A 144,179-nucleotide genomic window follows, 5' to 3' on the forward strand; every position below is an offset into this window, starting at 1 on the left:
GCAACGATTTTAAAAATCCCAAGTGAAGTTTAGTGAGATCTGGAGTGGTTTAGATGCTGTTCAACAAAATGTTGAGACAATGGAGGATGTTAGACACAGAAACTGCCTGGCTAAGTCCTTCCTTAAGTCTCATTTATCTTTGACCTCCATGAGCAATAAAGTGAGACTCTGATGCATGGCAGGAATATGGTTTACAACAACCGGAGCATGACGTTGTCCGTGATGTTGCACAACACTATAAACTAGCCCCTAAGTATACCAGAAATTATTGGGTGGACTCATGCTACCAGTATCGGCCATTCGGTTTTTGGGAAAAGAGTGTAATGACGGGAACAGAGATGACATTTGAAACGTTCTGCACTAGCCCAGTAATATACAATTGGTGAGCTGTCAAACAAATATTAACCACGTGTGAACCGGTCGAATGGAGCGAACGGAGCAAAAATGGCCGCAACCGTTCCACGAGCGATCCGGAACAGTCTTTCCATGCAATACAGGAATTTCACCAATTGGTTCCCTCCCCAAACAATTTCTTTCAAGGCTGACAAGATCTTAGAGCGTTCTAGATTGACGTGATAACTCAACTATTGCCACTTACCCGCCGTCCTAGACGATGTCTTGCTTGCAAATCTTCTAGAACACCGATATCTAAATCATGCGGAATTGGGTGACTTAGATCATATCATATGGGCACTTAAGAAACTAGAAATTCTAGCGTCTTTGTCAGTTGTGCGGATATATAGGGAGATCATGACACCCTCTCTTTTAGCCATCCGTTAGTTCCGATCTGAGGCTATTGATTTGAACAATGGGAAAGCTAGAAGCGAATAGTATGGCGTTATCCGCTCTTGTAAGATTAGAGGAGCTATATGTTTGGACGGTACATGTGAGTTTGGGGATAGTTTGAAAGGAGATGAGGGAGATCGGGAGAAGACAGATGCCAAGCTGCAGAATGGGTTACCACACTTGTGCTAGGCAAAGCTACACTGTGTAGTAGCACAATTTTTGATCCCAAACCAGTATGAATCCTCGTGTCCAGCTCGAAAATCAATGACATGTTGTTCAAACACGTATCAATGCTTTAACACATAAGGGACTACGGTGGTTAGATTTTGTTTCTTAGTGTGGGAATTTTGGGATATTACCATAAAAATTCAAGAACAAATTATGGATTCTTCAGTCGACGTCCCGAGTCGAGGTAAGCTAATTTCAACATGGTGATGTCTCAAGAATGTTGCATATATTGGAAAAAAAACAGAGTTTTCTATATATCTAGGTTGTTACAAAGACAGTTTTCATGATCTATGTAGAAGATACAGGGTTCTCAATGGTTTGAAAAAGTTGTAAGAATGTAGGGTATCGCAAGTGACATATCTCCTAATACATTGGACAGGGAGACAAGAAACACTACATTCATCCCAAGAGACTTAAAGGAATTAGTAATCGGAAAACCACATCCCAATTTGGGTGCAATATGTGATGGGCAACCCCCAATGACAGTCATTTAATAAGACTGAAATTTTAGCTATGCCGCCTAATTGTAGCAGCACTTCCAACATATGTTTCAAGTCATTTGTTATAATCGATTGTGAAGCGCTAAGTTGCAAATGGAGAAAATGATGCTTCGTCATTAAGCTATATAGATTTGCAAGATCTACAAAGATGAAGCATTTATGGAAGGGTGACACTCCGATGCATAAACCTTGCAACTTGAGAGACAATAGTTTGTCAAGGATGTCCGCAAACTTCAATTTTAATACTTTTTGTCACCGAGCGCTTATTGCACAAGCTTGTTGTCGATTGGAAAGAAACTAATGGAGATACAAGTCTAGTGCGACAATTAGAGGAGCCTTCTTCATCTTCGGGGATGGAAAGAGAAGAGGATAGGAGGAAAATCAGTATAGGTACCAGAGGGAATAGATCACACACACAACCCCTCAAGTTTGGAGGGGAACTTGGACTGCATAGTAGCAAATAACTAGCGGTATTGCGTATACAATTGAAAATAATCTACAACCACACAACCCATGATCATAGTCTTAAAGCCTGGGATGAAGTAAAAGGCTTAAAACTAGTAGATGCCTAAACCCTACATGAAATAATCACAAATGAGGGAAAAAGCATCAGCATCGCAAGACAAGGATTGTGTTTCCTACTTTGTCCTCCTTGTACCTTAAATTTAGATAAACATTTCTTGGTTTAGCTAGGTTACATATTCTAGTGAATTCCAGAAATGTTGGTAGTATCTTCGATTATAAGTGTCGAAATATGAAGAATCTGAGTTATGGAGAACAAAGACACCAAGCTCAACAAAGTGTTGTATATATATGAAGACAGAGGTATGGGTGACCTTACTACACCCTGTGTGCAATACAGAATGTTCATAAAAGGGTTATGATGAAATGATTGTCATAGTTAACCACCATTGAAAATATATTTCACTATTGAAAAAAAAGAATGACACTTTAAGTGCAACATATTATGTTGGTATTTTCCCACCCCCCACGCGACAATGGATTTGATCATCATTTTGAAAATAGAGCATTGATCAGGAAAAAATATGTTTTTACGACTATTGCTGAATCTGAATTGCCATTCAAAAACTCAAATTGTGTGTTTAATCTTTTGAAACTATATTTGGTATTAAGTGGTCGAAAGTACAGTAATATTTATCTAAAAATCTAATGTGTTTGAGGAGGAAAAGAATGGCAAACAGAAGGCAACGCTTATGTCAACAATTAAATGGTATGATAGGAATTCAAATGATTAATAAAAAAAAGAACTAAATGAGTAAAAAAAGGAAAATAAGGTAAATGTTTTAAAACTAAATTTTTTTCTAAAATTCTCTCGTTTTTGTTTAAAAAAAATATTTGTTTGTTTATTATTTGTTTGAAATCACAAGAGACAGTGAGTGATATGAGATTGATGAGATTGTGATGATTGACGACGACGACGCACGAGACGAAGTATGATGACCGACGACATGGGAAGAAGAAGAGGAGAGACGAAGAGGGAGCGGGGAGGGAGGGTAGGGTATTGATGATGGTATAAATACAAATTTGTCTCGTCATTATTGCTGTTTACCCCGGTTGTATAGTTGTCTTGTTAAGATTGTTGCGTGATTGATAGCCATTAGTTTCATCAGCATAATGCTTCCAAATTTGGACAATGTCAGGGGAAAACAGGAGCATTGTCAGAAATAAATCGAATTGGCCATTGAAAACTTGAAATTGGTTTTATGCATGAAAAGGGTTTGGTATCATAAATACAATGTATCTTCTTAAATGTTTGAATGCACAAAAATTTAAAAGTTGAATCAATCTTTAGTTGCTCAGACTATCGTTATCTAAAAATCTGATTCTTGTATTTTTTTTTCTTCTTTTTTTGGCAGAAGGAAAAGAAAGAGGCCCAACAGTAGCCAACAATGTAAATGGTGATCAGGTTTGATATTCATGTTCTAAATGAATTTTTGACGGTTTCAATATTTTCTGTAATGTTTTTAAGTAGAATATTAAGCATTATTAAAATTTCATAGTAATTTGAGTTGATGTTTCAATAACCAAGTTACAGAGTTACATTGAAACAAAAAAAAGAGAAACAAGTTTCGCTTTTCAATAACATAATTATTGTGCTTATTATTTTGTGAATCAGAAGAAGAAAACAATGATGATGAGAAGAAGAACAAGAAGAGGTAGGTAATTAATGATGGTTTTAAAGTTAAGTAATGTCTATTGGCCTCTTTAAATAGTAAAGCCATAATTTATAGGGACTATAAGGGCAGATATTATTGAGGATGGGTTGTTGAGTTGTCTTGTACAATATTTTATGCTCATCAAAACAAAAAGGTGTTGGAATAAAAACTATTCATATATATAGGAATGAATGCTGTCAATAACCAAAATGCCTTGAGAAGAGAAATGTTTTTGAAATGGCTTTACATATAAAGAAACAAATTAACCATAATTGGCATGACAGGAAAATGAAAAGAAAAGAATAAAGAAGCAAGGCGACGAAAGCCAGATGGATTCCTGAAAATACTTCAATTAGACTGATTCGCAATACTACTGGTATGACATCATATTTACAACTGCAATATTCATCACAATTTTGTAAGATTAAAAGGAAAATAACCTTAAAACAAAAAGTTAATTTTTATTTATTATAATATTGTTTTTGTTAGAGGAAGGCTAACATTTGAGAAGTATACACGAGCAAAGCGCAAAAGGAGATGATGTTTTATGTCTTCATTTCTAAGCTATGCAAGAGCTTTGGGATGTTGTATATAATAACTCAATTCAATGTGAGATAAATAAAAGTAAGTTGAGTGTTTATAAATAGTATACTATTTGAACAATATTTGGATGTAAAAATTCTGAGTATGCTATGCTTACTCACATCTACATAACAATCTTACAATCTGGAAAAATAAACGGCATAGTACAGGTACCCTACGCATAGTACCCGTACTTTGCCATTATATTTATCGACGGATAGTACAGATGGTATAAGAGATGTGAGTAAGCATTAGTTTTATGAAGTACTTTTCTTTCTTAACTGTTTGATAATGAATTTCTTATGATTGATCTGCGCCATAGTCACAAATATATAGTTTGCTTAGATTCATGTCAGAAATATGTAATGGACGGTCATGGCGAAAACAGAGTATACAAAGGTTGAACAAAGAGATCAAATCCAATGGGATTTACCAGCTTGTATCCAGCTATGTCTCATCAATATCATAAAACAGGGTGGGGGATTTCTCTGGTAAGGTGTAGCATAGGAGCTCTTACACAATATTTGTTTGTTGAACATAAAGATGATAAAATCAAACATTAGAAAACATATTTGGTTGACAAACTGTTCAAATTATATACTCTTTTGAGCACAAGTTAGTGGTAAAAATTTAATCATAAACTAACTATTTAATAGTATTTGAAGAACTGGATGTTAGGGGGACTACTAGAAAAGAAAAATGATGAATGGATTGACCCGTTGATCAATTTACATTACATTTTTTAAGGGCATTTTCCATAGTACTAATAAATACTATAGTACATTGATTAATCTCACCAAGAGTTAACTAAAACATCTTAGTCTTAACATTTGTTGGTGTTGTGTGCTTTATTTATTTGCTAGAATCGCGATGTTAAAATCAATTTTTAAATTAAGGTCTGTACTGATATATTAAATACATATTTTAGTTAGAAATCATGGGGGATAATTTGATTATTAAAGACAATTATGGCGCACTAGCATATATCATTTGAAACATAAAGGGGCCATAAGAAAATAGTAAGACTCGGGGGTCTTTAAATTTTCCCAACAAGCCCCATTACAAAAACATCCACGTTTCTCAGTAATCAAACAGTTCTTTTTTTCCCTCTCGCTTCGCCTTCTCAATATTCTTTTCCAATTTTTTTTGGGTGATCTACGATTTGTCAATTTTCGCCGTAATTCCTATAGAAGATTTCGGACGGTAGAACAGCTAGGAAAATTCATCTGCAAACGGACCAATCGAGGGCGCTTGATATTTATTTCCCGAAGAACTGAAAGAGGAATTTCTGTAGAAAAGGCCCCCCGCCAGCGGAGGCAATGGACGAAGAAACCGAAAACAAAGAAGATGCTCCTGTCGCTTTTCTCGACCTCGCCTCTCGAGGCAATAAGACGGAAAAAAGGTTTAAGTTTCATATAATTCTTTCGTGTTTATGTTTGGTAATGCGGGAAACTCGACGCTGTAAACGGTTAGTGTACCGGAATCGGGCTTGGAAAATTTATTTTTTAAAAGAGAAGTTACTGTCTGGAATAGGAAAGTTTGGGGACGGTGGCTTTCGCTACATGCTAGGATGGTAAAGTTACGGGGAGAAACATAATGCCGAGACATTATTTTTTGTTTTGTTTTTTTTTTTTTTTTAAAGAAAGAAATTGTGTTGCAATAGCATTCATTTGTTTCAGAACTAGGAGTACACGTGGAGCGTTACGAATTGAATGTTTCATTTTTGTGGTAGTTGTTGGACTGTGTGAAAGTATACTCATGTGATGAGAAATAAAATCTAAATACTGAAGAAGGTCCATTTACGCGCGTTTAAACATTTAACATTGTCAATCTTGTTCTGTGTTAATGGTGTGGATGAATACTGTGCTAGTATGCCTGCTGTGTAGTGTTAAACTTCACAATATGATGTAGTGAGGTAATAGTTGAGTGGGAATTGGAGAGAAGAAAATGACAATGATTTGCCAGGATGACTAAGTGACAGGATGAGAAATTGAAGAGGTGAGTGTTATGAAGTCAGGATGCTCTTAAGAGTAGTGATTATGCATATTCAAGCATTCATCATTCTCATGAATTGAAATCTGTTCTGTTATTTTGTCGATAAGAAGTCTACCACTTAAAGTTTTCTTATGATTAGTTTAATGGAGTCATCATTGTATTTTAGGGCATTTATTTTTCTGTTGTGCTTCGCCGAGCTTTTTCATTGGTAGATCATGACGATTGGTTCGGAAAATTAAGGAAACAAAAAGATATTGCTGTAACAAGAGGGACTGCTTATAATGAACGATGGTTGGGGAGTGGTTTGGGAGCTGCTTTCTCTAGCAGAAGCTTTCAAGTTAATTTTTTTTTTTTTTAATAAAAAGCTGCTAAAAGGAGATTTTTCGCAAAGCATTTACGTGATTTAGATAAAATCCTTTAATTGCAATTATAACAAATTAAGTGCTTCTATACCAAAGATCTGATGGCAAAGCACTTGGTCTGATTTAGCAGAAAAGCTTAATTGGCATTTCTAACAAAATAAGGCTCTCTAACCAAAGTAGATACAAAGCATTTCAAGTGCTTTTTGTAATCCAAAAAACGTTTTGCTTGTTTCAAGCAATAATATATCTCAAATAAGACATAAAAGCATTTGGACAATTTGATTTTGAAAGTGGTTTCTCAATCTGCTCGTCAAAAGCGCTTACCCTAATTTTTTTACCCTTGAATTCTATGACCTATGTATGAAGGAAAAAAAAAGAGAAGTTTACCATTACAAGAATATATAATAGATATGTGTGATTGTATTTATTTTGTTTACTATTTATTTTTGCAGGAAAGAGAATGTGATGAATTATGTAGTGGGAATGCAGAGGTTGTGGAACTCAACAGTCGATCCCCATGAAAATCAACGGTCCTGATGATGCAGAAGGTAGGAGAGGAAATGTCAGAACATCTACAAGAACTGCTCGGGATGTTAGGCAAGCTGGGAGAGATGCCAAAAACGTGCACCAATTGCAGCAACAATGAAGGTCATAGTTTGGGGGTGTTGGAGGCTTCTTCTTCTTGAGAAGGGACAAAGCACTGCTTAACACGTTTGCTGTTGCGAAATGTTTAGGGAAATTACAGTTGGCTGTGTAGGAATCAGATAGTTCGATTTATTTATTTGATTCAGTTAGGTTTGGGCTGTGAACTGGGGCATAGCTACCCTCAAGGTCCCAAATCCTGGAATATTGCCTTGGTGTATAGATGATTTCTTTGTCTTTTTGGTTGATACCAAAAAATTCTTTAAATATTCCACTTGTTCACTAAATTTCTACACCTAGGGGTTACTTCCGTAACCTAAAACCTTGATAGCATAGTAAAACTATGTATACCAAAAAGGTGGGCCCCATAAACCTTACCTTGGTTGAAACTAAGGGTTTATACCACTATGTCAATCCTTGGGGTTAGGTTTCAGTTGCTTAACATTAAGGTCTTTTGTATGTTACATTATTAGGCGCTTGATTTGTTAGTGTTTCTACGATTATGGTTCATAATGCCGTTTTCTATCTACATACAGGAAGAGAGACTATCTGTACACAAATGTTGTCACAGTTTGTAATTTGGTGATCCTATAAGTTGAGATGAATACTTATCCCGTCTGTTAGTATCTTTCTATTTATAGCTAATTAAAAAGGCAAAAGGAAAAGGAGAGGATTAGAGGATGACCCACGAAAGAAGAAGAAGAGTGCTTCTGGACAGCATCTCAAACAAGTTAGGCTATAGTAGTACTGTGTTGGAATGTGAACACTTTTGGTAATTGATGAAGAAAAGCCAATCAAGGAGGAAAAGGCAAGGTAAGAAGAAAAGACAAAGCAAGAAGGAAAAATAATTTTAAAGTTTAGGCAAATTTCTGTTTAGATTGTAATGAGAATAATTGTTTCCTTTTTATGTGAGATGATTGGAAAGAGAATGGTTTCTAGCTTTGATTTAAAGTTAAATAGGAGAATGATGTAAAGTAGAGGAGTTCTATAGGAATAAGAATATGATCCTAGGTAAATAAGAATGTCTTATTTACCTAATAAATAGGGGACGTTAGAAACAATTCAAGGTTATGTAGACTAAGACAAGTACAGAAGAGAGATAGTGAGGATTACAATGAGTTTTTAATTGTAAGGTATTCAGGGGTATAAACACCATAGGAACAGATGTTATAGCTGGAGAATTAGAGGATCCAACAATACGCTCAGAATGGAAGTGATGGTGCTGTGAGAAATACTTGTATCTATTATCATATTTGTAGAGTGAAACCCCCCCCTCTTATTCGGGGTATAGGTACGTTAGCCAATCACGGTCAAAATTATCGGTGCCTTGGTTAGTGTGTTAATATGTGTTGTTCTAATTTTAAGGATTTTTTTAACTACTCTGATTTTAACACACATGGTATATAGTATCATCATGAATCTTTGGAAAAATATTAATATATATGAAGTTATGGACGTGATTTCCTTATATGAGCTCAACTTTAATTGGCGCTGAACGTAATTTTGTAGAGATCAGGAACTTGAGGAAACTTAGAAAAGTGTCTTTCGCGAAGGGAGGAAGAAGGTAAGAAAAGAGCCATAGTGCAGAAAGATGTCTATAGTGGCCCACCAGATACGGTTTTTTCAAAGGATGGTGAAGCATTTGATTGTATTGAATGAGTTCTCTAGAAAATGATCTCGACAATATAGATTGTACAACGTTGTCGAACGAAAGCGTCTATACTTAATTCTAAAATCTCTGCACAGGTTATTCATATTTGGAAAGTCACGTAAGGCGCATTAGATATTTAACCACACCTACTCCTTGTAAGTTCACCATATTAAGGTTGTTGCAAAGCTAATAATTTTTGGTAAACAATGCTGAGTGTATGCAATATACTATTGAAGGCGAATATAAATTACGAATTCATCAAGCCATCACCATGGTGTATATCAAGCAATGTGGTACCCTATATGTGTTGACCATTTTAATCTATAACTTGATGTTGATGCATTTTTTCCACTTAAACTAAAAATGGTACACTTACACAATTTTCGTTTGGAATTAGAACTCAAAAATGTGTAGTCCATACGTAAGTTCATGCTTTTTACAGGTCCTCCAATAACTCATAACAATTTTAAATGATATTAATAACATCAATGCCTTGAAAAATTTACTCTTTCATTCTAGTATGTGGCATCGGGGATAGCATTAAAAACAAATAACACATGCATAACAAGATTTAGAATGATGATTATTGACTGTATCCTACCCTTGTGACTATTAAATTCCACTCACAAAATGTTTCTAATACTATTACGGTAACCTAACAAAATTTGTCAAACCATTTGATGAAGATTTTCTGTCTAAATCATCTCAAATCAAGGTATTATGTGGTACCTAGCTGATAATTTGTTTTTCGACTTTTTTTAAAAATTACAAATCCAGAATAAACCCATCCAACAGAAGCGAGTTTGGGTTGCGATTCAATATTAAGATCTCGGCATGTAGAACTGACCAAAACTAAAATAACTAGATAATTGTAAAGATAAATGAGATTTTTAAAAAAAAAATTATGCGAGAGTAAATTACACTTATAATTTTTAACTTTTTGTCACTGGGAAATGCGATCATTTTACATTCTAACCATATTATCAGCCTTCATGTATGGTAAGGTTCATACACATTCCAGCAGAGAACAATTTTCAAGAGACATCTCCAACCAGGCAGCAATGCGTTAAACATTAATAGCTAATAAATTAATTTTCTTTTCCCTAACAATTATTTTTTTGCCCTCCGAGACGACCTTTGTTTCCTGAGATAATCACTAAAGTGTTATGTTTGGTTATTTTTTTCTATCATCCTACAAAAAATCAAGAGTACCAATTGAACTACGAGCAATAAATGGGTTTGTTCTCTATCATACAGTTTCACAAAGATTTATGCCATTTTTTAGTGCATAGTCGTTGTTTGTAGGTAATTGACTTTGTAATTAATTGCTTCGTTTTAAGTTGAGGAAGATTGGGAAGACGGTAGTTGACCGTTACATAATTTTTTACAGTTCGTTAGTCTTCAATTTTTTATAATCTTGAAAGACATTTTTACAGATAAAAAAGTACTACCCTGTAAATTTCTTCAATTGAGCAAAAAGGTTCTCATTTCTAATTAATCAGAAAGACGACTCTTATGAGAGACATTGATTTACCCATAAATTCGAAATATGAGGCCTCCATCTGCCAAACATAATGAAAGACTAAACAGTAACTTTCCAAGGTCAATGTTTATGATAATACAGCCTGGGTTAAGTCTACAATTGGATTTTTTCATCCTCGGGGTGGGCTTGATAGACGGGTCACTAATATTACAGAAATGGGCTCACTGGCATTATGAGCGAGTATTAAGATTTTTTTTTTAAATTTCAAAATCAATTCATATCAATTAACCTGTTTTGTAAACTAGTTATTCAATTCGGTTTTAGAACCGATCAAGCACGAATTCGGTTTTGGATTTTGCTGAACCGGGTTTTCTGGTTTGATTCAAAAAAGACCAGGTCGGGTTTGGTTAACCAGTTTTGCATTACCCGCTGGACTATAAAGGTATGATTACGAAGATATTTATATAAATATTTTGGCTTTCTTAGTGGTTTGAGTGATATTTAATATAAATATTTTTCTTTCTTAGTGGTTTGAGACATGATCATTTTATGGAGGATACTTACCATAGTCCACAAACAATTAGGTTTTTTTGTTTCTAAAGAATTTTATGTAAAAAAAATTGTAATGGAAAATTGAGGGAAAACATGAGCAATGGAATTGTAGCAGAAAGGATCAAATGCATTATTTAGAAAGCAGACAAGCTAAAGAGGTTTGAGACATCATTTCCAATTTATCATTGTCTGTTGAATTGATCATTAAATTTTTGCCAAGAACTAGCATGTATGTATATACTAACTGATAATTTTTGCTCAATATGCGGATATTTAAGTTTCTAATGAAAAATAATTATATGTATTCATAATATATCCCTAGCAAGGTCATAAGTAATTTTGGATAGAGTGAAGTGTCAAAGAGGGTAGTGCAGATTGTGAAAAGTGGGGATTGTAATAAATAGGAAGAACATGCTGCATAAATTAGTGCTTGTAGAATAAATAAATGCCTGCAGTGACGCTCTCTCTCTAAATCACCTATCACTTTTATCTTCTATTTATGATTTGCCCAAGCCTCCTAGAAAGACTCTCAACTAATTTTTCGTTTTGCAACGGGTCCTATTGTACTCTCTCAGCCTAACTTTCTCTTTTTGCCCAAGCTCCTATTTACTGCTCTACAACTAACATTTTTATTTGCCCAACGGCCAACGCTTTTATTCTACTCTATCAACTAATTTTCTTCTTCGTTCTCTTTATAAATAGAAACCAAATAAAATCATTGTAAGGAAAAAAGTCTTTCTACATAGACATCAGATCAATATGTGTACCAGTGTATCCAACTAAAATTAATGACCATAAATAAGTGTTGAAAATGAAAATTATGATATTCGACCAGAGGGTTTTGCTATAGGGCTTTCAGGGATTCTGTTAGAAGCAGATTAAATTAATATGTTGCGTAATATTGAGACTTTCCCTCCATATTAATGGATGGTCGCTATGAATCTAATATGGTGATGACTCAAGTAACTGATCTAATAATGATTTTTCTCTGAAAAATCTTATCGCTTTGTTTGTACAGTACAGGACGTATGCATAAAATTGAGTTATGAAAACTTCTCAATTTGTTAGATTTGTGCCTGAACTATATATTATAACCTTATACAAATACAATAGTACAGTGTTAAAGCATTTATTTTAGAGCGATTAATATGGTAAGTCGAGTCATATAATTAATGATCACAGGTTCCTGGCTTGGAACGGCATTTTTGTTTCTAAATTAAGAGTTTGAAAACTTGAAAATATTATGGAAATTAGGAAGAAATTGTGCATGTAAAACTTGTGATGGAAATCTCAGTTTCTGAATAATAAAAGGATATTTTATCCAGGACTCACATTCACGACATGCCTTTCTTAAGGTTAAATCTAGATATTGTAGTGGGAAATTCGGAGAGAACCAGTTCATGAAATGGTTTCAAAACGAGAGTAAATGCAGAGTCATCAAATTTGGAATTTATTAGGAAAGTGTAAAGATCGAATTTATTGAAGTGTGATGAATATTTATAATTTAATTTTCATTTTGTGGAATTGATTATATGATGTGGATTGTAGATTTAACGGGGTTTGGAAAAAGTCTTTAATGGACTCCACATCTTAACAATTCCATAACCAATAACATTGGATAGACTTGCCCAGCTAAATTGCACTTTGGGTCTTTCATTTCAAGATTTCTGTAAGACTTATACGGCTTACCCCTGTCCCGGTTAGGAAGAGAATGAGATATGATGAACACACACTCACGAGGAATCATAATGTCCTCACCATTTGTCACATTTTAGAGTTCGACTTGTACGTACTTTAATTTTGTAACAAATATAAACTATTCAATTATACTTTTTTAGTGTTTGGGAAGGTAATAGTGGTGCTTACAACACTACCTTTGTTATTGTAACAGTTATTATTTGGGGTAATTTTAGGTTATTTATAAAAGTAACAGTGATACTGTCAATTTTTATTTTTTTTTTTTAAAAGAAAAAAGAAAAGAAAAGCTGTTTTTGGATGGAGTGCTCACATAGAAGAAGACTATAAGGTGAGTCGGTAGCATACTTTGTTATAACTGAAACCTTGTGTTTCTTTCTCAATCTAAGAAACCTAGAAATTCTTAGCCTTTGTGGTTCTAAGATTTCGGAGATTCCCATCTCTTTTAGCCAATTAATTCATCTACGCCTATTAGATTTGAACAACTATATGGAGCTAACGCAAATAGCAGATGGCGTTATATCTGCTCTTTGTAAGTTAGAGGAGCTATATAATTTGAGACATCCTAGGTCTGCGGCTTTTGAAGATCAGTGGCATTGGACAAGAAGTGCCACCCTTACCGAGTTACAATTCTTGTCTAGATTAACTAGCTTGAAAATTTTTATCCCAAACCCGGATCTTTTGCCCGATAATGACATGCCTTTCAAAAAGTTATCAAGCTTTACAATAATAATAGGTGCTGAAAACAATATGGAGAACCTTTTGCGGGCTAAAAGATATTATTCAAGAAAAATTATGATCTCAGCTAATGAGGTTACGATTTTACGATTGGTTAATTGCCTTAATCATTTGGTAACTAGAAAAACAGAGTATCTATTTATCTGTGGTTTACAAAACATCTTTCTTGACCTTGTAGATAGAGGTCTCAATGAGTTGAAAAGTCTAACTGTGACTCATCAGGAAGTAACATATCTCCTAAATATGTTGGAAAGGGAATCAAAGTTAACATTCCAAAACTTAGAGGAACTAGAAATTCGAGACCATCCCAACTTGGTTGAAATATGCCATGGTGAACCCCCAATCCAGTCCTTTGAGAAGCTCAAAATTTTAGTTGTGCATCAGTGCAACAAGTTCTTAAACATTGTTCCAAGTCATCTGTTACAGAGGTTTCAAAATCCAGAATCTTTTGAAGTACATAATTGTGAAGTAGTGGTATACATATTCGATTGTGAAGAGCTTAAGGTTGCAAATGGAAAAACAAAGTTGCTCTCGTCATTAAAGGATCTAGATTTGTATCATCTACCAGAGATGACACATATATGGAAGGGTGACTCTCAATACATAAACCTTGGCAACTTAAAGATAATGAGATTGTGCACTTGCCCAAACTTAATTAAGCTATTTTCACCAGCTTTATTGCACAGTCTTATTTGTTTAGAAGAGATGAAGATATTAGGTTGCAAAAAGTTAGAGGAGATCTTCATCTTCGGAACGAAAGAAGAAGAGGAATATGAAGAAAAAGGTATAGTACCATGGAGGAAAGATCACACCATAACCTCCCCAAGTTTGCGAAACTTGACTTCTATAAGAATAGAGGAGTGCTCTAAATTGAAAAACCTCTTCACCCCGTCCATAGTTAAAAGCCTGGTGAAGCTTAGCAGTCTTGCAATAGAGGGATGCTCAACACTACATGAAATAATCACAAATGAGGAAGCATCAGTAGTACAGAGGATTGTGTTTCCTAGTTTGTCCTCCTTGTTGCTTGGAAGGCTGGATAACATTGCTTGTTTTAGCTCAGGCCTATATTCCATTGAATTCCCAGTTTTGGAGACATTCAATATATATGGATGTCCAAATATGAAGATCTTTAGTTATGGAGAACAACTGACACCAAAACTCAAAAAAGTTGTGATATGTTTTGAAGAACGATGGATGGGTAACCTTAACTCCATAGTGCAACAATTGTGCATACAAGAGGTATGTGAATTGATTAATTGTTCATAGTTAACAATTGAAAAAAATGAAACTTTAAATGCAAAATATATATATATTTTTTCTTTTATTAGTAGATGATTGATGCATAATTTGGAAACAGAGCATTGATCAGAAAATTTGCACATCATAATACAAAATCCATAATGTCTTCTTAAATTATGTTTAGTTGCAAAAATACTTAATAAGTTAAAACATTTTTTTTTTTTTTGATTAATTCTGAATATAAGTTAAATTATGTTTAGTTAAATCACCATGTTTTGTTTTGCAGGAGGAATGGCAGAAACAGTTCCTCAACAATGTAAATGGTATGAATCATGTTTGACTAATTCAATAACTTTTTAAACTAAAATTATTTTTCAAGTACAATATAAATCATTTTGTTAAGATTTTATTGTTGTAATTGCATTTTCAAATTTTTCTTCGTTTTGAAATCTAAATTAACCTTAGGTTGAATTCTACTTCGTCTCATAATAAACAATAAAAAAGAGCTTATAATAATAAAAATAAAAAAAGGAAAATATTAGGTAAATGTCTCTTTTTGTTTTTAAATAGAAATTAATTGTTTGTGTTTGTTATTTTTTCTGAATCACAAGAAGACGGTGATGATGATTATCCATGACCATTATGGCAATGAAGAAGAAGAGGTAGGTAATTAATGATCGTTTAAATTAACATTAATGTCTTGTCATTATTTCATTTGATGGTTTAAATATTAATGCATAATTTATAGGGACTATAAACAGAGATTACTAGGATGAGTTGTCTTAGTAAATATTTTATGTTATCAAGAACTAAAGACGTTGGAATAAAAAACTATTCATATATAAGAATGAATGCTCACAACAACCTAAAATCCATGAGAAGAGTAAATAGCTTCAATATAAAGAAATCAAACCGTAATTGCATGCAGGAAATCGAAAAGAATAAGAAGCAAGACGCAGAGAAGTGAGAAGGACTACCTGAAAATATGGTATGAATAACATTCACCAAAATTGATCCAAATTTTTAATCGTTATTGCCAATTTGAGTTAATTAGTTAATATTGTTTTGTAGAGGAAGGCTAACATTGAGAAAGTATAAGGAGCAAAGCGCAAAAGGAGATGATGTTTAATTAATTTCTTCATTTCTAAGCTATGCAAGAGCTTAGGGATGTTTATATAACAACTCAATTCAATTGTAGATAAATAAAGGAATTTTGATTGTTGTAAATAGTTGTACTATTTGAACAATATTTTGATGCAAAATACTTTTTCTTTCTTTAATTGTTTGATTCATGATCGTTTTATTAGGATCCTTACCATAATCACAACATATATAGTTTGCTTAGATTCATGTCAGAAAATTGTAATGGAAGATTCATGGGAAAGCAAAGCATTGAATAGTAAAACAAAGAGATCAAATCCATTAGTCGGACAAGCTGAACAGGAAATAAGATTTTCTTAAAAGGTATATCTACCAACTTTGTACTTTTTGACGTAATATTGGATTATTTAAGATTCTCATTGCAAATTTTATTATTTATGTCTCATCAATATCATAAACAGGTGGGGAATATCAGTCCGGCAAGGTGGCAGGTTGACGTTCAATTAGAATAGGAGCTCGACACAGTTATAGGTGAATTTGGGTACCGAAATTTAATTCATAAACTACCTATTTAATTTATTTGTATATGGATAGTGCAGGGGCGACCATTACTAGAAAAGAAAATGATGAATGGAATCAAAAGGAATTTGAATGCTTGATTTATGCAGGCGACTTACAATCTATAAGGTTTTTTCCTAATCAGCCCTCAATACTTTTAATTGTTTCAATTATTTAAAATATTATTATTCATAATTTGCCGGTTTTATTTTCAATGAGTACTTTTGTTAAATTTTATGCAGGTACCTCAAATATTGGAAGCAGATAACGGAGCATAGAATGCTCAAAACCCTGAGAACAGGTACGTAACACGAGCACATGTTTTAGCATTGTTGGTAACATATTAATTAATATTATATATTATATGATACAAAAGAATATCGTTGTATATTATTATTAGAATCTGTAATGTATCAAACAAAATTCTCCTCTCCTTGGAGAGTCATCTTTAACATGAGAAGAGAATCATAAAAGAGCAGAAAACGTAATCTAACATTATTATTATTTAATTGTTTATTCTAATTTAAATGGCTTAAATTAGTGTTGAATTGCTGAAATTAAATCTTTAGATTTGGTTAGATTTTGACTTTAAATCATGACAGATGAAGAATTGAGAGCTTTTGGCTACTTTAATTAATTTTTTTCAATTACAAACAATTTATTTATCTTAATTCAATGACATATATATAAAATTGAGTTAATTAAAGTTTAGTGTGTATGAAATTCTGTTTTGGTTTTTTTATATTTTTAAAAATATTGAAAATATTGAAAAAAGTGAAAAATAAATACGCATTCAATATGTTTATTTGAAAACGCAGAAAAAAAAAAAAGAAATTGAATTATTTGATAAAAGTAAATTTAGTTTTAAAATAAAAATTTTCAGTTAAGTTCTATACAGTATACTGACTGATATATTAAATACATGTTTTAGTTAAGAAACCATAGGGGTAAATTTGATATTAAAGACAAATTTAAGGGGACAACGATAGCATTGAAACCTAAAGGGTCAATATGAAAATAGGAAGACTCGGGGGTCTTTAATATTTTCCAGAACAAACCCCTTACAAAAACTCCACTGTTTCTCGGTAACCAAACAGCTTCTCTTTTCCCTCTCGCTCTCCTTCTCGATCTTTCTTCTTCCTTATTTGATCTTCGTTTCGTCAGTTTCTTCCGTAATTCGTTGAAGAGTCGACTAGAAAACCTAGAAATTTTCATCTGCAAGCGACACTCGAGGCGCTCGACATTTATTTCCCGAAAGAACTGAAAAAAGAATTTCTGTTGAAGCCGCAGCGGAGGCAATGGAAGAAACCTCGAGCAAAGAAGATGCTTCTGTCGTTTTTCTCGACCGCGCCTCTCGAGCAACAAGAGGAAAAAGGTAAGTTTCATATAATTTCTTCTTCGTTGCTTATATTATGGTAATGCGAAACTATGACGCTATAACGGTAGTGTTACCGGGATCCGAGGCCTGGAAATTTTATTTTTAAAAGATAAGTTGCTGGACCGGAATGAAACAGTTTGGGACGGTGGCTTCCCCTACATTGCTAGATGGTAAAGTTACCGAGAGAACATAATGCCAGGACTATGATTTTTCATTACATTTTTTTTTTTTTTTTTTTTTTTAAAGATAAGAAATTGGTGCAGTTAGCATCCTTTATGTGCAGATTTAGGATACAGTGGTAGCGTGATCTGATGAATTGTTTCATTTTTTGGTAGTTGTTGGACTTGAAATGAAATTATTACTATGTGTTAAGAAATAAAATCTGATAATCTAAATGGAGGTACAGTTTCATTTCTTTGAACAAATAGTCTTATATCATTTTAAATTTGTAACATTTACGCGTTGGTTAAACATTTAACAATATCAATCCTGTCCCGGATTGTGTAATGTATGTGATGTTACATGTGATGAATCCTGTGCCTGTTTGCTGGCTGTGTAGTGGTAAAATTCATAAGTTATGGTTGTATTGATGTAATACTTGAGTGGGAATTGGAGAGACTAAAATGAATGATTTTTCAGGATGACTAAGCTGCTCGATGATGAAATTGAAGAGGATAAGCTGTTTTGGAATCAGGATGCTCTTAAGGAGGTAGTGGATTATGCATTATTCAAAGCATTCTTATTCGAATTTGAAATCTGTTCTTTTATTTTGTGGATAAGAAAGTCTACCACTTAATCTTTCTTATGAATAGCTTAATTGATTGTCACCATTTGTATTTTCTTTGCATTCAGTTTTCTGTTGTGCTTTTGCAACTTTTTTCGTTGGTAGATCACGATGATCTGGTTCTGAAAATTAAGCAACAAAAATGAAATTTCTGTTAACAAGAGGACTGCTTATAATGAATGTGGTCGGAGTGCTTCTCTAGAAGAAGCTTTCAAGTAAAATTGTGTGTTGTTTTGTTTTGTTTTTTTTTTTTTTTTGGATAAAAGCAGCTAAAAGGAGATGTTTGGGAAAGCACTTACTGAGTGATTTTAACTCTTTAATTGCATTTCTAACAAAATAAGTGCAACAATAGTTTTTTCTAACAAAATACGATGGATGGGCGGTTTTAACTCCAAAGTGCTACAAGTTTTACTATGACACACTAATATATATGTGTGTGTGTGTGTGTGTGTGTGTGTGTGTGTTACTTTATTTATTTATTTTTTATTATTATTATTATTTTTTTTTTTGCAGGAAGAGAATGATAATAATTATGTAGAGGAGGCAGAGGTTGCTGATGAGTTTGATAGTGACTTTGATGAAGACGTGAGTGTGTTCTGTTATATTGAGACATTCATCTGTTTTTCGGTGTTGTGCTTTTCGCAGATTTTTTATTTTTTGTCCTACACTATTAGAGTATCTTTATTATCTGATTTGACTTACACTTGTTGGTGTTAGGAACCTGAATCTTTGGCCTCTTAGTTGAAACTAAGGGCCTATACCACTCAGTTCAATTCATGGGCTTACATCAAGGTATTTGTATAGTTACATTATTGGGCCCTTGATTTCTTTAGTGTTTCTACAATTATGGTTCTGGTGCCACGTTTGTCTATCTACAATACCAGGAAGAGACTCTCTGCACACAATGTTGTCACAGTTTGTAATTTGTGATCCTATAAGTTGGCATGAATGTTTATCCAGTCTTTTATATTTTTTCGATCTTTAGGGAATAAAAAGGAAAAGGGAAGGAGAGGAGAAGAGGATGACCCAAGAAGAGATGCTTCTGGAAGCAGCTCAGACAGGTTAGGCTATAGCAGCACATGGTGTTTGATGTCATCTCATGAATTTCTGGAAAGTTATTAATATATATGAAGTTATGGACCATTTCCTTATACGAGCTCAACTTTAATGCTGTGAACTGTAATTTTGTAGAGTTAATGAAATTAAGGACCTTAGAATGTAATTTAGTGGTAGAGGAGGAAGTTAAGAAAAGAGCACTAGTACACAAAGCTGTCTATGGTGGCCCACAGATATGATATTTGTCAAATGATGGTAAGCATTCTCTGATTTGTTATTGATCTGAGTTCTTCACTTGAAAAGTGATCTCCAACTATAGATTGTACACCGTTGTTAGTATTGAAAGCGTTTTATACTTATTTATAAATTTCTCGTACAGATTATTCATATCTGGAATTCAGTAAAGGCGCATCCTCTCAGTCAGAGATTTCAACCACATCTGTTCCTTGTAAGTTCATCGTATCTAAGGTGGTTGCAAGCTAATATTTTTTGGAAAAAAATGCTGGTGGGGCATCCACTGAAAATGTGTAACTGTCAACATCTCCTGCAGAGCTTGTAACTGCCAATGACTCAATTTTCTTCTAGTTATGCTTTTTAATCTCAATTATTCAATTATGTGGCCTTCTGAAGTTGCTATAAATATACAGGCCCCTGCATGAATTAATGATTCCCCTCCACAGGGTTGCAGCCTTCCTAGGACGGGCTGTAGTGATATAATCATTGCAGATTTTTAAGTGGATAAAAACTGCAATAACATGTAAAGTGCCAAATTATTATTTAAAAAGAAACTATCTTGTAACATCTGGCTTTATAATGTTCATCTAATTTTCCAGGCTCTCTTCATGTGCACTGAATTGCTTCACCAAAAATTAAACATAAAAAATCCCATTCTCCACTAACCTTGTTTTTATTCATGGAAACCAAATGCATAGAGTTCTGAAGCTCTACCGTTAAAGTTCCATCATCCATGATCAACACATTAGTTTGCAAAAGAAGAGCTTGGATTGGCTCACCTTAGTCACCTGAATTTTTTTATTTTCCAATATGGTTTTGTGAAATGTATTTACCTGTTTTTTGTATTTCATAGGCCTGATGTTCTTTGGTGCAGTGATGATTTACTTGAACGTTTAGTTTGTGCATGCTCTTGATTTTGTTCTTTGATATGTCTTTCCAGATCCAGGGAAGGCTGTCTGTGCAGTGACCGAATTGCCTGCCAGGTAAGAGTTATTATGGCATTTGTCTTAAAACCTTGCTGGCAACTTAGAAATGCATGCAAAATTTTTCGATGTGAGGATCTTTTCCGAGAGGACAATCAAATATTCAAGGAAAATTATGATCTCCGCTAATGAGGTTATGATTTCATGATTGCTTGATTGTGTTAAGAATTTGGTAATTGGAAAAACAGAATATCTATATATCATTGGTTCGGAAAATATGTTTCATGAACTTGTAGATAGTGGTCTCAATGAGTTGAAAGGTTTAATAATACGTGATTAGAATGTGATGTATCTCCTAAATACATTGGAAGGGGCATCAAACTTAACATTCAAAAACTTAGAGGAACTACAAATCTGGAACCCTGCCAACTTGGTTGAAATACGTCATGGTGAACCCTCAACCTAGTCCTTCAATAAGCTAAAATCGTTAGTTGTGCTTAAGTGCAACAGGTTGTCAAACATTGTTCCAAAGTCATTTGTTACATAAGTGTGGAAAGATGCCCAAAGTTAATTAAACTATTTTCACCAGCTTTATTGCAGAGTCTTATTTGTTTGGAAGAAATAAGGATATGGGATTGCAAGAATTTAGAGGAGATCTTCATCTTCGGGACGAAAGAAGAAGAGGAATATGAGGAAAAGGGTATAGCACCATGGAGGAAAGATCACACCACAACCTCCCCAAGTTTGGGAAACTTGACTTCTATAGACATAATGAGTAGCTCTAAAGTGAAAAACCTCTTCAGCCCGTCCTTAGTCAATAGACTGGTGAAGCTTAGAAGCCTTTGCATAGTTGGATGCTCAACACTACATGAAATAATCACAAATGAGGAAACATCAGCAATATAGAGGATTGTATTTCCTAGTTTGTCGTCGTTGCGCCTTGGAGGTCTAGATAACATTGTTCATTTTAGCTCAGGCTCATATTCTATTGAATTCCCAGTTTTGGAGTCTCTTTGGATTTATGAATGTCCAAATATGAAGATCTTTGGTTACGGAGAACAATTGACACCAAAACTCAGCAAAGTTATTATTGATTATCATGATAAAGAAGAACGATGGAGGGGTAACCTTAACTCCACATTGCAACAATTGTTCACGTGATAGCTTTAATATAAAGAAATCAAACCGTAATTACATGCAGGAAATGGAAAAGAATAAGAAGCAAGACGCAGAGAAGTCAGAAGGACTGCCTGAAAATATGGTATGAATCACGTTCACCAAAATTTATCCAAATTTTTTATCATTATTGCCAATTTGAGTTAATTAGTTAATATTGTTTTGTAGAGGAAGGCTAACATTGAGAAAGTATACGGAGCAAAGCACAAAAGGAGATGATGTTTAATTTCTTCATTTCTAACATATGCAAGAGCTTAGGGATGTCTATATAACAACTTAATTCAATTGTAGATAAATAAATGAATTTTGGTGGTTGTAAATAGTTATATTATTTGAACAATATTTGGATGTAAAATACTTTTTCTTTCTTCAGTTGTTTGATTCATGATTGTTTTATTAGGATCCTTACCATAATCACAACATATATAGTTTGTTTAGATTCAATTTAGGAAATTGTAACAGAAAATTCAGGGAAACACAGAGCACTAAATGGTAGCACAAAGAGATTAAATCCATTGTTCGGAATAGCAGACAAGCTGAAGAGGAAATGGTTTCATATAGTTTCTTCTTCGTTGCTTATGTTGTGGTAATGCGAAACTACGACGCTGTAATGGTAGTGTTACCGGAAGCCGAGGCTTGGAAATTTTATTTTTTATAAGTTACTGTACCGGAATGAGAGAGTTTGGGATGGTGGCTTTCCCTGCATTGCTAGATGGTAAAGTTACAGGGAGAACATAATTGCCAGGACTATGATTTTTCATTAATTTTTTTTTTTTTTTTTAAAGAAGAAATTGGTGCAGTAGCATTCTTTATGTGCAAATTGAGGATACAGTGGTAGCGTTACCGAATGAATTGTTTCAATTTTTGGTAGTTGTTTGACTTGTAATTAAAGTATTACTATGTGATAAGAAATAAAATCTGATAATCTAAATGAAGGTACAGTTTCATTTCTTTGAACAAATAGTCTTATATCACTTTTAATGTGTAACATTTACGCGGAGTTTAAACATTAAACATTGTCAATCATGCCTGGATTGTGCAATGTATGTGATGTTACATTTGATGAAAGCTGTGCCAGTTTGCCTGCCACGTAGTGGTAAAATTCACAAGCTATGATTGTATTGATGTAATAATACCTGAGTGGGAATTGGAGAGACTAAAATGAATGATTTTGCAGGATGACTAAGTTGCACGNAGGATCCAACAATCGCTCAGAATGAAGGTTGATGGTGTGATGAAACACTTGTATTATATTCATATTATTATGGTGAAAACCATCTCATTCGTGGATGTAGGCAAGTTATACTGAATCACGTAAAATATCGTGTGTCTTTTTATGTGTTAGTATGTGCTGTTCTTTAATTTTAATGTTTTTTTAACTACTCCGATTTTCAACACATGGTATATAATATCATCTCATGAATTTCTGGAAAAGTATTAATATATATGAAGTTATGGACCATTTCCTTATATATGAGCTCAACTTTAATAGTGTGAACTGGTAATTTTGTAGAGATCAGGAACTTGAGGAACTTAGAACGTGTTTTGGCGAGGGAGGAAGAAGTTAAGAAAAGAGCAATAGTGCAGAAAGCTGTCTATAGTGGCCCACAGATACGGTATTTGTCAAAGGATGGTAAGCATTCTCTGATTTGTTATTGATCTGAGTTCTCTAGAAAAAATGACCTCCAACTATAGATTGTACACCGTTGTCAATACTTAAAGCGTTTTATACTTATTTATAAATCTCTCGCACAGGTTATTCGTATTTGGAAATCAGTAAAGGCGCATCCTTTCAGTTAGATATTTCAACCACACCTACTCCTTGTAAGTTCACCATATCTAAGGTGGTTGCAAGCTAATATTTTTTGGTAAAAATGCTGGTGTATATCAGTATTCATATTGAAGGCTATATAAACTACGAATTCATCAGCCATCACAATGGTGTATATCAATGCATGTTTTACCCTTATATGTGTTGACCATTTTCATCTATAACTTGATTTGATGCATTTTTTTCCACTTAAAACTAAAAATCGGTCACTTACCAAAATTTTCTTTTTGGAATCTAAAACTCAAAAAAGTGTAGTGCATACTAATGTAAAGGAAGGAGAGGAGAAGAGGATGACCCAACAAGAGATGCTTCTGGAAGCAGCTCAGACGGGTTAGGCTATTGCAGTACATGGTATATAATATCAACTCATGAATTTCTGGAAAGTTATTAATATATATGAAGTTATGGACCATTTCCTTGTATGAGCGCAACTTTAATGGTGTGAACTGTAATTTTGTAGAGATCATGAACTTGAGGAACTTAGAATGTAATTTAGCGGAGGAGGAGGAAGTTAAGAAAAGAGCAATAGTGCACAAAGCTGTCTATAGTGGCCCACAGATATGGTATTTGTCAAAGGATGGTAAGCATTCTCTGATTTGTTATTGATCTGAGTTCTTCATTAGAAAAGTGATCTCCAACTATAGATTGTACACCGTCCTTTCAGTCAGAGATTTCAACTACATCTATAAGTTCTGAAAGCGGTTTATACTTATTTATAAGTTCCTTGCAGAGGTTATTCATATCTGGAATTCAGTAAAGGCACGTCCTTTCAGTCAGAGATTTCAACTACATCTATTCATTGTAAGTTCACCATATCTAAGGTGGTTACAAGATAATACTTTTGGTAAAAATGCTGGTGTGGCATCCACTGAAAATGTGTAACTGTCAATGACCCCATTTTCTTCTAGTTATGCTTTTTTATCTCAATTATTCAATTATGTGGCCTTCTGAAGTTGCTATAAATATACAGACCCTGCATGAATTAATGTTTCCCCTCCACAGGGTTGCAGCCTTCCTAGGATGCATTTTTAAGTGGATAGAAAATGCAATGGCATGTAAAGTGCCAATTTATTATTTAAAAAGAAACTATCGTGTAAAATCTGACTTTATAAATATTCATCTAATTTTCCAGGCTCTCTTTGTGTACACTGAATTATTTTACCAAAAATAAAATGTAAAAATACCCATTCTTCGCTAACATTATTTTTATTCATGGAAACCAAATGCATAGATTTCTGAAGTTCTACCATTAACGTTCCATGATCAACACATTAGTTTGCAAAAGAAGAGCTTGGAATGGCTGACCTGAATTTTTTATTTCTTTTTATTTTCCAATTTGGTTTTGTGAAATGTATTTGCCTATAATTTGTATTTCATAGGCCTGATGTTCTTTGGTGCAGTGATGATTTGCTTGATCGCTTAGTAAGTGCATGCTCTTGATTTTGTTTGTTTGATATGTCTTTCCAGATCCAGAGAAGGCTGTCTGTGCAGTGACCAGATTGCCTGCCAAGTAAGAGTTATTATGGCATTTGTCTTAACACCTTGCTGGCAACTTAGAAATGCATGTTTTGGAATTGAACTCATGATTTTAAGCAGTTCCGGTTTGTGGTTTACAGTTTCTTGTTTGATTCTCGGCTTATGGAATTTCTTATTTGTAGTTTATCTATGTGGTGTTACATGTAATGAAAGCTGTGCCAGTATGCCTGCTGTGTAGTGGTAAAATTCACAAGTTATGATTGTATTGATGTAATACTTGAGTGGTAATTGGAGAGACTAAAATTAATGATTTTGCAGGTTGACTAAGTTGCTCGATGATGAAATTGAAGAGGATGAGCTGTTTTGGAATCAGGATGCTCTTAAGGAGGTAGTAGCTTATGCATTATTCAAACTATTCTCATTCGAATTTGAAATCTGTTCTTTTACTTTATGGATAAGAATCTTTCTTACGAGTAGTTTAATAGAGTATCACCATTTGTATTTTCTTTGCATTCAGTTTTCTGTTGTGCTTTTGCAGCTTTTTTCATTGGTAGGTCATGATGATCTGGTTCCGAAAATTAAGCAACAAAATTGACTTTGTTGTTAACAAGTGGTGAACTGGTTGGAGTGTGTTTGGGAATGCTTATCTAGAAGAAGCTTTCAGGTAATTTTATTTTATTATTATTATTATTTTTTTGATAAAAGCAGCTCAAAAGAGATTTTTGGCGAAACACTTACCCAGAGATTTTTGATAAAATTCTTTAATTGCATTTCTGACAAAATAAGTGCAACAATTGTTTCTTAAAAGAGATTTTTGGCAAAACACTTACCAAGAGATTGGTGATAAAATTCTTTAATTGCATTTCTGACAAAATAAGTGCAACAATTATTTTTTCTAACAAAATACAATGGATGGGTGATCTTAACTCCACAGTGCAACAATTGTTCATAGAATAGGTGTGTGAATTTTGATTAATTGTGCAAAACATTAGTTTTTCTTTTAGCAGTGGATGATTGATGCATAATTTGGAAAATTTCAGGGGAAAACAAAGCATTGACAGAAAATTTGTTTTTAGACTATGTAAATCTGAATTGCCATTCAAAACTTGAAATTGTGTTTAAATCTTTGAAAATGATTTTGTGTCATAATACATACTGTCTTCTTAAATTATCTTTAGTTTATATACTTTTAGGAAGTTAAATCATCTTTAGTTGCTCAGGTACATAAATTATTTAAAAATCTGATTTGTTTTGCAGGAAAGAAGGCGACTATTTCTCTGATACATAAATACTTTTTTATCTTTAGCCAACAATCTAAATGGTATGAATTATGCTTGACTAATTTAAGAACTTTTCTAACTAAAATGATTTTTCAAGTACAATATAAATTATTGATTAATACTTATAGTACATTGATTAATCTGATTAATTTTGCAGGTTGAAGCGTGAGTCATCTCTAAAAATCTGATTAGTTTTGCAGGCAAAATGGCAAGAGTTAATGAACAGGTTTAAGGGTATGAATCATGCTTTAGTAATTCAATCTCAACCAGATTTAACTAAAACATTCTTCTTAAATTTTGTGCGCTTACTATTTTTCTAGAATGGTGATGTTAATTTGTTGGCAACATATTAAATAATATTATATATTATATGGTACAAAATATCGTTGTATATATGTTATCAAAATCTGTATTGTATCAAACATTATTTTAAACACAATTCTCCTTTCCATTGTGGAATCTTTGGAGAGTCATCTTTATCGTTTTATCAGTATTTTTATATACGTACTGAATAGAGGGTAAAAGAGTCAAAAAGTGGGTAAAAAAAAGTATTTTTAGCATTTTTCTATTGCTACGAGCTCCCAAAAGTGAAGAAGGATATGCTTCCATAGGATGTGGCTCACCTTTGTGGAAAATAAAAAACGAGCAGGTTGAACATGTCCTGTTATTTGTGATATTGTTTATGTTTTGGTTGTTTTTGTTCATTGCTTTGGTCTACTTTCTTCTTCTTTTTCTAAATGTTTTTATTAGAAAATCTGTGCTCTTTTTTTTTTTTTCTCAATTTTGAAAAACTTAAAATGCTTTGGTCTGTAATATTGTATACCTGTATTTTGAAAAACTTGTTGCAGGCACATGCACTTAAAATGGCTTTAGAAGCAAAGAACTTACCTGTGAATATATATGTTGGAATGAGTTATTGGTACCCCTTCACAGAAGAGGCAGTGCAGCAGGTAGGTTACAATCTTTTCACTTTAGTAACATGGGGTACTTTTTGTCTCACGTTGAACTGCCATGGGATCTATGAGCTCTTTTCCTTTTGTTTTGTTAAATGTGATGTTATGGACAGATTAAGAGAGACAGAATTACGAGGCCCATTGTGTTACTGCTTTATCCACAGTTCTCTATCTCTACAACTGGGTCAAGCATCCTTGTTCTCGAGAGAATATTTAGGTGCTGCTTTTTTTTTCCTTTTTCAGTATATTCTCTAATTTCTTGTCTGTAGTAAATCAAATTTGTATATCATAAACCATTTTTGAGTGAGAATAATATGTCAGGGAAGATGCATATCTATCAAGGATGCCTGTTTCCATCATATGGTCCTGGTATCAACGAGAAGGTTACATTAAGTCTATGGCTGACTTGATTCAGAAAGAGTTGGAGAAATTCTCAAACCTTGAGGAGGTGCATTTAATTAGAGCCTCTTCTTCTATATGGTTCTTTTGAAGCACAAAATCAGTATATATATTAAAATTTAACTTGCCTGGGTTATGGTCATTTGACGAGATTAACTCTCTACAACTTGTCTTTGACTTATATATGTGGAACTACAGGTAATGATATTCTTCAGTGCCCACGCATACAGTCAGTTACGTTGAGAATGCTGGTGATCCATACAAAGATCCAATGGAGGATACCTAATCATGCAGAACTTGAAAGACAGAGGAGTTGGCAATGATCATACTCTGGAATACCAGGTTCGACTGTGAAACCCAATTTCACAAGTTTCAGCTTCCATCTTTCTTGTCTTCCCTTAATTATGAGGACTGTCTGGAGCTGCTGTCTACCAACTTTCTCCATCACCGATTTTTGTTTTCCCCTTATCATTAGGTTGGGCACTATAATGTTTGGTTGGTTAAATTGTTGGAATTTTCATTTCTTTCCCCTTCTTTTCTTTTGTAGAGTCGAGTTGGGCTGGTACAATGGCTGAAGCCCTACACTGATGAAGTTCTTGTTGAGCTAGGCCAGAGAGGTGTTAAGAGTCTCCTGGTGATTCCCGTCAGGTACATGACCAGTCACTAAAATAGAAAATTTGCGTGTTGATATGGGCACTAAATTTGTAATCTACTGAGTTAAATTGATTGTAGTCTTTACGCTGCAGCTTTGTGAGTGAACACATAGAAACTCTTGAAGAGATTGACATGGAGTACAGGGAGTTGGCTCTTCAATCCGGCATTCAGAACTGGGGACGTGTACCTGCCCTGAACTGAACCTCTTCCTTCATCACGGATCTGGCAGATGCAGCAGTAGAAGCCTTACCTGCAGAAACCGCCATGTCTTCCTCTCCAATGAAGACGACAATAACTTCATGAGATATGCTACCAAAACGTTCTTCGGTTCTATCTTAGCATCGTTTTGCTGTTGCCGCCAAAAAATGATTATTGCATTCAAGAGTAATCTCCTTTAAAGGCGATTTAGAGAAGAAACATGTAATGGAGCTGTTTCAAATACTGAACACATGTATGCCAGCATAATAAGGGCATGTGACACTGGTGGTTATAATGTTGGTGGATTAGTCCAAAGTGTATATTGAGAAGATTGAAGTTCAGTATTGAAGCTTGAAGATCTGAAGAGATTATTGGGTTTATTGTCTATTGAAGTTCTGCTGCTGCTGAATTGCTGGTGCTGAAACTGTAAGCACAGTTTAGCTTGAGGGGGGCTGTCGTGGATTGTTTCATTCAGCATCTTTTTAATGTTTGCAACCCAAAACGCTACCGTTTTGATTTTAAAGATGCTGCTTGAATTAGGTGAAAACGACATCATTTTGATTTCTGAGTTTGTTAAAAAAACAGTTATTGGTCATTGACTGTGATTAAAAAAACATTTTGATTAGGCACCGCGTGCTTCAGATTTTTATAATATTGATAAATTAGAAATTCACTTCTCACTTGGGAAACCCTTCAAGCCATTTGATCAACTAATGGGTGTATTGCCTGCTGCAAGGTTTCCAATGTAACTTATCCATTTCTGTTGGTTGTTTATTTATACACTAGGATCTGCACAATCAGGTTGCATACAGTTCACATGTGATGTGCATCTGGTGCCTTAAGCCCATAATTCCTAAGCTCATCTGGCCGGTTCCAAATCATTGTTTTAAGACCCGGACCGGAGGGCAAACCGTTTTACTGTCCGGGTCACGGTTCAATCGGTCCAACCGGTTGGACCGGTGACATCAGCAATATTTTATTTTTAAAAAATTCAATATTAACCCCTTAAATTTTAATATATTACAAAAATTTCCCTAAAAAAGTTCAAATTGGTCCCTAAAATTTTTATTTATTCCAAACAATACCCCAATAAAATTACCAATTAATCCCTAAACTTTTGATATATCTTCAAAATACCCCTATAAAATTACAAAGTAACCCTCATACTTTTAAAATATTTTAAAAACCCCCCTGAGACCTAAACCGGACCGGAGAAGCTACCGGTTCACGGTCCAACCGGTCCGACCGGCCGGTCCGGTCCGGTTTTTAAAACAGAGTTCCAAATTCAACCCAAACCAGTCGGATGTTCAACTGCAAGCTGAAACAACTTTGGGTTGGGTTNGTTAAACTTGTAGCTAATAATGATACTATATGCCATGTAAATAAAATGTTTATAGCTAAATACATTAATTAGCTACAATGTTTTATCATAGCTAATACATTGTGGCTCAATGACTAGTTATTGCCACAATTTTTATAAGTTAAAGCAAGAGATAACTATTAGCTTTGAGGGAGGAATTCTTATCACTAAAATTATTTCAATTAGCTATAAATATTGAGTTTGGTAGTTGTAAAGATGTATTTGCTACAATTTTCCTTTCTGTATCTAATTTTCATAGCTATATGTGTATAATGTTGTAGTGAATAATGTTATATATTATATGGTATAAAATATCGGTGTATATAGGTTATCAAAATCTGTAATGTATCAAACATTATTTCGAGCACAATTCTCTCCTTTCCATTGTAGAAACTTTGGACAGTCATCTTTAACATGAGAAAAGAATCATAAAGGAACATAAAATGTTATTGGAGGAGGCTCAAACTATATAGAAACAGAATTTCTTTTTAGTTTTTTTCTAGATATTTCGTTTTTCTCAAAACTGTTTCGAAAGAATTCCCAAAAAATCGAAAACGGAAAACTTGAAGTTAAATTTGTGCAAAATTCTTGAAGGTTATTTGCTTATTAGACATTTTTCCTAAGCAAAGTTTTCCAACCCTTAATAGAGATTTTTCCATTGGTAACAAAGTAGTACTCTTATTAAATCTCTTTTCTCAAAATTTTCAAACTTACAGATTTTGAATTAACCCCTCCAACCTTGTTTTGAATAAGATAATAATAAATGTTGAGATCTTGTCTTACACAATTTTATGAAACCTAAAGCTTTAAAATTAGCTACTGAAATGTCTACCCCATGAATATGCTATTTTCTTTATTATCAATTCTTACAACTAATATAATTGTTGTCTTTTAGATTTATTGTCTATTGTGACAGTCTTATTAGTTTAAACGTAAGAATAATCAATGAATGATACATCTAATACATGGTTTTGGAAAAAATATTTCGCTGGTTAGGGAAAGTCCGAGGATCTCGGATTTCCTAGTCTGGGTGCGTACACTCCTAGGGTTGCCTTTTCAAGGCGTGCGCTGCCCCTCTGATGGCCTTGCCGTCGGTGGGGAACAGCGTTTTTAGTGATCCTTTGAATTTTTCTTATGCCCAGGCGATTTTTAAACATACAGACAAGGTTTCTAAACATGCAGACAACACATCATTCAAGTTACCAATGCGTTTTCCGGTGGATATTGATGGAGAGTTGGGCTTTGTGTTTTCGGAATCAGAGATGGTGAAGGCTGCAGAAGATTTGAAGTTTGCCTTGGTGATGAAATTCATGAGAGTGAGGCCTTCCATAGACAAGTTACGTCTGCATGTGGTGAAAAACTGGGGTCTGATAGAGATCCCACAGATTAGTTTCATGGATGACTATCATATCTTAATTCACATGAAAAATGAACGTGACTTTATCCACGGTTGGACACGGGAAGGAAGATCTGTGGAGGGGAACCCATTTCGGCTATTCAAATGGACCAGGGACTTTGACCTTAAGAAGGAATCTCCTTTGGCTCCTCAATGGATATTCTTACCAGGTTTGCCGATGCATCTGTACAGAAGGGATTGTCTTCAAATTCTAGCAACTCGGTTTGGCCGTTTCCTTGGCACTGATAATGCTACATTGAATAAAATGAGAGCTACGGGTGCAAGGTTGTGTATTGAAATGAATCTTAAGGAGGAGCCTATCAAAGGGTTCCCTATTACTGTGTCAGCAAATAGAAATATTTGGCAAGAAGTCAGGTATGAAAAACCAGGTTTTTACTGCACCAAGTGCTGTAGACAAGGGCATACAAAAGTGGTTTGTCGGATAGGGGAGGCTGGATGGAAGGCAGGAGAGGAAAAAAATAACAGATCATTGATCCAGTACTAGCAAGTTTGGAAAGAAAAAGTCAGTGAGGAAAGGAAAACAAGTGAGAAGAAGGGGGAGACAGAGCGTGTTACAGATAGATTAAAGACAGGAACTCTGGTGCAGTCTGACAAAGTGAGACAGAACAGGGTCCCAGGGATTGACCATATATCGTCTTTGGTAGGAGATGGTATTGCAGAGAATTCTCGAAAGGACATGCCTACGTTACAGATCTCAGAGTATAGGGATTTGGCACAAAGCAACTCTGCCGCAGAGTTGAACTGGTGGATGAAGCTAGTGTGGAACCAGTGATTAGAGAAGAGTCAGTTTCTTTGCAGGGAAAAGAGGGGGAGCGTAGGGAGGAGAAGTTTAATGCAGGTAGTACAATGGTGAGTTTGCTGGTTCAGGAAGATGATCCGAACCAAGGTTCGTATGAGGGGGGCAACACTGATCTGATTTTCGAAGTTCGAGAAGTAGAATGTAGGACGAGGAGCGAAAGTAGAAAGGAGGTTGTCGGAAGGAAGGATAATCATGGGACACTTTCAGATCCGAAGGGTGAAGATGAACCAAGCGCACTGGCTAGACAAAAACAGTATAATTCGGAGTCGGAGAGTAAGCAAACGAGTCGTAAGATGGAATCAAAAAAAAAAAACATACAGTGAGACATTCCTAACGGGTTTTATCCCGCCCTTCTAAACTCAATTTATGATTAATAAAATTTTGGTTTGGAATCTGCGAGGGCTAGGTAGTTCTCATAATCAGTTAAAAAGTTTAGTTAAGAAGTTTGGTGTGTCTATTGTGGGAATTCTGGAACCTTTTGCTGCAGATGATAAGATGAGTCGTCTAGCCTATTTGTTGGGGTTACCGAACCATTGTAGTAATGCGGTTGTTGACGGTAAGATTTGGATTTTCTAGAGTGATGATTGTGATTGGGAGGTGTTATCTATGACTAACCAATCAATTTCAGGGATTTTTCGGTTTGGGGAAGAGAACCTTTTCATTTCTTTTATCTATGCTAAGTGCAGTAGTATTGAACGTAGAGATTTATGGCAAAGCTTGGAGTTGGTTGATTCTAAGGAAGATCCATGGCTGGTGGTTGGGGATTTCAATGTTATTCGGGAAGATAGTGAAAGAGTTGGGGGTCATCCAAGGCCTATTATGTCAATGGACGAATTTAATAATTGTATTGATCACTGTGGGTTATTGGATATGCAGGTTATGGGAAGACGCCTCTTGTGGTGTAATGGCCATGAGGGGCATACTCGTAGTTGGGCGCGTCTTGATAGAGCTCTGATTAATATACATTATGCCAACAGATTTCCTTCAGCTTGCTTCGAGTACCTTAATCGGAAGACTTCGGATCATGTCCTATGCTCATCGTCCCAAAGCAAAAGGTAGGCTACGGTCCCATCGTTTCGTTTCAAAATATGTGGGTTACCCATACAGAATCAGGAGATGTGTTGAAGAAGTTTGGAGGAACCTACTATTTTGTGGGTTTACATCGGTTGGCGGAGAAATTAAAGAAAACGAAAATTGCTTACGGGCGTGGAACAAGAAGTGTTGTTTGGCTTTGGGAGAATATTAAAGAATTGGAGGGAGTTGGAGGTTTTAGACGCATTTACAAGGGGGATATGATAAAGAAGTAGAATGTGATTACTTGGTTACAAAACTTGAATTGGATATTTGGGAAAAACGTGAAGAACTTCGGCTTTCTCAATTGGCAAAACAGAAATGGCTTTCAGAAGGTGACCAAAACTCTAAATTTTTTCATGCAGTTGTTAATCAACAGAGGAAAAGCAATGTCATTTCTCACATGCGGCTAGCGAATGGTACGAGTCTGAACTCTACGGAGCAGGTGCATCAAGGAGCTTTAAAATATTTCCAAGATTTTCTCTCAAATCCTTCTTTGGCGGAATAGGTGGATCTGACTCCCCTTATCCAGAAGTCTGTATCTGAGGAAAATAATTTGGCTCTTGCTTTAGCCCCGACAGAGACAGAGGTTTTGGCTGCGCTGAAATCTATACGAAAGAGAGCTCACCTGGACCGGACGGTTTTGGTTCGGGTTTCTATCTAAGCTGTTGGGATCTGATCAAGGAGGATGTACTCGATGCTGCAAAGGATTTCTTTTCGGGTACTACGTTACCTAGATTTTATAAGGCATCTTACTTGGTGTTGATTCCGAAGGTAGAGGAGCCTAAGAGTTTTGACAAGTTTCGCCCGATTAGCCTTTGTTCTGTCGCGTACAAGATTTTCTCAAAAGTGATAGTTCATAGGATGACTCTTTTTTTATCACAGTTGATTTCTCATGAACAAGGCGCTTTTATTCCCGGTCGCAGCATTTTTGAGAATATTACACTAGCACAAGAATTGGTTCATTCTCTGAATAAGAAAACAAAGGGTGGTAACATTATGGTGAAGATTGATATGGCTAAAGCCTATGATCGTGTGGACTGGAAATTCCTGTTAAATGTGCTAACATCCTTTGGGTTTTCCTCTCAGGTTTGTAATCTTGTCAGGGAATGTGTTACATCCCCCTGGTTCTCTATTATGATGAACGGGACGTCCAAAGGTTTCTTTTAGCCAGCTCGGGGTCTAAGACAAGGTGACCCACTTTCTCCATATTTATTTATTATTATGGAAGAGGTTCTGTCTAGATTACTTTGTAAGAATTTTGAAGTTGGTCGTATTAGATGTTACTCACATCCAGTGGGTGCGCCTTTGGTATCTCACCTTCTCTATGCTGATGATCTCTTAGTGTTTGTGAATGGGGGTAAACGATCTGTTCAACGACTTTTAAATATTTTGGAAGTTTATGAAAAGTGGTCAGGGCAGCTTATCAATAAGGAAAAATCGGCTGTCTTTTTCTCAAAGTCCATAACGATTGCCCGGAGACGTATTCTTATGCGAACGACAGGTTTTGTGGAAGGAAAGTTTCCGTTCACTTATTTGGGTGTCCCCATGGTTTCTGGTCGACTCACATCTAGGCATTTGGAACCTCTCGTGGAGAAAGTCAGGAGGAGAATTGCTGGTTGGAAATCAAAACTTCTTTCTGAAGGTGGTAGGCTTACACTCATGAAACATGTGTTAGCATGTATGTCAACACATCTCTTGGCAGTTTTAAATGTGCCGATGAAGGTTTTTAGTAGACTTAACTCTTTGATGGCGACATTTTTCTGGGGTGATGTGAATGGGAAACAAAAAATGAAGTGGTGTGCTTGGGATAGGATATGCAAACCATACAAGGAAGGGGGTCTTGGCATCAGAAATTTCCATGAGGTACAGCGGGCACTACACATGAAATTCGCTTGGAGATTGGTTACTGTTGATAACCTTTAGACCAAGTTCTTCCGGGCGAAATATGTTAAACACGGCCACATTTTTTTAGCTGAGACCAGAAGAAATGCTTCCTGTTTCTGGAAGTCTATTATGAAGGTGTTTCCTGATGTGGCCGAAAATGTGCTTGTTAAGGTTAGAGAGGGCAGTTCTTCATTTTGGTTTGATAGGTGGCTGGCAAGTGGGCCTTTAGGTGCTAGTCGTGATTCAGGGCACTCTCAGCTCAAGATCAAAGATGTTTGGATTGATGGCTCATGGGATGAGAATGTTCTGGTGGATCTTGTCGGTATTGACAAAACAGAGGAAATAATGAATGGAGTGGTGGCTGTAAGGTGGGAACGGATATTACCATTTGGAAACCAGAGGTTAAGGGAGTTTTCACGTTGGCTTCTGCGTGGGACCTTATATGTGTGAAAGGAACTGAACATCTAGGCATGGGCTGGATCTGGCATCACTCTCTTCCGCGGAAAATCTCTGTGTGCATGTGGAAAGCTCGGTTTAATGGGTTAGCGCTGGACGCTCGGGTGCAAATGCTTGGAATCCCGTTGGCATCTCGGTGTAATTGCTGTGCTTAGGGGCACATTGAAACATTAAATCATGTACTTTGTAATGGGAGTATTGCTGCGGAGGTATGGAAAAAGGCAGCCACATGTTGGGTATTAAATATGTTCAAGGTCTTCCTTGGTGGTTGACGGTAATGCAGTGGTTTAATTCGGCCACGAAGTCGAGTCACAATGGGGTCCTTCTCGGTCTCATTCCATCTATCATTTCCTGGCGCCTCTAGAGACGTCGTTGCAAAGCTCGCATGGAAAATTCAACTGAATCAGCGGAAAGTGTCTAGTTGGCAGTGAGAGTTTGGATACGTAAAATCTCCTCTCTGATGGTGAAACAGTGGCCGATATCTGCGAGGGATGAGGTTATTCTACGGGATCTTGAAGTGCCTTATGTGGGGAGGTCACGGAATATTCCGAAGCTGGTATATTGGAGGAAACCGACTGAAGGGTGGATTAAACTGAATGTTGATGGCAGTTGCCGGGGTAATCCGGGCAGCTGTGGGGGAGGAGGTGTCATTCGAGATGTGCTAGGAAATTTTAAAGGGGCTTTCTCTTCTTTCTTCGGGCAGGGAACTAATAATGAAGCTGAATTGAAAGCGTTAATTGCGGGTGTGTCACTGTGTAAAGAGCTGGGTTTTAATCAGTTGAATATCGAGAGTGATTCCACTTTGGTTGTTTCTTGGTTGAGTAGTCGCAAGTGCACGGCTTGGTATTTATGGGACTACTGGAATGAGCTTTTGATCCTGTTAAGAGATGTTCATTTCACCATCACTCATCAATTCCGCGAAGGGAATAGTGCAGCTGACTTCCTCGCTCGACGGGGAGAGGAGGGTAATTCTAACACATTTCTGGAGTTTATGTCGTTACCTAGGGAGTTGAAAGGCATGCTTCTGTTGGACAAGGCGGGTTTGCCTCAGCTCAGGCGGTTAACTTGATTTTGGGAGTCTGGTTCCAGATGGTTTTTTCCTTATGTTGGTTGTTAGGTTTCGTTTTGATGTTTATGTTTACCTGTTTGTTTTCCAGTTTGTTCCACGGCTTTCCTCAGCCAAAAGTGAGGCCTGGTAATAAAATTGGGAGGAAGGCACACTAAGATGACTTCGTCTTTTTCTTAAAAAAAAAAAAAAAAAAAAAAAAATTCTCATATTCTTGTTTTAGGAAACTAAAGGCCAAATACAGAGAGGAATGATTTTGACAATTAGTTAATAGATGGGGAAAGCTATATACCTAAACCACCAAGCAAGGCTTCACTTTGCCCATTTGGTGAAATATTCACTTTCCTTGTCACGCAGTATAAAAAGAGAGAAGATGGAGGGGTGGTATTTTCACAGCATAAACACGATCCATCTGATAACTATTTCTTCCTTTTCTTCATTCAATTATCAACTTTTATTATGGCTCCTGAAATCGTTCCCTATGTGTGGAAGCGATTTTCTTCATTAATCTTTGTTCAAGACACACACAGAAAGGTGTTGCGTGCATCGGGTGTCAGCAGAGAAGTAGAAAAGATTGCCAAAAACTTTAAAGAAATTCTAGCTGTTCTGCCGGATGCTCAGGCAAAAGAAATGGAGAAACCGAATGTGAGGGATTGGTTAAATAAGCTCAAAGACATATGCTATGATATAAATGACGACTTTGATGAGTACAGCACTTCATTTCTGAAACTGCAAATTGTGGGGGCTGAAAATCCTCTGTTTAAAAAGAAGGTATGTTTCTTCTTTCTTGCTCCTCATGTTTTCTTTACAGCAGTTGCTTTATGCCGTCAAAGTGCTGTCATGATAAAAAAAAATAAATAAAAATCTAGATGATATTGTCCAAGAGAAGGATAACCTTCATCTTTAGGCGAGTGAGAGTACTGAAAAACAAATACAGATTACCTCATCTGATCTGAGTAAGATACATGATCGAGATGAGGAAAAAAATATTTTAGTAAGCGAGTTATTGGGTGAGGGTGAGGGTGCTAGTGTGATCTTAATTGTGGGTATGGAAGAGAAAGGAAAAACACTTGTTCAATTTGCTTACAATAATAATGAGGTGATTAACAATTTCAGTAAAAGAATATGGGTAGACATATTGGGCTCTGAAGACAAGTGTAGCGTTAAGAATGAAGTTTCAGAAGGCAAGCCTATTTCAGTAGGATATGATGTTTTTAATGAAACAATTAAAGACCATATAAAAAATGAGAAATGTCTTCTTGTCTTAAATGATATGAGGATAGAAGATTACAATAAATTGGGATCATTGGGTACTCTAAAATATGGTGCTCCTGATGGAAGTAAAATTTTAATTACCACAAGTCATGAGAAGTTAGTTGCTTGGAGGATGATAGAGCATATTATAAGGAGTAATGAATTATCTGAGAAGGAAAATTGGTCATTGTTTGAAAAACTAGCCTTATCTGAAAGATCAACTGAGGAGCGTGGACGCTTGGAAAACATTGGTAAACAAATTGTAGGGAAGTGCCAAGGCTCGCCTTTGGCCATACAGGTCATGGGCAGTCTATTACGCTTTAAAACTAGTCAGGAGTGGGACTTTATGTTAGATAAAGAAGTTTGGAAACGAGAAGAATCAAAGGTAGGTTTTCCACCAGCTTTTTTTTTGAGTTATTATGATTTGCCCTCTATGATAAGATTGTGTTTCATATACCTTGCTATCTTTCCTAAGGGTTATAGGATGAATAAAGATGAATTGATTAAATTATGGATGGCTCAAGGTTATCTTGGGTTAGAACCAAATATAGAGATGGAAATACTAGGTCAAAGGTATTTTAACTACTTAGTAAGTCGATCCTTCTTAGATATTGAAAAAGATGATAATGATAATATTATAAGTTGTAAGATTCATGGTTTAATGCATGACTTTGCCAAATTTCTGAAACGGAAAGAGTGTATAACTATAGAAATTAATGATAGTGTCGAAGAGCCATTCAAAAACTCTTCCCATGACAAAGTTTATCATTCAATGTTAATGCTTAAGAAAAGAAGTTCATTTTCGGTCTCTATTTTGGATGTCGAAAGGTTGCGCAGTCTCTTCATTAGTTGTGAAGATAATGACTACCCTTTAGAGAATGATATTCTACCACAGTTGTTTGGTAAATTGGATCGTATAAGGGCATTGAAGTTTGATGCATTTGGTGATTTTATTAAAGAGATTCCAACAGAAATAGGAAAACTCATACAATTAAGATATCTTGATTTATCTGGGCAAAATATAAAAAAACTACCGGAAACTTTGTGTGAGTTATATAACCTACAAAGTTTAGACATTTCTTGGTGTGAAGAACTTAAAGAATTACCTCAAGCAATGGAAAGGTTAATAAACTTGAGGCATTTAACAAATGATAATACTGATTCATTAAGTTACATGCCAATAGGGATTGGGAGATTAACACATCTCCGAACATTAAGTGAATTCATTGTAAGTGGTGCCGGTAACGGTACTCATGGTAACAAAGCATGTAATCTTGAAAGTTTAAAAGATTTGAACCGTCTTCGAGGGAAACTTGTCTTAAGAGTGTTAGGAAATGTGAAAAATGTGAGTGAGGCTGAGAAAATGGAACTTAAAAATAAGAAAATCCTCTCTGGTTTGGGGATAATCTTCGATGAGGATGAAGAAGAGCAGAGGATAAATCATGATGAATCACTTCTCAAGGCCTTACAACCACCTCCAAATTTGGAAAAACTTGATATACAATCATATAGAGGCAGCACTTTTCACTCCGATTGGGTGATGTCATTAACCAGGTTGAGACATTTAAGACTCAAATTTTGCATAAATTGTAAGCATTTGTCTCCTTTTGGAGAATTACACTCTCTTGAATCACTAAGGATAAGTAAAATTTCTAGTGTGAAAAGAGTGGACAATAAATTTTGGAGAACAGAAAGTGATGACAGATCTTCATCATCATTATCAGCTATTCTCTTCCCCAAATTGAAATATCTCCAGTTTTCGGATATGAAAGAATGGGAAGAGTGGGATTATAAGATTATAAGGGAGGGAGAAGAAAAAGAATATACTACAATCATGCCATGTCTTGCTTCATTGGAAATCAATTTCTGTCGCAAATTAGAAGCACTGCCAGACGGCCTTCTCCAGAGGACAACATTGAAGAAATTGCAGTTTTATGAATGTCCTGTTTTAAGACAATATTTCAAAAAAAGAATGGAAGAGCATTGGCCCCAGATCACTCAAATTTCTACCATCAAAATTGACGGTCAATATGTGCAAGGAGGCCCTGGTCATTGAATTCTCAAACAGCTGCAATTACGTTCAACCCAAAGGCCACAGGTTATTGCTTCCTCTTTTATTAGTTGTTCTTTGTAATAGCAGAACTAGATACATTTGTTAATCAGATCATATGTTATATTATTGTCTCTAAGCCACCCTAGAACTATCAGTCTTTTAAATTTTTGGTCTTATTGTTATTATATTCTTAACATATTACTTGTTAAGTATATTAAGTTGTTGTTCCGCAGCTAAATTTTTAGCAAAAAGTCACATCTGTCTAATTTTTGGTTTGTGGCTTGCAGCAGAGGAAGAGAAGAGCAGAATATGGCCAGCTAGAGAAGAGGAGGATTTTCAATAATATTTTTCATTTCTGTTACCTGTCTGAGTTCTGGTTTGTTTTCTTCGTAACCTCTGTTCTATTTTTATTTGTTTGGAAATTCGGTCTTTGGGAAGCAGTCATAACAAAACAACATCCTTGTTTTTCTATCAGGTTGAACAATTGAAGTTGGCAAAGATTTTCAGACCAGTCAAAAGCAGTTACCTTTATTGAAAGTTAGCTATAATAAGATATTTGGTCTCTTAGCCTTTTTGAACTAAACATCGAACCCCGAAAGAATGGTGCAAGGAAGTTCCTGGAAAGGATTCCAGTGGGGTATTTACTCTGAAGATCAAATTGGTTAGCTATACTTGATCACTGCTCTTTATTATTTCTTCATTAGTACTTTATGTTCAATTGAAAAAGGTTATCAACGTTGGCAGTAACTCTAGCTGTCCTAAGTTAGCGAAATTCCATTTTGCATAAGTAGTGAACATAACAGTTTGACTGATTATGTTGTGTTTCTGAATTTCCAGAATTGATTCGCTAGTCATGCTGGGCTTGCTATGGTGAGAAGTTAAATTTTGTTATCAGTCACACAGAAAATTCTTGAAGCCAAAGCTATGAAGGATTAATTTATCTGTCAAAGGGGGAAACCTCAATCAGACTCGTGTAAATAGTAGAAAATGTGCCTGATAATAAGTGCTCAATGTATTGTCCATCTCAGAGGTACATAAATTTAGTAGTCAAAGTACTGGTTTTAATGCTTTGTGTCTTGCAAGAGAGAATAGCTAGATGTAACGGGCTGGAAAAGAGAAGAGGATTTACTATACAATTTGGTTTGTTCTCTTCTTGAGCACTCCGTTTTGAGATAGCAACTGTTCTATAGGTATAATATTGAATTTATGTTTCCCTTTGTATAGGCATAAAACAATTATCTTCAGAAATCTTCTCTGCTTTTGATATATAAAAAGAAAAAAAGAATCCCAGGTAGTATATTGGTCAACAGAGTTTTATATAGTCTATGATTTATCCCTATTTTGCATCACTCTAGAATCCAAATGTCAATGCTAATAATCATGAATCAATGTTACAGGTTAGCATTTTCCAATGGGCAAAGGAATTTAATTTTCGAAGTGGCTATAATGCTATTTGATGTACAAGACAGAGAATAGCAGAATGTGACCAACGGGAGAAGAGAGGAATTACAATAACATCTTTCATTTCTGTTACCTTTGTGAGCTCTGTTTTGCTTTTCCGCATAAGGTCACCATTTTATCTTGATTATGTCCTTTAGAAGTTTGGCAATCATCACAAAATAACAACCTTAGTTTTCTATCAGGTTGAACAATTAAGGTTGGAAAAGATTTTCGGCCTATTCAAAAGCAGTTACATCTGAGAAGTTTTCCCTTAATGAACTTGATGCTTTGAAATGTTGAATCGATTATGCAGCATGTTAGGAGCTTCTTCATTTGCTTAAATTGGCTCTTTCAGATCCTTTTATGACTCATTGAGGTTTTCTTATGCTTATATGGATATTGGAAAGGGCTTTTATTTCTTATTAAGAAAACTTAATATCCTTGCTTTAGTTTTGATGCAGTGACCAAAGTATCATAAAGTTTATCTGTCTCCCAGTCTAAAGAAATTTAAGGTCAGAAGATGATGTGTAACAGGAACATGGCAAAATGAGGTTCTTTTTGCATAAACTTTCTCCATCAAATGTCACCATATACTAAAATATTACATTCTCTTTTAGTTTATTAAAATAATCATTAATCTCCATTCACATAACTTTGTATCACAGGGGACAAAATTGACTGGGAGCAATCAATCTCAAATTATCCTACGTAACCTTTGTCAGTACTTCTCAATGTTCATAGCTCCAATTTCACAATGCTTTCTATTTATTGATTTTAATTTGAAAGCAAATCATTCAATTGTGTGACTGGTTGTGTTTTCTCTTTAAAATCCAGAATTAATTTACTAGTCATGCTGGCAAGGCTAGTATTTCAAAATTCTGTCAATGATTAGCAGAGGATAGCTTAAGGTCAAAGCAGTTGTCAAGCACCAACTTATCAATGGTAGAACTTCATTTAGGACCTTGTACTAAAGAGAAAATGTGGCTGATGAAACAAGTTCTCTATGTCAGGTTTTCACATTTGCTTGGTGAGTTTTCCATCAGGTCTAGATTTCTACATCCTTTTACACACACACACACACACACACACACACACACACACACATATATATATATTCTTTTTTAAGAAACAGAGTTCTAATTCCTAATAGGTGATTGATGTCCTAAGCAACTACAATCTTTTCGTAGACAAGGTTGCTTAAAGAACTTTTGACAAGTGAAAGGTTCCTCATGATCAGTTAAATCATTAATTCCATTTGTAATCTCGTAAATAATATATTTTCATGTCAGGGTGTTCTAGCATTCGGTGGTCAATAAAGGATGCATTGGTCGAGAATAGGAAATAACAGCCTTAGTTTCTACCAGGTTGAACAATTTAGGAGGGAAGATTTTCAGACTACTCAGAAGCAGTTACACCAGAACATTTTTCTAACTTCTGTATCGTGGAGAACGGTTTCAGGAAGCTAATACAAAGGAATCAAATTTTTTATCTATCCCAAAAACCAAATTAATTAGTTATGCGTGGTAATTCTCCCTCAATTCTTTCATTTATATATGTTCAATAAAAAAGTATATTGCAGATATTTGACTGGTGATGGTCTGTTTCCTCATATGCAGAATTGATTTGCTACTACTGCTAAATATGCTGAGAATTTTCTGTAAAGGACTCTAATGGTGTGCCTACTGTACATATCAAATTGGTTAGTCTTGCTTGTCACTGATCTGTTTTTTGTTTCTTCATTTGTTTAAGTTCTAATCAGAGAGTGTGTAAATCATAGAACTGTTTGACTGTCATGCTTCTTTTAATATCCAGAATTCCTTTACTACTCATTCTAGCTATTTCAAGAACTTAAAGCTCCTTTACCAATCAGCAAAGAAAGTACTGAAGGACCAAATTCTATTGGTCAATATCTCCTGGAACTTCATTGAGGCTCAAGTGCTTCATGTCTAGTTTCCACATTTGCTTGGTGAGCTTCCAAAATAAATTGCTATTGATAACCTTGAAATATGCTATATAATCTCTGTCAATGTATCTTAGAGGTCACAGCCCCATTTTTGAAAAAATAATTATCTGATTTTAGTGTTTAGGTGCTATTTTTTTAATTAAGGTATGATACTTTCTATTCGCAGAGGAGAGAAAAAAAGAAGCTATTTTAATGACAAGTCATTGTTACATTGATTTTAGACAACACCACCACAAAAATTGGTCTTTGGACTCAAAAGGTTAGTTATATAATACTTTCTCTCAGTGCTCTGTGTTTTTCGTCATTTATTGGTGGTTATTTGAAACCAAATCATTCCATTGTGTGACAAGTTCTGTTTTTTAATTAAAAATGCAGAATCAATTTGCTAGTCATGCTAACAAGGCTAGTATGAAGAAATTATGTGGAAAAGTTACCTGAAAGTTTGTGTGTTGTGTTGGATATGGTTCATACTTTGCATAGACTTGGCGGATTATCGGCTTACGTTGACGCATTCGGGGGGTCTCACTTGCTACTAAGTGAGTGGGGTTGAGGGGGCAGCACCCCCTTGACAATAAGCCCAATTAGTAATTGGGTTTAGAATTGATTTGTAAATATTTGGGCCTGGGTCGAGTTAGATTAGGTTAGCCCCAATGAGATTAGGGTTACTATTATATGTATATTGTAATAGTGGAAAAACCCTAGTGTGAGAAAAATAGAGAGAAAAAGTAAGTTGCCAATACTTTTTCATCATTGTATTCTACAGATTTTGAAACTCAATGAAACTGCTCTATTTGAACGCTGGACGTAGTTCTCAGTAATTGAGAACGAACCAGGGTAAATTGATTGTGTCCTCTTTACTTTTCTACTTTATTTGTTGTGTGTTTTGATTGTGGTTTCAACATGTTACACACTTTAGATATTAGTGCTTGTATGCTACGGGAATTGCCTCATGGAATTGAAAAATTAGTTAATTTGAGACATTTAATAAATACCTCTGTAACACTAAGTTATATTCCAAAAGAGATTCAGAAATTAAGTGGTCTTCAAACATTGTTGGAATTCGTTATAAGTGGTAATGATGATCATGATAATAAAGCATGTACTCTTGAAGGATTGAAAATTTTGAATAATTAGCACCAAAACAAATATTTTCTTTCTTGTCTCACTGCAGTTTCTTGCCCTACAATAGAGGAGAGAAGAAGAAGTCAACCTAAATGATTAGGAAAAGAAATCAAATTGTATGTTCCCAAAAGATCAAATTGGTTACTTATGTTCATTAAAAAACATATATTTCACAGAAAATTTTGACTGGCTATGTTGGTTATCTTGATATGCAGAATTGATGTGCTGCAGAAGCTGATTATGTGTATAATCTAAGTATATGTTACTGATCAACAGAGGAAATACACATAAGGTCAAAGCTATGAAGAACCAATTTGTACTGTTGGCCAATGGCGGATCGTCACTAGTTTTCACATTTGCTTGGTGAGCTTCCATCAGATCTATATATCTATATCCTTTTTGTTTTCTGTTTTTCTTGAAAAATTAGACAACAAGCATTGTTCAACGCATGTATTACTGTTTCTTTTTAGTCAGGGTTGCTAAAAAGAACGTCTGAACAGTGTCTGCATCATGCCAACTGAAACGAGTTCAACAAAAAAACATTCATCAGCTCCATCATTTGTTCCATATTAAGAATAAAATGTGGATATTATCTGTGTGTTCCATTACAACCCTTGGCTTTCCCTTGAAAACAAAGCTTGCAATGGAGTCTGGAGCTTAATCTTCAACTCAACAATGGCCTTCACCATTTCGAACCGGCTGAACATTGAAGCAAAGATCATCAGTAATAATGTTTTCAAGTTTTAATGAGTTGTTTGTTGGATCCATTTCCTTTGCCTTCAATTGTCTGATGGTCAACATAGTTTGTAATTCATTATCGTTTCTCTTAGCTCTAAGAATTAAGGTGGAAAACATTTCCAGACTACTGAAAAGCATTTAAAACAGAGCATTTTCCTCAAAGTCAATTATGCAGCTTAAGGAAGGTTCTCCCTTTGCACTAAATTCTTTGATGGCTCATTGACATTTGCTTATTCTTATACAGGTATTGAAAATCCTCTTATTGTTATTAAGAAAATTTAATTTCCCAAGTCCATAATTCATAAAGGTTGCAACCCAGTTTTTCATAATATTAAAGATCTGATTTAAGTTTAGGTGATATTTTTCATTTTTTGTTAATGGAAATTTCTTTCATGGCTTCAACTTATCTAAAGGAAATTGAATGGGCTAGGCCCAAAGTATGGTTGAGTGTGGGCTGTTTGTTACAAGCTAAGACATGCTTCATGTGACTAAGCAAACTTTGACATGTCTAAATTGGCTATGTTTCAAAGTTCGTGTGCCCATAATTTATCAAAATTAAAGCCCTTTTGGTATGGCTACATAATGACCTTTCAATTTTAATGTAATTTATTTCTAGAATATAATTAAATTCGTTATCAACAAGTTGTTATTATATATAAGGGTATGTTGAATTTAGTTATGCTTTTTCAAAAATATGTAAAAGGGTATAGACTTCACAAAACATTCAAAAACTTATAACTACAAATAATCACATCTATCCTTGCCCCTGGGTCTGGATCTAGTATTCCAAGTCTAACAGTTTAAAGTTTAAACTATTAGACAGATCCCCTTTAATTCTAATAGACGCAAACCTATATAATGGTATATTAGATAATTCACTCGTATACAAAAGAAAAAAAAAAAACATGCAATTCACCCTTAATTCACTCTTCTATATGTAAAATATGTTGTTTTAGAGTTAAGATTTGATTAACGATTGTTAGTTTAGGGGAACATTTCTTAGTATTTGAAAGGTCCAGACTCCAGACCTTGATATTAGATCAAAAGTTCATAGTGGATTAAGTCAATCTCTCCTAATAATTGATAGTTTCTTGGTGTTGGATTATCTGAAAGGGTATGAAAGTAATTTATAAGCTGGTTACATTAAAATTTAAATTAATGTAAAAATATAAATAAATAGATTTTTAAAGACAAAAAGAAATAAAAATAAAAATAAAAAGAGGTTGGCAAAATCATTAGAATTAGACATCAAAACTTGTGTTGTGTCCATAGCAAGTTCAAAGATATTGTTGAGATTAATTTTACATATAAAAAATAATAAAATAAAACTAAAAATTTGATATTGTATCTTAATATTATTATTTTTTGTAAGAAGAAAAAAAAAATTTAATTGACTTGCAGTCAAAGGACAAAATTACCCAAAAGAAATACTAAAATTCCCAACCGACTCCCTAGCCGCTTAACAACTCTTTCTCCTTTCTTCTTCATTCATCTCCCAAAACTTCTAGTGTCTCCCTTTCCCTCTTCACTGTAATAATCAACTCACACTTTCACTTAATTAAATTAAATTTTTCCAAATATTTAATTATTTTGTAGTCAACATCAGATCTCCACCATCCATTGACAGTCTCATCAACAGTTAAAAAAATGTATTCGCTCACTCTCACTTCCACCACCATCACCACCAATACTGTCCATAAGATTTAGGATCCAAGACTTCAATCTGTTGCAACGCCCAGCCCAATCCCTACTGACCCAAATATGCAATGACCTGTATTCATTCGGACTGAAATCTTCTCCATGGAAATTCAGTTTCCTATGCTCTCTCTCAATAGCAATAATGACTTGAAGAAAACTAATATGTAAGCTAATATCTTAGTATAATTAATAATGATAAAAATCTATTTTTAGTATTAAAATAAACATGAAAAGGTCAACTAAGTAAATATAAATTAACTCATCATTTTACTAATCTTGAAGTAAGAGGGTTGGGAAATTTGACAAATGTGAGGGGTGGTGAAATGACAGAAGTATTTAAGAATAAGAAAAACCTCTCTCAGTTGATATTAATATTTTATAAACGTGAAGCAGGGGAGAGATCAGGTGAGGTGAGGATGATGAATTAGGCCTCACAATCACCGCCAAATTTATATGATTTGTGGATACAGGGCTACAGAGGCAACTCATTTCCCTCCAGTTGGATGACGATAGCCAAACTGAAGGCATTACGTCTCATAGATTGCTCCAACTGTAAGCATTTGCATAATTTGGGAAAATCGCCATCCCTTGAATTCCTATATATATCATCTCTATGTTCTTTAGCAATTGGATGCTGCTCCAAGTTAAATGCACTACCAGGTGGCTTTTTCCAGAAGATAAAACTCGATATATCAGTGATAATTCCTAAAGCAGATACCTAAACATCAAATTGATGGTCGTACTCGTACCTGCTAGGAAGCCCAAACTGAATTATCAAATTGACAGCAGCTGCCAGCAACCCACAAGCCACAGGTGATTTTTTATCATCATTTTTCAATTTTTGTATTTCTAATCTAGAACTAGATAACATTTTGTGTCAAATTGTATATGGTGCTATTGTCTCAAATGTGCAACATGGTTTCTGAAATTATTTTCAAATTTCTAAAATATAGATTCGAAATTGAACTTCAATATGCTAAAATACAGACATGCAACAGGTTTCTTTAGAAATCCTCTCTGCTTTTGATTTGTGAAAGTATTAATCTTGGTAATATATTGGTCAATGGCAGATTATATAGTCTTTGAGTTATCCATTTTGCATTACTCAAGATTTCAATGCTAATGATCATGAATCAGTGTTCAGGGTAGAAATTATTATTATTATTTTTTTTTTTTTTTTCACTGGGGCAAAGAAATTTATCAAAATAGCTATAATGCATTGTGGTCTACAAGATAGGGAATATTAGAATGTGATCAGCTGGAGAAGAGAAGAGGATTTGCAGTAATGCTTTTCATTTCTGTTATCTATATGACCTCTGTTTTGATTTTTCAGCTAAGCTGTTTCGATTTTTCTGGAAATAATGTCTTGGGAAGTTTGTTTTCTGACTACTTAAAGCAGTTAAAACAAAGAACTTTTCCATAACTGAACTTTGAAGCTTTAAATGTTAAATTTGCGTCATTGGTTGTCTCTTAAGGTTGGATGGATCCAATCAATTATGCAGCGTGTTTTAGTTTTGATGCAGTGCATATTCGTTGAATTTTACAGCAAGATGACACACTGTTACCCCCTCTATACTTTCTTCATTTACATATGTTCAATAAAAAATTATGTATCAGAAAATGTTGACTGGTCATATTTTTTTTTTCTTTATATGCAGAATTGATTTGCTATTAATACTAATTATGCTTAGAATATAAAGTTTTGTTACTTATCAACAGATAAAATATACCTAAGGACAGAACTACGAGGAACCGATTTCTCTTGCAACAAACAGAAAATGTTTCTGATGAAACAAGTGCCTAATGTTTTGTTTCCACATTTGCTTGGTGAGCTTCTACATGTTTTTATTTCCTTCTTGCTCTTGTCTGTCTTGAAGAATTAAGTTTTTATTGATAACACTAATAGGCATAGTTATTTGCAGATATTATTTGCTTTTTTGTCAAGGTTGCTAAAAAGAAGTTGTGACTAGCGAAAGGATTTATCAGTTATTCAGAATTTTCTCCATTACTGTCAACTGTAATCCTGTAAGAAATCTTTGCTTCTTAATGTCATTTGTATCATACTGGTTGAATTTTACAGCAAGATGACACACTGTTACCCCCTCTTTTTTCAGGCACTGAAAGGATGCAGGAGAGTTCAACAATAAATCTTCATGGATACAACCTGCACAATGGATACAACTCCGAGTGCAATTTGTAATTGTATTGCAGAGGATGGTCTTGGTCAACCCTCAGAATCAATCTTGTTATCTCCAAGAATATCCTGTGATACAACCTAAACAATGGAAAAAATCCATTTTTTATTTTCTCTTCTAGGAGAATTTGGACACAACTCTAATGTGTTCTGAACAGTTTCTGCATCAACAAAAAACATTCATCAGCTCCGTCATTAATTTGTTCCATCAAACAAGATGCCCTTGTCCGCAGGCTATGGAATATGCACATTCATCTTCAAGGTTAACCATGGATTAGTCTCAAAGAGCAGAATTACAACCCTTGGCTTTCCCTTGACGACAAGCTTTCATTCAGGCAATGGAATTTGGAGCTTCTTGTGTTCCAATCATGTCAGGATGCAATTTTCCCTAAATTCTGTCTATAAAATCCTTTGAGCCCATTAATTAATTACCTAGTATAGTTGTTAATAGGACTTTCTATTCATGGCTTTAACTTTCAATATGAAAGAAAATATTTATTGTCTTAAAGCAGTATGTTGCTGTACAATCGAAGGGTATATGATTAATTAAGCCATTAGACATCCTCCACGGCTTGCTCACAAGAAAAAATCAATATGTTGGTTTCTGAATTCTTTACGGCCCATCAGTACTCTATAAAGATTAGAGAACTCAATTAATTTTATTCCAATTGCGTCCTCTAAAATTTACATGTTTAAATTTAATCCATTCGGGTTGATTTATATAGACATCCTCCATTCTTGAATAAGATTAATTTGGGTCCCATACATGGAAAAATTTTCTAAAATTTTACTGATTGAAAGAGCATCTTTTGACCAATTTTCTTCTTCTTTTTCTAAACTAATAACACATCATAATTGATGGACAAAATTGTTTTGAAAGAAGGGAAGGTAGGCTCAAAAGCTATGTGAAATACATTAGTACTTGGCTTAAAGTTAATCCAGTGGGGGACAAAATAATTTTGAATGAAAGGACCGGTGGGCCAAAAGTCATGTGATAAATATCAGTACGTATTATTGCTATCCAACAAGATGGGTGGGGTATACCAGGTTTATCTTCTCAATCATTCATGATAAATTCCGGATAATAAAGCTTACAATAAAATAATTTTCAGCAAAATTGGTGCCAAAACATGAAAGATCAAGTGCTAAGTTCTCTTTACATGAATAAACGTCATGGGCTGTTCAGTATAAAACATGATTATCTATCAAACTTCCCTAGTTTCATCTCTCCGGTTTTTTTTTTTTTTTTTTTTTCCCTTCTTGAAAGAAGAAAGAAAAAAAAAGAAAACTGGTGCCAGAAATTTATGAGAAAACTGGTTCCACGTACTGTTTTCAGAACGTGGATGAACTTTAGCCAATTATACAATTTATTTCTTGTGGATAGCAAGCTGTGGTAAGACAAGTGTGCTGGACCATTAATTTGCTTTTTTTGTTTTTCTTCTTAGAATTATTGCTATCCAACAAGATGGGTGGGGTATATCAGGTCTATCTTCTCAATCATTCATGATAAATTTACTAAATTAGAGTATGGAGTGTGTAAAAAATCTTGGAAACCAAAAAATCAAATCATAACATTGAAAATTCCGGATGATAAAGCTTACATGACTTACAATAAAATAATTTTCAACAAAATGGGTACCAAAACATAAAAGATCAGGTGCTAATTTCTCTTTACAAGAATAAATGTCATGGGCTGTTCAGTATAAAACATGATTATCTATTAAACCTCCCTAGTTTCATCTCTCTCTCTCTCTCTCTTTTATTTTTTATAAAGAAAAAAAGAAAGAAAAAGAAAACTCCAGAAGATACGGGCAAAAATTTATGAGAAAATGTCGATTATATTCTATCGATTAGGCTACAAAAGTAGCAAACAAACATTTTCGAAAATGCTATAATGATTTTAAAACACCAGCTCATTGGTGAATCATGGGTGTTTGAGAGAAAAATTAAGCTTACTATAAATTAGACAGTAATGGTCAGTTCATTATTTCTTCACTTAATTTATTCATCTTTAATTTATGTGATTGTGTCCCTGCTTTTAACAATATGGTGTTTCTATTTTTAAGAAGGCCTATATATTGGTTTTTGAATTCTTTACGGCCCATTAATACTCTATAGAGATTAGAGAACTCAATCCATTCGGGGTCGATTTATGTAGACAACATTTCAAAGAGAAAGATGCTCTTTCGATCACTAGAAAATTATAGAATTAATTAAAATTGACTTAAGTCAATGCATATATATATAACAATTAAATTATGATTTATATACAGCCTCCATTCTTGAATAAGATTAATTTGGGTCCCATACATGGAAAAATTTCCTAGAATTTTACTGATTGAAAGAGCATCTTTTGACCAATTTTCTTCAACTAATAACACATAATGTTTTGGAAGAAGGGAAGGTAGGCCCAATAGCCATGTGAAAGAAAAGAGTGGGGGACAAAATAATTTTGAATGAAAGGGATGGTAGGCCCAAAGTCATGTGAAAGGACGTTCTATTTTCAGAAGATGAGTCAACTTTAGTCAATTACACAATTTATTTCTTGTGCAATTGCCATATGCTTTCGGATTATTTAAAACACCCTGAGGTTTGGAACAATTTATAAACCCCCTACCGTTAGTAACCCTTCTTCGTTAGTTTTGACAGAATTTTGTTAAATGACATTAATATCCTTCTGCCCAAAACAAGTCTTCCACACCCCCCCCCCCACCCCCCCCCCCCCCCCCCCCCTCCCCCCCAAAAAAAAAAACCCTCGGCCTAGCCGAATTCCCTCACTCTTTTCGCATTTTATCAAGCCAATACTTACATAGAATTTCACAGTTTGAATTTTGTAGGATTCTACTTGCTTTTCTAAGAGAACTCCCCTTGCATTATTTCAACAAGAGTACAATACAACGAATTGCATGTATGTATTGTTCTTATGGCCGTTATTTGAAAGTTAAATCTATTGAATAATTTGAAATTTCATGTACAATTACTTGGAAATAGTTTTTTTAAGTGGTTTAATTTGTCTTTTTTTTTTTTTTTTTTTAATTTATCTTTGTTGGGTTTTCTATAAGAAAAATTATAAATTGTTTATGTATAATTTAAATTTTAGGTACGATTAAAAAGAGAGTTTTGTAAGTTGACTAATTTAAATATTTACTTTTAACTTATAAGTTTGGGAGATTTTGAGACGGCCGGGCCAATGACATCCAGGTTGGGAGGGAGAGAGGACTAGCAGTTGTGGGGTATGGGGTTTGATACAAGTGGCGACAATGGGTTAGAGAGGGAGAGAGGGGCGGTGACTATGGGTGATAAAGAGGGAGATTGTGGGATATGGAGGGAGAGAGGAGCCGCGATGTGGGTGAGTCATGAGTGGGTTAGGTTTAGAAGTTTTTTATTTTTTCATGAATTGTTGATAATTATGTAATTTTATGATAGACTAACACAGCCCAGCCCCCTCCCCTACATGTTAGACATAATATATAAAATTAATAAATTATATAAATATTACAAATTGTTATATTTAAAAAAAAATTGAAACTAAAAAATTTGAAAAAGTTAAAAATAAAAAATTTGGAAAAATTGAAATATCTAAATAAAAAAATATATATATTGCAAAACTTTAGAAAGTTAAAAAAAATTAAAAAAATCTAAAAAAAAAAAAAAAAAAACACGACTGATAAGTTGGCAGTTGCACAAATATTGTTTAGATTTTGGCTTTTTTTTTTAGTTGTTTTTAGTATTTTTTTTTTTTTAAGTATTCTTAATTTTTCTAAATTCTTAAAAGTATTTTAAATTTCCTTTTATTATTTAAATATTTGTAATTTTAGGTTAAGGGTTTGTATTATTTAAGAATTTAAAAAAGAAAATTGTTATTTTACTTTTTCTTTAAATTTAAAAATGAGTTGATAATCAATTTGAGGGTAAAATAGTCAAGTTTAAAATATAATTAGTGTAAATAAATAACCGTGTTTGGTCAAAATTAATCAACTCTCATGGTTACCAAGAATAAACTTATGGCAGGGGGTTTATGTGGTAATTTCTGGGGGTTTTGATGTCAAAGTTTTAGTTTGCGAGCTTCGGGGTGCAATAGTATTAAAACTTAATAAATATAAAACTTTATCTTTTACCCTTTATCATGTTAAAGCTAACTATTTGACGGCAAAGAGTTGAACGTAATTACTAGTACCTGAGGGGATTTATGGTTTTCGGCAAATCTCGGGGGGTTTAAAAAAAATTCCAAAATTAATGATAACAGTCACGTTACTTTCACACATATTGGAAAAAAAAAAAAAAAAATTGAAAAATACATTTCAATATTAAACGCGGTTGGTTGACTTCTGCAATCTGCAATAAAGTTTAGGATAATATATGTATGGATGGCAGCATTCACTATCATAACACAAAGGCATACGAAACAAATATCTCCATTTCTTCTCTTTCATATTATTGATCATATCTGAATAGTGAATATGGCTGAAGCAATTGTTTCGGTTTCCTTGGAGCTGCTGGATTCAATTCTACTTCCAACTGCTAGCTTCATAGCAAAACAGGTGAGGCTAGTGGGAGATGTTGACGAAGAAGTAGAAAAGCTTAAGAACAATCTTCAAGCCATTCAAGCTGTGCTACTTGATGCTGACCAAAAACAAATGAAGAATAAAGCTGTGAGAGTTTGGTTGAATCGGCTCAAAGACGCATGTTATGACGTGGAAGATGTGTTGGATGAGTGGAACACTGAAATCATGAAACTGAAAATTGAGGGAGGTTATGCTCATAATGCTCTTGCTCCTAAGAAGAAGGTATGTTGCTTTTTTCCCTCTCCTTGCTTTGGCTCTAAAGAAGTTGTTTTACGTCGTGACATTGCGGTTAAGATAACAGAGATAAATAAAGAGCTAGATGCTATTGACAAAGAAAAAGATCGTTATAATCTTAATGTCCTTCCAGCTAATGAGAGACCTGATTATCAGTCAATGCAAACTACTTCTTTTATTGATGTATCTGATATATGTGGTAGAGATTATGAAAAGAATAATTTAGTACGCAAGTTATTGTGTGAGAGTAGTGAACAACGCCTCCAAATCATCTCACTTGTAGGGATGGGAGGAATTGGAAAAACAACTCTCGCTCAGTATGCCTACAATAATAATGAAGTGAAGAGCCATTTTAATGCAATAATGTGGGTGTGTGTATCAAATCCTTTTGATGAGTCTAGGATCGCTAGAGCGATCATTCGATCTCTAGAAAGTTCTAATACTCCTATCGAAGGAGATCTACAAAATCTCCTTCAACGTATTCATGACTCTATTGTGGGTAATAAATTTCTTCTTATTTTAGATGATGTGTGGAATGAAGATTACAATAAATGGGAACCGTTCTATCACTGTTTGAAGAACGATCTCCATGGAAGTAAAATTTTAATTACCACACGTAAAGAGTCAGTTGCACGTATTATGAAGTCAATTGATATTATCAACGTTGAAGAATTGTCCTATGAAGAGAATTGGGAACTATTTAGGAGGCTAGCTCTTCTTGAAAGACCTACTCATGAGTGTGAAAAATTAGAAGAAATTGGTAGAGAAATCGTTAAGAAGTGCAAGGGGTTACCTCTTGCTACAAAAACCATCGGGAGTCTTTTGCAGTTTAAGAGGAGTAGAGATGAATGGCAACGTATTTTACATAGTGAGATGTGGAAATTAGAGGAGATTGAAAATGGTCTTCTATCCCCTTTGATGTTGAGTTATAACGATTTGCCATCCTCGATAAGAAAATGTTTCTTTTATTGTGCTATCTTTCCAAAAGATCACGATATAATAAAAGATGATTTAATTAGATTATGGATGGCACAAGGTTATTTGGGGTTAGAAAAAGATACAAAGTTAGAGACAATAGGTGAAGAGTATTTTCACCACTTGGCAACACGATCTTTCTTCCAAGAATTTTCAAATTTTAAAGATTTTATATGGAACTGTAAGATGCATGATATAGTGCATGACTTTGCTCTATTTTTGAGTAATGGTGAGTGTCTTGCTATAGAAGTCAATATTGGTGATAATAATCCGTTTATAAACTCTTCTAACAAAAATGTTCGTCATTTATTTTTGAAGGTTAATAAAGGAGTTCTATTTCCCATGTCAATTTGTAGTATCAAAAGTCTACGTAGTCTCATCATGTTTCATGATGGCAATGCATTGTCCAGTGATGTTTTACAGAAATTATGTGAATTGACATGTTTAAGATCATTGATGTTCCATGGATTTAAAGTTGTTGAAGAGATTCCAAAAGAAATAAAAAAATTAATTCATTTAAGATATCTCAATCTGCATGGGCAATTTATGGTAAAGTTACCAGAAAGTTTGTGTGAATTATATAATTTGCACACTTTAGACATTAATGATTGTCGTAGTATAGTTGAATTACCTCAAGGGATAGACAAATTAGTAAATTTGAGGCGATTAAGAAATGTTTGGAGTCACGGACTACTTTACATTCCGAAAGGGATTGCTAAATTAACTGGTCTTCAAACATTGAGCGAATTCGTTATAAGTAGTGAAGGTGATAATGACAGCAAAGCATGTAGTCTCGAAGGATTGAAATTTTTGAATAATCTTGAAGGGAGCCTTACAATAAGAGGGTTGGGATTTGTGAAATTTGCGAGTGATGGTAAAATTAACCAAGTACTCGCGAATAAGGAAAACCTCACTCGTCTGAATCTGCAGTTTTATAAGAGGAAAAAGGGGCCGACGGTTTGGGTGGAGATAACTCCTGGAGGAGGGGTATCATGTGAAGATTATGAATTAGTCCTCGAAGCCTTACTACCACCTCCAAAATTAGAGATGCTGCAGATAGAATACTACCGAGGCAACACTTTTCCTTCCACTTGGATCACGTCATTAACCAAGCTGAAGTCTTTACATCTTTGGCATGTTTCCAATTGTAAGAATTTGCATCCATTGGGGAAACTGCCATCCCTCGAAAGACTTACATTTTTTTTTATGGAAGATGTGAAAAAAGTGGATAATGTGTTTTGGGGAATGGAAAGTGGAATCTGTTCGTCATCTTCATCAACTTATTTCTTCCCCAAATTGGAAGAACTTAAATTTTGGGATATGAAAGAATGGGGAGAGTGGGACAACGACAATGCAAAGAAGGGAGTAGATAAGGAACATATTACATTCATGCCTTGTCTTGCTACCTTGGATATTTACAACTGCCCCAAATTAAAGGCACTTCCAGACAGCCTTCTCCAGAGAACAGCACTCAAAGAATTGAACATTTCTGGGTGTGATATTCTACGTGAACGATACAAAGAGGGTACAGGAGAGGACTGGCACAAGATCTCTCACATCCCTAATATCAAAATCGATGAATGGGTCAAACGGCAGCAATAAACATCAACCCGCTAGCCACAGGTAATAACTTATGTATACTCCTTGTTATTACTTCGAATCTACGAACTACGTTACTTTTTTTTAATCAAATTATTGTTATATTATTGTCTGGACAAACACTACAAAACTTATCTTGTCAATTTCTTCTTTAATATTCTATCACTCCATCTTATTATCATTTTTAACAAATTACTTATTGTAAATGTTAAGGTTACTGGGTACTGTTATTTCTGCTACGAAATTTACTTAAAATGCTTTAATTAATACTCAATCAATGTAACAGGGGTTGATTCATTTCAGAGGTACAAATTTATGAGTCTTGGATCATTGCTTACAAGACAGAGGATAGCAGTAGCACAAGGTGACCAGCTCTCTGTTTCTTTGTGAAGTTTAATAGTCACCCCAGAATAACATCCTTAATTTTGTCTTAGGTGGAGAAAAGAAAGTACGCAGTTTAAGGCTAGTCAAAAGCAGTTACAAAAGGTGCATTTTTCTGTACTTTTGTTAGTCCTACCTTTGGATTGATCATGCAGCTTGATGGCTCTTTGAGGTTTGCTTATGCTTATATGGATATTAAATTACTCTTTGTTTCCTTTTTGTCCCTTTTTTCTTTTTCTTTTTTTTTTTTTTTTTTTTGGGTGCAGAGAAGCAACTTTAACATGATGTCATTAAACATTTCTTAAAGAATCAACGTCATACAATATACCTGATTAAAGAAGTACTGTTTTCGCTTTTCTTACCTGTCTGACTTCAGGTTGGTAAGGTCAATTTTTATCTTTATTTTTTGGGATGAAATCTTTGGAAAGCTTGTCTCATCTGTATTTTTTCTTCATATCTCCAATTACCAGATCCAAAGGATGAGGGAAGAAAATGAAGAACTATAGTAATGTTATGACTTAATTCGTCTGCAATTGGATGCTGTCCCAAGTTAAAGACATTGTCAGGGCGCCTTTTTCCAGAGGATAACACTGAAACCAAGCAGGTAATGAGTCTTTGATTTATCCATACTTCTATCACTCCTGATTTCAGTGCTAGTAATCAGGATTTAATGCATTGTGGTCTACAACGGAGAAGAGCAGAATGTGAGCATAGCTTAGGAGAAATATATAGCATAACTTTTCATAAATTATTGATTTACTTTTTAAGTGCAACTATTACTTTTTATACTTTTAACCCCAAAACAAATATACAACCGAGGAGAAGTGATTAGGCTTACAGAAGAAGTCCAAATACACGAAAATGGTTACAATAGTCCCAGCACTGAGAGCCTGTAGAACCACAAGGTGGCATGGTTTCCCATGTCACGGCAACGTAAGCAATAGCTATAAAGGAAAAGGCCATCCACAAGAGCCTGTGAGTAATCAATGTTGTTGCTTACTGTAAGATGTGAACGCAGAAAGATGACAAGCTATCAGACTGAACAGCAGCAATGCATAAAGTGTGAAAAATGCAATGTTGTTGCTTACTGTAAGACCTTAAAAGTTGTTCTGCCACTGTTGATACCCTTCAATGGCCCCTCCTGCAGGACTCAACCAAGGGTTTGTGCCTGCGGCAACCAAAATTGCCACCATTATAATTGAGTTCCGGGCATTTGAAAGTGCAATCTGTATATCTCATATAGCTTTGCTTTTTTGGAAAATTTTCAAAAGTTTTCTCAGTTCTCTTCTGTGTCTATCACTCAAGGTCCTGAATTTTTTCAGATTGCACAAATCTTTTTCTTCTGTCAAGGTAACTGGTTCTAATTGCTTATCATCTTGAATTTCTGGTTTCTTTAGGATGGAAGCTGAAGCAACTCCTCTCTTCATATTGGTTCCATGCTTGATGTAGGCAAGAAACCACAAGATTTGTTGATATGCTTGCGTCGAGGCCAGGTGGTGAGCATATCCGGTTTTTGTTTCTGGATATGTTTTTTCATTAGGGTGCTGTCACGACTGTCATATTTTTCTGATACTTTTCTAGATTTGGCTGACACACTTGAGCTTGATGTAGGCACAATTCCTGGCTGCTTGCAAAGTTGGAAGTCTAAGGGCAGTTCACACTGTTGCCCATATCAACCCTTTGGAGTTTTCAAGCATCGGCAGTTGAGAATGTATTTCTGTGACCCCTGTGAGAGAGTTGCCAATTCTGTGCTTCTTTAATTTACCAGCAGCTGCTCTTAAGGCTTTCTTAAACTGCTTGCTTTCATCATCATTTCTAGCATCACTTCTGCAAAGTGCAATGTGGAGTGACCATTTTCATTGTATTGCAGAGTAAGGTATTGGTGAACCCTCAAGAACAATCTTGTTATCTCCAAGTATCCTCTGCTACAAGCACAGTGCAATGTATTTCTGTGTTACCTGTGTGCCCCGTTGATGTGGCAACATGTAGAGCAGTTAAATCATCCTCATCTTCTTAAAATTCCATTAGCCAGGTTGCTTCATCAAGAGCTTCACCACATCAAGATACCCTTTCTCTGCAAGCTATGAAAATGCACTTCCGTTATCATGGTTAAGCTTAATAGTTTTCCCTTAACAATAAGCTTCATGCAATGGAGTCTCAAGCTTCTTGTTCACAGTTGCAACCATTTCAGGATGAAGCTCAGTGATATCCTTTACCAATTGGTTGTGCCTGAACCTGGACGACAGCTTCAACACCGTGTTCAGGTGATAATCAGTTCTTTGTTCCAGAATTCCTTTGTTGCCTTGAACTAAATTCACAAAAGCAGCTATATCATGGTTGCAAACTGCCTCAAGAAGCCTTGAGTTTATTTCCTTTTTCTTAATTACCTCTGCTTTCTAATGCTTCTAAACAAATTGGTTAGTTATAATTGTTTACCTCTCTCTATTCTTTTTTATTTACTTTTAATACTATTGGCCAATCACGCAAACTTCACAGCGTCTCTTGTAATTAACAGAAAATGCATCTGATGAAGCAAATGCCCAATTGATGTCTTGTTCAACTTGGTGAGCTGACATGAGATCTACATTTCTATTTCATACTAGATGTTATTGATAATAGGCATTGTACTATTCATATTTTTCCATTTACAGACAATGTTTCTAAAAAGAACTTGTGTTTAATGAAAGGAAACTTAAAGATTTGCTGAGAAGCTTGGTTGGAGGCTCTTGATCCTAAGAAGAAGGTATGTTGCTTTGGCTTCAAGGAAGTTGTTTTACGTAATGACATAGTGGTTAAGATAGCAGAAATAAATAAAAATTAGATGTTATTGCCAAAGAAAAAGGTGATTATACAGTTAGTGGCATATTGCCAGACTACCTTCTCCGGAGGACAACACTCAAGGAATTAGAGATAACTGAATCTCCTATTCAAGAAGAACGATACAATAAGGAAATTGGACCGGGCTGGCCCAAAATCTCTCACATCCCTAACATCCAAATCGATTTTATATGTCAAAATCTGCAGCAATAACCATCAACGCACAAGCCACAGGTAGTACTTATGTATGCTCTTTGTTATTATTTCTAATCTCTAATTATTAATTATATGCAAGTTTGCTGATACTGCCACAAAGTTTGAATATGTATCTGATATGTTGGCACCTGAAATAAGAAATCATGTCATTTTTAATGCTTGAATTATTAATTACAGGGGTAGATTCATTTCAGAGGCGGCACAGATTTGTTATTCCAAGTGCTTTGACTGTTTTGTGGCTCACAAGCGAGAGGATAGCACAATGTAAAAATAGATTCAGACTAGACTAAAGCAGTAATTAAAAAAAAAAAAATCCATAATTTGGGTATTCTTTATGAGGGATCAATCATGTAGGTAGCTTCTTCATTTGCTCGAAATTCACTATATAAAATCCTTTGATTACTCATTGAGGTGTGTTAATGCTTATATTGATATTAAAATACTTTTTGTTCTTTGTTAAGGAAAGTTGGTGTACATATTTTTGTTTTGGTGCATGTGAAGGATCAAGGAAATACAATATGCCAGATGAAATAATTGCTCATTCTACACGTGTCTCACCTGTCTGAGTTCTCCACATTACGGAATGAGAAGGATGGGAAGCAAAAGAAGAATTACAATCATGTTATTACAAGGTAAGTTCATTTCTTTGGGCGTCTTCTCCAAAGGACAACACTGGAACCATGCAGCTAACATATTGGACCATGGCATTTTATATAGTCTTTGATATATTATCCATACTCTTTACCATTCCAAATTTTAATGCTATTAATCATGCATTTATGCTTTGTGGTCTACAAGAGATAAAACAGGAGTGTGAGCAGCTGAAGAAGAGAGGAACCACCTGCAAAGTCCTCTCTCCATCTGCAAGCAAAGTCCTGCCGAGCCTCCTTGGAAAGGTCACGGAGAATTTAAGGAAGGCAATGGTGCAAATTCCAAGCACACGGAAAGGAGCTTTCATTGAGAAGTTATTCAATCAAAATATTGGAGTGAGATGATCACCGTTGTTGCAGCAATGTAAGCAATAGCCATGAATGACACAGCCACCACTTGACTTGACCTTGTTAGTACTCACCAATATTTCGTCATTTGTTTTCTTTGAAAGGGGATGATGCTGACTTAGACTAGACAACAACAATAGACAAAGATGTGAAAAATGCAATGTTGTTGCTTACTGTAAAGACCTTAAAAGCTGTTGTTCGGCCAACTGTAGATTTCCCTTTCAATGACCCCTTTTGGAAGACTCCACCAGGAGGGTTTGTGCCTGCAGTAGAAGTAACTGTGGCAATCAAAATTGCCACCATTATAAATGTGTTCCTGGCATTTTGTACAGCCTCTCTGTATATCCCATATTGCTTTTTCTTTTTATTGCGACTTTTAGAAAGCTGATTCAATTCTCTCCTGTGTTTATCACTCAGGGTCTTGATTTCTTTCAGATCGCACAAATCCTTGGCTTCTGTTAAAGACACTGGTTCTAATGGCTTTTCATCTTGAATTTTTGGTTTCTCAAAGGATGGAACCTCAAGTAAATCCTTTGTTGACATTAGTTCCATGTTTGGTGTGGGCAAGAAACCACAAGATTTGCTGATGCACTTGTGTCAAGGCCGGGTGGTGAGCATATCCATTTTTTTCTTCTGGATCTGTAGTTTTATTTGGCTACTGTCATGACTACTATATTTTTCTTTTATTTCACACTCACCTGAATCCTTCCTAGATTTTGCTGACATGCTTGAGCTTGGTGTAAGCACAGCCTCTGGCTGGTAGCCGAGTCTGAAGTCTATGGGCAGCTCACAACCGTGCCTATATCAATCAGATATTGAAGAAGGCTCTCAAGAAAATCTTTGGAGTTTTCAAGTGTCTACTGTTGTGAATTAGTTTCTTGTGCCCCTGCTAAGAGAGGCAACAACTCTGTACTTTTACCAGCAGCGGCCTTTCCGGCTTTCTTTAACTGCTTGCTTTCTGCATTACCTGGATACAGTTCAAGAATTTCAAGTACCGTATGTCATCTATTATTGCAGCAGTTTATAATCTCTTTTGTTGTATTCACAATTTACATGGCTAACTGAAATCATTTCAAAATAAAGACATCATGTTATTAATTAAAATCAATTAGAATGCAAAATGTTTTGTTCTTTATCTGAAATCCTGAAACATTTCCACTTAAATACTTGATAGTTTCCTCTAGAGAGGATCTAGAGGGGATCAGATTATATGAAGAAATTTGCCAGACAAACAAGTGCATCATATTGGTTGAATTTTACAGCAAGATGACACACTGTTTCTCCCTCTTTTGTCAGGTACTGGAAGGAAGTAGGAGAACTTAACAAGAATTCTACAAGGATTGGAACTTTGCCATGTATGGCTTCCAAATGCAATGGGATGTAACCTTTGTCATTGTATTGTGGAGCCAGGTCTCGGTCAAGCCTCAAAAACAGTCTTGTTATCTCCAAGTATCCTCCGCTACAAGCACAGTGCAATGGAGAATATCCATTCTTGCTGCTCTTTCAAGCAAAATTTGGCCGCACATCCAATATGTTCTGAACAATTTCTGCATCATAACGCACTCAAATGAGTTCAGAAAAACAAGTTGATCAGCTCCAACTGTTATTCCAGAGTAAGCATGAATGCCCCATTGATGCAGCAACATGTAGAGCAGTTGGATCAATCCCATCTTCTTCAAAGTCCATTAGCCAAGACTGATTCATCATGAGCTTCACCATATCAAGATGCCCCTGTCTGCAGGCTATGAGAAATGCACTTCCATTTTCATAGTTAAGCTTAACAGCTATCCACGGCTTAGCCTCCAGGAGCAGCATTAACGCATCTGCTCTACCTTTTCGACAAGCTTCTTGTTCACAGTTTCAACCATTTCAGGATGCAACTCAATGATGTCCTTCACCAATTCGAAGTGCCTGAACCTTGAGGCAAGGTGCAACACGGTGCTCAAGTGATAATCAGTTCCCTGTTCCAGAATTTCCTTCATTGTCTTGAACTAAATTGTCGAAGGCAACTCTATAATTGTTGGCAATTGCCTCAAAAAGCCTTGAATCCATTTCCTTTTCTTAAGTGTCTTGCGTGAAGTAATGTTGAAGAAGTTATTACATACATATACTATTGCTATCAATCCATTGATGAGCTGTAATCCTGCAACACTTGATTGACTCTACTTTATAGTCAACTTTCTACATTCCTCAAGTAATATGCGTGTACGAAAGTATCCTTATGATATTTCATGTTATTAATTAGGTTCTTTCCAGGAACTCTTCTTCTTCACACATTCATAATTCTTGCAGGCTTCAAGTTTCCTGTTAGCAAAGAAAGCTCCAGCTATTGGAAAGACGTTGAAGCTATAACAGCTATAGAAAGAAAAACAGGTGCTATCCATCTTCTGAAATGGTGGCTAGGCTCGTTAGGAAAAAAAACTTCTGGCGGTGGGAAGTGAATAAGACAATCTTGGAATGGCATACAGTTAGGCATGAATTGTTTATGAGCTGTTTTTGAAAATCCTTTTCTCATCCAGATTTGAGAAGGATCTTTTACAGTCAAAACTGCAATAGTATATACCTTTCTTTTTTCACTTCTTGCTTTGAAAATGAATGGTTTTATAAGAACCATAAATGAAAAGAGAAACCTTAAGAGAAGTCTACAAAGAAAGATGCCATTGGCGCTTCGAGATTCCATTTTTATTCGTAGTGGATGACAATATTCTACCATAACCTATTTATGCGTTTTTGTTTGTTGCTTCGTAAATGTAGTTAAACTGGCGATAAGAGAATAGAAACTTTTGAACTTTTATGTTCTTTTGGTTTGATTGTGAGATAAAACTCATTTTAACTAACTCAACTTGGTGTGTTAGTCTAATGGGATTTTACTTCTCTTGTGAGAGTGGAATATTGGAATGTGTTTGGTTGCTGGGAAAATATGGGGACAAATGTGTTTGGTTTTCGTTTTGAAGGTTAAAATGTTTTTTAATTTCAACATGGGAGATTTCGATAAACGATTTCTGTGACAATGTTTTTTATTTTGTGCTCAATTAGAATTTATATGCCTTACAGTTTGTGAATACTTTGGATTGTGTAACATTGTTGTAAAAGATTGTATACTTCCTTTTCAATTGTTGAGTTATAGGTTTTTGAAAAAATTGACATCATCTTTTACTACAACATCTTGTTGCATCCCTTATGAGTTGTGTCATGCCCCCTCCCGCTTATTCTCTATCTTGTCAGATCTGGGTTGCTTTGAGGGACTCAAGATGTGAACCTGTGGAAAAAACATAAAATAGTGAGCTAGGAAACCTAGTGAATAAGTAAATATTGTTTACGAAAATAGCTTTATCATAAAAAGCTGCATGTGAAAAGTCTGTTTGCTTGTCATACAACACCATAAATGCTCATGTAATGATGCAACAATAACCCAATATAATTTCGGATACCGTCAAACCTTAAATCGTACCAATTCATGTCAAACACAATAATCCACATCCTTGTACCAGATTTTCAAATGCCATGGGTTGCCATATCAAATTTACCTAAACCGATACAACTATCACCAAAACTGAGTATATAATTGTCTCAACTCATGCCAAACACAATAATCTATATCCTTGTACCAGATTTTCGAATACCATGGGTCGCCATATCAAATTAGCCTTTTTTATTCAATGAAGCCACCAATTTAAATAAACCCAACAGCCCAACAATTAATTGGACCTTAAAGTAATAATAAGCCCGCCCATTATAACAAAAAACCCAAACCAATTTAATCTGGGCCTACTTTAATTTAGACCAGCCCACCATACTAATTGGTCCACTAATTCAATTAAGCTCATCAACTCCATTAAACCCTTCAACACAAATTAAATTAGAATCTTATTATAATTTAATATCCAGCCCATATCTCCATTCTCCAACCTCAATCAAACCGAACCCAAACTCCTTTCCAAGAACCAACCACAACACATGTTAAACACTATCCTACACCCCCAATTTCAGCATTCCAACACAAGGGACAAGGCAACAAGTTCCCAATACATGACTATACACATTCCAACCGAGTGCATGCCAATATAATCTAATAAAACAACATGTTTCATTTTTAAGTAAAACTTCCCAACATCTACAAATGTGATGTCCAACCGCACCTAACTCCTATTTATATTATTAACTTCACCTCTTTTAAGCACTAATTCTATCGATGCTTCTATAAGACGTAACCATATACATATACTTCTCACAATATATAACACATTACATTGTGAATGTTTAGAGAAAATAGTCAATTCAAGTCTTGTAAAATGCTAAGACAACCAAAAATATAATAAGGCTAATATGAATGATGCATGGGAACTTCCAAAATAAAAAGAAATTCTTGAAAACATTTCATGCTTTTCCATCAAATTAATCTTTCTCTCAACAACCTAACTCTCACCACTCATGCAAACACCATTTCCAATGCACAAATCACCACCAATATTTTTCAATTTAACTCAGCCGAATTCTAAATATAACAGCATTCTTTAGCAACTTCTCAATGTACCCATATGTTCATATTTAATTAATCCCACCATATGTCCAAGTGTCAGACATCTTTTTGCTTCTATATGCTTAATTTCAAAGAAACCAAAGGTGGGCATGTATAAGGCTAGGTAAAATTATAAATTAATTTGATTTATGCATACCTCAAGTTTTTTTTATCAGCTTTAAAACTAGAATAATACAAGATTTAGTGCAAAATAAATCAATACAAATTGAGATTATATACAATAATTTATATTTGCACAACTACTCTCAAAACCAAAATCAGTATTATTTATTGAATATGAATGAACTTTAGCCAAATTCATTAATTACGTGCCTCTACTTACAACTGAATTAAGTAATTGGATTATCTTGTTGGCCACTAATATCAAGTAATTTACAAGTTGTGATGAATTTTATTTATTTATTTATTTATTTTTGGTACATCTTTTGTTAAAGTATTTTTGGACTTTTGTGAAATGAGATGAAAGAGATTTAGAACACTGGTATCACGATATATATAAAGTATCCGAAACTAATTTCTTGATATTATAAAACATGATTAACTTCCATTTTCCCTGAAATTTTGAAGAAAATAATCTTTAAATATTGTTAATTGATTAGATGATAAGAATAACATAAATTTTTTTATATTAAATTATCACTTAGGTGATAAGAATAACTTAAAAACTTTTGTTAAAGTTATCAATTAGGGAACAACAAGTTAAAAATAATAATAATAATAAATAAAGCGAGGTAAAAGGAGATTTAATTACAAAGCAAAAATGTGATCTACATACTAACAAAACAGCTTTTTTTCCCTCCCCTTTCTGCCAATCGTTCAATTGGAAACCCAAAATCCTTTATAAATCTCAAAATTTTAACTAACTCAACTTGCTTTGTTAGTCTAATGGGATTTTACTTCTCTTTGATAGAGTGGAATATTGGAATGTGTTTGGTTGCTGGGAAAAAATGTGTTTGGTTTTCGTTTTGAAGGGTTAAAATGTTTCTAATTTCAACATGGGAGATTTCGATAAATGGTTTCTGTGACAATGTTTCTGATTTTGTGCTCAGTCAGAATTTATTTGACTTATAATTTGTGAATACTTTGGATTGTGTAACATCGTTGTAAAAGATTGTTTACTCCCTTTTTAATTGTTGAGTTACAAGTTCTTTAAAGAAAATTATCTTTTACCGTAACATCCTCTGTTGCATCCCTTATGAGTTGTAAATAACGGAAAACGCATCTGATGAAGCAAATGCTCAATTGATGTCTGGTTCAACTTGGTGAGCTGACATGAGATCTACATTTCTATTTCATACTAGATGTTATTGATAATACTAATAGGCATTGTACTTCAAGATCAGTCATTTGATTTGACTACTGTCATGATTGTTAAAGGAAAATATGATAACCATGATACACTAGTGATAATCCAGTCTTGTACCTGGCAATGGGGCGTAACCTTTGTCATTGTATTGCAGAGCAAGGTCTTGGTCAACCCTTAAAAACAATCTTGTTATCTCCGAGTATCCTCTGCTACAAGCACAGTGCAATCTAGAAAATCCAGTCTTGTTGGTTTTTTGAGCAAAATCCGGCCCCACCTCTAGTGTGTTCTAAACAAATTCTACATCATAAGCCACTCAATTGAAATCAACAAAAAAATTGATGAGCATTACCACATCAACATGCCCTCTTTTTGTAAGCTTTGTCTCTATGAACGGCATTACCACATCCTTGATGACAAACTTTCATGAAATGGATCCTTGAGCTTCTTGTTCATATATCATGAACGAATTTGACCCGCCTGTATATAGATGCAACCATTTCAGGATGAAACTCAATGATATCATGAACGAATTTGACCCGCCTGTACCTTGAGGCAAGGTTCAACTACGTATTCAACTGATAATCAATTCTTTGTACTAGAATTCCTTCGTTGTCTTGAACTAAATTTCTAAGGGTACCCGTATCATTATTGGTAATTGCCTCAAAAAGGAAAACACTCCCTGTTTTCCACACGACAACTCTATCTTTTTTGGTTGAACTTCAAGTGCTTACAGCAAGCTTCACGATGCACAACATCACCATCTTAAAATTGAACTCCTCTCAAGTTTCAACAACAAAGATAGATCTTCAGGACAACAACTTACACACAAGCACTCATCAGGTTGCAAACACATCGCACAAGGACAAGAGGAGAGAGTAATTATAAGTCTACTAAAGCATAATAAGAAACCTTAACCAAAATGAATACCTCAAAGGTATTCAGAAAGGAAAGCAAATGGTAATCAGATTTCATGAAGAAGACGCCAGAAAAGCATGAATATATAGAGTTCAATACGTCAAGAGTTGGGGGACAAAAAAGTTAAAACCAACTTTTGTGTTTTTATTTTTGTACAAGAAACTTGGGACCACAAAGAAAAGCAACACATACCCGTTTGTCCATCAAAAGATACCTCATGTCAAGTTATTTTATTCTCTTTTATTCAATCTGTACCAGACATCAGATTCCATCGACAGTAGATTTTATAATGCTGGAAGAGAAAGGATTATCTAACATTAAGGCACCATAAATGTATTTCTTGTCTTAGTGGAATTCTTTGCTCTAATGTTGTATCTAATGACACCAACAGATAAACATGAAAGTGTAAGTTTCGTTTCTCAATTTCAACCTAAAAAGGTATTTCTTGTCTTAGTGGAATTCTGTTACTGCCATTGATCATCATAAGCCAAAGTAATGAAGGAACAACTGATATTGATCAACTGCTGAAAGTTCATTCATGTTCTTGAAGCAGAAAGTAAATGTGGTTAATGAAACAAGTTTACAATCAATGTCTGATTTGTCATTGAATTGCTAGGTGCTGTTCCTCATATTTATACTTCAAGGAAAAAAAAAAAAAAAACACTAGGTGATTGTCCTGGGAATATACACTTCTATTCCCGAACATGATTGCTGATTATGATTTTGAACATTTTATTTTTTATTTTTTGTGTTTTTCAGATCATAACATGTTTCTCAAAAAAATGTAAGTACCGTCAAAATTGTTAAATGATATTACAGGATGAGGAAACTATATTTCTTTTTATGCATCTAAATTTATCCTCCCCAGTTTTTGGACCAGCTATTTTTCTTGAGCTTCTCAAATGGTCTGCAGAACCTATATGTTAAAAGCAGAAACTATGTTGTGGGTATCATACAGAACATCTTGAATTCTGTAATTCTCTGCAACCCATGTGATTTTCCAGAATCAGAATCTTCTTTTGACATGTAAGTTTCACTTTAACAAAAAGTTAAAGTTTGTGATTTTATAGGTTCATGAAAAGTAAAAAAAAAAAAAAAAAGGTGGGGGGATGGGGAATGATCTTTAGCTACAGAGTAACATTAAGGTTCACGTGTTTCAAGATGCTATAAAAGCTAAGTAGCAGAAGGTCCTACCTATCTCTATCCTCCCCCAGTTTATTTCTTTGTCCTCTGGCGAGAGAGGTAAAAAAAAAATAAACATATCAATCAAAGAATAAAGATGCGTGCCAGAGATTATATATTAATTAATAAACACACATTGGATCCATAAGGATTACGACTTGCGGATAAAATGAGACGATTACAGTCTAGATCTCTGTACATAACTACAACCTGTATATTATAGTTTTTGCGCAAATGCTTTGCTTTATCACTAATCCAGGTACTAAATTCTTTCCTTGCTCAAACGCCAACCTAGCTTTTGCAATAAAAAGCCGCTTAATTCGGCATAATTAAGCTTTAATATACTTCTTTCCACAGTTCCATCTACACTAGCTATTGTATTACTTATCAATTAGCTTTAACACATGCTTTTCTAACATTAGAGAGTCTAGCTCCAAACTCAGACCTCAGAATTTGAGTTGCGACACGTAGTGGTTCTTCAGGCAACAATATCAGAGACAGCCCAATTAATCCACCAGCATTTGAATTGGAACTTCTTAATTGGGTGCATTTATTTTTTCTGGTAAGCCAGCCATATTTTATTACAACAACATTCCTACATCTATCATAAAATTACCTTTAGTAGTACGTCTAGTTTTATTCAAATACGTATACGTACATGCATGTACTTGTCCAAGTACGTTCAAAATGGATTTTTCCATTTAAATTGGAAAAAAAATCAATATTATATTCTCTTAATAACATCAGTGTGTATATATATATATACACATATTTTCTGTATTTTAATTTAAGTTTCTCGTTTTAATTTTTCAGGAAAATATATATAGGAGGTCAAAATGCAGCATCTTTCAGACGAATTCAATAAGCTTTGGAATGGGTGGGAAATCCGAGTGTTGATTTTAAATAGCCTTCTTTTACAATACATTCTCGTCATATTTGGTTCACGACGAAAATATGTCACAAGAATCTGGATGCAGATCCTAGTTTGGCTAGCATATATGTCGGCAGATTGGGTAGCAACTGTTGCCCTAGGCATCCTTGCCAAAAACAGTGGAGATTTTAAAAATAGTTATTCCAAATCCAACCACCTGCTCCAAGCATTTTGGGCACCGTTCCTTCTTCTACACCTTGGTGGCCCAGACACTACCACCGCTTACTCTTTAGAAGACAATTACTTGTGGTTAAGACATTTTCTTGGGATGCTTGTCCAAGTTGGTGTAGCGTTTTATGTCTTCTTCAGGTCTTGGAGCAACCATGCCTTCACATTTCTTGCCATTCCAGTTTTTATTACTGGAATTATTAAGTATGGAGAGAGGACTTGGGTTCTTAGATCTTCAAGCACCAAGCAATTCAGAGATCCTTGCTCTCTGATCCTAATCCTGGACCTGATTACGCTAATTATGTGGAAGCATTTGAATCCACCATTGTGGAGCCCGATTCACTTGATGAAGCAAGGGTTGTGCAGCCAGAAATAATCGATCCTGGGATTGATTATCTGTATTTAGCTCATTACCTTTTCAAGAGGTTCCAATATCTCTTTGCAGATCTTATCCTCGGAATTAATGAGCGAATCGATTGCTACGAAATTATTCACAAGAAGTCACCTGAAGACGCCTTCAAGCAGATAGCAGATGAGCTTGGATTCATGTACGATGTGCTCTACACCAAGGCGACTATAGCTTGTTCGAAGACAGGAATAATTCTCAGGTTCATCAGCTTCTTTTCTGCGATATCTGTATTAGTTGCCTTCTTTCTCATCATTGATAAGCATGCTCTCCCGTCAGTTGACATTATTATAACTTACTTCTTGATAATTGGAGCTCTTGTTATTGATGTTTACGGATTCATCCTACTCATTTTCTCTGACTGGACAAAGCTTTGGTTGATCAAGAACGCAAATCCACTCACTAATCTCATTCGTCTTGTTACTTCTCCTTTTGAGTTACTTTTAACTAAACGTAAGAGGTGGTCAGGATCCATGGCACAATACAACCTAATTAGTACTTGCTTGAAGCCAGCCAAATGTCTCGCAATTCAGAAGTTATTTGGCATCCACGAAACATTAGAGAAGTACTGCTACAGAACTTGGAAGACCATTGATGTTAGTTTGCAGAAATCGATCTGTAAGCAGCTTTGGGAGAAAGGTAATCAAATTAAGCACCATAAATTTGACATACAAAAGTGCAAGCAACTAATGGGTCAGAGAGGTGATTATGTACTTGAAAAAAAGGGCTTTCTTAAAGACTTTCAGTGGTGTACAACTGATGTAGAATTCGACCATAGCCTCCTTCTTTGGCATATTGCTACTGATCTCTATTACCATGATGTAGCAGAAGGTTTTGACAGAAATAAAGAGGTCTATCAGATAAGCAAATGGTTGTCAGATTACATGTTGTATCTTCTAGTTTTATGTCCATCTATGTTGCCCAAAGGTATTGGTGAGATAAGGTATAGAGATACGTGTGCTGAGGCTCGGAGATTTTTCAAACAAAGAAGAATGGTGATATCCAAAGAAAATAATGAAGCTTACAAGAAATTGCTCGAGGTGAATACTAATGTCCCAATGGAAAAAATAAAAGGCAACAGAAGTCAATCTGTGCTATTTTATGGATGTAAGCTTGCTAAGCAATTGAAATCGTTGGAAAGACAAGATGAAGTATGGGAGATGATTAGTCAAGTGTGGGTGGAAATGTTGACATATAATGCAAGCCGTTGCCAATGGAAAGAACATGGTCAACAGCTTAGAAAAGGAGGAGAACTTCTCACTCATGTTTGCCTCCTTATGGCACATCTTGGCTTAAGTGATCAATATCAAATTCAGAAGGACTACATTAACAGCCGGGACTCCTCATTCCTAGATGAATTATTCAGTAATAAGTGTTTCTTGTGCCTTCTTGGTTGTACGTTATGCACTGAGCATTTGGTTTGATCATTTTTACTATTTTGTACATTTATGTCTTAATAAAGAACAAAGTCCACTATTGAGAAAGTTTATAATACCACAGTCGTATTACATCAACATATCACAAGCTGATATACATGCACATCATTATATATGCATTTAATTTTATAACTATCAATCAGATTAATTATGCGATAGATGAAAGGGGAAAAAAAATAACATAAAGACATCTTTGAAAAAAATAAATCGAAGAATTCGAAGCAGTCCAATTCGAGCTTTTGTTTAATACAGCGAGAGGTCTGCAGTGATCAGCTTCCAATATCAGAATAGCTTCCCAACTTAACTTGATGCTCCTCCATTTAGGCCAGTAAAAGTAAACTGAAGCTTGCGAAAACTGTCATGTGACAGGTTCAAAATCTCTGTCAATAACAATTAATGTAATTGTTTGGAGCAAACGATATATTCTCACTCGAGGTTTAGCATACCTTTAATTGTATTTATTCCAGATTTTCACCTTTAAGAGAATATCGTTTCCTTTATTTTAATAGATTCTTAATTTTTTACTGAAGAGTGGTGTACGTTAGCACCCTAAAATGCGTCAAAGCTATCTTTGACAGAAAACGAGCTCACGTTAACAAAAAAGGGTTCACGTTGATAGTATCCAAGCCGGCGGTTTTTTGGCTTTTCTAGACCAATTTTGAAGTCCAAAATTACTTCCAAGATTATCATTGGACTCCCCACAACCTCCTCTATAAAACTCATACTTTCATTTGCCGACCTCACTCATCGTGTTCGGCCACCTCCAGCAGTCACTAACGGTATTAGTTTAAAGATAAGAATCTGGAATAAATGAAACTAGGGTATCAACTTGGGAGATTTCGCTGAACCTTGGGTGGCAATATATCGTTTACTCTATTGTTTGTATAAACAATAACATGTCAAAATCATAATCAGCAATCACGTTCAGGAACAAAGGTGTATATTTACTGGAAAATTGCTTAGTATTTTAATTTTAAATTATAAATACAAGGAACCACACCGGGCAATTCAATGACAAATCAGACATTGACTGAGAACTTTTTTCATCAACAAAAGTTACCGTCTGTTTCAAGAACATGAATTAACTTTCTGCCATTGACCAATATCAATTGTTCCTTCATTGCTTTGGCCTGGAGCAGTTTTTATGGTGATCAATGGCAGTAATAGAATCATAAATTTTCAGTATTAGCTAGCAATCCAAGTAAATTCAATCTGCAAATTAAACGAAAAAAAAATAACTTAGTGAAACATCAATTCTGTCGAGATTTCTTTCCTTCTTTCCTTCATTTTTGTTTAAAGCACCCTTAATATTTCACTTGTCGTATTTACTCAATCCAATATTGGAACATGACTTAGTGAAACTCATTAATACAATATATTTAGACTTGAAACAATTCGTCTTAGGAGTCGTATCAAAATAGAAATAATTAATTATTTTGGTATAAAAACTCATAAGAAATCAAAAGTGTAAATCATCAAATTTTACTTTTGCTTAGAATTAATTCTTATATTTCCTCGGATAAAATATTATATCAAGAGAGAAATTAATCAGATCGTTGCCTTAGATTTTGCTTTTGCTTTTGCTATTGGGGATCTTCTTTTCTTTTTATTTCGTTTACTTGCTTTCCACTCTTGCATCATATTCTTGTTTTAGGAAACTAAAGGCCATATACAGAGAGGAATGATTTTGAAAATTAGTTAATAGATGGGGAAAGCTATATACCTAAACCACCGAGCAAGGCTTCACTTTGCCCATTTGGTGAAATATTCTATGGCTTTCCATGTCACGCAGTATAAAAAGAGAGAAGATGGATGGGTAGTATTTTCACAGCATAAACACCATCCATCTGATAAATCAAAATTTCTTCCTTTTCTTCATTCAATTATCACCTTTTATTATGGCTTATGAAATTGTTCCCTATGTGTGGAAGCGATTTTCTTCATTAATCTTTGTTCAAGACACACACAGAAAGGTGTTGCGTGCAGCGGGTGTCAGCAAAGAAGTAGAAAAGATTGCCAAAAACTTTAAAGAAATTCTAGCTGTTCTGCCGGATGCTCAGGCACAAGAAATGGAGGAACCGAATGTGAGAGATTGGTTAAATAAGCTCAAAGACATATGCTATGATATAAATGACGACTTTGATGAGTACAGCACTTCATTTCTGAAACTGCAAATTGTGGGGGCTGAAAATCCTCTGTTTAAAAAGAAGGTATGTTTCTTCTTTCTTGCTCCTCACATTTTCTTTACAGCAGTTGCTTTATGCCGTCAAAGTGCTGTTATGATAAAAAAGTTAAGTGGAAAACTAGATGATATTGTCAAAGAGAAGGGTAAATTTAATCTTAAGGAGAGTGAGAGTACTGAAAAGCAAATACAGATTACCTCCTCATTTGATCTAAGTGAGATACATGGTCAAAATAAAAAAGAAGATATTTTAGTTAGCAAGTTATTGGGTGAGGGTACTAGTGTGATCTTAGTTGTGGGTATGGAAGAGAAAGGAAAAATTGGAGATGCTTGCAATAATAATGAGGTGATTAACAATTTCAGTGCAAGAATATGGGTAAACATATTGGGCTCTGAAGAAAAGTGTAGCATTAAAAGTGAAGTTTCAGAAGGCAAGCCTATTTCAGTAGGATATGATGTTTTTAATAAAACAATTAATGAACATATAAAAGATAAGAAATTTTTTCTTGTCTTAAATGATATGAGGATAGAAGATTACTATCGATTGGGATCATTTGATTCTCTAAAATATGGTGGTCTTGATGGAAGTAAAATTTTAATTACCACAAGTGATGAGAAGTCAGTTGCTTTTAGGATGATGTCAGATGATATTATAACGTTAAATGAATTATCTGAGGAGGAAAATTGGTCATTGTTTGAAAAACGAGCGTTATCTGAAAGATTAACTGAGGAGCGTGGACGCTTAGAAAAAATTGGTAAAGAAATTATAGGGAAGTGCCAAGGCTCGCCTTTGGCCATACAGGTCATGGGCAGTCTATTACGCTTTAAAACTAGTCAGGAGTGGGAGTTTATGTTAGACAAAGAAGTTTGGAAACGAGAAGAGTCAAAGGTAGGTTTTCCGCCAGCTTTTTTTTTGAGTTTTTATGATTTGCCCTCTATGATAAGATTGTGTTTCATATACCTTGCTATCTTTCCTAAGGGTTATAGGATGAATAAAGATGAATTGATTAAATTATGGATGGCTCAAGGTTATCTTGGGTTAGAACCAAATATAGAGATGGAAATACTAGGTCAAAGGTATTTTAACTACTTAGTAAGTCGATCCTTCTTAGATATTGAAAAAGATGATAATGATAATATTATAAGTTGTAAGATTCATGGTTTAATGCATGACTTTGCCAAATTTCTGAAACGGAAAGAGTGTATAACTATAGAAATTAATGATAGTGTCGAAGAGCCATTCAAAAACTCTTCCCATGACAAAGTTTATCATTCAATGTTAATGCTTAAGAAAAGAAGTTCATTTTCGGTCTCTAATTGGGATGTCGAAAGGTTGCGCAGTCTCTTCATTAGTTGTGAAGATGATGACTACCCTTTAGACAATGATATTCTACCACAGTTGTTTGGTAGCTTGGATCGTATAAGGGCATTGAAGTTTGATGCATTTGGTGATTTTATTAAAGAGATTCCAACAGAAATAGGAAAACTCATACAATTAAGATATCGTGATTTATCTGGGCAAAATATAAAAAAGCTACCCGAAACTTTGTGTGAGTTATATAATCTACAAAGTTTAGACATTTCTCGGTGTGAAGAACTTAAAGAATTACCTCAAGCAATGGGAAGGTTAATAAACTTGAGGCATTTAACAAATGATAATACTGATTCATTAAGTTACATGCCAATAGGGATTGGGAGATTAACACATCTCCGAACATTAAGTGAATTCATTGTAAGTGGTGCTGGTAATGGTACTCATGGTAACAAAGCGTGTAATCTTGAAAGTTTAAAAGATTTGAACCGTCTTCGAGGGAAACTTGTCTTAAGAGGGTTAGGAAATGTGAAAAATGTGAGCGAGGTTTTGAAAATGGAACTTAAAAATAAGAAAAACCTCTCTGGTTTAGGGGTAATCTTCGACGGGGATATAGAAGAGATACATTATAATGATAAATCAATTCTCAAGGCCTTACAACCGCCCTTAAATTTGGAGAAACTTGATATACAATCATATAGAGGGAGCACTTTTCTCTCTAATTGGATAATGTCATTAACCAGGTTGAGAGAGTTAAGTCTCAATGACTGCATAAATTGTAAGCATTTGTCTTCTTTTGGAATATTACCCTCTCTTGCATCTCTAAGGATAAGTAAAATTTCTAGTGTGAAAAATGTGGATGATAAATTTTGGGGAATAGAAAGTGATGGCAGATCTTTTTTATCGTCATCAACTATTCTCTTCCCCAGATTGAAATATCTCAAATTTTCGGATATGGAAGAATGGGAAGAGTGGGATTATAAGATTATAAGGGAGGGAGAAGAAAAAGAATGTCCTCAATTCATGCCATGTCTTGCCTCATTGGAAATCAATTTCTGTCGCAAATTAAAAGCACTGCCAGACGACATTCTCCAGAGGACAACATTGAAGAAATTGGAGTTTTATGAATGTCCTGTTTTAAGACAATATTTCAAAAAAAGAATGAAAGAGCAGTGGCCCGAGATCACTCAAATTTCTACCATCAAAATTGATGGTCAACATGTGCAAGGAGACCCTGATCAATGAATTCCCAAACAGCTGCAATTACGTTCAACCCAAAGGCCACAGGTAATTGCTTCCGTTTTTGATAGTTGTTCTTTGTAATCTCAGAACTAGATACATTTCTTAATCAGGTTATATGTTATATTATTGTCTCTAAGCCACCCTAGAACTATTAGTCTTTAAATTTTGGTCTTATTGTTATTATTTATTTGACTTATTACTTGTTAAGTATATTAAGTTGTTGGGTTACAATTAATTCCCCAGCTAAATTTTTAGCTACAAGTTTTTATTTGTTTGGAAATACGGTCTTTGGGAAGCAGTCATAACAAAACAACGACCTTGTTTTTCTATCAGGTTGAACAATTGAAATTGGAAAAGATTTTCAGACTAGTCAAAAGCAGTTACCTTTCATTTTCCATTGAAAGTTAACTATCATCAGATATTTGGTCTCTTAGCCTTTTTGAACTAAACGTTGAACCATGAAAGAATGGCGCAAGGAAGTTCCTGGAAAGGATTCCAGTGGGGTATTTACTCTGAAGATCAAATTGGTTAGTTATATTTGATCACTGCTCTTTATTATTTCTTCATTACTTTATGTTCAATTGAAAAAGGTTATCAACTGCAGCAGCAACTCTAGCTATCCTAAGTTGGCGAAATTCCATGTCGCATAAGTAGTGAACATAACTGTTTGACTGATTATGTTGAGTTTCTGAATTTGCCGCTACTCATGCTTGCTATGCTGAGAATTTAAATCTTGTTATCAATCACACAGAAAATACTTAAAGCCAAAGCTGTGAAGGAGAGTAATTTATATCTGTCAAAAGGGGAAACCTCAATGAGACTCTGCAAATAAGAGAAAATGTGCCTGATAACAAGTGCTCAATGAAAGGTTTTCACATTTTTTTGGTGAGCTTCCCTGGGATCTATATTTCTATTTTCTATTTGTTTTTTTCTGTTTCTTGAAAAGTAAATTGTTTGATAATGAGTACTGTCCATTTCAGAGGTACATAAATTTAGTTGTCAAAGTACTGGTTTTAATGCTTTGTTTCTTGCAAGAGAGAATAGCTGGATGTAACTTGGCTGGAAAAGAGAAGAGGATTTACTCTACAATTTGGTTGGTTCTCTTCTTAAGCTCTCTGTTTTGAGTCAAATTGTATATGATGTTTTTGTCTCAGATGAGCAACAGTTGTTTATTATTGCAAACTTTTGATATATAGATTCAAAATTGAAGTTCTTTAGGTATAATATTGAATTTATGTTTCCCTTTGTATAGGCATACAATGATTATCTACAGAAATCTTCTCTGCTTTTGATATATAAAAAGAAAAAAAATAAATCCGGGTAATATATTGACCAACAGAGTTTGATATAGTCTATGATTTATCCCTATTTTGCATTACTCTAGAATCCAGATGTCAATGCTAATAATCATGAGTCAATGTTACAGGTTAGAGTTTTTCCAATAGGCAAAGGAATTTAATTTTCGAAGTGGCTATAATGCTCTTTGATGTACATGACAGAGAATAGCAGAATGTGAACAACGGGAGAAGAGAGGAGGACTTACAATAACATCTTTCATTTTTGTTACCTTTGTGAAGTCTGTTTTGATTTTCCGCATAAGGTCACCATTTTATCTTTGATTATGTCCTTTAGAAGTTTGGCAATCATCACAAAATAACAATCTTAGTTTTCTATCAGTTGGAACAATTAAGGTTGAAAAAGATTTTCAGCCTATGTAAACGCAGTTACATCCAAGAAGTTTTCCCTTAATGAACTTGACGCTTTGAAATGTTGAATCGATTATGCAGCATGTTAGGGAGCTTCTTCATTTTTCTTAAATTGGCTCTGTCAGATCCTTTTATGACTCATTGAGGTTTTCTTATGCTTATATGGATATTGGAAAGGGCTTTTATTTCTTATTGAGAAAACTTAATCTCCATGTTTTAGTTTTGATGCAGTGAGCAAGTTTAATGTATCATAAATATTTCTTGAAGAAATCAAAAGATTATAAGATGAAATACGACATGAGCTCTTATCATGCTGGAGAAGATTCTCCGTGTTTTAAGTGCTATTGTCAATATTGAGGCATGGAACTTTATATTCAAAGTTTCAACTTCAGTTCCAAAACAAATACTTGTCTCACTGCAGTTTTTTTTCATTAAAATAGAGGGGATGGTGATTATGCGCCCAACCAGAGGAACAAGGAGCCATTCTAAACGACTTTATTCAGAAATGGAGAATGGTCACCTGAAGTTGCTGGAAAGGAACAATATTGTGTTTCTGCCCCAAAGATCAAATTGGTTAGTTATGCTTGGTAACTTCTCTCTATTCTTTCTTCATTTGTTTATGTTTAATCAAAAATCCTATTACGAATATTTGGCTGATTATCCCGTGTTTCTTCACACACAGTTGATTAGCTATTAAGGCTAACTATGCTGAGAATATATACTCTATTACTGATCAGCAGAGAAAATACTCAAGAACTCAATGTCTAGGTTTCACATTTGCTTGGCGGGCTTCCTCAAATTTACATTAGCATTTCCTTAATGTTTTGTATCTTTCTTGAAAATAATTTGCTACTGACAATAGGAACTATCTTATGAGTATATATCATTTTTTATACCAATGTCGCTGAAAAGAACTTGTGATTGGGGAAAGGATTTATGCTTCACATACAGAATATCTTTAATCCTATGTAATAGTTTCTATGTCATGTCACAGTGTGCTTTTAGTATTAAGCTGTCAGCCAATGATGCATTGTGGTGACAGGTCCAGCATCATAATAGGCATGAGCATGTCAGACAGCAAAATGTAATCAAAGAAACTGGTGGTATGTAACAACTGACAAGCTATAGTTTGATTTCTGGAAACTTGATTATTTGAATACATTGATTTTATTGCAGTGAAGCAAGTTAATCTTTCTCGCAGTTTAAAGAAATTTAAGGTCAGAAGATGATGTGTAACAGGAACATGGCAAAATGAGGTTCTTTTTGCATAAACTTTCTCCATCAAATGTCACCATATACTAAAATATTTTATTCTCTTTTAGGTTATTAAAATAGTCATTAATTTCCATCCGCAGAACTTTTGTATCACAGGGGACAAAATTGACAGGGAGCAATCAATCTCAAATTATCCTATATAACTTCTGCCAGTACTTCTTAATGTTCACAACTCCACTTTGGCAGTGCTTTCTATTTATTGATTTTTAATTTGAAAGCAAATCATTCAATTTTGTGACCGGTTCTATTTCAAAATTCTGTCAATGATTAGCTAGAGGAGATGCTTAAGGTCAAAGCAGTTGTCAAGCACCAACTTATCAATGGTAGAAACTTCATTTAGGACCTTGTACGAAAGAGAAAATGTGGCTGATGAAACAAGTTCTCTATGTCAGGTTTTCACATTTGCTTGGTGAGTTTTCCATCAGGTCTAGATTTCTACATCCTTTTACATATATATATTCTTTTTTTAGAAACAGAATTCTAATTCCAAATAGGTAATTAATGTCCTAAGCAAGTACAATGTATTCTTAGACAAGGTTGCTTAAAGAACTTTTGACAAGTGAAAGGTTCCTTATGATCAATTAAATCATTAATTCCATTTGTAATCTCGTAAATAATATATTTTCATGTCTGGGTGTTCTTCTAGCATTCGGTGGTCAATAAAGGATGCATTGGTCGAGAATAGGAAATAACAGCCTTAGTTTCTACCAGGTTGAACAATTAAGGACAGAAGATTTTCAGACTACTCAGAAGCAGTTACACCAGAACATTTTTCTAACTTCTGTATCTTGGAGAACGGTTCCAGGAAGTTACTACATACAAAGGAATCAAATTTTCTATCTACCCCAAAGACCGAAGTAATTAGTTATGCATGGTAATTCTCCCTCAATTCTTCATTTATTTATATTCAATAAAAAAACATATAGCAGATATTTGACTGGTGATAGTGTGTTTCCTCATATGCAGAATTGATTTGCTACTAAGGCTAAATATGCTGAGAATTTTCTGTAAAGGACTCAAATTGTGTGCCTGCCGCACATATCAAATTGCTCAAGTGCTCAATGTCTAGTTTCCACATTTGCTTGGTGAGCTTCCAAAATAAATTGTTATTGATAACCTTGAAATATGCTATATAATCTGTGTCAATATATCTTAAAGGTCATAGCCCCACTTCTCAAAAAATAATTATCTGATGTTAGTGTGTAGGTGCTATTTTTTAATTAAGATATGCTACATTCTATACGCAGAGGAGAGAAAAAAGAAGCTATTTTAATGACAAGTCATTGTTACATTGATTTTGGATGACACCACCACAAAAATTGGTCATTGGACTCAAAAGGTTAGTTATATAATACTTTCTCTCAATGCTCTGTGTTTTTCTTCATTTATTGGTGGTTATTTAAAACCAAATCATTCCATTATGTGACAATTTCTATTTTTTCCTTAAAAATGCAGAATCAATTTGCTAGAGATGCTAACAAGGCTAGTATGAAGAAATTATGTGGAAAAGTTATCTAAAAGTTTGTGTATTGTGTTGGATATAATTCATATTTTGCCCGGGCTTAGCGGATTATCGGCTTACATTGATGCATTCGAGGGTCTCACTTGCCGGTAAGTGAGTGGGGTTGAGGGGGTGGCACTCCCTTGATGGTAAGCCCAATTAGTAATTGGGTTTAGAATTGATTTGTAAATATTTGGGCCTGGGTTGGGTTAGATTCGATCAACCCAAATGGGGTTAGGGTTACTATTATATGCATATTGTAATAGTGGAAAAACCCTAGTGTGAGAAAAATAGAGAGAAAGAGTAAGCGTTTGATACTTTTTCATCATTGTATTCTACAGATTCTGAAACTCAATAAAACTGCTCTATTTGAACGCTGGACATAGTTCTCAGTAATTGAGAACAAACCAGGGTAAATTGATTGTGCCCTCTTTACTTTTCTACTTTATTTATTGTGTGTTTTGGTTGTCATTTCAACATGTTGTACACTTTAGATATTAGTGCTTGTATGCTACAGGAATTACCTCATGGAATGAAAAAATTAGTTAATTTGAGGCATTTAATAAATACCTCTGCATCACTAAGTTACATTCCAAAAGAGATTAAGAAATTAAGTGGCCTTCAAACATTGTTGGAATTCGTTATAAGTGGTAATGAAGATCATGATAGTAAATCATGTACTCTTGAAGGATTGAAAATTTTGAATAATAAGCACGTAAAAAATTATTTCTTTCTTGTCTCACTGCAGTTTCTTGCCCTGAAATAGAGGAGAGAAGAAGAAGTCAATCTAACTGATTAGGAAAAGGAATCAAATTGTATGTTCCCAAAATATCAAATCGGTTAATTACTTGCGTTCATTAAAAAGCATATATTTCACAGAAAATTTTGACTGGCTATGTTTTTTTTCTTGATATGCAAATTGATGTGTTGCAAAAGCTGATAATGTGTATAATCTAAATATCTGTTACTGATCAACAGAGGAAATATACGTAAGGTCAAAGCTATGAGGAACCGATTTGTACTGTTGGCCAATGGTGGGTAGTTACTGATTCTTGCAACAAAAAGAAAATGTGAGAGTGTGTCCGATGTCCGGTTTCACATTTGCTTGGTCGGCTTTAATCAGATCTATATTTCTATATCCTTTTGTTTTCTGTTTTTCTTGAAAACTTAACTTTTCATTGATGATAAGCACTGTTCAATGCATATAGTATTGTCTCTTCTTAGACAGGGTTGCTAAAAAGAACGTTTGAACAGTGTCTACATCATGCCAACTAAAACGAGTTCAAACAAAAACATTCATCGGCTCCATCATTTGTTCCAGATTAAGAATAAAATGTGGATACTATCTGTGTGTCCCATTTCTTTGGCAACATTTGGAGCAGTTAAATCAAATTGATCTTCTTGAAAGACCATCAACCAAGAGTACAGAATCAGCATAGGCTTCATCACATCAAGATGCCCTTGTCTGGAGGCTATGAAAAATAATCTTCCGTTTTCATTGTTAAGTTTTGTATCTAACCATGAATTAGTCTCCAAGAACAGCATTACAACCCTCGGCTTTCCCTTGACAACAAAGCTTCTTGCAATGGAGCCTCCAGCTTCACGTTCAACTCAACAATATCCTTCACCATTTCGAAGCGCCTGCACATTGAAGCAAGATCGTTCTTAATACTGTTTTGAAGTTCTAATGAGTTGTTTGTTGGCGATTGCCTTTAAGTGGCTTGGATCAATTTCCTTTGATGGTCAACATAGTTTGTAATTCATTACTGTTTGTCGCTCAGCTTTAAGAATTAAGGTGGAAAACATTTCCAGCCTACTGAAAAGCATTTAAAACAGATCATTTTCCTCAAACTCAATTATGCAGCTTAAGGAAGCTTCTCCATTTGCACTAAGTTCTTTGATGGTTCATTGACGTTTGCTTATTCTTAAACGGATATTGAAAATCCTCTTATTCTTATTAAGAAAATTTAATTTCCCGAGTCCATAATTCATAAGGGTTGCAACCCTGTTTTTCGTATTATTAATGATCTGATTCAAGTTTTGGGTGATATTTTTCATTGTCTCGCTAATAGAACTTTCTAGTAATGGCTTCAACTGATCTAAAAGAAAATATATCTACGGAAGAATTATATCATATTGGAAGAGATAGGAATGTCTACCAATTTGGCAACATTGAAGTGTGAGTTTACTTTTCTTGATTTCAATCCAAAAACAACAATATATCTTAAAGGTTGTTGTAAATATGACCTAAAAACAGTGTAATCATGCAATAACCCAAAATGTTCATTCAACCAAACAAAGCACAAAAGCAACAATTAAAAGGAAAGTAAAAGGAAGAAGAAAAACACCAGATTTATAGTGGTTCGGTAATCTTAAAGATTACCTACATCCACTCTTCAGGGCAACCAGAAAAAGAACTTTCACTATGAGTTTGAGAAACCTTACAGAAGAATCGGCTCACCCCTTTACACGAGGCATCACCCCGATACAAAAGCCCTCTGATTTTACACCCGTATACCCAGATGCTCTCACCACTCATACATACAAAATAGGCAGAAATCAGTACATATTTATACAGTAAAAAGACTACTCAAAGAGGACAGCTCACACCTACCATCACCGTTGATTCCATGGACGAACCTCGGATTTCCAGCACAGCAGCTCTAACTGTTTCTCTCTCTATTAACCAAGAGAGAAATGAGAGAAGTGAGCTGCGTACAAAACCTAAAACAGATTTAGGTTTTAGAACACAGGGAAAAGACTGAACTGCCCCTCATGTCTTGACAATTTACATTTGACCAGCCAACCTCCCTGTTGACTTCCACATGTGTCATCAGAATGCCACATCACAACAAATCTCCACCTTGGCATTTGATCTTCTCCCTTCCTTGCTGCCCTAGAAAAATCTTCTTAATTCTCTTCAACATGCAAAAGGCTTTTAAAGAGCCTTAATTTGTCTAAGGTTACTGACTTGGTGAACATGTCTACTGGGTTCTCCTTACCAGGAATTTTCTCCACCTTGATGAGTTTGTCTTCAATCAAGTTTCTTATAAAATGAAGTCTAACATCTATGTGTTTTGACCTCTCATGAAATACTTGATTTTTACAAAGAAAAATGGCACTCTGACTGTCACTTTTAATAGGAACTTGATGCTGAACCATTCCCATTTCAACAAGCATTCCCCTGAGCCACATGGCTTCCTTGACTGCTTTTGTAATTGCAACATACTCTGCTTCCGTAGTGGACAGAGTTACAATAGCCTACAGATTAACTTTCCAGCAAACTAGGTTATTCCAAATAGTAAAACAAAAACCAGTCATGGACTTCCTATTATCAATGTTTCCAGCATAATCAACATCTACACATCCCATGATGGGGTTTTCCTGAATTTTTACCCTACTGTAAATTATGCCAGTGGATAGAGTACCCTTCACATACCTAAGGATCCATTTTACTGCTTCCCAATGAGGTTTTCCAGGATTACTCATAAACCTACTAACTGAACTGACAGCAAAGGCTAAATCTAGTCTGGTACAAACCATTATAAGTACATCAGACTTCCTATGGCATTGGCATATGGTATACAAGCCATTTCTTCCTTATCTTCTTCAGTTTCTGGACACTGCGTTACACTAAGCTTAAAACATTGACCTAAAGGTGTTTTGACAGGTTTAGAGTCAATCATACTAAATTTCTTGATTAGTTTTTCAGCATATTCTTTCTGGGACAGTATGAGACTTCCAGTTTTCCTATTTCTCTCAATGTTCATACCCAAAATCTTCCTAGCTTGTCCTAAATCTTTCATCTCAAAGTGTTTACTCATTTCTCTTTTAAATTTATCAATTTCAGAGAAATCCTTACAAGCTAGTAACATATCATCCACATATAGTGACAAATATATATAGCATTCTCCATATAAACATTTGAAATAAAAACAGCCATCAAAACTACTTCGAATAAAACCAGCATTCAACATGAAAAAGTCAAATTTCCTATACCACTACCTAGGAGACTGCTTCAAGCCATACAAGGATTTTTTCAACAAGTATACCTGATTCTTAGATCCCCTTTCAAAAAGTTTAGGTTGTTCCATCAGAATCTTCTCCTCTAAATCACCATTTAAGAAGGCTGTTCTGATGTCCAGCTGCTCTAGTTCTAAACCAAACTGAGCTACCAAAGATAACAGTATCCTAATGGTTGTATGTCTCACCACAGGTGAGAAAATCTCATTGTAATCCACCTCTTCAACCTGTGTAAACCCTTTGGCCACTAATCTTGCTTTAAACCTAGGTGATTCTACTCTTGGTATGCCCTTCTTTCTTTTAAAAACCCATTTACATTTTACAACCCTGCTACCCTTAGGTTTGTCAATCAAGATCCAGGTTTGGTTTTTAATTAAGGAATCAAACTCCTCTTGCATAGCCAGTTTCCACTGCCTAGATTCCCTATAACTCATGGCTTCCTTAACAGTTCTAGGTTCCTCATCAGTGTCTTCAGCAATTTGAAGGGCAAAAGCAACTATATCAGCATGTGAGTACGTCCTAGGCAACCTGATTTCTCTTTTTTCTCTATCCCTAGCTAGTTGGTAATTTTGCAACTCAGTTTCAGCTTTATCACTTTCATCATTGTCCTCTAGGGTAGGTTCATCTTCAAAGGTCTGATCATCAGTATTGTGGTTTGGTTCAATACTGTCCAAGTTTGGGTTGTCTCCACCTAACTCTAAGTTTATGGTTTCTGCCCTTACTGTGTTTTCACTTTCACTCAAACCATTTTGATTTAGGCCAATAACTTCATCCTCATTAAACCTAACATCTCTACTGATTATGCACCTTTGTCCTACAACATCCCAACACCTATAACCTTTTATACCATCAGGATACCCTAAGAAAACACATCTAATTGCCCTTGGGTTTAGCTTGTCAGTTTTTTCATGCACAAAAATAGTACATCCAAACACCCTAAGGTTTCTATAATCAGCAAGATACTCTGACCATTTTTCCATAGGTGTTCTGAAACTAAGGGCTGAGGATGGACTCCTATTAATCAGATGAACTGCTGTGTGAGCAGCTTTTGCCCAAAACCTAGTAGGTAGTCTAGAATCAAATAACATGCTCCTAACCTTCTCAAGAATGGTTCTATTCATCCTTTCTGCTAAACCATTTTGCTGGGGTGTGTGTCTAATTGTTCTATGTCTTAGAATTCCACTCTCTCTACACAGGTTATCAAACTCTTCATTAATGAACTCCAGTCCATTATCTGTCCTTAGTTTCCTGATTCTCTTTCCAGATTGGTTCTCAATCATAATCTTCCAATCCTTAAATTTCCTAAAGGCTTCACCTTTGGTTTTTAAGAAATAGATCCAGACCCTCCTAGAAAAATCATTTATGATGCTAATAAAGTATCTATATCCTCCCAAAGATGGATGTTTGGTTGGCCCCCACACATCAGAGTGAATATAGTCTAAAATACCCTGAGAACAGTGGTTCCCCACACTAAACCTGATTCTGCTCATCTTCCCATAAACACAATGATCACAGAATTCTAGTTTCTTAATTCTATCCCCTCCTAAGGCATTCTGCTTACTTAACTCAATTAAACCTCTCTCACTAATGTGTCCCAACCTTTTATGCCAACTAGATGTTTGATTAGGTTTCTGAGATGTTACTGCTGCTGTTCCAGTAACAGTGGATCCATTTAAGACATATAAACCATTCCTTTTCTCACATTTCATAACCACCAAAGACCCCTTTGGTAACTTTAATGACTCCACCTTGAGCTTTATAACTAAACCCATTTGAGTCCAGACTACCTAGGGAAATCAAGTTCCTTTTTAACTCAGGTATGTATCTAACTTCTGAAAGGATCCTAGAACTGCCATCATGAAGAGTTAATCTGACATCCCCAATGCCTAACACACTACACACTGCATTATTCCGCATTAGAACCTTGCCAGATTCTATCCTTTTAAAGTTTATAAGAGAACTCCTATTTGGAGTCATATGAAAAGTGCAACCAGAGTCCAAAATCCACTCAGATTCAGATTCCCTATCAGAAGCTACAAGAACATCAAAGCTTTCATACCCATCTGAGGCTATATCAACACTGCCACTAGCCTCTTTCTCCCTTGATCTCTTCTTCCTATCTGGACAATCCCTTTTAAAGTGTCTTTCTTTGTGACAATGGAAACACTTCCTGACAAACTTGGATTTTGACTTAGATCTGTTTCTAAAATGACCTTTCTTAAACCCTTTTTTCTCAGATCTGCCCCTGACATTCAGACCTTCTCCATCTAATTTACCCTTCTTCCTAAACTCAGTATCCTTAGTAGTAATAGCTACCACAACCTCATCTAGCTTTAGAGTTTGTCTACCATACTTAAGAGTATCAACAAAATTTGAAAAACTTTTGGGAAGAGAATTCAGAAGAATTACAGCTTGATCCTCATCTTCAATGGTAACACTGAGACCTTCTAAGTCTTGAATTAGTTTCCTAAAATCATTTATGTTGTCACCTAAAACTTTGTTTTCATCCATTTTAAAACTGAAAAATTTCTGTTTTAAAACTAACCTATTTGGTGAAGACTTAGACAGGTATAAGGAGTCTAATTTTTCCCAAATCTCTGCTGGTGTTTTCATCTTCTTAACCTCTCTTAGGACTTTATCTCCTAGCCCTAGGATTAAAGAACTGTAAGCCTTATTTAGAAGTTCTTTCTTTTCTTTTTCAGACAAGCTCTCTGGTAAACTCTTCTTACCCTCTAAAGTAGCAGACAACCCATCCTTGACTAAGACAGCTCTCATTTTCATCTTCCACAACCCATAATTGTTATCTCCTGTAAACTTCTCCAGTTCGTACTTAGACATTTCTAAGTTTCTAACCTTCCTAGTAACTTAGAAACAAAAAGCCCCAAATTTTAGAGACTAGCCGAAAACCCTAAGTAGCAAACAGAACTGTAGAAACCCTAGATTACTGCAGATTCTAAAATTGGATCTCACAACCTAGAATTAATGGAACCTAGGTACTCAAAAACCCTGCTCTGATACCAATTGTTGTAAATATGACCCAAAAACAGTGTAATCATGCAATAACCCAGAATGTTCATTCAACAAAACAAAGCGCAAAAGCAACAATTAAAAGGAAAGTAAAAGGAAGAAGAAAAACACCAGATTTATAGTGGTTCGGTAATCTTAAAGATTACCTACATCCACTCTTCAGGGCAACCAGAAAAAGAACTTTCACTATGAGTTTGAGAAACCTTACAGAAGAATCGGCTCACCCCTTTACACGAGGCATCACCCCGATACAAAAGCCCTCTGATGTAACCCGTATACCCAGATGCTCTCACCACTTACATACAAAATAGGCAGAAATCAGTACAATTTATACAGTAAAAAGACTACTCAAAGAGGAAGCACACACTACATCACCGTTGATTCCATGGACAAACCTGGATTCCAGCACAGCACCTCTAACTGTTTCTCTCTCTGTTAACCAAGAGAGAAATGAGAGAAGTGAGCTGCGTACAAAACCTAAAACAGATTTAGGTTTTAGAACATAGGGAAAAGAACTGCCCCTCATGTCTTGACAATTTACATTTGACCAGCCAACCCCCCTGTTGACTTCCACATGTGTCATCAGAATGCCACATCACAACAAAGGTAATAGCCCACTTCTCAAAATAATTATCTAATGTTAGTGTTTAGGTGCTATTTTTTTAATTAAGATATGCTACATTCTATACGCAGAGGAGAGAAAAAAGAAGCTATTTTAATGACAAGTCATTGTTACATTGATTTTGGATGACCACCACACAAAAATTGGTCATTGGACTCAAAAGGTTATTATAATACTTTCTCTCAATGCTCTGTGTTTTTCTTCATTTATTGGTGGTTATTTGAAACCAAATCATTCCATTAGTGACAATTTCATTTTTTCCTTAAAATGCAGAATCAATTTGCTAGTGATGCTACACAGGCTAGTATGAAGAAATTATTGGAAAAGTTATCAAAGTTTGTGTATTGTGTTGGATATATTCATATTTTGCCGGGCTTAGCGGATATCGGCTTACGTTGATGCATTTGGGGTCTCATTTGCCGGTAAGTGAGGGGTTGAGGGGGTGGCACTCCCTTGAGGTAAGCCCAATTAGTAATTGGGTTTAGAATTGATTTGTAAATATTGGGCCTGGGTTGGGTTAGATTCGATCAACCCAAATGGGGTTGGTTACTATTATATGCATATTGTAATAGTGGAAAAACCCTAGTGTGAGAAAAATAGAGAGAAAGAGTAAGCGGCTGATACTTTTCATCATTGTACTCTACAGATTCTGAAACTCAATAAAACTGCTCTATTTGAAGCTGGACATAGTTCTCAGTAATTGAGAAACAACCAGGGTAAATTGATTGTGCCTCTTTACTTTTCTACTTTATTTGTTGTGTGTTTTGGTTGTTGTTTCAACATGTTGTATACTTAGATATTAGTGCTTGTATGCTACAGGAATTACCTCTTGGAATGAAAAAATTAGTTAATTTGGGCATTAGTAAATACCTCTGTATCACTAAGTTACATTCCAAAAGAGATTAAGAAATTAAGTGGCTTCAAACATTGTTGGAATTCGTTATAAGTGGTAATGATGACATGATAGTAAATCATGTACTCTTGAAGGATTGAAAATTTGAATAATAAGCACGTAAAAATTATTTTTCTTGTCTCACTGCAGTTTTTGCCCTGAAATAGAGGAGAGAAGAAGAGGTCAATCTAACTGATTAGGAAAAGGAATCAAATGTATGTTCCCAAAATATCAAATCGGTTAATTACTTGCGTTCATTAAAAGCATATATTTCACAGAAAATTTTGACTGGCTATGTTTTTTCTTGATATGCAGATGATGTGCTGCAAAGCTGATAATGTGTATAATCTAAATATCTGTTACTGATCAACAGAGGAAATATACGTAAGGTCAAAGCTATGAGGAACCGATTTGTACTGTTGGCCAATGTGGGTAGTTACTGATCTTGCAACAAAAGAAAAATGTGGAGTGTGTCCGATGTCTGGTTTCACATTTGCTGGCGGCTTCCATCAGATCTATATTTCTATACCTTTTGTTTTCTGTTTTCTTGAAAACTTAACTTTTCATTGATGATAAGCATGTTCAATGCATATAGTATGTCTCTTCTTAGACAGGTTGCTAAAAAGAACGTTTGAACAGTGTCTGCATCATGCCAACTAAACGAGTTCAAACAAAAACATTCATCGGCTCATCATTTGTTCCAGATAAGAATAAAATGTGGATACTATCTGTGTGTCCCATTTCTTTGGCAACATTGGAGCAGTTAAATCAAATTGATCTTCTTGAAAGACCATCAACCAAGAGTACAGAATCAGCATAGGCTTCATCACATCAAGATGCCCTTGTCTGGAGGCTATGAAAAATAATCTTCCGTTTTCATTGTTAAGTTTTGTATCTAACCATGAATTAGTCTCCAAGAACAGCATTACAGCCCTCGGCTTTCCCTTGACAACAAAGCTTCTTGCAATGGAGCCTCCAGCTTCACGTTCAACTCAACAATACCTCCCATTTCGAAGCGCTGCACATTGAAGCAAGATCGTTCTTACTACTGTTTTGAAGTTCTAATGAGTTGTTTGTTAGCGATTGCTTTAAGTGGCTTGATCAATTTCCTTGATGGTAACATAGTTTGTAATTCATTACTGTTTGTCTCTCAGCTTTAGAATTAAGGTGGAAAACATTTCCAGCCTACTGAAAAGCATTTAAAACAGATCATTTTCCTCAAACTCAATTATGAGCTTAAGGAAGCTTCTCCATTTGCACTAAGTTCTTTGATGGTTCATTGACGTTGTGTATTCTTAAACGGATTATGAAAATCTCTTATTCTTATTAAGAAAATTTAATTTCCTAGTCCATAATTCATAAGGGCTGCAACCCTGTTTTTCGTATTATAATGATCTGATTCAAGTTTGGGTGATATTTTTCATTTTCTCGCTAATAGAACTTTCTAGTAATGGCTTCAACTGATCTAAAAGAAATATATCTTACGGAAGAATTATATCATATTGGAAGAGATAGGAATGTCTACCAATTTGGCAACATTGAAGTGTGAGTTTATTTTTCTTGATTTCAATCCAAAAACAGCATATTGTTCTCAAAATGAAATTATTGAAAATGATCTTTGGTATTTTGAACAAGTGGATGACACCAACACCATCAAACAGTCGCTTTCTAGAAGACTAGTGTTGAAATTAGACAGAAAAGGACTCTAATGGTTTGTCTTATGCCCCAAACTCAAACTGGTGAGTTAATTATTGCTAACCACTACTCTCTATTCCTTCTTCATACTTGGATGTTCAATTTGGAAGCACATCACAACCTTGTGTGACAGGTTAAACTCTTCTTCCTTTTTAATATTCTGGACCAGTATATGTTTAATGATGAGAATTTATAGTTCTCTTTGTTGGTTTTGCATGAAAACAAAGAAGAGAAACAGATATGAGAAAGAGAACCAAAACTGGAAATGATGCTCTGTTTTTTATTCAAACTACAGGGATAAACTTATACAAAACACCTGCCACTGTTTCATCTAATGGATTTACAAATTTCAAATTTAAACACAATACACCAACTAATACACGTACAGGCATAAGTAAAATTACATTTAACCAAACCTAATACACCTAAACACATCACTGAATCAATCCAAAACAGTGACCCAAAAACTGCTTCTGCATGAACAGTGGGAGACCAAACGGCGGTAAAACATGCAGTTCAAATTTTTCTGCAAACTTCATCATTTCCAGCATGGTATCACCATTCAACACTCTTACAGTCAGTTAAGGCCACAGCAATGAAGCATCAGATGAGGTGATTTTTGTCAATGGCAGAAAGTTCAATTCATGTTTGTGAAAGAGCTCTCATTTATATTGTATGATGAGCTTCCTCATATCTGTCTGTTTCGAGACTCTTAATGACATTATGCAATTATCATGTTCTTTATTCCTGTACAAGATTGCTGAATTATGATTTTGGACATGTTATGATTTATATAACATTGATATATGATGGCAGAATTACTGAGTTTTGCAAGGGCGCTGGCTTAACTTTAGTCGGCCTAAATGGATGAATGGCAGGTTTTTTTTATGTATTTTGGAAGCTATGCTGACAGTTAAAGCTGGTGAATCCAGGCCCGTAACCCGCAATACAAATCTCGATTAGGATTGCCACAAGTTTTGTTTCAATGAGAACACTCCAATGCTTAAATGTGGGCTGCTCTCTGAAGCATGATTAATGACGAAATTTCCTTTGCTTCACCTTCACCTTTTGATTAATTTCCAAGAAATTTAGCTGGAAACTGATAGAAAAACGATATTATATTGTTGTCTTAACTCTTAAGTGAATGCCTATATACTAATTGAATTTGATTGATGCATAAGGATTTTTTTTATTTTTTTTCCTTAATGTCAATTTTAATGATTTCTACAATGTTAACGTAGGACTGGTCAAATAAAGTCCCCCACTTGGCAGGTGAGAAGATAAGTGCTGACTCATTTAACTATGACAAACATTTATATGCTTTTTATTCAAATAATTAAGGTCATTCATGAATTAAAAACCCAATAAAATTTAAGGTAGATTAAGGTCCTAATCATGTTATTAGAAATATATATATCCTAACTAATACATTTTTTGGTAGGTAATTAAGATCGTAATCATCTCATTAGTATTAATGCAATATATATATATATATATATATATAGTTTATATCTAATATATAATAGATATATATATATATATATAATATTTAAGGTAGGTAATTAAGGTCCTAATCACGTTATTAGCATTGATATATATCCTACCCAATATTATTCAAGGTAGGTAATAACGGTCCTAATCATGATACTAATAGTATTTATCTTAATTAAGAGTGCTATTCATGCAAAAGTGACGTGTTATTAAATTATAATTGTTACTATGACAATTACAATCTAACTGTCATATTACTTATAATAACAAAAGAAATGGATCATAAAAGTTATAGAAGAATTTATGTTTGAATAATTTCGACAGCCTAATGATTTTGAGAATCATACTCAACCATTTACATATTATTAGGGAGAACAACATTTTCCCACCCAAGGTTTGGCGAAACAACACTTTCCCAGCCGTTAAGTTTCAAAACGACACTTTTTCACCCTCCGTTATGTTTTGTTAAAAATTGAAATATGCTTTTTCCTTTCCTTCTCTTTCTTTTTTCTTTCTGTTAGATTTCTAGGGTTTACTTAATCCTAAATTAGCAGTGAAATGTTTATCAACTTAGCAATCAGAGATATAATAAATGAAGATAAAGAATGAATCAAGCATAATCAAGACACATAAATTATAGTGGTTCGACTTTGCAGCCTACATCCACTCTCCAAGGCTCACAATAGGGCATTCCATTATCAATCAAGATAGTATAGAGAAAAGATCATATCAGAACATGAAAGATTACAATAAAGAAAGAACACACCCAAATCCGAAAACCCTAGGTTTTCTTCAATTTGAAATCTGCCATTTCCTTCAGCATCAGCATGTGTTAAATACACATGCTCCCTTCCTAGATCGTCATCCACTTGTCTTTGATTCCTCTATAACCGTAAGATGAAATCAATTCTAGAACTTTCTTAGGGTTAAGAGCTGTCGAACCAAAACAGAAAATAAAGAGATGAAGTCTGCGTAAAAGTGTGATAGCCTAACATATAACTCATTAGGTTTGGCCAAAACGACGTCGCAGCATGTGTTTTACTTTTAACAAAGAAAACTGACTTCCATCGTAGCTAATGAGAAGCCACATCATCACAATTCTCCACCTTGGCTTCTTGATTAGTCACCCCATGTGACCTTGGAAATTCATAAGTTCACTCTAGAACTTGAAGGAGGCTCATACAGAGCCTGTGTTTTTCAAATGGAACAGGTTTTGTGAACATATCAGCAGGATTATGAGAACCATCAATTTTTTCAATCTCGATTTCTCCTCTTTTAATCATTTCCCTAATGAAATGAAGACGAACATCTATGTGTTTAGTTCCTTCATGGTATACTTGGTTTTTGCAGAGGTGAATTGCACTCTGGCTATCACTATTAATCTTCACTGTCTGTTGCTCAATACCTAGCTCATTTATCAATCTTTTCAACCAGGTAGCTTCCTTTACTGCCTCAGTTAATGCTACATATTCTGACTCTGTTGAAGACAAGGTAACCATATGTTGCAGCTTGGATTTCTAACTGACAATATTTCCCCACAGAGTTAAAACAAATCCAGATGTAGACTTCCTTCTGTCTATATCTCCTGCATAATCTGCATCACAAAAACGTTCAACACAATCATCATATCTCTGTTTTTCCTTAAAAACAATGCCTACTGATCTTATTCCCTGTAAATATCTCATAATCCATTTAAGAGCCATCCAGTGAGTCTTTTCTGGATTGCTCATAAATCTGCTTACCAGACTTACAACGAAGCCTAAGTCTGGTCTTGAACACACCATTAGGTACATTAAGCTTCCTAATGCACTCGCATAAGGAATTTCTGCCATTTCCAGCTTCTCTTTTTCAGTATGTGGACTCTGCTCATGTGAAAGTTTCAGGTGAGCACCGAGAAGAGTTTGAACAGATTTAGCATCTTGCATATTGAATTTCTTCAGGATTTTCTCAGTATAGTCCTGCTGTACTAACTTCAGACTTCCAAAAGTTCTATTTCTGATAATAGAAACACCAAGAATTTTCTGAGCCTGACCCAACTATTTCATTTCAAACTTGGAGTTCAGTAACCTCTTCAGTCGACACAGCTCAAATTTATCATGGCATGCCACAAGCATATCATCCACATACAACAGTAAAAAAAATATGAGTCAATTCAGAGATTCTTTTAAAATAAAAACAGTTGTCACAATTACATCTGTTAAACCCTATTTCTATCATAAAAGAATCAAATTTCTTATACCACTGTCATGGTGGCTGTTTCAAACCATATAATGATTTTTTTAATAAACAAACTTTACCTGTAGCACTGTTGTATCCTTCAAGTTGCTCCATTAAGATGCTTTCCTCCAAATCCCCATGCAAGAAAGCTGTCTTCACATCGAGTTGTTCTAATTCTAGGTTGAATTGAACTACAAGAGAGATCAGTACCTTGATGGATGTATGTTTGACCACTGGTGAAAAGATTTCATTATAGTCAACCCCCTCTACTTGTGTGAACCCCTTTGCAACTAACCTAGCCTTGCACCTAGGTGCATCCTAAGCTGTTAAACCTAGTTTCCTTTTGAAAATCCATTTGCATTTTACCACTCTACAATCTTCTGGTTTATCAACCAAGATCCATGTATTATTCTTCATTAGAGAATCAAATTCTTCCTCAATGGCTTTCTTCCATTCCAACTTTTTAGATCCTGCAACTACTTCTTGGAATGTATTAGGTTCATTATTTATCTCTCCTTCCACCTGAAGTGCATATGCAACCAGGTCTGCATATCCTAGTCTGTTGGGAGGTCTGATTGTTCTCCTAATTCTATCTCTTGATAATTGATAATCTGTCAAGTTTAATGTATCTACACCTGGAGTACTCTGGCCTACTTCATGATCAACAATTGGTTCATCCTCATCAGTATTTAATTCCTTAACTCCACCTTGATTCAAACTTGAACTGAAACTGGAGTGCTTCACTTCTAGTTCTATGTGTTCTACTCCTGGATGGAAATTCTTAGATTCATCTGGTTTACCTCCTAAATCAGGTAGGATATTTTCTCTGAAAATGACATCTCTACTCACAATACATTTCTTAGATTTAAAATTCCAGAACTTATAGCCTTTAACCCCATCTGGATATCGTAAGAAAATGCATTTAATGGCTCTAGGTTTTAACTTTTCATCCTTTATATGAACATAAGCTAGGCACCCAAACACTCTAAGGTTTTCCAAGTTTACAGGGTGACCAGTCCATCTTTCCAGTGGAACCCTATAACCTATAGCTGAAGAAGGTGTTCTATTTATCAAGTAGACCATAGTATGGGCTGCTTCTGCCCAAAACTTAACTGGAAGTTTAGAGCATGACAGAATGCTTCTTACCTTTTCTAGAATAGTTCTATTCATCTTTTCACAGAGACCATTCTGTTGTGGAGTGTGTCTCACTGTCTTATGTCTAACTATCCCATTGACTCAATAGTAGTTATTGAACTCCTCATTAACGAATTCCAAACCATTATCAGTTCTCAACTTCTTCAGTTTCTTTCCACTTTGATTTTCAACCATGGTTTTCCATTCCCTAAATCTAGGAAAAGCTTCATCCTTGGTTTTAAGGAAATAAACCCAAATATACCTAGAGTAGTCATCTACAATACTCATAAAGTATCTACATCCTCCAAGTGAATAATGCCTAGATGGTCCCCATATATCAGAATGCACATACTCAAGTGGTGAGCTTTAGTAGTGTTGTCCAATCCCAAATTTTACTCTGCTCATTTTTCCAAATACATAGTGTTCACAAAAATTCAGGTTCCCTGTTTTATCCCCACACAATAGGTTTTGTTTACTAAGTTCTCCTAAACCTTTTTCACTAACATAGGCAAGTCTTTGGTGCCACAAGGTAGTTTTATCTAGTTCCTCAGTTGACCCAATATTAGCCACTCCACTATCAGTTCTACCTTTCAACACATACAGACCATTCCTTTTTTCAGCCTTCATAACAACCAAAGACCCTTTCAAAACACTAAGACTCTCATTAGCGGCCTTATAACTTAGACCTATAGAGTCTAAAGTTCCATGAGAGATAAGATTTCTTTTGAGGTCAAGGATATACCTAACATCAGTAAGGGTCTTAGTTAATCCACTATGGAGATTCAGCTTAACAGATCCTATTCCCTTAATATGACAGACAACATTATTTCCCATCATCACTTTCCCACCATCTAAGGGTTGAAACGAGCTAAACCATTCTCTATTAGGTGTCATATGATAGGTGTAACCAATGTCTAAAATCCACTCATCAGTAGTCTTGCCTTCTGAAATAACTAGGACCTCTGAACTCTCATAACCCTCTGATACTACCCTTGCACTACCTCCATCATCCTCTTTCTCATATTTCTTTTTCTTTCTCTCAAGATAGTCTCTTCTAAGGTGGCCCTCCTTATAACAGAAGAAACACTTCCATTTCCCAGTTTTAGATTTGGACCTATGTCTATTCTGCCCTCCTTTTTTCCAGTTCTTCTTCTCAGATCTTCCTCTAACTATAAGACCCTCACCATCACTCACATTTCTTTCCCTAATCCTATTTTCAGTGTCCTTAGATGTGATAACTTCTACTACTTCTTCTAACTTCTGAGTCTGCCTACCATATTTCAAAGTCTCTACAAAGTTCGAGTAGGTTTTGGGTAAAGAATTCAACAGGATCACAGCTTGATCCTCATCACCAATTTCAATTGAAATACTCTCTAAATCTTTTATAATCTTAAAAAAAATCATTCTTATTATCTTTTAGTGATTTTTGTTCATCCATCTTAACCCCAAATAAGCTCTGTTTTAGAAATAATCGATTAGGAACAGTCTTTGACTGATAAAGTGAGTCTAACCTGCTCCATATCTTTATAGCAGTCTTCTCTTTCTTGACTTCTCAAAGCACTTTGTCACCCAAGCCGAGGATCAGTGAGCTTTTGGCCTTGTTCAGCATGTCTTGCTTTTCTGTGGTGGTTAATGTATCAAGTAACTCTTCTTCTCCCTTCAAAGCTAAAGCCAAGCCCTCTTTAACCAATACTAGCTCCATCTTCATTTTCCATAATCCAAAATCGTTTTCACCTGTAAACTTTTCAACCTCAAACTTAATCGACATGTTTTTCTCACTGATCCAAAAAACATACAGCAATAGAAAAGTAATCAATTTAAGAAAACCTCAAAAACTGTATTTAGGCACGATTAAGCCAGTGAAACCTTAACTGGATCTTCAATCAGGCTCTGATACCAATTTGTTAGATTTCTAGGGTTTACTTAATCCTAAATTAGCAGTGAAACATTTATCAACTCAGCAATCAGAGATATAACAAATGAAGATAAAGAATGAATCAAGCATAATCAAGACACAGAAATTACAGTGGTTTGGCTTTGCTGCCTACATCCACTCTCCAAGGCTCACAATAGGGCATTCCATTATCAATCAAGATAGTACAAAGAAAAGATCAGATTAGAACATGAAAGATTACAATAAAGAAAGAACACACCCAAATCCGAAAACCCTAGGTTTTCTTCAATCTGAAATCTGCCATTTCCTTCAACATCAGCATGTGTTAAATACACATGCTCCCTTCCTATATCATCATCCACCTGTCTTTGATTCCTCCATAACCGTAGGATGAAATCGATTCTGGAACTTTCTTAGGGTTAAGAGCTGTCGAACCAAAACAGAAAAGAGAGAGATGAAGTCTACGTAAAAGTGTGATAGCCTAACAGATAACTCATTAGGTTTGGCCAAAACGACATCGCAGCATGTGTTTGACTTTTAACAAAGAAAACTGACTTCCACCGTGGCTAATGAGAAGCCACATCATCACAATCTACTCGAACTTTGTAGCGACTTTGAAATATGGTAGGCAGACTTTGAAGTTAGAAGAAGTAGTAGAAGTTATCTCAGCTAAGGACACTGAAAATAGGATTAGGGAAAGAAATGTGAGCGATGGTGAGGGTCTTATAGTCAGAGGAAGATTTGAGAAGAAGAACTGGAAAGAGGGAGGGTAGAATAGACATATGTCCAAATCCAAAATCGTTTTCACCTGTAAACTTTTCAAGCTTAAACTTAGTCGACATGTTTTTTCTCACAGATCTGAAAAACATACACTTTCTTTTTTTTGTTTCCGTATCTTTTCTTTGCCATCATCTCTTCCTTCTACGTTGGAGGCTGCGACGCCGGTGTAACCTACAACCGCTAGTTGGCTGGTGGCGTTGCAACCTTCAGCCACGAGCTAGTCTGGCTATGACACTACCAACTCAACTCGTAGCCAACCAAATCGCGGTCGAAGGCAGTGTCACAAATGCCTAGCTTCCCGCACACAATTTTTCTTTTGGATCTTATGGTCCGTGGGTTTGTAATTTCGAGGTTTATTTTTTGTGGATTTTCAGTGGTTGGAGGATTTGAAGATTCTTTTCTTGAAATCGGTGTTTTGCATTTGTTGGATGTTGAATTTTGTGTTATGTGGGTTTGTGAAAAGAGTTTGTATATGAATTTTAATTGTTAAATTTCAGTAGAGAAAAAAAAAAAACTTCAATGGGTTTGCTGGATGTTATGTTGTGCTATTTGGGTTCCTGAAAAAAAAAATATGTATATGATAAGAGCTTGAATGTTGATATTTTGTTAGTGATTTAATTGGTTTATTTATGGAAAAATGTGCTTAAAGTGTGAAATTTGGATTAATTCTTTCATAAATACCATTTATGGGATCACGGGTGCACTTTAAGTGTTTTCAGGCTCAAACAGGTTGTTGAAGGGAAAAGAATGATATCGATAGGATTCACGACACGCAGGAACAAACGGCACAAGAATCAGAGTCGAAATGAGGGAGTTGTGGTACGTCGAATATGGAGATTCAGCTTAACAGATCCTATTCCCTTAATATGACAGACAACATATTTCCCATCATCACTTTCCCACCATCTAAGGGTTGAAACGAGCTAAACCATTCTCTATTAGTGTCTATGATAGTTGTAACCAATGTCTAAAATCCACTCATCAGTAGTCTTGCCTTCTGAAATAACTAGGACCTCTGAACTCTCATAACCCTCTGACCCCTTGCACTACCTCCATCATCCTCTTTTTTTTTTTCTACTCCTGGATGGAAATTCTCAGATTCATCAGGTTTACCTCCTGAACCAGGTAGGATATTTTCTATGAAAATGACATCTCTACTCACAATACATTTCTTAGATTCTAAATTCCAGAACTTATAGCCTTTAACCCCATCTGGATATCTTAGGAAAATGTATTTAATGGCTCTAGGTTTTAATTTTTCATCTTTTATATGAACATAAGCTAGGCACCCAAACACTCTTAAGATTTTCCAGGTTTACAGGGTGACTAGTCCATCTTTCAAGTGGAACCCTAAAACCTATAGCTGAAGAAGGTGTTTTATTAATCAAGTAGACCATAGTGTGGGTTGCTTCTGCCCAGAACTTAACTGGAAGTTTAGAACATGACAGAATGCTTCTTACCTTTTTCTAGAATAGTTCTATGCATCATTTCACAGGGACCATTCTGTTGTGGAATGTGTCTCATTGTCTTATGTCTAACTATCCCATTATCTCTATAGTAGTTATTGAACTCCTCATTAACAAATTCCAATCCATTATCAGTTCTCAACTTCTTCAATTTCTTTCCACTTTGATTTTCAACCATGGTTTTCCATTCTCTAAATCTAGGAAAGGCTTCATTCTTGGTTTTAAGGAAATAAATCCAAACATACCTAGAGTAGTCATCTACAAGACTTATAAAGTATCTACATCCTCCAAGTGAATAATGCCTATGGTCCCCATATATCAAAATGCACATACTCAAGCGGTGACCTTGAGTAGTGTTGTCCAGTCCGAAATTTTACTCTGCTCATTTTTCCAAATACACAGTATTCACAGAAAGTCAGGTTCCCTGTTTTATTCCCACACAGTAGGTTTTGTTTACTAAATTCTCCTAAACCTTTTTCACTGACATGGGCAAGTCTTTGGTGCCACAAGGTAGTTTTATCTAGCTCCTCAGTTGACCCAATATTAGCCACCCCACTATCAGTCCTACCTTTCAACACATACAAACCATTCCTTTTTTCAGCCTTTATAATAACCAAAGACCCTTTCAAAACACTGAGACTCCCATTGACAGCCTTATAACTTAGACCTATAGAGTCCAAAGTTCCAAGAGAGATAAGATTTCTTTTGAGGCCATGGATATACCTAACATCAGTAAGGGTCTTAGTTAATCCATGTAAACTACAGCAAGCTTCAGCTCAAGCAGCTAAAGTTTTCAGTTCCTGAATATCGGCACTTTCTGCATTTCTCTCAACAAACTGCAAGTGGATCAAAATCAGTTGAACAAGTTGACAAGTTGTGGCTGATATTGTTGTGTAAGTTGGCAAGGCTGTTACTCTTTTGTTATGCAAGTTGCATGGGTTGTTATTCTTTAGTTATGCAAGTTGACAAGTTGCCATGCAACTTGCATCAATGTAAACAATCCAATGGTTAGAGTAAACCTGTGTAACATAGAATGTGAATCTGAGATTCTAGAAAAATGGGGCAGCACTTGACTTGCTTTCTTTATAAATTGTAGATGAAAAAGACAGATTGATTCAGAAAAAATCAGTAAGAAATAAATGCTTCAGTACTGATTCTTTTACTCTCTGTTTCAGAGTCTTTATACTCTGTTTTTTCTTCCTTTTTCTTTTGTAATTTTTCATGGTATTAGAGCCTTAATTGACAAACGTCAATGGCTGATCCTAAGTCCTCTAAATCAACTTAAATCAACACTGATGGAAAGATCTCAAGCTCAATATCATCTTTTCCTCTGGCAAATGCTCTACCAAACATCACCGTCAAACTAGGAGAGAAGAACTATGCCTACTGGAAATCACAAGTACTCTCTGCATTGAAAGCCTACGAACTGGAAGGATTTGTTACAGGTGATAAACTGTGTCTTTCACCTTACTTAATCTCTCAAAATGATAACTCTGGAAAAACTGTTAACATAGAGTACACTATCTAGAAAAAATTAGATCAATTTTTGTTTGGCTGGTTGATATCTTCCATTTCTGAAACAATGTTTAGGCATGTAGCAAATTGTGAAACAAGTTTTGATGTTTGGAAAACTTTAGAAATNCAAATCCTTGTTCACGTGACATAAAACTCGGCTAGACACTCTTCATGGGAACGATCCTTACTCGCACTATTACGTGTCTTTTTAGGGTTTTAATTCCGGGTGCCTACGACAACACACCAGTATCCCACCTACATACCAGGAAATAAATATTCTATGCATATTTTTCTTATAATCCTTGTATTGGAAGTTGATAAAAGTTCACAAAACTATTATAGACGGTAAAATCTACGGTTATGAAAAATCACTGATCCTGTGAGGTTGAGGCCACTGACGATCTGTTGAACCTACACACACAAAGAAACAAACGCTAAGTTTACGTAAACACCAGTGTGGTTTCTGTCTGTAAACTGCAACAAGCTTTAGTTCAAGCAGTTAAAGATTTCAGTTCTCAGATATCCACACTTTCTGTATTTCTCTCAAACAAACTACAAGTGGATCAAAATCAGTTGAACAAGTTGAGAAGTTGTAACTGATATTGTTATGCAAGTTGACAAGTTGTTATTCATTTGTTATGCAAGTTGATAAGTTATTATCCATTAGTTATGCAAGTTGACAAGTTGCCATGCAAGTTGACAAGTTGCCATGCAACTTGTATCAACGTAAATAAATCCAATGGTTAGAGTAAAAACTCTGTAATATAGAATGAGCAGCTGAGATTCTAGAGAACAGGGACAACACCTGACTTGCTTTCTCTATAAATCGTAGACATAAAAGACAGATTTGTTTAGTGAAAAAAAAAGAGGAAATAAATGCTTCAGTACTGATTTTTTTAAGTTTGTTTTTTACTCTCTGTTTCTGAGTCCTTACACTCTATTTTTGTCTTAGTACTTTTATATGGTATCAGAGCCATAATTGACAAACATCAATGGCTGATCCTAAGTCCCCTGCATCAACTTACATCAACACTGATAGAAAGGTCTCAAGCTCAGTATCATCATTTCCTCTAGCAAATGCTCTACCAAATATCACCGTCAAACTAGGAGAGAAGAACTATGCCTACTGGAAATCACAAGTACTCCCTGCATTGAAAGCTTACGAACTTGAAGGATTCGTTATAGGTGATCAACTGTGCCCTCCAGCTTACTTAATCTCTCAAAATGATAACTCTAGAAAAACTGTTAACACAGAACACACCATGTGGAAGAAACTAGATCAATTCCTGTTTGGCTGGTTGATATCCTCCATTTCTAAAACAATGTTTAGACATGTAGCAAATTGTGAAACAAGTTTTGATGTTTGAAAAATTTTATAAATGCACTTTCTTACTAATTCAAAAGCTAGAATACTACATCTACGAAATCTTCTACAAACAACCAGAAAAGAAAACTTGAGCATCAATGACTATGTACTAAAAATGAAAGAAAATGCTAGATCATTAACTGCCAGTGGAGTAGTTGTTAACGATGAAAGTTGCTTATGTATATTCTTGATGGCCTGGGAATCAAATATGACACGGTTGTAGCAAATTTAACCTCTCGAAGTGGAGATGTTTCTCTTCAAGAAGCGCAGTTCCTATTACACAAGCATGAGATGAGATTGGAGAAACAACACTCAGCATATATAAGATTTCATGAAGCAGCAATATTTCTTGCAAATAAACAGACCGTGAACTCTCAGCCACATCAACAAAACTCAAATGCAACAGCTCACCAATCAAACCAACCTGTGTATGGATCATCTCAAGGACAGATAGAGTCATAGAATTTCTACTCAAGTAGTAAGGATATACATTCAACAACTGGAAGCTTTGGAAGAGGTCATGGTAGAGGTAGAAACTTTTATAAGCTAAGAATGATATGACAACTATGTGGGAAAACAGGACACATGGCACTTCAATGCTATCACAGATTTGATACAAATTTCCAAGGTACTCAGAATCATAGGTATCAATCTACACCAAATTTTTCCTCTACACAAGCTTATTTTGCTAACACATATCCTGCACCCGACCATACGAACCAATCTCCTTTGGTCCCTATGAATATAATAAGTAACCAATCTCCAGCACTGAAGTATCAACCAAGTGCATTCAACTCACAACAGCAGCACCCTTCAGGATCAGTTACACGTGGTCTTGAAATAGTCATTGATAACCGTTAGAATGAAAACTCTTCACAAATGGCTTCCCCTCTTACAGTCATGGATCCAAATTGGTTTATTGACTCAGGAGCAACTGACCATATCACCCTTGACCTACAAAATTTGTCTCTCAAAAGTCAGTATAATGGTCTAGAAACTTTACAAGTTGGAAATGGACAAAGCCTTGAAATCTCACACATAGGTATGACCACTTTTCCCTCAAATTATCTAAATAAATCCATTTACCTTCGAAACATACTCTGTGTACCTCATGTAACAAAAAATTTACTCAGTATCTCTAAAATTACAAAAGACAATAATGTTGTTGTTGAGTTCTCTGGTGATGGATCTATCATTAAGGACAAGTTGTCACAGAAAATTCTACTTCAAGGAGTTCTAAATAATGGTCTATACCAGCTTACAATACCAACTATCGGGAAAACTGAAAATAAATTAGAAGGTGACTCTCTACACAGCTTTCTCAAGACACTTCCTTATCAGTCTACTGAAATGTTTCCTCAACCTTCCCTAGATGTTAGCTCATGTGCTTCAACCAAGATTAACTCTGACAATAACACCACCAAACTGGTAAAAACTTCTCTAGCTGGATTGAGTGACAATACTGTGTTGTTGTGGCATAGAAGATTAGGCCATTCTCATGCTTCTGTTCTTAAGACCATTGTGAAAAATATGAATGTAAAGCATCATGCTGATATAAATAAAACTCACTTTTGTGAAGCTTGTCAGTATGGAAAACTTCATCTCGACGTCCAGCCTTCAACCTCTTCCAAATCTCTTGAACCTTTCGAATTGGTGTTTGCAGATGTTTGGGGACCAACTCCAATTGTTTCACCTACTGGTTTTAGATACTATCTACTGTTTGTGGATAATTATACCAGATACACCTGGATTTATCCTCTGAAATTTAAATCTGAAGTTTGTGCCACTGTCACTCTTTTCATCAAACTTGTTGATCAACAATTTGACAAGAAAATTTTTCATACCCTTTACAAACACCAACGCCTACCTTTGCAGCTCCAAAAATACAAAATCTTCATCCCATGGTTATAAGAGCAAAGGCTGCTGCTCTCCTTAGTACTACTGTAAACACTACTACACCTATAGAACCTTTATCAGTTTCAGCAGCTTTGCAAGACCCACTTTGGTATGCAGCTATGATCTCTGAATTTGAAGCACTGCAAAATAACACCACCTGGTCTCTTGTGCTTTACTCTCCTAACATGATGTTGGTTGGTAACAAATGGGTGTTTCGTACTAAAAATAATGCTGACGGCAGCTTTCAAAGATGTAAGACCCGACTTGTTGTAAAGGGTTTTCATCAAACCCCAGGTATAGATTATCTTGAGACCTTCTCCCCTGTTGTCAAAGCCTCCACCATCAAAGTTATTCTCACCTTGGCAGTTCACCATGGCTGGGATATGTAGCAAATGGATGTAAACAATGACTTTTTAAATGGAGACCTCTTTGAATCTGTTTACATGACACAACCGGAAGGTTTTATTGACAAACATCATCCCACCCACGTTTGTAAATTACATAAAGCTCTATATGGATTAAGGTAGGCTCCTAGGGCATGGTTTGATAAACTCAAAGCTGCACTTCTGTCTCACAGCTTCCACAACTCCACCTCTGATTCCAGTTTATTTTTTTACCATCAAGGAGCAACTAAACTCTATATTTTAGTCTATGTAGATGACATAGTTCTCACCAGAAGTGATCCTAAGCTGATGCACCAAATTGTTCAAGACCTTGACCACACTTTTGGTCTTAAGATACTGGGCAAACTACACTACTTCCTCGACATTGCGGTTCACCATACTCCTTTTGGTTTACTCTTAAATCAAAGCTCCTATGCGCAAGATTTGTTAGTCAAATATGGAATGCAAAATTGCAATCCTTGCTCCACACCAATGATACTTGGTTCTAAATTTTCCTTTGACAATAGTACACTATTTGATTAGCTTTCACTTTATCGAAGTCTTATTGGTGCACTCCAATATCTTACTCTCACATAGCTTGGCCTGACCTGTCCTTTGTGATTAACAAACTCAACCAATTCCTTAAAGCTCCAACAATAAATCATTGGCAAGCTTGCAAACATATCCTTCGGTATATTCAAGGGACTATTCATCATGGTTTAACCTTCACCAAAAGTGACACTTTGAAACTGGAGGGCTATACTAATGTTGACTGGGCTGGTAACATTTCTGATCACAAATCTACCACCAGATATTGTATCTTTTGGTTCCAACCTAGTTCAGTGGTGTTCCAAAAAACAATCTGTCATAGCTTTGTCTTCCATTGAAGCTGAGTATAGAGCCCTTGCCCAAACCTCTATTGAAATTGCTTGGCTTCAGAACCTATTCCAAGAGTTGTGCATCTCCTTTCTTGGAATCCCTATTCTCTGGTGTGACAACACTAGTGTGGGAGCTCTCACTTCAAATCCTGTTTTCCACGCCCACACAAAGCACATTGAAATCGATGTCCATTTTGTTCGTGAGATGGTTTGTTCCAAAAGTCTTGTAGTCCAATATGTTGCCACTGCCTTTCAAGTAGCTGACATCCTGACAAAACCAGTCTCTGGGTCTCGTTTCTGCACTCTTCGTGATCAACTTCACTTAGCTTCCTCTGCTCCCTCTTCCTCGGTCTTGCTTGAGGGATGATCAGGTTCAAGGCAAGCTGCAAACTTCAAATTGAGGGACGATCAGGAAGATAACAAATGATTTTTTTTTTTTTTTTTTTGAAGAAAACATGTTTGGATTGAATGCTTGGACTTCAACTTGAGGGACTATGTAAACTGCAGCAAGCTTGAGTTCAAGCAGTTAAAGATTTTGATTCTCAGATATCAACACTTTCTGCATTTCTCTCAAACAAACTACAAGTGGATCAAAATCAGTTGAACAAGTTGACAAGTTGCGGCTGATATTGTTATGCAAGTTGATAAGTTGTTATTCATTTGTTATGCAAGTTGATAAGTTGTTATCCATTAGTTATGCAAGTTGATAAGTTGCCATGCAACTTGTATCAACATAAATAAATCCAATGGTTAGGGTAAAAACTCTGTAATATAGAATGAGTGGCTGAGATTCCAGAGAATGGGGATAGCACCTGACTTGCTTTCTCTATAAATTGTAAATGTAAGAGACAGATTTGTTCACAGTACTGATTTTTTAAAGTTTATTTTTTACTCTCTGTTTCTGAGTCCTTACACTCTGTTTTTACCTTAGTACTTTTATACTATTGTAGGTACTCCAATGCTTAAGTCAACAAGGTTGAAAGAGGCTATTTAGTGAGGGCTAAGGGGAGGAAGGGTTACTAAAGACTAATCAAAGACTAGAGCTATGATGAAGGTGTATAGTTCTTAGAAGCTAGTAGATGGTATTAAATATTGAATGCTTAATGAGAGGCAAGACCTCTATTTATATAGTGGTATAGGATCTTGAAATCCTAGTAGGACTCTGAGTCTATAGTAGTTGAATTTTAGTAAATGGGAAAGACTTGATTTACTTACCTTCGTAGAAGTGAGAGTCCTAATTCACATAAGATTCAAGATCTTAGGTGAATTGGGATAAAGATAGAATAGGAAGTAGATGTATTAAGGTTTGAGTATAACTTTGGACCCTGAGTAGATATCATGGGCCAATGAGCTTAGGCCTAGATAGGCTAATGATGAGGCCTAATCTGGATGACCCAATCTAGAGAGGCTGAGTTGGTGTCATGGGTCTAGTCCGTGACATGGATCTTGGCATAAGCTCAAATAGAATTAGGCCATGGCCTAGTAGATATTTAAGGCTTAGGCCTCATAAGGCCCAAGATGATTTTTGGCCCATACAGTTAGCCCCCCACTCTCTAAGCTAAGGATTACTTAGTTTGGATGGTAGTCCAATTTGAGTGGAGGTAAATAGGCCAAATGGAGGTGTCTTAGACTAAGTAAAAAGACTCTTGGATGAGTGAAGGTGTTGTCACTCGGTTAATCAAATCGAGTGGGATGATGCTAGGTGCAATCTTCGTAACAGTCCCCACTTGGTTCTCCAAACTGAATGGGTGGATATGAGTTACATTCCTCATGGGTATCCCCATTCGATTAACCAAGCCGACTAGGAGATTTTGAGGCACATACTCTGTAGATGTCTCCCACTCAGTTATCTGAATAAAATGGAAGGATGTGTAAAGCATCTATTATAGATGTCCTTACTCGATCAGTTGAACCGAGTGGGAGCATGCGAGATGCCTTTTGTAGATGTCTCCAACTAAACAAACGAGCTGAGTGAGAGGATGTCAAGTGCATTCTGTAGATGTTCACACTCGATCGACAAAGTCGAGTGGTATGATTATGCTTTGAATGGTGCCAAAGTTGGATTTATGCTCTCATTTGTGCTCACTCGATCTTAGTTGACCAAACCAATTGGGAAAGCAAGACACTTAGTGTATAATTCGTGAATTTTGTTTTATCTTTATATCAAAGTGCCATGGCTTCAGCCAGACATTGGCATCTCGAGTCATCCAATCTTGTCAACGTAAGACACGTGTAAGGTTGATTTGAGCAATTCATTTTGAGCGGGAATTTGAAAGGCTAGGTTTCCCCTGATGCAATAGGGTTTTGCCACCTAGCTTTGTTCAAAAGGACGTGCATTTAATGCTCAATAGATGCTTTTTCCAAGGCTTTAATTGCCCCTTTCGAACTCATCTTCTTCATTGTGAACAAAGAAAAGCTTAAAGGAGGCTTTTGCAAGAGGAGAATTCGGCGTTTTAAGGATTTCTCAACGCTTTTTCATGGTAAATCACTTTCTACTTCACTCCTTTTGCTTCTTGTGGTTGCTCAAAAGTTTTTTCATAGGTTTTAGGCTTGTGTTTGGGTTAAGAACTATAGAAAATCTGTGAAGGAAAAAAGGTTTTAGTTTTCAATCGAAGTTTTTAAGAGAAGGCACTAAGAAGGCGAAGCGTCTGTAGTTGTTTTTTGGTTTTTGATGTTGATTCTTCAAGGTCTTTGAATTTGAGTATAGATATTAGGCTGTTTGAGACAGATTTTTCGCCGAGAGCTATGGATTTTGAGAAGTGTTTGGGTATAGTTGACTGGTTTTGGGCATTTTTGGAAGAGAGAAAATAGGTCTAATTTACTCTAATATCCCACTCAGCTCCTCTTGGTTTGATTGGCCGAGTGGATTGATTCATGAAGGCATGAATATTTAGTCTTGACCGAGGGGAGACTTGGTTGTGACTAGGCCCTTAAGGTCGAGTGGGCTTTTAAGATTGTGTGGAGTTTTGAGATTGGCTCAATTCAGTCACTTAGACCAAGTCGAGTGAAGTAGGTTCTGTTCAAGTGGAGAATTTGTTAAGTCATGTACTGTTTAGGGCGAGCCAAGTTGAGTGACAATGGAAAGTTGTGATGAATATGAGAATGCCTCAACCATGGTGATGATGTCAGAAGACGAAGGTGTCCCAATAGGGATACCAAAGGGTGTGACTATGGTTGTTGTCAAGCCGAGTGAAGCTGGGGTGAGTGGCTTTGAATCTAGTGGGCAAGGGCCAAGTGGGGAAGAGTTTGATGGCGAGTTGGATAGTCCTGGAGATGAGCTTTCGACAAGTGTGTCAGAGTAGGTGCCCTAGAGCCAATCAATTATTGTAGAATTGACTCTTTGTAATAATGTTTATTAATCAATAAAAGGCAATTTCTACTATATCGTGTAAATCATAATTGTATGTATTGATATATGTCCTTAGGATGGTATAACCATGATAAGGGTATCAAGTGTTTCAAAATTTGATAGTAAGAACCCTATGATCATATATGGGGGCCATTCTAGAAATATCCCTAGCCCCAGTATTATTCTGACGAAGGACACAGATAATACGGTAAAACTATCATAGTGTTGAATGACCTTATCGATAGGCAGTGACTAGTCTCACTTATCAAGGTTGTTTGCTGACAACCTGGTGCAACACATGGGTGCTTGCTATAGGCAAGTTCATTGGACAGACCCACCAGAGGATTCCATATAGATGGTACCCACATTTCACCAGAGCGCCTTCTTCATCGATTGGTGTAGTTTGACACTAGCCCAATGTAGTTCTATTCAAAGGTATCAATACAATAGTGCTTGGCTACATCAAGGAGTGTATCAAGACTATGGTGGATCGAAAAAGGATTCATCACTCTCGGGTACAAGAGAAATTATCTCACTAAGTAATTTGGTAAATGGCAACGACATCGAATCTGTGGCCACAGAAGGATTGAGTTGTAGCTCAATCCAATCTTTTTTGGTCATTGGTCCAATAACCGAATATCGAGAGATCAAGGATATTTTAAGTTTACAGTACTTCTATACCTTGGCCTTGATGAGATAATGTATGATGAAAGGATCGAATTGCACAGTAACCATATCATTGATAGCCTAGTTGTTTCGCTGAATCTGAATCTATCGAGTGGCCATGATGCCTTGCTAGAGGCCAATCTTGGTCTATGTTTAATGAGACGATTGATTGGTGTCAATCACGAGACTACTCACTGCCAATATGATAAGGAGTCTTCAGGTCACACACAGAGAAGATATATTAAGGATGAATTGGTGAGAAAAGGTATTTTCGTCATTTCTGATGAAAGGGTATTTTTGTCACTTATGGTGGAAAAGGATATTTTCGTCTTTTGAGATGAAAGGATATTTTGGTAATCTCATAGTGTAATTAAATTTGCTGAGGTCGTTGCCTATATTTAATTTCATATTGAAATTAAAATTAGTGAGATTATGTATTTAAATATATTCACATAATTAAATATTATATATATTATTTAATATTAATATTTTGATGATATTAATATTAGTAATGATAATATATATTCAAATTGAAATTCATATTTGAATTTGAATAAGATGCCATGTGGATTATTACCTTGTTTGGTAATGGGGATTTACTATTCTGGTCATGGAATAAATTTATTCCTAACTAGATTAGGGTTTTAATTTTTGTTGCATATAAAAGGCCACTTAAAATTAAAATAAATGAAGAGAACACATTAATTAAATCCAAGCAACTCACCTCACTCTCTCTCACGTTTGCTCTCTATGTGGAGAAGAGAATTTTTTAAAGAAAAATTCTACTACATTCCCATCCTTGATCCTTGCGGGTTTGGCTGGGACATTAAAAAAAAATAAAAAAATAAAAAAAAAATCTCTGTTTTGGTTCAATATGCAACAAAAATTCACATGGCATATATATATATTAGTATATATATATATATATATATATATATATATTGGGGGCAATTTAGGAGACAACAATTTTATTTTTTAATTCTCTCCTAAAGGTGTAAAAATTAAAACTCTAAATTACTTTTAAGTATCTTTCCTATTTTAAATATCTTTCCTACTTCAAATCAATTATATATATACCATTAAAACTCTAAATAATTTTTAGGTATCTTTCCTATTGTAAGTCAATTATATATGCACAATTAAAATTCTAAAGTATTTTTAAGTATCTTTCCTATTTTAAGTCAATTATATATGTATAATTAAAATTCTAAAGTATTTTTAAGTATCTTTCGTACTTTCATTTTTTTGAGGGTGTAATAAATGAGTGTTACTCTCGTGGCATTTTGCTGCTAATTATTGTACAACATTTCTAGAAATGCTTTTCGAGTACCAAGTGCAGTTGAATTTGATTTGCCTTCCAATGTATATGATTTTTTAATTTAGGTGCTTCTAGTTACCACGAGTTACTGCAATATTTCAATACAGTGCATTTGTTTTGTGCATAAATTATTTTAATAGATTTCATAGGAAACCACAAAACTAAGGTACTCGTCTTTATTTTTAAAATTTTTCTCAACAGTTAGATTTTCAATTGAGGATTTTTTAACACATTGTTAATGTTTTTGTCATCTTATGATCCATTGTGCCCACACTTCTAAAGGTAACCACTTTTAAAAGTGTGAGCACCTTTGCCTATGAGTGTTCACATCGTTTTGACAGATATTTTTCATCAAATCACACCTGACGAATTTGTTTGTGTTTTGGACAGAATTATTCCTTGATTGATTCTCTAACTTATTCTTTACATTTGTCTCCTGTTTATTTGTTGAATAAGAAAATGAATATTTTTCTTGTCTGTGGTCCCAAAATGTCTTGTGCAAAAAGAAAGACATAAAAGTTAAAGTTTAACTTTTTTGTCCCCCACCCTTTAACTTGTTGATCCTATATATTCTATCGTATCTTTATTGTTTGATAAGAAACCATATTACACTGTTCTACCTCTTTGAATATTCTCTGAGGTTCTTGTTTTTGTTAAGGTTTCTTCTATGCTTTGGTAGGCTTTAAATTACCCTCATCACTTATCCTTGTGTGAGATCTTAGGTTGTTTTTCCCTTGTGAGGAGAACTTGAGTGTAAGCTACTATCCTATCTTCGTTGTTGAACCTTGAGAGGAACTCTTCTTCAACATGACGATGGCTATGCACATGAAGCTTGTTGTGATGGCTTGAAGTTCAACCAAAGAAGATTGAATTGCTGTGTAGAAAGCAGGGAGTGTTTTACTACTATGGTTATCTTGCTTTGTATTTGAACTCATAAGTATTTCATAGTGAATTGCTTCCTCTGGACATGGTCCCATGGATGTAGGCTTGATGCCGAACCATGTAAAAATGAGCACGTTCTTTACTTATTTTTATGTATGTTTTAATTCAGTTATTCTCAACTCATTTGCATTAAATTGAACAAGTAACACATTCAACACAAGTTTTAATCACTTGGTAACCCCTTTAAAACTTACAATTGGTATCAGAGCGGGTTCTGAAAAACTATTTTAGTTTGTCTTTACTTGTTTGTAAATTCCTTTCTCATGTCGGTTTGAACAAATCAACTCATTTTTGCTCTATGTGATCACCTTTTTTGTGTGACCATTTTTTTTTCCTGTCACTATGAGTTTCTTTGTTGAAGGTGGATCTACTCATAGACCACCATTGTTGGAGAGAACTAGTTTTTCCTTCTGGAGACCTATGATGAAAGCCTTCTTAAAATCCATTGATGAAAGGGCTTGGAATGCTTGTGTCGTTGGCTGGAAAGAACCACAAGTTGTAGGAGAATAAGGTAGTAGTAGAGGAAAACCCCTTGATCAATGGACTAAAGCTGGGTTAGATGAGTCTAATTTCAACTCTAAAGCTCTTCATGCACTCTTTAACGCTGTCAATATTGACCAAATGAAAAACATAGCCAACTGTGAAACAGCTAAAGATGCATGGGACAGACTCTAAGGTAAGAATGAAGGAACTGACACTGTAAAAAAACACTAGACTTAGGAGATTGATTACTGATTATGAAAATCTTTTTATGCATAATGATGAGTCTATCAATAATTTTCATGGTATGTTATGTGATATCATGAATGAATGCTTTGCCTTGGGTAAAATATATATTAATACTAAACTTGTCAAGAAAGTTTTGTGCTCTCTACCGATGAAGTTCTTGTCCAAAGCAACTTTTATTGAAGAATGCCAAAATTTAATCAAGATGCAGTTGGATGAACTCATTGGATCACTTTAGACGTTCGAACTCAATCTGAAATGATGGGAGAAGATACCGGGAAAGGGTCTTGCTCTAAAGCATGAGGTAACATCTGAACCTTCCGTATGTGTTGTCTCTAGTGATGGTAAGGAAGATGAGTGTGCCCTACTCACAAAGAATTTTGCTAAATTCTTGAAAAAGAATATGAGAAAACCTAGGTTGAACAAAAAGGGTAAACAACCTTTTGTGAAGAAGCCTTCTGACCAAGTTGGTCAAGGTGCCTTCTCGAAACGATTTTTGAGAGACAATGAGAAGAAGAGCAAAGGCATCAGGTGTTATGAATGTGAAGGATATGGACACATTCAGTTAGAGTGTACAAACACTCCAAAGAAAAAGGGGAAAGTCATGACGCCACACTAAGTGAAAGTGATGACAGTGAGAGTAGAGGTGATGACATTAATGAGGAAGAGAATTTCCTCGCTTTTACTGCTAACCAAGAGAACAGTAGGAGCGTGTCCTCAAATGACTCAAGTGATGTTTATAAGGAGCAACAAGAGGCTTATGATAAGATGTATGAGTCATGGGTGAAAGCCATAAAAAAGATCAAATCTCTTGAATCTAAAAATTGCACCTTAACAAACGATAAAAAAGTGTTGAATGATAAATTGACAGCTGTGTTTATTGATTTATCTAACATATAACTTCTGTTAAATCAAGCTATAAATGAACTAACGGAGGCCAAAAGCAATTGTTGAAAGATTGAATGCCGATTCTTTTAAACTTGATGAAGTTCTTGGCCAAGGGAAGTCATTTGGTGACAAAACTAGTTTGGGTTTTTCCCCTCGAGCAAGCTCTTCCAAACCTGGCGTGACCCCCTTCATTAAGGCTAGCACTTCGAAACCAGTTGTGCCCACCACTGTCAACACAGTCTCAAACCAAAATGTTCTCGCTGCACCTCTTGATCCTTTCCGTAAGATAAAAAGGTTTACTCATGTTTGTCATTTCTATCAAAAGAAATGGCACATTAGACCAAAGTGTTTCAAGCTCATTGCATATTTGAAAAGATGCATTGGAAATCATGTTTTTCCCTCTAAAAAAACCTCGCATCAATTTTTTTTTTTTTAAACACAACAAAACATGGAGACCTAAGCCTAGTACCAATAGATTGGTTACTCATACATCATTGCTTGCATTTCAAAATGACCAATGCTACTTTGACAGTAGGTGTCCTAGGCACAGGATAGGTAACAAAAGTTTGTTGACCAAACTTGAATTTGTTGAGGCTGGCATGGAACCTATGGTGATGGAAAAAGGGGTAAAATCCTTGGCAAAGGATCTATAACCATTCCTGGTTTCCCTGTGTTGAATGATGTGTTCTATGTTGAAGGTCTTAAAGCTAATCTCATAAGCATAAGTCAAATCTGTGACAAAGGCTGTGTTGTGAAATTTTCAAAAAATAAGTGTCGAGTTTTAAATAACGATGGAACCTCAGTTCTTGAAGGAAAAAGATCAAATGATAATTGCTATCTCTTGACTAACAAAGTTTCATGTTTAAGTTCCAGCACTGATGATGTTAATGTTTGGCACAAAAAACTTGGACATATAAATTTCCGAGATCTTGTGAGACTCTCTAAAAAGGATGCCATGAAAGGACTACCTATTTTAGAGTTCCCAAAAGGTAAAGTTTGTGGCCCATGCCAACAAGGTAAACAAACTAAGCATCCTCACAAATCCTTATTTCAACTAAGTACCTCACGTGTCTTAGAACTTCTCCATATGGATTTAATGGGACCTATGGAAAATGAAAGTTTGGGAGGTAAGAGATATGTCTTTGTGCGTGTTGATGACTTTTCTAATTCTCTTGGGTTGATTTTCTAAGGGAAAAGTTTGATACATTTGAAATCTTTCAAACCTTGATCAAAAGACTTCAAGTTGAACAAAGTTGTTGTGTGAAGAAAGTTGTGAGGATAAGAAGTGATCATGGAAGAGATTTCGAGAACTCTGATTTTTCTAGTTTTTGTGATTCACAGGGTATATGGCATGAGTTTTCAGCCCCAAAAACACTGCAACAGAATGGAGTCGTGGAGAGAAAGAATATAGTGCTTCAAGAAATGGCAAGAATCATGTTAAATGATAAAAAAATTGCCAACAAGATTGTGGCCGGAAGCAATCAACACTACATGTCACATTACAAATAGAGTTTTTCTAAGGAAAGGTACCTCTCAAACTCCATATGAACTGTGGAAGGGTAAGAAACCCTATCCTATTTTCATGTTTTTGGGTGCAAATGCTATGTGTTGAATGATAGAGATCACCTAGGAAAATTTGACTCTAGAGGTGACAAAAGTGTTTTTCTCGGATATTTTGCAAATAGTAGGGCATATAGGGTTTCAATATGACAACTCAACGCATAATGGAATCATCTAATATTGTTTTCTCTGACTCAAAAGATTTTTCTCAGTTTTCCCATGAAGAAGATATTGATGACTTATTGTCACCTCCTAATGTGACCACTAACCATGATAATCTGTCCACTCCAAATTCTCATAAAGATATGTGATCACCTCAAAATCTGAAGTGGAAACCTCCGTAGCTCAATGAGGAACTCTTCTAGAAAGACAAGGACTCAAATTAATTGTTGACCTTTATGATGAAATCACTCAACAAAAAGACATGTAAAACTAGAAAACCACGTTCCTAGATTAAAAAGGCTCATCCGTAATCTACTGTGATTGGAAATCTGGAAGAGGTAATGGTTACTAGACGCAAAAAATTGAGTGAAATTAATAATCTGTGTTATGTCTCTCTTTTAGAACCTAAACATGCAAAGGAAGCTCTTGAAGATGACTGCTGGATTGCAGTTATGCATGAGGAGTTGGAACAGTTTGAGAGAAATGACGTGTGGAAACTGGTTCCAAGACCTAAGGGGATCAATATCATTGGGACGAAGTAGATTTTCAAGAATAAATCTGATGAGTTTGAAACCATTGTGTGAAACAAAGCGAGACTTGTTGCACAAGGGTATACCCAAGTTGAAGGAGATGATTTCAGTGAAACTTTTGCACCAATTGCTAGACTTGAATCCATAAGATTAATGCTGGGAGTTGGCTACTGTATGAAGCTAAAACTTTACCAAATGGATGTGAAGAGTGCTTTTTTGAATGGATTACTGATGGAAGAAGTCTATGTTAAGCAACCAGTAGGATTTTAGGATCCTCACAAGCCTGATCATGTGTTCAAACTAAAGAAAGCTCTCTACGGATTGAAGCAAGCACCAAGAGCATGGTATGATAGACTAACCTATTTCCTTCTTGATAATAATTTCATTAAAGGTAATGCCGACAAAACCCTGTTCATAAAGCATGAAACAGGTGAATTTTTGTGTGCTCAAATTTGTGTAGACGACATTGTTTTTTGTTCTACTTCTCATACTCAACTTGAAAAATTTATTGTGTTAATTAAAGATGAATTTGAGAGGTGTATGGTGGGAGAACTTAGCATGTTCCTCGGTCTTCAAATCAAACAAACTGATTGTGGCATGTTTGTCTCCCAGTCTAAGTATGCCAAAAACATGCTCAAAAGATTCAATCTTGAACTGCCAAGCATGCTAACATACCAATGAGCTCTACTCTTAAACTTTCCAAGGATGAAAAATGTAAAAAGATTGATAATAAGTTGTTTAGAAGCATGATACGGAGTTTGTTGTATTTGACAGCAAGTAGTCCTGATTTGTGTTTTAGTGTAGGTGTATGTGCTAGGTTTCAATCTAATCCTACTGAACTTCATCTTAAAGCCGTTAAGAGAATCATGAAATATGTTGCTGGAACATTAGATTTTGGACTTTGGTTCTCTTATGATTCTAATCCTACCCTTGTGGGTTTTAGTGATGCTGATTAGGCACGGTGCTTGGATGATAGAAAAAGCACATCTGGAGGATGTTTCTTTCTCGGCAACAACTTGATTACCTAGTATAGCAAGAAACAAAACTCAATCTCACTCTCCACAGCCGAAGCTGAATATATTGCTGCAGGGAGTTGCTACACACAGGTTCTTTGGTTAAAACAAATGCTATGTGATTATAGACTTGATCAAGAATGCACAACTATTTTTTGTGATAACACTAGTGCAATAAACATTTCCAAAAATCCTGTTCAACGCTCCAGAACCAAACATATCGACATTAGGCATCATTTTATAAGAGACTTAGTTGATGAGAAAGTGATCACTCTTGCACATGTTAACATAAACTCTCAACTTGCTGACTTGTTTACTAAGGCCTTAGACTTGCAAACTTTTGTAAATTTGAGGAAGTCCATTGGACTTATCCAAATTGAATAGTGTCTCTTTCTTTCCTAATTAATGCCATGAGATTAATTTCCAACCTTTTATTGTTGCAAGTATTCTTTTAATTTGTGTTAGTGATTGAGAACTTTGTTCAGTCCTGTGGTAGCATGCTGTTAAAATATGTCCACCTTGTGCCTTCTTTTCTAAAGTCTACTTTGTCTTAAAATCTTTTCATGAGCCTGTTTCGTTTGACCTTGTCACCATGTGAAAGAGCTACCTTGCGGATAGTGTGAAAGTCATAATTGAGTAATCTTCTAGAATGTAAAGACCTCTATGTCCTTGGAAGATCTACATTTTAGAGGGTTACCTCCTTGCAAGTGTGAAAGCTACACTTGGTTACTTGTGAGAAAATTTATGCCCATTGCTTATTTTTTTTGTACAAAGAGAAAGAAGCAAAAAAGAATCTACTTATTCTTAAAAGAAAAAGGGCAAGAGGGAAGAGGAGTTGAATAAATGTTTTGGCCAATGAGTTAGGCTTCCCTTTAAGGACATTGTACACACTTATGAAAAAGAATCTTTGCACTACTTGCTCATCAATTGACAAAAGAAAAAGGTTGCACGTGTGTGAAAGTATCTTGGTTGAGGCTAATTTCCCTAGCATCCCCAAGAGTGATGATCGTTTCTCTCATGTCTCACAAATTTACTGTATTTGCCTTTGTAAATTTTTGTTTAGAAAATTGACCTCATGGTATTATATATTTTTTTTTTTTTGTCTCTCTTGTCTTTTGCCTTGGTCCAATGTCACATCTTTGAGAGTTCTTGTGTGCACATTTCTGGAGGCTATGTCCTTGATTTCTCTCTTAAGTTCTATTTTGTGCCTTTTGTATGGTCTGTTGTGTGTACCTTATACACTTAAGTGGGAATTTTGTTAGTTGTGCAAAAATGAATATTGGATGTACTCACATTTGATTTTATTAATAAAAAGAAAAAAACGCGTGTTTTTTTAGGGTTGCTTTCTTTCGCTTTCTTTATAAAGTTGTGTTTTGTTCTTTTCAGCCATCATATCCAAAGTGCGTTTGCCTCTTATTCACTTTTCGTTCAATCATTTTCTCCTAACTACCTTTTTGTAAAGATCAATGGAACACCAACAGGGATTAATTGATGACATTAGAAAGGCTATTGAATCCAAGAAAAGAACAAGAACAGGGAAGACCTCTCATACCCAAGAAAGTGCACACTCCTCTGCCTCAAGTGAAAACATCCCCTCTACCTCAAGTAAAAGCACCCCCTCTGCTTCAAAATCAGTGTCTAATTCCTTATTGTCAAACTCCTCTTCATCTGACGATCAGCCTCTTATCAATAGACTAAAACGTTCAAAAGGGCCTTCTATTGAATCCCTTAGTGGCAGTACAGTTACAGTTTGGCCTAACATTTGATTCCTTCTAGTTAATGCGCTCACCTCTCTTTATAGGACTCTTTTTAAAATCACCATTCCCAACTGGTCTCCATCTAGGCATAACTCCCCAATAAGACTTGATAAAGCCTAATTACTGTATGACATTATGCAAGGAAAGAAAATTGACCTTGCCTCTGTTATTTACAAATTGATCAAGACCACTGGTGAGTCTAAAGGAAAATCCTCTATGCTGCCCTTCCCTTCCTTGGTCAAAGAATTGTTAACCGTTATGGGGCCCTAAAAAGACCAAATGACCAGTTCCTTAAAATAAGAAGTATCACTTCTAAAACCCTTAAGTTTGTTGCCCCTGTTGTGGATGTCCCTTTATCCTCTCAAGCCCTCTCTGTAAAATCCAATGCTTGGCAGTCCAAAGTGTTTTAGTTGTTGCAAGCCCTTGATAAGAAAGTGGTCTCCTTTCACACCTCCTTGATGGCCCGAGTTGATTCTCTTGAAACTGTTCTTAAAGAGACCAAAGCTGATCTTCAGAGTAAAGGAACTACAAGTGGTTCCAAGGATGCTCCTGTTGAAGAGACTGATGTTCCTGCTGGACATCAAGCTGATCTGAATACCAACACTGATGGTGGAAATGTTGTTCTTGAAGGTCAAAATCCAATTCTCTTAGATGAAATTACAAACATTGATGAAGAAGGTGCTATTGATGAGATTAAGTCTGAAGCTGTTGCTGAACAAAGCGTAAAAGGAACTTCTGCCTTTGTAGCTGCTCCTGACATTGATCCCTCAAATAGAGAAAAGGATCTTGACCATGTGACTCCTCTTGTTGGTTCTTAGACTGAAGAAGGTGCCTTTGGCGTGGCCACCCCAGCTCCTGTGATCACCCTTGCAGTTGATTCTCTTTCAGCTCATACATTTGGTAGAATGCGTTTCAAATCTGTTGGTAGAAAGCCCCTAGGAGATCCTCTCGTCTCAAAAGTTGATCTCTTTTGATCAAAGAGGGGGAGATGATGTTGCTGTTGATGTTGTTGAGTTGTTGTTGGACTAATTTTTTTTTTTTTTTTTTACTTTTTTACCTTTTATCTTTATTGTTATTAACTGGTTGTTAGTGTGATCCCTACTGTATCTATGTGATCACATTTTTTTTGTGTCTTTTCTTATGAAGAAACTTTATATGCGGAAATTTTTTTATTTCTTTTTGTGCTTCTTGTTTTTGCTAATGATCTGTTTGGTTGTTGTTTACTAATCTCTCCCCTATTATATAGATCCTCTTGATTGTCATATTGTTCTGCCCTCCCTTGGAAATCCTTGGTAACTCTCTTCCTATTGTGTATTGTGATGTGTGTTGCTTAGGGGGAGTGATTTTATGCTCTATTGTTGCTCTTATTGTTTTCCCTTAGTAATGTTTTTTCATCATGTGTTCTTTGAATTGTGCTATGATCATAAGTGACAAAGGGGGAGATTGTTAGTGTTTTTGTCATCTTATGATCCATTATGTACACACTTCTAAAGGTAACCACATTCACAAGTGTGAACACCTTTGCCTATTAGTGTTCACATCGTTCTGACATATATTTTTCTTTGAATCACACCTCACGTATTTGTTTGTGTTATGGACAGAATTATTCCTTGAATGATTCTTTGACTAATTCTTTACACTTGTCTCCTATTTATTTGCTAAATAAGAAAAGGAATATTTTTCTTGTCTATGGTCCCAAAATGTCTTGTGCAAAAAGAAAGACATAAAAGTTAAAGTTTAACTTTTTTGTCCCCCACCCTTTAATGTGTTGATCCTATATATTCCGCTGTATCTTTATTGTTTGATAAGAAACCATATTACATTGTTTTGCCTCTCTGAGGTTCTTGTTTTTGTTAAGGTTTCTTCTATGCTTTGGTAGGCTTTAAATTACCTCATCACTTATCCTTGTGTGAGATCTTAGGTAGTTGTTTTTCCCTTGTGAGGAGAGCTTGAGTGTAAGCTATTATCCTGTCATAGTTGTTGAACCTTGATAGGAACTCTTCTTCAACATGATGATGGTTGTGCACGTAAAACTTGTTGTGATGGCTTGAAATTCAACCAAAGAAGATTGAATTGCTGTGTAGAAAACAAGGAGTGTTTTACTACTGTGGTTATCTCGCTTTGTATTTGAACTCATAAGTATTTCATAGTGAATTGCTTCTTCTAGACATGGTCCCATCGATGTAGGCTCGATGTTGAACCATGTAAAAATGAACATGTTCTTTAACTTATTTTTATGTATGTTTTAATTTAGTTATTTCGAACTCATTTGCATTAAATTGAACAAGTAACCCATTCAGCACAAGTTCTAATCACTTGGTAACCCCTTTAAAACTTACTTTTGTTTTTATAGGGCCGGTTTCTGTCCGGTTCTCCTTAGTCGACGCTATTCGCAGTTGGGAGTGGGTGCGGCTGCAGGTAGGGCTCAAGCCGTGGAAGTCCTAACTGTCAATCATAGGTTTCTTCACCGCCAGGAACTTAGGATCTGCTATACGCGGCTGCAGGGGAAGTTGAAAGAATCAGAATGAACCAAGAATCATACGGTTGCTATAATCACAACAGGGGACAATTGGGTCCACCCAGAAAACCATCTCCCGTCTCTATCCCTGTAAAGAACCACGCAAACCTTTTTGGTGATGGTTTCCACAATGCTCAACACCAACACCAGCACCACCACCAACAGTCGCTTTCTCACCATAAGTTGCAAGCTTCTCAATTAAGTTGAAATCAAAGTTGTAATTGCTTAATTACTCCAGCTTTTCATCTTTGTCTTTTGTTTCATTCTTTCTGCTTTAATGTTATAGTTTCAGCATCTGAAGCAACAACAAATGATGAAGCAGCAACAAGGTTCGTCAGTTTGGGGAGGACCACAATCACAGGCCAAGGCAACCACTGGACTATATCAAATGGATCTCAACTGAGTCCATAGTAGAAACACAACTCGGCCCCTTGGTTTGTCGCCATCTGCATGGCCTCCTCTGCAAAAAGCGCAGCAACAACAGTAATAATAGCAATAACAAAAAGGGTCGGCTATGCGAGTTGTGTTTCTTGGAGCTCCAAGTGGTAAAAGAGAATGTGCTGGTACCAGTGTTTTCTTGCCTCGTCGTGTGAACACGCCTACTGAGACCCACAAGAAGCCAGGTCCAGTGAAGATTCATTACCGAATTAGTTACTCGTTTTGTTCGCAAATCTGGTTGTAGATTTATTACCATTTTTTAATAATGTTTTAAAATCGGTTTTATTTGTTGATTTATTGTTGTTTTGAGAGAGATATTGATGGTATTTGTTTGTTTCCCACTAAAGTGGTGTAGGCCTTGAATCTGAAGTTCAACATGGGTGTGCCATTTCAGCCTTATTTCGGAAGTTATGCACTGGAAACTGGTAATATTATGCTCTTCCCAATCTTCATTTATGATATTTGTGGTAATCATTTTTTATTATAAGTTATTTGTTGATTGTTTTTGGGTACTTATTTTGAATTTGCAGATGCTAATTTGAGGTATCGAAATGGTTATCAGAAGTGCAATCTCGGGCAGCAGCAAGGAATGAACCATGAGATTCGGTTGCCGCAGGAGTGGACTTATTGAACGTGTTCCACTTTTCGGTCTTTTATTATTTGTGTTGTTCTTCTGGGAGTTTTTTTAGGAAAGGAAAAGAAATTTCAAGGTTAGGAGGGTATGAAAAAAATAAAAACAAGGGAGGTTGACAGTTTACTGCAGGAAAAGTATTAGAATATAGATATAATAGTTTTAAGGAGGAAGAAGAAGTTTAAAAGAAAAATGCTGTTGATGAAGAAGAAGAATGAAGCTTTCTTAATAATATTTTTGCCCTTATTAACAAAATTTGATAAATATATTTTATCACGATTTTAATTTCCGCATAAATCATTTTTTTCACCTGAATATTCTTTTTATGAAAAAGATTCATCACACTTTGGAAGTATAGATATGAATATTTTTATCATTATTTGTGAAGATATGAATATTGTTAATTAGGAAAACTAATATTTGTCATTATGACAAATATTATGTTATTATTACGTAGCATAATTCATGTTAATCACATCTCTAATTATGTGAGATTACAGCATTAAGGCATGATATATGTTTGCCTTTTAGAGATTCTTATACTTGTATAAATTGACACGTTGTACAAAACATTAAAATATATATACAAAATATAAGAATTATTTCTTTGGTCTTTTACTCTTCTTTCTTAGGAGTCTCTGGCAGACACTCTACTCCTTTTGCCTCTTTTCTTCTTTACTGCTTCTTCTTCTTCTTTAATTTCTGACATGGTATCAGAGCGGTACTTTTGAGCTTCTACTACTTCCAAAAACCTTCTCTTTACTATCCCCGAAAAATCAAACAGAAACCCCAATTATTTTCTTTGCAAAATAGATGGCAGACAATCAAACACAACATCCACCAACCCATACAGGCCCAACACCAACAAACTCCACCGTGGGCCAAACAGGCTCTATCCCACTAAACTAGACAGGCCCAAACCTAACACAAACTCAACCACTCTCAGGCCCAACCCCAACAAGCCCTATTCCAACCCAACATCAAACAGGACCAAACTCAGTTGACCCAAACCTACTACCCAACACCCTTCTATACCCGTTTGGTTATCCGGGTCCCCAATCGAGTCAGGTTTCCCAATCAGGTCCAAATCCCTACCCGAATCAACTTCCCTTCAATTTTCACATGTATCCAGCCGCTGCACTAAACCAGACGACATCTTGTATGCGCTGGCATCCAATGGCCCTGACATCGTTCTCATCAAAAACACCTTGATGGGATCTAAGAATTATGCCACCTGGGCAAGGGATTTTCATCGTGCTCTCATCACAAAGGATAAGGAAAGTTTTCTTGATGGCACCACCACCCATCAACGACCACCTCCACTGCCACTGGAACAGATGCAATATGCTCGTCCGTGCTTGGATCGGCAATTGCATCTCATCGGAGGTGGCAGCAAGCTCGCCACCCATTGATCTAGCGAGTGAAGTCTGGGCATACATCAAAGAGATGTAAGGAAAACTAGATCTCGCCAAAACCTTCATTCTCTAGCGAAATCTCTCAGAGGCCACACAAAACAATATGTCGATCATGACATATTTCAACAAATTGAGTTCCATTTGGAACGCCTTGGATGCTGCTGAAGAAACCCTCCTTGGGCGGCTAGAAACTCTCTGACAATATCACCGAATCTGAGACCAAGAACACTTGAGCAAATTTCTACTCGGCCTCAACGACAACTACTTGTCGTTTTGCACTCAAATACTAGCCTCCAACCCACCACCATCTCTTCTTCGGACTTTCTAATTAGCCATACAAGAAGAAAGCCAACGGTAAGTCGCCGATGTTTCCCAAGGAAGAGACATCTTAGCACTCGCCAGTGCTCGCACTCAAGCCTTATAACCGCCACATAATTTCTCCACAAAAGTAGCTCTCCAGCAGCTAGGGCTGCAAATGGTGGAAGGCAATGTTTTATATGGGAAAATGGGCAGCCGAGATTCAATCCCTTTATCCAACAGCCCACATTTAGCCCAAGAGTCAACCGGGTCAACAAATGCAAATGGGCCAGGTTTGATTTCTTCTTTAAACACTTATGCAGACCACAAATTCAACTTATGGCTCAAATGGGCTTGGGTCTTCCTCAAATGGACAAAATGGCTACCATGGGTCTGGACCAGACAAGGCAAGCCCAAATTTTATTGTGACTATTGCAAATGCCAAAATCACAATCGGGATCACTGTTCTAAGCTTCATGGGCGCCCCACAAAGGACAAAAATGGCCACCCTTCAGTAAACCAAGTGTCTAATAATTCGTCAGGATATACTATCTCAACACCCTTGATTAGCCAAGAGCAATACACTCAGTTCCTACAAATGCTGAACAACACACCACCGACATCCAAATCCTCATATGCAGTACATCTTACTATCTTAATCTTATCAAAAATGATGCTTGGATAATTTATTTAGGAGCTAGTGACCACATAATTTGCAATCCAAATTTTTTTCATACACATACCATAAATACCACTAACACTTCCATCCGTATGTCAAATGGCAACATTGCCCCTGCCACCCATATAGGTACTGTTTATTTAACCAACCTTTTAGTACTTAAAAATGTACTATTTGTCCCGGCATTTCATTTCAATCTTATTTCTGTGTCTAAACTCTGTCAAGATAATAACTATCGTTTACATTCTCTACCTACAAAATGTGAATTTCAAGACCCTTCGACTGAGAAATTGATGGGCTTGGGTAGGGTCAATAACGGTCTTCACTATTGAACTCCTGATGTCCCTTCTACTATTTTTCTGATTGTATTACACTTAATAAAATTTCTTGTAATACAAATATTAATAAAAGTTCTCTTTTTTTACATCAAAGACTGGGTCACAGTGTTTCAATTCCATAGCCAAAATGTCCAATTTGCCCTCTTGCCAAACAATCCCGAAACACATTTCCCATTAGCACAACTACAACCAAACGCCCTTTTGCACTCGTCCACTTAGACATTTGAGCCCTATATCACACACCAAACCATGATGGGGCTAGGTACTTCCTTACTATTGTCGATGATTTTTCTCGTGGTACATAGGTCTTCCTCATGCAAAATAAAGCACAATCCGCCACTTATATTAGGGATTTTCTAGCCATGGTCAAAACTCAATTTTGTACATCTGTTCAAAGGATTTGATCTGACAATGGGAAAGAATTTTTTAGTCATAATTGTCCATCTCTCTTTTTATCCCTTAGCATTTTACATAAGAGTCCCTGTACCTATACTCCACAACAAAATGGAGTAGTTGAACACAAACATCGACACTTATTAGAAGTAGCTCGTGCCTTAAACACCACGCCAACCTACGAACTTCCTTTTCGGGCGACTGCGTGGTCACAGCTAGTTACCTGATCAATTGTATGCCATCCAAGGTGCTTCATGGTAAGACACCCTTTGAGATCCTTTTTGATAAAACACCGGACCTTAACCATCTCTGTGTGTTTGGCTGCTTGTGTTACTCTAAAATTGTTGGGACTTTTGACAAATTTGGGGCTAGTGCCACTTTTTGCATCTTCATGGGATATCATATGCTCCAAAAAGGGTATCGTCTCTATGATCCTACCACTTAGACATTTCTGGTCTCTCGGAATGTTATTTTTCATGAAGATATTTTTCAATATAAAGATGCCATTCTTAGCCCTACCCAAACACATATACACAGATTCCTTGAAGATGATCTCCCTACCGTAGATCCAAACTTTGTCCTCATTCCTACACCTACTACAATCCTAACATCTCTAGATTACCCTTTACCCATAGAATCTCCATAAACTGATACTTCTCCATCAGATCAACCTCTTGATAATACCACCACAAAGCCCCTACAACCATCACCTCACCCAAACCGGGATCCTCCTGCACAACGATCTTCCTATCGTACAAGGCCACCAATTTGGATAGCAGATTATTAATGTCCTACCATACAGAGAACATGTACTCTTTATCCTACATCAAATTATGTCAGTTATGATAGACTATCTCCTACGCATAGAATTTGTGTCAGTCACATTTTTGCAGACCGCGAACCATCATGTTACTCCAAAGTTGTCTCTCACACTTAGTGGCTCTAAGCTATGGCTGAGGAACTTAATGCCCTAGCTCACAATAATACTTGGAAACTGGTGCCCAGGCCTTCACACAGAAAACCAATTGGGTGCAAGTGGGTATATAAGATCAAACATCATTCTGATGGGTCTATTGAACGGTACAAGGCTCAGCTAGTTGCTAAAGGCTTCACTCAACGTGAAGGCTTTGACTACAAAGAGACATTTTCAACTGTTGCCAAACATGTCACTATTCGATCTTTTCTTTCAGTCATCTTTGTTCACGATTGGTCCTTGCATCAAATGGATGTCCATAATGCCTTTCTTCATGGCGACCTTAATAAGGAAATTTATATGGATCTTTCTCTGGGACTTTAACGATAGGGGGAGAATATTGTATGTCGTCTACGGAAGTCCCTATATGGATTAAAACAGGCATCCAGACAGTGGAATGAAAAATTCACATAGGCACTTACAAGTATTGGTCTCCTCCAATCAAAACATGATTATGCGCTCTTCTCAAGGCGCAGAGGTAACTCCTTCATTGCCCTCATTATATATGTTGATGACATCCTGATAATAGGAAATGATAAAGCTTCCATTAGAAACCTCAAGGAACATCTCAATAAACATTTTTGCATAAAAGATTTGGGAGGGATTGAAATTGCAAGATCTTCAGCAGGAATATCCTCAGCCAAAGGAAATATGTTCTTGAACTTGTATCAGATTCTGGATTGTCAGGACGGAAGCCAAGTGTCATTCCTATCGAACAAAATTCAAAACTTACCACTCAAGAGTATGATAAAGTGGCTTTATCAACATAAATAGACCCACTGTTAGAAGATGCTTCTCATTATCAGAGACTTGTAGGACGTGTCATTTATCTCACTATAACACGACCAGATATTAGCTATGCTATACATATCCTCAGCCAATTCATGCATGGACCAAAATAATCTCACATAAATGCAATAATAAAGGTAATAAAGTATTTAAAAGGATGTCTCGGCCATGAAATGCTGATTTGGATATCATAGCCTATTGTGATTCTGATTAGGCCACATATCTAATGACAAGAAAGTCCCTTACTAGTTTTTGCATAAAACTTGGGGGAGCTCTCATCTCCAGGAAGACAAAGAGAGAGTCTATGATTTCCATTTCATCAGCAGAAGCTGAGTACAAATCTATGGCTAAAACAACATGTGAGATCACTTGGATCCTTGGATTATTAGGAGATTTGGAGGTACAAGTCAAAAGACCTATCCAGTTGCATTGTGATAACAAGGCAGCAAATGATATTGCAGCAAATGCAGTTTTCCATGGGAGAACAAAACATATAGAGATTGAATGCCACTTCATCAGAGAGAAAATACAAGAAGGGATGATCAAAACAATGCACATTCAAACTTCGAAACAGCCAGCAGATATCTTTACAAAACCATTGTGCAGCAGACAACATTCATATCTCTTACACAAGCTTGACATTTATGACATATACAAACCACAAGCTTGAGGGGGAGTATGAAGATATGAATATTGTTAATTAGGAAAACTAATATTTGTCATTGTGACAAATATTATGTTATTATTATGTAGCATAATTCATGCTAATCACATCCCTAATTATGTGAGATTACAACAGTAAGGCATGATATATGTTTGCCTTTTAGAGATTCTTATACTTGTATAAATTGACACTCTATACAAAACATTAAAATATATGTTGTGTCGTTTGCAACAACTACTAGCAAGTGTACTAGTCTCAAGTAATATATTATAACAAAATACAAGTTATCGTACCCAAGGGATTGCGTAAACAAGTACTGAAATATTAATTAGTCTTAACTTTATCTAGATAATCAAAACTTAGAATGGTGATCTTTAAAACTAAAAATATTAAAATCTGGAATATTAGAAACGAATTGCAGTAAAACTAAAATTCAGAATTCAATGAGAGAAAACGGCTAAGACTTCAGGCTCATCTATAACTTCTCTGCTCCCCTCAATTTACTATGGTCAATGAATTTATTTAATTAATGTGACAACAGGATTTCCTAGGTTAACCAATATTCTTTCTCAAGCAANTTGTTGTCTGGTAGAAATGTGATTTTTATTGAATTTTGCAGCCTTCTATAATATTTAAGAAACATAGATATCAAGTTTATGAAGGAGAGGGAGAACAACAACAAAAAAATAATAATTATAATTAGCTAGCATATATGTCCCTTTTGTATTAGATATTGTGTAATTTTGTATTTGTGTTTTAATGATTATGTATTTGTTTTCTATAGGTTATATGCTTGGTGGTCTTAAATTGATGAGAAATTGAGTTGGTTGTGAAATTTTTTTGGTGAATTTAATTGAATTTGAAATATTTGATAGTGGGGTGCACCTGCAAAATATTAAAGCTGTAGAAATTTTGGGGGTTTAATTGCAATGAAAATTGGAATTAAAAATGTAGGTATCCACAGGTCCTCCCGCACTAGCATAAGGTAGGGTACGAGTCTAATATTTTGGACCTGTTTAGATCGACTCGTACCTGTTTGGACCCAGCCCCGTACTCAGCCCACCCACTCGTTTTGCCAGGTCTACTTAAATTATAACATTGATCATATTTAATTTTTTTTTTTTTTTTTTTTTTTTTTTTTTTTGGACAAGTATTGCAATACAAGAAGTTTTTTTATCACTAAGGGTGTGTTTGGTTCGTGGAATGTTTTATTGCTGAAAAGATAGGATTACTAGAGAGATAGATTACCTTGAAGATTATGGGGGAATGTTGTATCAATATGTTATTAGTGGGTATAAATAATTAAGATGTTTGGTTGGAAAGAATAAAATACTATCGACAGAAGCTTTTACTAAATTGCCCTTCCTTTTTAATATCATTATAATAATAATAATAATAATATTATTATTATTATTATTATTATTATTTAAATAAATTACTTTTAACCCCCTATATTTGAGAACTTAGCTAGAACACCCAATAACAAAGTTTAAATTTTAACAAAATACCCCTAGCCACCCAAGACCACTATCGGCCACCCCCGTCGACTATTGGCAACAGTCACCGAAACAACACACGACCAACGAGATTTGGCCGGTCGTGTGCCGTTCTGGTTGTTTCAAGCTAGATCGAAGGTTGAAAACAGCCAGATCCACGGCGATATGACTGTTTCCAGCCAAATCCATGTCAATCTGGTTGGAAATAGCCAGATTGAAGGCCAAAAACAGCTAGATCATCGTGAATTTGGCCGGAAACAGCCAAATCTATTTTGGCCATTTTTTGCCCTATCCACAGCAATCTGGCCATTTCTGGCCTTCGATCTGGCTAGAAACAGCCAGATCGACGCACGATCAGCCAAATCCTGCTAGTTGTGCATTGATCTGGTGACTATTATTGGTAGTCAGTGGTGGTCTTTGGTGGCTGCGGGTATTTTGATAACTTTTAAACTTTTTATGGCTGAGGTGTTTTAGCTAAATTCTCAAATGTAGGGGATTTGGGTAATTGTTATTTGGTAAAATTTGAGGGCAATTCAGTCCAAAATGGCTTTTATTTAAGGGAAAATTTGGTAAAAAAAAAAAAAAAGATAACCCCGGTACAAAAAGATTAACACCCCTAGACTAGGTAATCTGATAACTTCCAAAATGACCAACAGTATTCACTATTGAGAATGAAACATTCTCGTAATCTTATATCACTGTCAAACCAAACGAAGGAATGTATGAAATCAAAGATAGATAACAGGAGTTATCTGCCCCACAACCCTAACCAAACATAGCCTAAGAAAAGAGAAGTATACCCCTAATTTAGAGATAATAACGAATTTCACCATTCATTTTTGTTCTTAAAGTTGAAAAGAAATTCTAATTATATAATAATATATTAAAGAAAAAAATAATGCAAATGAAGTAGAATACTTTCAAGTTGTGCTTGATTAAGATTTTTTTTTTTTTTTTTTTTTTTTTTTTTTTTTGAGGAATAATAGAAAGAAGGGAAATTCCTTCTCAATGATTATGAATTCTTGGATATGGAATAATAAAGATTGATGAAATGAAAGAATTATCATTTAATAGGGATTAAAATATAAATTGAGATTATCTTTCAATGATTACGAATTGGATATGGAATAAGAAAATAAAAGGAATTGTTTTAAGAAAATATTGATTTATGATAGATAAATAAATAAATGAAATAAATTGATTTTGTCCTATTAAATTTGTATTAGCAAACATTAAGCCAGAATATATTTTGCATAGATAAATAATTCAAAGTTTCATCTAGCTTTATTGTGAATAACTTTATGATAAGAGTGTAATTTATATATTTTTTATTCCTTCCATATTATGTTTTTTGTTATGTTTTATGCCTAGTTGAGTTGATTAGAGTTTATTTTGTAAGTTTGGCATATTTGGATAGACTTAATCAAATAATTGAGAAAAGATTAGGAAATTCCTGATTTTTTGTTATTCTGACCAGTGCTGTGTTTTTCAGGTTTTCATGGAGTCAGATTTCTCGATTGCAAAAGTATTCTTCAGAAAAAGTAAAGTAGACGAATCAAGCCTTCCAGGAAGGTATTATGGGTGAGAATCCGATTTCGTTTGGGCCCTCATTAGTTGTTGCAAAACCGGACCTGGAATCCTATTCGCGGAAGGATTTCCTGGCTGAGTATTGAGTCTTTGAATGGCCTAACTGGAGCTTCAAATATCAAAATCAGGTGATTTAAAAGCCCAAATTCATCTACACATCCAGGACTACAACTTTTATGAAGTGACCAAGCCCAGAAAAGTTCTTTTACATTGTGAGAATCCTAGTGCAAGCTGGATTACGAATTTTGCTTTCTATATCTGATAAAGAATTGACAGTTTTGGAAGTCTATCATTTAGGAAAGGTCTAGGAAAGTAATTTCCATTTTTCTTGGGGAAGAATTGACGAAAAAAACACGTTATTTATTTATGAGTTGTTAGGTTAAAGAGGAGAGGAAGAACGGCATTGGAGGTTTTTTTTAGTTTTTTTACTTTATACGTCAATATGTGCGGCTGATCTTTCTTCTTCAGTTCAAGGGGATTTTGAAGCCTGAATTCATGTCATTGGTGTAACTTAACTTCAATAACATTGTTCTTAATCTCGTTCTTATTGGAATTGTTTATGTTATTCTATTTTAATTGTTTATGATTTTTGTTTGAGTGATTTAGTAATGGCCTGCTAAATTGTTTAATCGGAATTTTATCTGTTAGAATTAGGAATTGTGATACGTAATTGTCCTCTTTCTATTCAAAGAGTAACACATGATGATAGATGATTACAGACAAGTTGTCAATCAGTCACCTTGAATAACATAACCTAAGTTAAATAATCCGATCTTGCGTGATTGTTGCTTGGATTGATCTATTTTTCTAATTCTTAAGGCTGCCATCGAATTAAACTTAGAGAGCTTAGGCTAGGTTGTTAAAGGGTTAGGATCTCATTGAAGAGCTTATTTCAGTAGTGACAATTAAGGGAAAATTCGGGTAACAAAGCTTGTTGTTTCCTAGGGTCAATAATTCGATAATAACAAGATAGAATAATGTTACGGTTAGTTCATGTCCATGCATGTTTAGGTGGATCTTGAACCGAGAACTGGTTGTTTTTAATCTGATATTTTCTACCATTGGAGATTTATTCGTTTCACTTTAGATTGCATTGTCTACAACCCCTTTCATTATTTTGTTGTTATGTTTACTGTTTAGGATTTTATTTTATTTTATTTTTCTGTTGTTTCCGTTGTGGTTATTGGTTAGAATATAGGATTTAATCGAATCATTCCCTGTGGGATCGACCCTTGCTCACCCTATACGCAATTTAGTAGTTAGGTTAGTAAGGTTATTAATTTGGAGCATTCGGCACGCTACCACTTTACTTTATTGTAATCTCACTATCATAACTAAAGATCTTAAATAGTTTTATTGAAGTATAAACTTTTGAATTATTATAATTTGATATATCAATACTGGTTTCGATGCTTACCTTTCATTCATAAAGTTCAATATTTTATAGCATGATTACTTCCTTGGATTTTTAGTAAGAAATATCAAGACATAAACCAGGTGATTATACTCAAATTTAACTAACAAAATTTAAATAGGATTATCAATATCTTTTATTTTAGAAAACAAGTGAAATGAAATAGAAAGTTAACTTATTTTATTTTTTGTGTAACTAAGTCAAAGATATAAAGTTTAGCGAGAAATTTGATGGAATTTTGATCAAATATTGCAAGTAAGAATTATATACAAGGATAATACTTGTTAGAAATTTTGAACATTTTAGTAGGATTAGTATTAAATATTTAAGGATATTTATTTCAAATCAAAATTTAAGGGATTGAATTGAAATTCGATGTACACTTAAAGGAAAATTTCCAAAATTTTAGGAGGGTCAAGCAACCAGGGATGACAATTTTTTCCATAGGATAAGTCCTTGCTTTTCCCCATCTCGTTCGGGGAGGGGATTTAACCTAAAATTTTGGGGACAAGGCAGAGGCGGGGATGAAAACACATCCCCAAATTGATTTTGGGGGAGAGGATGTGGATTGCCATTCTTAGCCTACCTTGCCCCATCCTCGATCCCTTAAATTTCTTAATAATTAATACATATTTAAAATATATTTGTCTCCATAGAAAAATGATACGTTTACAACCTAATCTCACAACATTCTCTTACAACCCTAACGTGCCAGTAGATTGGCATTGTCATGTCAGCTCCCACCATACCCAAGGCACTACAAGAAACAAACGGTCATTCCTTCATAAGGAACGATTGTTCCTTATGAAGGAACAACCTTATTCATAAGGAATGGTTGTTCCTTACCTTGTTTCTCTCTAGGCACTTTATAAATTCCCTTCTTCAATTTCGTTCTTCTTCTTCTTGTTCTTCTTGGAACAACCTTGTTCTTAAAGGAACAACATTGTTCCGTGTCAGTAGATTGGCATTGTCATATCAGCTCCCACCATACCCAAGGCATTACAAGAAACAAACGGTCGTTCCTTCATAAGGAACAATTGTCCCTTATGAAGGAACAACCTTATTCATAAGGAATGGTTGCTCCTTACCTTGTTTCTCTCTAGGCACTTTATCAATGCCCTTCTTCAATGTCGTTTTTCTTCTTCTTGTTCTTGAAGGAACAACCTTGTTCTTAAAGGAACAACATTGTTCCTTGAGGAACAATGTTGTTCCTTCTTTTTCTTCTTCTTCTTCTTCTTCTTCTTCTTGGAACAACCTTGTTCCTGAAGGAACAACATGAACAACCATTTCTTCCATGACAAACTGTCATTCCTTCATAAGGAACGACCGTTCCCTATGAAGGAATTGTCGTTTCTTTGGTCCAGTCAAAATCATTTTTTGCCTTGGGTGTGGTGGAATTGACATGACAATGCCAACTCAGCTGCCACATCGGGGTTGTAAGAGACATTTGTGAGAATGTGTTGTTGGCATAGCATTGTTCGTCTCCATAACAAGAAAAAAATAATAAAAAAACTTACGTTTCTAATAAATAAAAAGAAAATTTTATATGTTTTAATTTATATATACGATTAAGATGGACAATTGAATTAAAATGAACCTTTTGAATTTGATTGTGTTTGGAAACTTAAGTTTAGTGTGTGGATCAAAGTGTCAGGATTCAGAAGATAGGGGGCCATTTGATATTTTGCTAAGCACCAGCAAAGTGTCGTCGTTTTGGAGTTGCTTAACTCTGAACGAATTAAACTTCATGTATTCACTTTCCCTTTACTCTATTCTTCTACTGAATTTACTTAAGTAGCTGAAACTTCAATTGCAATTCATTCAGTCTTTTACTCAATCAAATACAATAATTGAAGCTTATCTTTGCCTCTCAATTTCTTGCAAAACTCTCTCAATATACGAAACTCACATGGTATCAGAGCAAATGACTAACGTCAATGACAAAGATCTCAGATACTAATCACTCCAAAACTAGCTTAGAAAGGATGATTCACAACTCTTCAAGCTCAGCCAGCTCAGTTTTTCCGACAAGTCTTCAAGTCGTTACTCCAAAATTGACCAGAGACAACTATCGCTTCTAGAAATCTCAAATCCTCTCAGCCGTGAGAGCTCATGAGCTTGAAGATCATCTCACAAGTCTTGTACCTTGCCTTGAGCCTTTAATTACTTTAGATAATGAAATATCGAATGAATCAAGAGAAATTAAGTCAAAGGAAAAAATTAATCCTGCCTATATTTCTTGGAAGAGGACTGATAAATTCTTGGTAACATGGCTGTTAGCATCAATTTCTGAGTGCATATTTGCAACGGTTTCAAAATGTCAATCTTCTACAGCAATTCGGTTAACCCTAAAAAGTGAGTTCTTAAATGATTCTAAGTCTAGAGCTCTTCAGTTAAAGACTCTACTTCAAACTACTCAGAAAGGAAACCTAAGCATTAGTGACTATGTCAAAAAGATGAAAGGAACAGTCAAGAGTCTATCAACTAGTGGCCAAGTGATTTATAATGAAGATTTGTTACAGTTTATACTAGATGGACTCAGTCCAGAATTTAATGCTGTAATTGTCAATCTTACATCACGAATAGAAGCTAAGTTTGATTCAGTAACTTTACAAGAAGCTAAATATTTGCTTCAAAAGTATGAGATAAGGATTGAAATATTTAATTCAGCCTAGTTTCCAAATAGTTTAGTTAACAGTTCTGTCAATATGGCTGTTATTAGCACTTCAAGAACTCACTCCTCTTCTGTTAACCTTTTACCTACACCAATACCATCATCGACCATTCCTGCCCAGTTTATTGGAGCTTTTAACTTGTCACCTACATTCACATCAAACCCCACAGTTCAACACACTACAAATCCTCATATTCAACACCAATATTCTACCTGTGTTAATCTTCACTCCTCAAATGTGCCTTTATTAAGTGAGCAGTTTAATTCCTTATCTAACATTGGACAATATGAAATTCCTTTCACCACCTATAGACCACCTAGTTTTATCCCTTTTGAAAAAGGCAAAGGCAGAGGAAATCCTAAAGGAAAACCCATATGCCAAGTCTGTAATAAAATAGGGCACACTGCTATGCAATGTTACCATAGGAACAACTCTATGTACAATGGTACAACTCCACCCTTTAAAGGTCCAAACTCTGGTGGTAATCAAGTTGGTGCTAGTGGTTGTTGGAGTAGGTGCCCTAGAGCCAATCAATTATTATAGAATTGACTCTTTATAATAATGTTTATTAATCAATAAAAGGCATTATCTACTATATCATGTAAATCATAGTTGTATGTATTGATATATGTCCTTAGGATGGTAGAACCGTGACGAAGGTATCAAGTGTTTCAAATCTTGATAGTAGAACCCTGTGAGCACATATGGTGGCCATTCTAGAAATGTATATAGCCCCAGTATTATTATGATCAAGGACACAAATAATACGGTAAAGCTATCATAGTGTTGAATGACCCTGTCGAAAGGCAGTGACTGATCTCACTTGTCAAGGTTCTTTGCCAACAACCTAGTTCAACGCATGGATGCTTGCTGTAGGCAAGTTCACTGGACTGACCCACCAGAGGATTCCATATAGATGATAACCCCAGTGTCTATCGAACAAATCCTCTAACGAATGGTGGTGCATGTGATCCTTAGACTTGAGATCATTGGAACGCCTTGTACACCGATTGGTGTAGTTTGACACTAGCCCAACACAGTTCTTCTCAAAGCTGTCAATATGGTAGTGATTGGCTGCATCGAGGAGTATATCAAGACTATGGTGGATAGATAGAGGATTCATCACTCTCGAGTATAGTAGAAGTTATCTCACGGCGCTATTCAGTTAATGACAATGACAGTAAATCTGTGATCACAGTGGGATTGAGTTGTTACTCAATCTAATTTATTATTCCGGTCATTGGTCTAGTAACTGAATATAAATATATCGAGGATAACTAAGGTTAACACTATTTCTATACCTCAATCTCGATGAGATAACAGATGATGAAAGGATTTGATTGCATGGTAACCATATCGTTGACAGGTAGCTTTTTCGCTAAATTCGAATCTATCGAGTGGCCATGATTCCTTGCTAAGGGCCAATCTTGGTCTGTATGTTATGAGCTGATTGATTGGTGTCAATCACAATACTACTCACTACCGGTATGATGAGGAGCCTACGGGTCACACACTAAGGAGACAGTTTAAGGGTGGTTAACTATGAAGGGTATTTTCATCTTTGGACGAAATGGCATATTGCTAGTTTTGCTATGTAATTAAATTTACTGAGGTTGTTGCCTGTATCCAATTTTATTGGAATAATTTAGCAAAATTACGAGTTTAATTATTGAAGTTAATATTAATATTTAATTAAATAATTAAACAAGGACCTATGTGCGATTCCACCTATGTTTGGGTTGTTGCTAAACTTTGGGGGTGGAATTGATATTTGGCTTTTCTATTAAGGAAAAGCAAAATAGGTTTTAGAGAGTATTCATTCATTCAGCTGTGGGAGTGAAAAACTTAGAGAGAAATATTTTCTCTCTTCATCTCTTTTCGCTTTATCCTTCCAAACCTTGAATCCTTAAAGCCAAGGATTGGCTCTAGCAAAACCAATCTTTGGTCTCTAACATACTATCTTCATGTTGACGACGTGACTTCGTTCCTACACTTGGATCGGTAGCGAGATCGCGTTCAGAGATATTGACGAAGCCTCCAAACACTGGTATGATCTGATCCTTGCTTGGATTTGTGTTATTTCAATTTAAGTGTGTAAAATATATACATATCAGACCCTAATCTTGGGTTCATCAGAGTAATCGATGGGAAAATTTTTGTTTTCCACTGCGTTTAACCCGTCAATTTACTAACAATGGTATCAGAGCCTAGGGCCTTGATTATATATATTTTAATGGTATTTTGATTGATTAACTGAATTGATTACTGGATATTGCATGTTTGGTTTATTAATCTGTTAATATTGCTTAAATTGAATAACTGATGTATTGGATTTGTTGAGGGAGTCGTATTGGATCGTTTTTGTGATACGCACATGAACAGTAATTTAGAAACGGTAATTTGTGTCGTGGCGCAGTTCTTCTGCACCGCTGGTAGCGTGCCGAATGCACCAAATTAATTAACCTTACTAACCTGACTACTAAATTGCATATAGGGTAAGCAGGGGTCGATCCCACAGGAAATGATTCGATTAATTCCTATATTCTATCCAATAACCACAACGAAAACAAAAGAAAAATAAAATAAAATCTTAAACAGTAAACATGACAACAAAATAATGAAAGGGGTTGTAGGCAATGCAATCTGAAGTGAAAACAAATAATGGTAGAAAATATCATATTAAAAACAAACAGTTCTCGGTTCAAGATCCACCTAAACATGCATTGGACACGAACTAACCGTAACATCATTCTATCTCGTTATTATGGAATTATTGACCCTAGGAAACAACAAGCTCTGTTACCCGAATTTTCCCTTAATTATCACTACTGAAATAAGCTCTTCAACTAGATCCTAACCCTTGAACAACCTAGAATAAGCTCTCTAAGTTTAATTCAATGGCAGCTTTAAGAATTAGGAAAATAGATCAATCCAAGCAACAATCACGCAAGATCGGATTATTTGACTTAGGTTATGTTATTCAAGGTGACAGACTGAAAACTTGTCCGTAATCATCTATCATAATGTGTTACTCATTAAATAGAAAGAGGACAATTACGTATCACAATTCCTAATTCTAACAGATAAAATTCCGATTAAACAATTTAGCAGGCCATTACTAAATCACCCAAACAGAAAATTATAAACAATTAAAACAGAATAACATAAACAATTCCAATAGAAATGAGATTGAGAACAATGTTACTGAAGTTAAGTTACACCAATGACATGAATCCAGGCTTCAAAATCCCCTTGAACTGAAGAAGAAAGATCAGCCGCACATCTTGATGTAGAAAGTAAAAAACTAAAAACTAAACTCTACTGCTGTTCCCCCCTTTTAACCTAACAACTCATAAATAAATAATGTGTTTTTTCCTTAATTCTGCCAGGAATCTTGGAAATTACTTTCCTAGATCTTTGCTAAACGATAGACTTCCAAAACTGTCAAAATCTTATTAGATGGAAAACAGAATTCGTAATCCATCTTGCACCAGGATTTTCACAATGTAAAAGAACTTTTCTGGGCTTGGTCACTTCATAAAAGTTGTAGTCCTGGATGTGTAGATGAATTTGGGCTTTTTAATCACCTGCTTTCGATATCTGAAGCTCTAGTTAGGCCCATTCGAAGACTCAATACTCAGCCAGGAAATCCTTCCGCTAATAGGATTCCAAGTCCGATTTTGCAACAACTAATGATGTCCCAAAAAAACTCGGATTCTTACCGATAATACCTTCCTGGAAAGCTTGATTTGTCTACTTTACTTTTTCTGAAGAACACTTTTGCAATCGAGAAATCTAACTCCATGAAAACCTGAAAAACGCAGCACTGGTCAGAATAACAAAAAAATATGGAATTTCCTAATCTTTTCTCAATTATTTCATAAAGTCTATCCAAATATGCCAAACTTACAAAATAAACTCTAATCAACTCAACTAGGCATAAAACATAACAAAAAACATAATATGGAAGGAATAAAAATATATAAATTATACTCTTATCAACCGTGGTGTAGAGTTTCGTAATCCAGAGCTACGTAAATGCACTGCGGCGAAATAAAACTTCGCCACGGCACAAATGCGAGAAAATGTCGAGCGACTAAATTTGTGCATTTAGGCCGTAGCATAATAAAACTACGCCGCGGTGTGATTACACAATGTGTTCGCATAATTGTGCGATTTGAGCCACGGCGAAATAAAACTTCGCCACAGTGTGAAAGCGTCATCAAATGTGAGAATGTGCATTTGTGCTGCAGCGTAATAAAACTACGCAGTGGTGTGGTTACGACGAAGTAGGGCACTGAATTGTGAGATTGTGTGATTGTGTGATTGTGCCACGGCGTAAGTGTAATACACCACGACGCAAATGTGTCATCAAAGACGCGAGTCACTAGTTTTATGCCGCGGTGCAAACCTATTCCTGTTGTGCACCGCGGCGTGATAAAACCAGGCTGCGGCATGAACTGTGTTGTGGCATTTTTAATGATGGATCGTGCATAATTCTGCAAATCCAAAAGGGTAATTTTTATAAATCAACCCACCCTATTCAAAATTGATTGTTTTGAATGTATGCAATGATTCTTGTTGGAAAAATTGCATGGTGCCCAGTACATGAGCCTTGGACCTATGGTGAATATTTTAAAGTATTTTTTAGTATGTATGATTGTAATTTTTAAATAAAGACTGCATGCCCTGCCTTTCTCCTACCTTCTCGATGTACATTCTCTTCTCATCTCATCTCATTCCCTTCGAATGTAAATTGAGGTTTCTAAATTTATTGATGTAAAATTAGTGTAACATTAATTTTACTATAAATTTAGTATGATGTATTTTGTAATATACTTGAAGACGGAGCAAGGACATGGCAATCATACTTAAAGACTCAAGATATTTATTACAGGACCCCTAGGTGACCCACTGATTCCTCTAGGCTCAAGGAAATCGGTTTTAGTTGGGTCATGTACCGGCACGTTTATATTTTCCTTAGAATGCAAGCTAAGGTTGAATGTTCAATAATAGGCCAAACGATATCATTCTAACAAAGAGAATAAAACTGGTGAGACATAAAATAAAAACCCTCAAATAAAGTATATTAAGTCATGTGTAAACCTTCCGTCACCATGGGTTTAATCAAACTACTGTTCATTGGAACCTTGTTCGGCAAAGCAAAGGGTCTACTAGTGAGAGGTTAAATTTCATTGGAGTTTTCCTTAATGATGATGGGTCGACTTAAAATGACAGCTTTGCTTATTCGCCAAAGCAAAGGTTGATAAACATGTCATAGCCATAGTAGAGAAGTACACATATTGTGTGTACGTGGCGGCATGTACTGTCCACTCTACTGATACTAAGATTGTTGGAGTAGGTGCCCTAGAGCCAATCAATTATTGTGGAATTGACTCTTTGTAATAATTTTTATTAATCAATAAAAGGCATTATCCATTATATCACGTAAATCATATTATATGTATTGATATATGTCCTTAGAATAGTGATAATCCTATTTTTTCCTATGATTTTGCATTGAATTTCGATAGGATTTAGGATACTTTTCATACAATTTGGGCCATAATTACAACCTAATTATATTAATTTTTCTTTGCAGGCCTAAACGATGATTTTGAGCATAAATGACAGTTTTAAGCGTAAATTACGTAACTTGAGCTGGAAACTGGGAATGACCTGAATTTAGAAACTTTAGAAAGCTAAGAAGCAGAGCTACAGCTTTCACGTTTTGGGTTTTTCCTAATTCTAACTGGACGAGGGTGAAAACTTGGCTTGAAGTTGTGACCAGTACGTTGGCAACTGAAGAAAAATGTCTTTGGATGTGCTTCAGTAGTTTGGCGATAACTTGCGATTTAGACCTCTGATATGGCTGATTCTTGAACGAATAGAAATACAATTGAAAAGGCTACAATTCATATGTTCACCACTTTTCCAGATTCAGAATCTATCATGCTCAAATTTGGCCCGAAACATCCTCGCCGCGGCAAGGAAAAATATTTGCCGTGGCGAAACAGAGTCAGATGTGAAAAATAAAATGGCACATTTTGGCTTGCTAGGGCTTCGTCCTTAAGTGAAAGAGGTATAAATTAGCATGAAAAGGAAGGGAAAAGGGTCTTGGTTCGTCAGTTGGAAGGCAACTCTCGGAAGGAGAAGATTATTGAAGATTTGGGCTTTAAATTAGAGAAGATATCTCCATCTTTTGCTTGTTTTTCAACGATGAATCTTGATTCAGTTTGTTTTTGTTATTTTATTTTGTTTTTGAGTATGAACTGAGTTATTTAGCTAGGGTTTGATGTAACCTTGATGCAATGATTTAAATTTATATGACTTGATTTAACTTGAGTTTTAATTTCATGATTGAGTGTTATCTCTTTGCTTAATGACTTTTGGATGCTTGATCACCATTCAAATGTATGTTGTTCACAATGAGACTGAGAAGTGATTTGTGATTGTGCCTCTTGGGATAAATACCATAGATTGAGTGAAAGCTAGAGATAGATAAACGCGATCTATGAAATCTAGATAGAATTCCATAAAGCTTAAAAGACTTTGAACTATTAATCTTCATTTTGTTGGGTGCGGAAGCTTAATAGGGATAAGTAGGAAAATATAGCCAAAGAAGGAATGTTTTACAACTTAGGGAATTCGATTTTCAATCAAGGAATTAGAACTTGGATAATAGATTCTATGATTTGGGTTAGCATATCTAGGTGAAATCAACACCCTAGCATTTTTTTAGCATTATTTAATTAGTTAAGTAGTTGGGTTTTGCTTTAATTTCATTATCATTCATTTATATTTTATTAATTTGTATTTAGTTGTTAATTTTCCATCAATCCAATTTATTGTTGCTTCAATTAGGACTTAAACTAGAGAAATTGGTACTTAGTAACACTATCCTCATGGGAACGATACTCTACTTATCACTTTATTACTTTTTGTGACTAGTGCACTTGCTACATATGCATGTGTATGAAATCACGCATCAGATGGTAGAACCGTGATGAGGGTATCAAGTGTTTTAAATCTTGATAGTGAGAACCCTCTAATCACATATGGTGGCCATTCTAGAAATGTCCGTAGCCCCAGTATTATTCTGACCAAGGACACATATAATACGTTAAGGCTATCATAGTGTTAAACGACCCTGTCGAAAGGCAGTGACTGATATCACTTGTCAAGGTTGTTCACTGACAACCTGGTGCGACACATGGGTACTTGCTCTAGGCAAGTTCATTGGACAGACCTACTAGAGGATTCCATATGGATGGTAACCCCAATGTCTATGGAATAAACCCTCTAACGGATGGCGATGCATGTGATCCTTAGACGTGAGATCACCGGAGCACCTTATGCACCAATTGGTGTAGTTTGACACTAGCCTATCGTAGTTCTCTTCAGAGCTATCAATACAGTAGTGATTGGCTACATTGAGACGTGTATCGAGACTATGGTAGATCGATAAAAGATTCATCAATCCTGGGTACGGGAGAAGTTATCTCACTAGGTAATTTAGTAAATGGCAATGACACTAAATCTATGGCCACAGTGGGATTGAGTTGATGCTCAATCCAATTTATTATTTCGGTCATTGGTCCATTAACTAAATACAAATATGTGGAGGCTATCTGAGGTTGACACTATTTCTATACCTCAGTCTCGATGAGATAACGGATGATGAAAGGATTGGATTGCACGGTAACCATACCATTTGACAGACTGCGGTTTCGCTGAATCCAAATCTATCGGGTGGCTATGATGCCTTGCTAGATGTCAATCTTGGTCTGTGTGTAGTGAGATGATTAATTGGTGTTAATCGCAATACTACACACTGTCGATATGATGAGGAGCCTATGGGTCACACACTTAGAAGATAATTTAAGAATCAATTTGTGAGAAGGGTATTTTTGTCTTTCAAGACGAAAGGGTATTTTGGTAATCTCATAGTGCAATTAAATTTGCTGAGGTTGTTGCCTGTATTTAATTTGAATATTAAAATTAAATTAGTGAGATTATATTTAAATATATCTATGTATATATATTTAAATGAATTATTATTATTAATTAAATGTTAATAATTATTATATATATTAATTGATTTTAATTATAATAATAATTAATTAATTAAAATGCCATAAAGGGTGTGTTTGGTTGCAAGGGTGAACTAGGGTTGGAGCCCATGGCTATTCCTAAGTGGAATAGGGTTTTAATTGTTGCACTATATAAGTGCAACTTAAAATTAAAACAAAAGAGATTATTCATTCAATTAAAACCCTAGCCACCCAAAAGGTTCTCTCTCACGTTTTCTTCTTCAAGTGAAGAAGAAAATTTTTCAATTTTGATTGTTCTTGATTCTTTATGCTGGCAATTGTTCTAGCAAAACAATTTTCGGTTCTTCGGATTATCTTCATGTGGACTTCCATGAGTGCAATCCTATACTCAATTGATTAGCGAAGAATCACGTGAACAGTAAATGGTGAACAGTGTTCGTGTCTGAAATCAGAGATATTCGGAAGAGCCTCCAAACATCGGTAAGTATTCTAATCCTTGAATGGATTTATTTTATACAGATCTTGTTTATAAACATGTAAACGGTATAATCTATACTCGGATCTTGGCAAAAAGGTAATTGATTTACCGATA

The 144,179-nt window shown here is 35.4% G+C and overlaps 5 protein-coding genes, 3 long non-coding RNA genes and 1 pseudogene across 9 annotated transcripts; all 9 read left to right on the plus strand.

Annotated features, from left to right (window-relative positions):
* The first annotated feature begins 13,142 nt into the window (after positions 1 to 13,142).
* Positions 13,143 to 14,970, plus strand: LOC116135131. Its single transcript, XM_031420836.1, has 2 exons — positions 13,143 to 14,630; positions 14,917 to 14,970. Exons 1-2 carry the CDS (start codon positions 13,143 to 13,145, stop codon positions 14,968 to 14,970), a joined length of 1,542 nt encoding a protein of 513 aa, XP_031276696.1.
* Positions 14,971 to 17,501: 2,531 nt separating this feature from the next.
* LOC116135132 lies at positions 17,502 to 29,330 on the plus strand (annotated as a pseudogene).
* A 7,816-nt stretch (positions 29,331 to 37,146) lies between these two features.
* Positions 37,147 to 39,997, plus strand: LOC116135133 (putative disease resistance protein RGA4). Its single transcript, XM_031420838.1, has 3 exons — positions 37,147 to 37,458; positions 37,625 to 38,326; positions 38,417 to 39,997. The coding sequence occupies exons 1-3, from the start codon at positions 37,147 to 37,149 to the stop codon at positions 39,995 to 39,997; spliced, it is 2,595 nt and encodes an 864-aa protein (XP_031276698.1).
* A 13,612-nt stretch (positions 39,998 to 53,609) lies between these two features.
* On the plus strand, positions 53,610 to 56,525 carry LOC116135134 (disease resistance protein RGA2-like). Its single transcript, XM_031420839.1, has one exon. The coding sequence runs from the start codon at positions 53,610 to 53,612 to the stop codon at positions 56,523 to 56,525; it is 2,916 nt and encodes a 971-aa protein (XP_031276699.1).
* A 307-nt stretch (positions 56,526 to 56,832) lies between these two features.
* Positions 56,833 to 57,233, plus strand: LOC116135086. The gene is made up of 3 exons (XR_004128837.1): positions 56,833 to 56,886; positions 56,957 to 57,008; positions 57,170 to 57,233. It is a non-coding gene; the product is annotated as an uncharacterized LOC116135086 (long non-coding RNA).
* Positions 57,234 to 58,153: 920 nt separating this feature from the next.
* LOC116135149 lies at positions 58,154 to 59,600 on the plus strand. Of its 2 annotated transcripts, XR_004128849.1 has the most exons (4): positions 58,154 to 58,208; positions 58,301 to 58,399; positions 58,515 to 59,167; positions 59,419 to 59,600. It is a non-coding gene; the product is annotated as an uncharacterized LOC116135149 (long non-coding RNA). The 2 variants fall into 2 exon arrangements; XR_004128848.1 differs by having other exon boundaries at positions 58,515 to 59,600.
* A 7-nt stretch (positions 59,601 to 59,607) lies between these two features.
* Positions 59,608 to 60,894, plus strand: LOC116135150. Its single transcript, XR_004128850.1, has 3 exons — positions 59,608 to 59,646; positions 59,776 to 59,954; positions 60,114 to 60,894. It is a non-coding gene; the product is annotated as an uncharacterized LOC116135150 (long non-coding RNA).
* An 8,981-nt stretch (positions 60,895 to 69,875) lies between these two features.
* LOC116135135 lies at positions 69,876 to 71,806 on the plus strand. Its single transcript, XM_031420840.1, has 2 exons — positions 69,876 to 70,088; positions 70,208 to 71,806. The coding sequence occupies exons 1-2, from the start codon at positions 69,876 to 69,878 to the stop codon at positions 71,804 to 71,806; spliced, it is 1,812 nt and encodes a 603-aa protein (XP_031276700.1).
* A 1,910-nt stretch (positions 71,807 to 73,716) lies between these two features.
* LOC116135136 (putative disease resistance protein RGA3) lies at positions 73,717 to 76,557 on the plus strand. Its single transcript, XM_031420841.1, has 3 exons — positions 73,717 to 74,431; positions 74,531 to 74,889; positions 74,980 to 76,557. Exons 1-3 carry the CDS (start codon positions 73,717 to 73,719, stop codon positions 76,555 to 76,557), a joined length of 2,652 nt encoding a protein of 883 aa, XP_031276701.1.
* Positions 76,558 to 144,179: the final 67,622 nt, after the last annotated feature.

This window comes from Pistacia vera, unplaced genomic scaffold, assembly GCF_008641045.1.
Source record: "Pistacia vera cultivar Batoury unplaced genomic scaffold, PisVer_v2 Contig294, whole genome shotgun sequence".
In the NCBI taxonomy this organism is placed as follows: Eukaryota; Viridiplantae; Streptophyta; class Magnoliopsida; order Sapindales; family Anacardiaceae; genus Pistacia; species Pistacia vera.

Excerpts from the sequence above, each read along its gene's own strand:
- LOC116135135 (XM_031420840.1), top strand. The coding sequence starts at position 69,876 with ATGTCGGCAGATTGGGTAGCAACTGTTGCCCTAGGCATCCTTGCCAAA. Across the intron at positions 70,089-70,207 it reads TTCTTGGGATGCTTGTCCAA|ATCTTCAAGCACCAAGCAAT; the intron begins GTTGGTGTAGCG and ends TTGGGTTCTTAG.
- LOC116135133 (XM_031420838.1), top strand. The coding sequence starts at position 37,147 with ATGGCTCCTGAAATCGTTCCCTATGTGTGGAAGCGATTTTCTTCATTA. Across the intron at positions 37,459-37,624 it reads ATCCTCTGTTTAAAAAGAAG|ATTACCTCATCTGATCTGAG; the intron begins GTATGTTTCTTC and ends AAACAAATACAG. Across the intron at positions 38,327-38,416 it reads GGAAACGAGAAGAATCAAAG|GGTTATAGGATGAATAAAGA; the intron begins GTAGGTTTTCCA and ends ATCTTTCCTAAG.
- LOC116135134 (XM_031420839.1), top strand. The coding sequence starts at position 53,610 with ATGGCTGAAGCAATTGTTTCGGTTTCCTTGGAGCTGCTGGATTCAATT.
- LOC116135136 (XM_031420841.1), top strand. The coding sequence starts at position 73,717 with ATGGCTTATGAAATTGTTCCCTATGTGTGGAAGCGATTTTCTTCATTA. Across the intron at positions 74,432-74,530 it reads TAAAAGTGAAGTTTCAGAAG|AAGATTACTATCGATTGGGA; the intron begins GCAAGCCTATTT and ends ATATGAGGATAG. Across the intron at positions 74,890-74,979 it reads GGAAACGAGAAGAGTCAAAG|GGTTATAGGATGAATAAAGA; the intron begins GTAGGTTTTCCG and ends ATCTTTCCTAAG.
- LOC116135131 (XM_031420836.1), top strand. The coding sequence starts at position 13,143 with ATGGAGCTAACGCAAATAGCAGATGGCGTTATATCTGCTCTTTGTAAG. Across the intron at positions 14,631-14,916 it reads AACAATTGTGCATACAAGAG|GAGGAATGGCAGAAACAGTT; the intron begins GTATGTGAATTG and ends TTTGTTTTGCAG.